The sequence below is a fragment of the Microcebus murinus genome, chromosome 3, assembly GCF_040939455.1.
Source record: "Microcebus murinus isolate Inina chromosome 3, M.murinus_Inina_mat1.0, whole genome shotgun sequence".
Lineage (NCBI taxonomy): Eukaryota > Metazoa > Chordata > Mammalia > Primates > Cheirogaleidae > Microcebus > Microcebus murinus.
In genome coordinates this window covers 31,968,082-32,112,260 of record NC_134106.1, presented here as the reverse complement: position 1 = coordinate 32,112,260, position 144,179 = coordinate 31,968,082, and positions in this window count along the sequence as shown.

Genomic DNA, 144,179 nt, shown 5'->3' with positions numbered 1-144,179 from the left:
CTGACTAGAAGCCTGGAACCATAAAATACCACAAAACCCCCAAAATAGATGGTGCCTGATAAGTTTCTCATTTCACTGACACACCGCAGAATGTCATCATTCTTTTTCACATTCCTGGATTAAGCTGTTTCCTTTTTGGAGCCTTTAAGCACATATGGTAGAGGAAAAAAAAAAATTTCAAAGAAACCCATAACCATGTTAAGTCCCACTCAAAGTGTGATGTTTTAGCAGATGGTGGCTCATTAATTGCCATACCTAACTGTATTTCCCACCTTATCTGTATGTATGGATACTGGATTTTGAAGTTGGGGCCTAATTCAGGCCATGTTTGACAACCAGGGCAGAATTGGATATAACTAAGATAGCCAATGTCTCTGATTCACAGCTGCTTGTACTGCTGCCCAGATGAACGAAAAAGCCAGTCTTTCTAGGTGTCTCCCGCTTGTCTTACACTCAAAGCTTCTCTCTCTACTGTTCGATTCAAAGGCATAAGGATCTGGGAAATGCACAAGGGCCCTGGGGTCTCCACCACCTATAAATCCCAGATCCACTACTCTCTACCTTTGCACCCTTAGCCAGCTGCCTAACCTCCCAAACCACCCAAGTTCTGAAAAACGGGGATATCAACATTGACTTCACAGGATTCATGATTCATGACTATCACATGCTAAATACATTCCTACCACTCCCTTCTCCTCCCTATTGCATCCATGTAAACACATACCCATGCTTCAGAAAATCTATAGGTCTGTCATATTAAGAGCATATAATTTAAATGTCTAAATAACTTATTATTGATATAAGTTTTTCCATGTTACAAATAGTGTGCAAATAAGAGATGGAATCTATTATTGTCATTTTTTTCACTTAACATTATTGAGCACCCATGGGCCAGGGAGGGAGTATTCCAGGCAGAGGGAGCAGCCAGTGCAAAGGTCCTGAAGCATGGAAGAATTTTTTATGGCCAAGGAACTGAAAGATCATGCATAGCCTTGAAGGCCATACTGTGGAGTTTGGACTTCAGTCAAAAGAAAACCTTTGGATAATTTTAAGCAGGGGAGGGGCATGAATTGATTCATGTTTTTAAATGTCACTCAGACAGCTATGTGAAAAATGAATTGGGGTTGGGGGTGGCGAGTAGGAAGGCAGGGAAACCAGTCAGGAAGCTATTGCAGACAAGGGCTGTTACTAACTTGAACCAAGGAGGCAGCAGTAGAAACAGAGAGAAGTGGGTGGAGTTCAAACTCACAGAATTACTGTCAGTGCAAATGAGGGAAAGGAGAAATCAAGAGCCATGCTGCCTTTCTGGCTGGAGTGTTTAAGTGGTGGTGCCATGTACTGAGAGAAGAAGACTAGGAAAGAATCACACTTGGCGGAGAGAAGTAAAAAAATTGTTTTGGACATGTTAAGTTTGAGATGTCATTTAGGAATCTCAGTTGGAAAGGCAGATGGATGTGTGAACCTGAGAGTAAGGGAAGCATCTGCACTAGAGATTTAGATTTTAGATATATCAGCATATAGGTGCTATATGCATAATGATATTTAAATTCATAGGACTAGATGAGATTGCTTAGGGGAAGGCTGTAGATAAAAAAATAAATAAAAAAATAAGAGGTCTAGGTCCAGGCTCTGAGGCTTGCAAACATTTAGAGCTTCATTAGAGAGGGAGGTGCCACAAAGACCGGGAAGCAAAAAAAAGAAGGGAAACCAAGAAAATGTGTATCCCAAAGCCAAGACAGGGAAATCTAACAATATACTATGATGACACAGAGACAGGACAAGATAGAGTCTGGGTTGTGGACTCAGAGAGACTTGGATTGAAATTCTAGTGTGATTTGGGGGACTGGGGTGGGTACTCAGCCTCTCCGAGCCTCTGTTTCCTCATCTGTGAAATGGGGATAAGAATATCTTTCTTAGGTGCTCTAGGAGCCTTATAATGAATATAAAGCATTTATCAACATAATTAATGCAAAGGCTGACATTTAAGAAGGACTCAATATACAAATGACAGCTATTATTGTTGTTGTCATTTATCATCTCCAACAATAATATTTAGTGACTGCTCACATTTGCAGGCCATAATCCAAGGTGTAGCACAGCACATTACTCTCCCAAGGATTGCGCCCTAATGAAAGGCATAAAGACCTACCATCAGGCCCCTAAAACCATAAATCGCCTATAATATTGGTGAAATGATGAGCATTCAAAAGTACTAGGACTGTTATGCTCTTTCAATAGGCTCTTTTGTTAGGAGCCCATAAAAGAGGTTTAATGCTGTTTTGTGAATAGCAGAAATAAGCTGCCAGAGTATGATAAGGTATCTCCATTTCTCAAGGTCTTTAAAATGGACTAGATAGAAAGGCACTGTAGAAAATGACCCCTCACAGCTACTGCATCTTGTGGGTACAAATCATGTGAGTGGAATGAAGGGAGTGCCTGGACCTTCCCCTCCCCAAACAAGGAACAGGGAAAGCCCTGAGAGGACAAGGGGACATTAAGCCAGCTGTGGACAACAACTAGATGAGAGGAGAAAAAGAGACAGGCTCCCTGTAAGAAGGGTAAGAGAGAAAAGAGCAAAAACTCAAGAAGGATGCAAGACTCAGCAAAGGCACAACTTCTAGAAGCAAGATGACAGGTCTCCACAGATGATTAAAAATCCAAACTTTGCCCACATGAGCCAGGTCAACATTCCAGGTTCTCATTGTCAAGACTAGGAGACAAAGATTGAGTCAAATGTCCCTGAAAATGGTGAATTTAACACAAGTCCATAGGCATTCACCCCCACCTCAGAAAGCAAGGTCACTACTCTGGACAACTCTGTTTTTGTCTTCAAGTCTTGATTTGGATAAACCCCTTGAAAAAGTATTTGAGTCCAGGTAATCATTAGCTAGTATGTGAATAGCTATTATGCAACACATACTCAGAAGAATACCTAGCAAGGTGTCGTGTTCTTTACGCTTCTCGGCACACCAGGATTTCATTAGGCACTGTGGAGTGTAATCATCTGATGTGCACAGTGCTTGGAGAACCATCCTGTCATTTGGAAAGAGTAACCAGTTCGGTAGGACTTGGCACACATCTCCCATGGCCACACCTGAGTCCCTGCAATGAATGGGTGCCATGTGACATTGATGGTCACTCAAGTGGAGAAGCTAGTGAAAGCTTGGTGGCAAATTACCATCTCACCTGTAAGATGGGATGGAGAGGCAGGAACTTGTCAGGGTCAGATTTATGAGGATGATTTAAAAAGAAAGAGAGGAAATGAACCAATGGCCAAAAAGGAATCCAAGTAGGTGGCTTTGATGTATGAGTTCCATCTGCCTAATTTATTTGGTGTCTACAAACTGCATGTGATCAAGAGCCTCAGATTATGTAAATGGCAAGTCAGGGAGGGAGTTGGCAGTGGGGGAGATTTCTCTTAGTGTTTTCCAGCCAAGTCATCACATGCCCTTATGAACCCCACTGAAACCAAAACACAACAGAGAGGGATTCTCTCCTAAGAATCCTCATATTTAGCCAAAAGAAATTCCTAGAGTTTCAAGCACTGAAGTTTAATCCCAAATATAAAACGTTACTTTCTGGGTATTTAAGGGAATTCTTTAATTTCTCAATTTCCTTTCCTGAAAGATGGCTGGCTGTTTTGGTCCTGAATTTCTTGGGTGTAGTTTTAATTACTTTCATTTTCCATTCTCACTCAACAGCTTACGTTTTTCCATATCAACCACTTTGCCAAGATGCCCAGGTTCCTTCTTTCTTTTTTTATTTTTAATGAAACCCAGGTTCTTTGTGTCAATAAAATGAAAATTGTAAATGGCTCTCACAGCACTACTATTACCTGGGTTTATAGGGCCCGTTTTTAAATGTTATAATAAGTAGGAGGGACAGCAAACTATATATAGAATCCTAAAAGGGGAGGTCAACCCAGAATATAGCAAGGATCAGGACTAAGGATCTGAAAGGAGATTTTGAAAAGAGGAGCTATAGAAATTATTTTCAAGACAAAGGAAAAAGAAGTGACAATAGTAAATACTACATAATCAAGAAATGTTAGCTATGGACTATTATTCTACAAATCTATAGGCAAAATCTGCACAAAATAAGCAATATACCAAGCAGTAGGCATAGGTCAGAATGGGTTGGTACAATAGTTTCCCAGCCTGGCTCAGCATGGGTTTGGTTATTTAAATATTTGGACTGTTTGTGTTTAGGAGAATGGCCATTCCATAATTCCTCTGTTCCTATTGCTTACTACTTTCTACTTATTGTCATGGAGTGTTTATAGATTTATACAATAATAGTAGGTAGCAAATATATGTTAATCACATCTATTTGCAAGGCACTGTTAAGCATTTTATATGTTTTTCTCATTTAAACCTTGTAGAAATTATTAGTAGAAATAATATTGTTATTATTATCTTCATTTTACAAATGAGGAAACTGAAGCACAGAGAAGGCAAATAACTTGTTTAAGGTCATACTTTTATGACCTTATGACCTTTTATGAGTGGCAGAGCCAGGATTCAAACATGCATGGTGTAACACCCCAGCTTGCATTGTTAATTGCTATTTGTATATTTAATAGAGAGATGACAGTGTTTTAGACCAGCTGATAAAAGTAGACTGGAGAGAAGTGATTGGTTTCTGGATAGGTATTAAAAGTAAAACCAATAGGATTTGCTGATGTGTACAATGTATGGTGAAAGAGAAAGAAAGGGACTGGGTACAGTTGTCATCAACAGACATGGGGAAGGCTATGGAAAGTACAGTTTGGGGTGGGGACAATATCAGGAGCTCAGTGTGGGATGCACTACATTTGAGATGCCTATTAGCTATCCAAGTGATGTTGAGCGAGCAATTGAATATATATTAATACAAGTCTAGAGTTGAGAGGAGAGGTTCAGACTACAGATATAAATTCAAGAGCCAAGAGGACATAGGTATGGATGGAACTTAAGCCATGAGACTGGATGATGTCACCCAGGCAATGGGAATTGATAGAATAGAGAAGAGCGACATGGAAAACTGCTATATCTTGAGGTCTAGATCCGTGGAAACCAGCAAAAGAGACTGAACAAGAGTAGACAGAAAGACAAGAGAGTGTGAAGTCCTAGGAGCCAAGTGAAGAAAGTATTTCAAACAAGAGAGAATCATCAAAAAGTCAAAATTGCTTACTAGTCAAGCAAGATGAGAATTGATAATTGAGCATTGGATTTAGCAACCTAGAGGTCTTTGATGACCTTAATAAAAAGCAGTTTCAGCAGAGTGTCAGGGATATATCTTTGAATGAAATGGATTCAAAAGAAAATGGAAATAGACAAGTGGTAGCAGTGGGTATAGATAATTGTTTCAAGGAGTTTTGTCATAAAGCGAAGGAGAAAAAAAGTAATAGCTAGAGGTGGAAGTGGAATTAAGAGAAGGTTTCTTTGTTTTATTGAGGATGGGAGGATAGCAATATGTTTGTATGCTAATTAAACGATGGGAGGTGGAAAAATTGATACAGAAATGAGAAAGAGACTCCTGCAGCAAAGTCCATGAGTGGGCAAGAGAGGTGGGGATTTGGAAGATAAGTGCAGAGGTTGTCTTAGGCAGGCACAGGTATAGTTCATCCATAGTCACAGTGCAAAGAATTGAGGACATAGTTACAGTTGCAGGAAGATGGGTGCGTGTGGTGATTGGACATTATGGAAGTTGTCTACTGACCTATAACATGCTTAGTAAATGTTAATGCGCTCAGAGGAGGGAGATGTTTTATAAATAGAGGTGGCCGAAGTATTAATGAGATTTAAACTTTTGAAGATCTAAAAGAGTAAATTGGTAGATAGGAAGAGTATTTTGAGAATGGAAAACTATGTGAACTCAGAGACAGTAATGAACGAACTACGTTCACAAAACAGTGAGCATCCTGGTCCTGCCAGAATGAAGGGTTTGTGCTGAAAAGTTTAGGATAAGTTTGGAAATGTTGATGAGATTCAAACTGTAGAGGACTTAAACAACACAAGATCTTAGGCAACGGAGAAAAGGGTAATGAATGACATGATGGAAGAAGAGAGATTAAGAATCAATTAAGCAATGGTGGCAAAATAAAGGAGAAATGAGAAGGACCCTCAGCTCTTATAGGATATGCACAGATTTTTTTTAATTCTCTACTTTGATATGAAATCAGTCATGACAAATGAAATTTTATTATAGATAAGCAATAATAGTATTAATGGTATAGTTTTTCTTTATTCAAATTATAACCTTAATTTCAGTTGTAGAGGTAACTTTCGTCTCTTCTTCATGCCTCTCCTTCAAACATACATGAGTTTTCTCTACCTTCAAAAAACTTTAGGCTGGGAGCCATGGCTCACACCTGTAATCCTAGCACTCTGGGAGGCCAGGGCTGGAAGATCGCTTGAGCTCAGGAGTTTGAGACCCATCTCTACTAAAAATACAAAAATTAGCCAGGCATTCTGGCGTGCACCTGTAGTCCCAGCCACTCAGGAAGCTGAAGCAGAAAAAAACCTTTAATCTTCTTGTCCTCTCCGGGTACAGAATGATTGATTCCTCTCCCTCCTTTGACTGCCAAAGTTCTCCAAAAATTAATCCACATGTATTATTCCTCACCTTCTATTTACCCCTCAGATCCGAGAAGCTTGGTTCCTGCGTTAAGCTCTCTATTGACACTAATCTGCCACAGGGCCCAGGGTCATGTCACTGGAGCCCTTTCTCTTCTGCAGGTTCCTGGACATTCCAGTAATTCTCCATGCCATTAACCAGGTGCTCCTGGAAACTCAGCATCCTTGGCTGGTGTGGCCCTTCTGATCCACCCACAATACCACGGTCCCAGGTAGAAGCTTCCTTTTCCTATCTCAGTGAAGATAGCAACTTTATGGGTATGGTGGGATAAAATAATTGTCCCCCCACCCCCGTCATGACTTATGAATATGTCTCCTTACGTGGCAAAGGGGACTTTGCTGCTGTGATCAACTTAAGAATCTTGAAATGGGAAGATTAGCCTGGAGTATCCAGGTGGGTCCAATCTAATCACATTCTTAAAGCCAGAGAAACTTTCCCAGCTATACAGACTGGGAAAGAGAAAAGTGTGGCAATAGCAAAAGAGTCAGAGAGATGCGAACCTGCGGGCTTTGAAGATGGAGGAAGAGGCCAAGGATGAGGGCGTCCTCTAGAGGGTGGGAAAGGCAGGGGAAGGGAATCCCCCCTGGAGCCACACACACCCCACCCCACCCTCGAGCCCCCCCCCACCCCCCGCCCCCAAAGAACACGACCCTACTGACACATCAGCACCTACCCAGGGAGACCAGTTTTGGACTTGTGACTACAGAATTGTAAGATAATAAATTGTCTTGTTTTAAGTCATTAACTTGGTAGTAATTTCATATAGCAACAATTGGAAACTAACACAGTGGCTAAGCTACTTCCCTTTTCAGACAACCTGAAGCTCACCACTGCCTCCTCCCTGGCTCTGCTTCCTCTTTGATCATGCTCCAAGGGTCCACTGAATTCCAAAAGATAGGACTCTCCAGCTGTTAAGAATTTTAATTTTCCTATCTTTTGGAGGACTCCTGAGCTCCTGACTTCCTTTTTCTTCAGGCATTTATCTAACTGGAGTCCTCACTCCCTCGCCCAAGGGGCTGCTCTATCTGCCATCCAGGAAAGGTTTGAAAATTACTCTCATGAATGCTCCAGAAAGCAACAGAGAAGCCCAAGTACAAATCATTGTGTCACAGGGAAGATATGATCAGTGAGTTCTTTGGGTTTGTGCAGAACCATGAGCTGTTCCCATATCAAACAAGATTCTTTTTTTCTTTCAACTTCACTTTGAATTCAATTAGAATGCTTTTTCACGTGGCATTTAAGAGAATAAAGCATATGTAGCTATTGCCCTCATTACCTGAACCCAAGCTATCAGACCCCTGAGGTTGCCTTTGGACTCTGAAAAAGGACTCAAGTCTTTTGAGAGTTACTTATAAAGCAGGTATATACTGAGAGAGCGGTATTGATCCAGAGGAAGACTGTCTTGTATAGGAGGAAGGAAAAACATCAAGACTTACTAGAAAAAATAAAAGGAACTAAATTATCAAATACAAGAAAATGTGGACCAATAATGAAGACTTTGGAGGAAATTTGAAAAAAGGGAGAACTGAAGAATGATTATATGTTTGGTGACATGAAAGCGGAAGGTGTTAAGAACACAGTTGGGGTGTAGATGTATAGAGCAGAGGGTTCGAGAGATGCTGAATTATGCCTGTTTGAGTCTCTGTTGCTCTAGCGTTGGGACTTCTTCCCTTTGTTAATGAGGTTGTGATAAGAAAAAAGTACATTCATGAGTTATTAGAAGTTGGGCTATATGTGACTAATTAGCATCATTTGGGGAGGAGATCTAAGTATAGGTTTTGATAAAGGGTGTTTGCAGCAGTGAATGAGGTCATGAAAGAAATGGTTGTGTCTGAAGGATTACCTTGGGCCCTTCCAGCAGAGAGAACTTCTGTCCCTGAGACCTGTTGCTTCTCTGGCTGAACTGGCAAATGAGTGCAGGTGTTAAAAACATGTTTATGTGTGAGCATGGTCTTGCCAGTCCTACATGAAAGGAAATTCTCAGCTCATGGGCCAAGAAACAGTGTGACCCTCTGTTGCCCCATGTCAGCTGACCCGAGAAGAAAGCATGGGTGGCACCTGTCACTTGCCCTGCCTCACTGGGCTCAAGAAGGTTGTGCCATTCTGTAAATGATAAGTCCATGAAAACAAGACCAATGCTAAGTCATGTATGTGAGCCCATTTTGCCCAGAGCTTCACTTAAGGTACCATAAGTTACAGCAAATAAATCTATTGATCCTGATGATGTCTTGCTGTAAGTCATTCCTGAAAAAAGTGAAAGATATGTGCTTATTTGTATGTTTTTCAGGACCCAGTTCTGTATAACTAGACGGGGATGGGGCACAGGCTGGGGGGGCTGGTTGGAGGGGCAATAATGTGATAAATCTTTTTCAACTTTAAAATATATTTTGTTGAAATTCCGTGATATTTATATTAGGTTTATGTTTATGTTGTTATATTAGGTTTAAGTCTTCCAGTACCTTGATAAAAGGTAGGAATGGAAAGGTGTGTGTATCTATCAATTTGCATACACTTGCAAATGTTTGTAAACATATGCTGCCACTCAACAAGTGAGACTACATATGTGTGTGTGTGTGTGTATATATATATATATATATATGGGGGTAGGGTAGGAGGGGCTAGAAAAACTCATGATTATGAACCCACTGCCACCTGGGATTGTATTGCTCAATTGCAGGAAAACTATCTAAAGAAATAAACTATCTCAAATGACAAAGTAACCTAGTGGTTTTGGAAGAATGCTCACTAGTGCCAACCAGTAACCCACGATGAAAGTATACCATGTTGGTACACATGCTATTAATATTATACAGAGTGATGGGTTTTATATCCAATTTTTGTTAGCACTCCTGCTTGCCCATCCTTTGCTTCCTTTTAAGGCTAACCTAATTTATATCAGCCAGTGTTAAGGATGTCTTTTTATCCTGATGGTTGGACAGCTGGTGCCTTGCTGGCCCTAGAGAGACTGCCTCTCCCGGGGCTAGCCAACGCGCAGAGGTAGTAAAAGGCTTGTCTGTGAGCATACCTTTCATATGCAACCCAACCAACCCAGATCCCATGCTCCAATCACTCCTTTATTGGGCTGTCACAAGTCAAGCCAATATCCCCCTGTCCTAACCACAGAGGGCCAGGTATCAGACACCTAGAGATATCCCCTGTACCCCAGAGCCCACTAGAAGTGTTCAAATGAGACTATTTACTTGGCCTCACCCATTCCTCCCCCTGGAAACCACAGTAAAGGTTCTGGCCCATGGTTCCCATTGCTCCCTCTGCCTCCTGACCAAGCCAGTTCCTCTCTGCATGGTCCTGCATGATGTGCTCCCTCCTCTTGGAAACTGGGCTAAACAAACTATCTTTTCCATGGCAGCCATCTCCTGATTTATTGGCCTCACCATACCTGAATAACAGTAAAACCTACACCTTAAAGCATAGCCCTTTGGGTGTAGGCTCATGAAAATGTAGTTGATTAGTGAAAGATTAGGATTCATTTGTTTGGGACATAGTAAGACTAAGGTGACAATTCAGTCATAAGAGAGGTCAGTTTGTTTCATTATGATCCATTGCCAAACAGTCACCCGGAAAATTGAATTGTTTAATAAATATTTATTTAGAGCTACCATGTACCAAGTGGATCTGTACAAATCCATCTCTCTATTCTAAATTCCAGTGAAATCCTTATTCAAGCAGTTGAAATTACCCACGCCAGGAGAAGGGGCACAATTCACCCCTGGTGGGCCATGACCCCCTGGGTTAGTGCAGATGCACACTGTCCGGGAGCTTCCTGATTCCCGTCTGTGCCACCGGGGAAGGGAACACAAGCCCACGTCACCTTGGGCTCTTTCCAACCTCTACAAGAATAGAATCTTTCCTTTAAATCACTTCACAATATACAACTGTTTACCTTGTACCTAAATATGTTACTAGAAGGGATGTCTGCCATGTCTATACAACATAAACATCTTCAAACACATCCAAGGAATTGTCCCCAAGTTAACTAGGAGGAGAGGAGGTGTGTAGGAAGGGACTACTTTGTTTGATTTACACAATCACATGCTTTTATACATAGAACACTTCCCCATCCCTGTTTTATAGCTGAGGAACCTGAGCCCTAGAGAAAGGGTGATTTACCTAGAATCAGTGGCCCAGTGGGGGGGCTGAATGCCTGTTTGACTCCTTCTGCAGTGCGGTCCTGACTACTTATGTCATTTGGAGCATGTAAACTAACTTCCCTAAACCTCGATTACTTTTTCTGAAAGTGGAGATAATGATACTCCCTCACACCTTTGTTGTATTATTTAAGATGTGAAAAGTGTTTTGTAAGCTGTAAAATGGGAAATGAATAACAGTACATTATTAGTAGTATCATTAAGCTGATGCAAGAAAAGGGCCAGACCAGTGAACAGTTTGGACTTACAGTCCCTCAGAAGATAGAACACAAATCATAGAAATACAGTAATGCGCCACATAACAATGGTTCAGTCAACGATGGACCACATAAAGGTCATAATGGAGGTGAAAAATTCCTATCACCTAGTGACATCATAGCCATCGTAACATTTACTCATACGTTTGTAGTGATGCAGGTGTAAATTCATCTACTTCAGCCAGTCACATTAAAATATAACACATACAATTATGTATAGAACATAATATTTGATAATACACTACTGTTACTGGTTTATGCATTTACTATACTATACTTTTTATTGTTATTTTAGAGTACTATTTCTCCTTACCTTTTTTTAAAAAAGGTTAACTGTAAAACAGCCTCAGGCAGGTCCTTCAGGAGGTATCCAGAAGAAGGCATTGCTATCATTGGAGATGACAGCTCCATGCTTGTTCCTGCCCCTGAAGACCTTCCAGTGGGACAAGATGAGGAGGTAGAAGACAGTGATGATCCTGACCCTGTATAGGCCTAGCTTAATATGTGTGTTTGTGTCTCAGTTTTTAACAAAAAGGTTTAAAATATTTAAAAAAAGAAATTAATAGAAAGATATTTATGGAATAAGATATAAAGAAAGAAAATATTCTGTAAATTTGTACAATGTGTGTCTTAAGATAAATGTTATTACAAAAGAGTCAAAAAGTTTTAAAAAATTAACGAATTAATAAAGTAAAAAAGTTACAATAAGCTACGGTTAATTTATTATTGAAGAAAGAAAAAATATTTTAATAAATTTAGTGTAGCCAAAGCGTAGTGTTTATAAAGTCTACAGTGGTGGACAGTAATCTCTTCAGCCTTCACATTCACTAACCACACACTCACTGACTCACCCAGAGCAACTTCCAGTCCTGCAAGCTCCATTTATGGTAAGTGCCCTATATAGGTACCACTTTTTTAATCTTTTATGCCATATTTTTACTGTACCTTTTCTATGTTTAGATAGTCTTAGATATACAAATACTTATCGTCGTGTTACAATGGGCTACAGTATTCAGTACAGTAACATGCTGTACAGGTTGGTAGCCTAGGAACAATAGGCTACCATATAGCCTAGGTTTGTAGTAGGCTATACCGTTTAGTTTTATGTAAGTACACTCTATGACGTTTGCACAATGAAAGCACCTAACGATACATTTCTCAGAACATGTCCCCATTATTAAGCAATGAATGACTGACTGTACACTCTTTGGTGAAATGGTTTCACCCAATAGCCTAGAGCTACCATAGATCCTCTGTTTGTAATGATGGATTTGTTCTTTTTGACTACTGTGTAATCCCAGGATTACTCTGGGAATCTCAATTAAAACTTTTTAATTATTTAATCTGTTTTTTCAAATGTGTATTTAGTTACAGAAGTACTACATGTGAATTGCAACCTTTCTAGTAATACAGAAATGTAGAAAGCCAAAGCAATGGTCCTTCCCTCACCTCCCCCAACTCCGCTCCCCAAGTGTAACATTGGTCCACACACATGGGTTTTTAAAACACAGAAATGGGAATATATATATATACACACACACATTTATATATATGCCATCTTATGTTTTTCCTTAGCAATCTACGCAGACATTTTTATCTGCATAAAGCTGCCTAGCTGTTTTTCACAGCTACATAATTCTCCATTGTATAAATGTATCATAGTTTATGGCCCCCCTCCCATTTATGTTGTTTCCAATTTGTCACTCTTGTACATGATGCTGTCATTAACTTCATTGTGCATGTATTTGAGGACACTTGTCTGAGTATTTCTGTGGAATCGATTCCTAGACATCAAATAGGAGACACCTTTGGGAGGGCTCAGAGAACCCAGCCTTTCTTGTTTTCACTTGATGTAACTCTTTTGACTTTCATCATTTCTTTACCACCAACTACGCCTTCATGCAGACAACTACACACAAGCACAAGGCACATACAGTCTAGATTGTGCAGAGTTGGGAATGGTGCTAGGAGAGACCCCGTTGCATAAGTTGGGAGGTGTTATCTGGTGTGCTCTGCAGGGTGACTCAGCCCTCCCGTCCTTCTCCTCTCACCCTGCCAAACTCTGCATTCCTGCTGACAAGCCTCATCTGTGTGTACAATGAAACTTTTGACAACACTAGCCTAGGGTTGCTTTAAATATACCAATGAGGTCATGTCACAGTTAGTGAGCATTCATAAATAACTTCATAATGAATAAAATCAAGGGGAAGCCCAAACTCCCACTCTGCAAAAAAGTCAAACAGTCTCCATTTGGAGCCAGTGAACATCGATCCCTCACCAGACCGGCCAAGGTCTACCCAGAGGGCCGCTCACAACACCAGCCTCTCTCAGCTCCCACAGGCCCAGCCTATGCATCTGAACTCCAACTCCTGGGAAAATGCTGGAGCAAATCCTAACTTGCAGAGTTGCCTTTCTTTAGCTTTGAGAAAATATTTTCAAGTTGTATTTACTGAACATTCGTGGACCAATTCCTGATGCATCTACTTTTCTAGACCAACTGTAATTCACCTGTTCCGTTTGGACTTTTGGCTGTGCTATGGTTTCCCAAATTGAAACATTTCTTATGCTCAAAGATTTCCCTGGTGTTCAAAAGCAAAATTTGTTTCCTATAAAAACTTGGCATCACTATCATTAATTAATAGAGCAAAATGCCTCTGTATGTTTACCTTCTCAAAGTGTATCCATGCAGTGCATCTCTTTCCCAGAGGCATAATTTATTGCTATAGACCAAAAATTAAGAATGTGTTAAAAAAACAAATGCATGCCTTTCACCAGCAGGAAAGTTTTGAGAAGCAGACTACTGTAATTCATGAAAGGACACCAGACCCAGGGGTGTGAAAATTAAATAGAGCATCTCACTGTGAGAAAGTAAATTACATTAAACGGTTCACTTTCTCTGAGGCTACTTTTCTGTGTTTTGATGCAATTTGCCAAACAATATATGCGCTGATCATTCAGCCATTCATTAGCTATTCATTGGCCAGCTCTATAGCTGATCTGACTTGATAGTAATGCAAGGGAGAAGTGTGTGCACGTGTGTGTGTGTGTGTGTGTGATTTTATTACTACTTACAACTCTTAGGATTCATAGAAAGGTAGAGCTTAAAGTTAGAATTCTTTTAAAATGTTCTCTCTCTTTCTCTCTCTCTCTCTCTACACACACACACACACACACACACACACACACACACACACTATGGTATTAGTCTTTAAAAAGAAGAAAGTCCTGCTATTTGAGACAACATGGATGAACCTGGGGGACATTATACTAAGTGAAATAAGTCAGACACAGAAAGACAAATAAGGCACGATCTCATGTGTATGGGAATGTAAAATAAAACTCCGAAGCAGAGGGTAGAATGGTGGTGGCCAAGGGCACAGGGGTAGGAGGAAGAAATGGGAAGATGTTGGCCAAAGGATACAAAGTTTCAATTAGGCAAGATGAGTGAGTTCCAGAGATCTAATGTACAGCATGGTGACTGCAGTTACTACTTTACTATATCCTTAAAATTTGCTAAACATGTAGATCTTAAATATTCTCACCACACAAAAAAAGAGAAAATAGTAACTATGTGAGGGGATGGATATGCTAACAATCTGTTTGTGGTGATCATTTCACAATGTATACATATATCAAACGTCAAGTTGTACACCTTAAATATGTACTATTCCAAATTGTCAATTATACCTCAATAAAGTTCAAAGAAAGGTTAGAATTTTTTAAAAGACTGGTGCTGTAAAGTGGGACTAAAACAAATGTTCTCTGTGTGGTTTACTTTGAGCTGGCATGATTTGAGTCAAGGTATATCTAAACCCATAAACCATATTGTAATATTAGTTACATTTCTATTATATATGCATTAGATGATTTTAAGTCATAATGAATTCTGGGTATCCCCTTAAAGTCTAGAACTGCATTTATACAATTTTTGTCTCTGTGACTTTTATATTAATAACAAAGTTAGGGATGAAAGTAATACTGATAAATACTGGACATTTGATAAGCACTTGCTGATTTTAATAAAAGATGATCTCTTCTCCCCACTATTTATGTTCTATAACAGAAAACATAAAGTGTTTTCATTTAAAAATCCTACCGTGAATCTTTCGGGCTCGTCGCTCATAAGAGCAGGAGGCGCAGTGGGACTGCCGTTGAAGGAAATGGCCTTATTGGCAGTCCTCTTTTCTTCCCCCTTCTGTTGAAAGCAGGGCCGGAGCCAAACAGAGCAATGCCATGTGTCCTGGGAGCACTGAGGAACATCAATTCTATTAAACTGAAAATGGGACTGAGCCCAGACTCCAGCAGGCAGGCGGCTTGCTGGGGCCTTGGCAGCCGAGGGCAGGCAGGAATGGGCACGGGGAACCAGAGTGTACGCCAGGCCAGCTGCAAACTTTAAGGTCCTGCATCTAGTCTTGCAGGTGCTACTCACTGTCCTGGAAAAGGGTCACAAGACCTGCAAGATTCACTCGCCCGCCCCCACCTTCCCCCTCCTCCATCCCTGCCTGCCCTCTGTGCTCACCAGACATTCATTTCAGCCCCAGTGTCAACCTGACACTTCTGTCTACCTGTTCTTTTGGACAGCAACCTACCACTTCACCTCTAGGCTCATGGTGTTTCTTCTCCTTCATTCAGTAATGCTTAAACTACTTATCTAGAATCCTGAGCATCACGGCCCCTCTAGGCAGTCTTCAGGACTCACTCCTGTAACTGCCCCCATAGGCAGCCTGAGCATTCAGCCCAACATTCCCAGCTTACAGTTTGCCCATGGCTCTGGGCAGAGACAGTCAGATTCGGTCTGGAGTCACAATCCTCAAAGAGTGTAGTGAAATCAGGCACAGGTCAGAGTTTGTGGATACCTGGAGCTCCAGCCCAAAGGGAGGAAACAGTAGCAAGAGAGTCTCAGGGCAGGCTGGGTTATGGTGTCGGGTAAGAGGATGCTGGTTGGCAGTGGATAACGAAGACCTGAGAGTGCGCAGGTGCTCAAGGTCAGCACCAGAGCTCTGCATTTGTGGCCTTGTTGCTGGACACCCAGCCTGGAAATGTGAACTAATTCCAAAAGTGAGGCTAAGATACTTTCTGCCATGACTGATTTTGTAAACTGAGGTGACGATGTGATTGGAGTCATTTAAATTTAACTTGAAGGAGTTAGGGAAGACATAGTCCAGAAAAGAAAGACAGTACAAGAAGTTATTGGAAACAACCCAAGTGCCCATCAATTCATGAGTGGATTAATAAAACGTGGTATATGTATACCATGGACTACTACTCAGCTTTAAGAAACAATGGTGATATAGCACCTCTTGTATATTCCTGGATACAGCTGGAACCCATTCTACTAAGTGAAGTATCTCAAGAATGGAAAAACAAGCACCACATGTACTCACCAGCAAATTAGTATTAACGGATCGACACCTAAGTGGACATATAGGAGTAACATTTATCGGGTGTCGGGAGGGTGGGAGGGGGGAGGTGGGGATGGGTATATACAACCACAACGAGTAAGATGTGCAACGTTTGGGGGATGGACATGCTTGAAGCGCTTACTCGAGGGGGGAGGGGGGCATGGGCAATATAAGTAACCTTAACACTTGTACCCCCATAATACGCTAAAATAAAAAAACTTAAATTCAATTTTAAAAAAGTAATGTGTACACTGCTTGGAGGAAATGCAGACTTTATTTATTTATTATTATTATTATTTTGAGACACAGTTTCACTCTGTTGCCTGGGCTAGAGTGCTGTGGCATCAGCCTAGCTCACAGCAACCTCAAACTCCTGGACTCACGTGATCTTCCTGCCTCAGCCTCCCAAGTAGCTGGGACTACAGGTGTGTGTCACCATTCCTAGCTAATTTTTTCTAGTTTTAGTTGCCCAGCTAATGTTTTCTACTTTTTAGTAGAGTTGGGGCAGGGGGATCCTCACTCTTGCTCAGGCTGGTCTCAAACTCCTGCTCTCAACCGATCCTCCCAGAGTCCTAGGATTACAGGCATGAGCCACTGCAGCTGGCCAAAATGTAGACTTTAAAAGTGACCATTTCTAGTACAGTAGAGTAAGACAGACAGAAAACGATCTTTTATTTCCACTGCAAGAATTATCTCTGGGAGAACTTTTAGCAAGAAAACAAGTTAGAGTAGTTAGCAATTTTAGCTTTTCCAAACTAAACAAAATAGTTACTATAGCAGCTATAAATTTACTTACAAACCAAGAGCATTTATTTACAGTAGGTGTACACCTTGCTAAAGGGTAAAGAATAAATTTCCCCTTTGAAACTCACAGGTTCCAAGTTAGATGACAACTTTTTCAGTAGAGTAGGTAGTTCAAAGGAAATACGCAGACTAGGAAGAAGTCCTGCTGTCTACGAGGTAACATCTAAAGTCACACACCAGGATCAAAGGTGTCCTCCCAAAAGTGTGTGTCAGTAATTTAATTCTCCTCACTGTGTAATCTGATTTGCCACTGTAAGTGAATGCAATAATCACAGCATCAAATACTTAAATATGTGCTTCAAACCTGGATAATTGCCCAGAAGTAAAATGCATCCAAGGATCCGATATTCTGACATTTAATAAAAGTTTGAATTATATTTGCAGCCTGCTGTGATTTAATTTTCTTGAATTCAATATTTAATAAAACAATAGAAAACTATTACAAGTATTTTGTGCCATTCAGAAGCTACTGGTTATAAGCCTGGTTCTGGGGTCACACACTGCAAGACTTCAAAACCCAATTTAGCATTTACTCGTTGTCTGACTGACAAATTATTCAGTCTATCTGTCCCTCAGTTCTCACATCAGTTAAACAGGGATTATAATAGAATCTACCTGACACAGCTTGTGTGAGGGTTAGTGAATTATTACACACAAAGACCTTAGATCACTGCCTGGCACATAGTAAACACTCAGCACAAGTCAGCTATGTTTACTAGTTTTTAAAGTGCAACTGGCTGCCCCTTCTTCTTGTTTTGTTTGTTTGCTTGTTTCAAATAACTGTACAAAAATCTACATATTTTCCCAGTTTCTTTCAAATAAGCTCTTTCAAAGAAGGGACTAATTCTACCAATTGCAGACTTCAAGAAGGAAAATCTGAAATTGTGTGGACTTAGAATATTAGCAGTGATGTACCTGAACGAAACACCATCACAGAGAGAGCTGACTTTAGGGCAAACTTCAAAACTGGCACAGGTTGTTGAGTTCCAAATCTGATAGGATTTCCACAAAGCACAAGGTAAGAGAGATCTGATAACACGATGCAACAATATTGCTTATGTCTACTTCTGCCCTCTCTACTGTAAGTCCCGTAATAACAAGAGAGATGTCACATTTGCCCTTTTATCCTCAGAGGCTAGTAGAATGTCAAGAACCTAGAAGGCATTCAGTGATGCTGGCTGGTTGTTTAAATGAATGAAATTGGAAATGAACCATAGACTCAGCACAGAGCTAATAATGCATCCTTTCTTCATGTATGCTAGCGCTATAACAGAGCAATGCACTTGTGAAAATAATGCTAGCCGAAGACAGATGGCTTGCTTAATTTTTCTGCAAAAGTTTGTTGAGGGCTTTGCTTTTCTTCCTGGATCTCTGATTACTTAGGTAGAATATGGTATAAAGGGGATGAGGACACCTAATGATAATAGTTTCCATTTATTGAGTGTTTAAGTGTGCCAGGCACTGTGCTAAGCATAGTATCAATACATTTACTCTTTATAACAAATCCAGGCTGAAGCTACTACTATTGTACCAGTTTTATAGATGATGAAAATGGCAAACTTAAAGGTTAAGTGAATTTTTCCAAGACCACACAGCTAACAAGCAACAGACTTAGGCCTGAAACCCAGTTTTATCTGACTCCAAAAGGCCACTGCACTGCTTTTAAACACTACATTGCCTTATAATCACAAAATAACAGAAACTAAGAGGATCTTTCATATTTTACAGGCAAGGAAAATGAGGCTCTGAGATATGAAGTGCCTTGCCAAGTGCCACCTGGCTCATCAAAGGCAGAGCCTGGAACTTGAACTTATGATTTCTGCCCAACAATCCAAAATGCTTTCTCCTGTATCTAATCACATACTTTTTTAACAAAAGCAGCGCTATTCTAACTTCGGTAAACCTCAGTCAGTCTCTTTACTGAATGCTAACAAGGATTTTCCTTCCAGAAATGACTTAGTCTTGTTTCACAAGCTCAATCAATTCTTTTGTAATTCCTCCCCCCACCCTCCCAAAAAAGCACCATGAATTAAATTCCATGGGTTAGTAGTCTAAGCGCTGGGGTTTTTTCCCTGCCTTTGAAATTGCCACTCAGGGCATGCTGCCTGACACAGACTCCTTTCCAAGGTCTGGGGCTGATGGAGAAAAAGAAGAAAAAAAGACAAGTTCAAATGTGTTTTCACAGTCAGATCTACCATTCACCAGATGATCGCTAAGTAATACATGTGGGCAACAACAGTTACTGATAAGGTTCAGCATCCTGAGATGCCCATTGTGTCCGATCCATTTGTTAAAGATGCCCATACTACACTGGCCACGTGATAATTAAAGCATTGTTCACACTGGCCTGAAAAAAAAGCCATATTGCAGAATGCAAATCTGATTACAGCAACTGCAATGCTGTCTCAAATTGAACAGGAGGCTGCTACTCCAGCAAGTGCGTGAGGCTGTCTTACCCCAGCAGTGTTGGAGGCTGCAACTCAGGCCCCACAGCCCTCCCTTGTTAGAACCAAGGGTGCCCTCACAAAAGACAGGACCAGTTTATGGACAAGGGGAAATGGACATGTGGTCTATCCAGTCCCTTTGGAACCACCAATAGAGCCTGCTGTAGAATCACCCCATTAAAAGTGTCCTTTTCACATAGCTTGTGTGACAAAATGTTGATTGTGGCCATATCTAGGGGGTGAGTATATGGGCTCTATTATTCTATTCGTTCTATTTGCCTTGTTTTAGTGTTAATGTCCATCCAGGAAGTGGAGGGCATGGACTTGAACTTAGAAGCCCATGGCTTCCAGCACTCCAGTAACCTCTCTGGCCACACAGCCTTGTGAATTCGTCCTTTCCTGATTCCCAGTCTGTTTTATACTCCCCTAGCTGGTTGCTCCCATCATACTCTGGCTGGCCCTTGTTAGACTGTATTTCCTTTGTCTTCTTTCCCATCCCCCTTAGAATATGAGAATTTCTTGAGAGAAGGGATCACAACCTATCTGACATTGAATCATCAGCACCTAATGCAATGTCCACACGTAACCAGCACTCAGTAAATACTTATTCAAACAATAAAGCAAGTGACATTGATTAAGTATACATTCATTAGTAGTACCCATCTACTAGGGCTCTTGTAAAAATTAGATGAGATCACTTAGTACAGTGATTGGTGAGATCACTTAGCACAGTAAGCACTCATTTCATGGCAGCTACTCTAATAATTATCATTATTACCACTATGATTATTATTACCCACCTATAATATGCTGCTCAGTCATCACCTGAAAGATAATACTCAGGGAGTTCCCAATCACATTACAAAGTGGTAGAATTCGAACCTAAGACCATTTGTCTCTAAAGTGCATGCTCTTACCTCTACATCACTCTGCTTCACTTCTAACATCCCTGCCAACTCTAACATAAATCAGCCTGTAGAAGGATCTAAAAAGAGCCAAAAGCTTTCTCAGGACTACCGGTGGTGTATCGTTATCCTCACTGATAGGATGTCAGATTCTAGACGAAGCACACCTGGCACCTTCCATGGCTGAAAGGAAGAGTCATCAAGCTGTTCCGGGCTGCTTGAACTCAATTTAATTCCTGAGTGGACAGAAAGAAACAAATAGCAGTCATTGTAGCTCAGGGGCTTGAAATAAATGTAGAATTCTCTGGAGTCTGCAGTTTTCTCCCCAAATATGCATTCAGGTTAGTATACTGTGCATATACCATTTTTTTAGATTTAGTTTAATCATGATTACATTAAATCATGTGGGTCCTGCTAGTCCAAGGGCACAGGTTTGGATTAAATGTTAAGAGAATACTAAACTGAAATAATTTCCCTTTTCTTCATTTGAACTTGAATTTCCCCTTTTCCCCAAAAGGACTGCAGCTGCCTCGGAATACAGGGTGCAAGGTAGGCTGGCTGGCAGCAGGTACAGTGAGGGATAATCAGTCTGTTAGCTCTGCCTGTTTCACTCACTCGGTAATCTCAGGCAAGTCATTGCATCTCTTTATCTTCTTGTTTGCCCAGCCATAAATAAGAGAAATAATACATAGATCTAGTGAGAGTTTGCAGTTCATTTTCACAAAGTATGTGAAAACCTATTTAAGAGATAATAAAAAGGAATTTGCTATATATGCAAATACTACATTATGTTATATCTCACATCAAGAAAGCACAGATTTTCTAAGCTTCATTCTCATCTGCCTTCCCAGCCCACAGTTATAACTGGCATCAGAAGGCCACAACCTCGGGTCCATTTGGCTCAAGAGATCAGATATGTCCTCCATGCAATGTGTTTTCTTCTATGAACTCAGCCAGGGGTCTAGAATTAGACTTCCAGGACTAGCCTTCAGATACTTCTTTTCTAAATGTATCACCAAGATAAAAATTTTAATTACATCAAACAACCTACACTAATCCTATACTTTTAGATTTCTGAGGACCTTTGAATAAAATTTGAAGTAACTTTGCTGGCAAAGGAATGGAATCCAACAAAATGAGTCATTGGTGTGGCAATAAAAGGTTAAAGGTAAGAGTGCATCAGATCCTAAAAGGTTTGCCAGCATCTTCAATATTCAGTGGTTTCACCCCCTTCTCAGTGGTCGGGGCTTCCTTTAAAGAACAGCAACATGAAGAACCTTAAAGAGACCACGGGATGTCAGATATTTCCTGTTCAATATCAAGCCTTCCTGGGAGAGAATAGTCACCCTTTCCACGTATTATACGTGAAATAAGAAACAGGTAGAAAAACAGGAGAAAAACAGGAGACAGTGGAATCAAAGAGGACTGGGAATGTGATGTTTTTTACTAAGTGTTCAGAAAGCAAAAGAAATTTTGGGAACCAGAAGGGGAGCTTTTAAGAACTTACTAACTCCATGGAAGAGTCTAGAAATTGTGTCTAGAAGTATTATAACAGAGCACTGAAATAACTTCCAAAGGAGTCCACAAGCCCTTGAAACATGAACAAAAGGAAACAATAGATCAAGATACCCAGAATAGACATGCACTCAGCCCTAAGAGTTAGACAACCATTGCCAATTCTATTGTAGAAGAATTTGTCACACCCGTGTATGATGAGCAAAGGCTAAACATAATTAGTCTTGCACAAATTGACTGGTTGAATGAACACTGAACCAACTCTACTGAGCACACTGAGTTATCTTCAAATAACCCAATCATGTGGTTAAGCTTTGATTCAAGACCCTAACCAGGTATGGTTTACACCAACCAAAACTGAATCTGACATCCTAAATGCCATCTGACATCTGTGCTATGTCATAGATGGTGAACAGATCAACTGTTGAAAATATCTACACATTTCCTAGCACAAGGAAAAAATGCATAATGACCACGTCCAGTCTTCTTGCTGCCTTGTTGGCCTCTAAACCCCTACTATGTGACTCTTTACCTAGCTGGCCCTTCCCCACGTCACCGTCATTGCCCACTCCCCACCCTTTCCCCTACAAGTAACACTCTTTTCCCTCAGTATGCAGTAATCTAGTTAAAGTAATCCATTATAATCATTCGATAGTCTTAATCTAATTTGCAGAGAGAGAATCTGACTGGACAGCCTGGCTCCCTTCGTGGCCAGAGATGTGGGGATAACACAGCTCAGATATGAATGCCAGGGACCTACCTATCAGTAAAGAGTTTTGTTAGTGGGTATCTCATAGGCTGGATGGACATCCTAAAAGCTATCTCTTCCAAGGGATCCTCCCTCAGACCCTTTAAATTTGCATTTTCTAAACTTTCTGATGGCAAATTCAACAGACTCTCACCTGAAGAGTCTGAATCAGTGAATCTGGGATGGGGCCTGAGAATGTCTATTTTTCGTAAATGCATATGGTGGCTTTTACCATGAAGGAAGCTAGGGAAGCCGTGTTGACTCAAACCAGAGAGACTACTGGCCACACAAAAGGACATTTCTGACTAAAGTAGCCAAGCTCCACTATCCTGCACTTCTTAAAATGTCTTGACTGTGATTCTCCATGGGCCTCCTCTCTCTTCCACCCGATGTAATGGGAGTTTTCTATCCTGAATCACTTGAAGGTCTTGGAAAGTAATTGAGGGAAGACTCAAAATTATCCATGCTTCAATGTTAATGGGAGATGGGAGTCCACCTTTTCAAAGGTGGGGTTGTAACCTTTTCAAAGGTTGGGTGTAAAGCAGAGATTAAAAAGAAACAGTCAACTTCCCATAAAAGTTTCTCTCCCCTTCCTTAGAAATCAGGATGGCAAGAAAAACTCTCTTCCTTAAGAACTGCCGTGCAAGTCCTCGAGTTGGATATCACCCACAATCTTCCCAACCCCACCTTTCCAACCCACCTGGGTATTCTAGTCTCAGACATTTTGCCACACAACTTGGAAGATCAATTCACCTCTCCTAGAACATCTCCACGCAGGGTTGATAGGATGGTGACACGTAATAAACTAAAGGCTTAGTTTTACATATTGTTTTATGACTCAACATCATCCTAAGGAAGACAGTGTGATACTGCTTTATTTTTAGGTGGGGATAATCAAATAAAGGAAGCCACGAGATGCAATTAGGGCAAGGATCAAGCAGACAACTAATGACAGCCACTGAAATCATTTTTTCCCCTTGTATAAAGTACAGTTCAGTTTTAAAAATAAATGTTTCACAAAGTAAGAAATGCAAAAGGCCAATGAACATATGAAAAATTGTTCCACCTCAGTAAGAACACAAATGAGGAGAACAATGAGCTCAGTTTTTGCCTATCAAATTGGCAAAGATAAGAGAGAGTAATCCCCAGTGCTGGGGAGGGTGTGAGGAAGGCAGGCACTTTTCCACGTTGCTGGTGGGAGTATGAATTGTGCAGCTTTCCAGAAGGGAATTTGGGTGTGTATTTCTAAAGCCTTAAAAACATCCATGCTTATTAACCTAGCAAATTTGCTTTTAAGAATTTATCCTAAAGCAATATGGAGATACCTTAAAGCGATACAAGTAGATCTACCATTTGATCCAGCAATCCCACTACTGGGCATCTACCTAAAAGAACAAAGGACAATCTACAACAAAGACAGCTGCGCTCGAATGTTTATAGCAACACAATTCACAATTGCAAAACTGTAGAAACAACCCAAGAGCCCATCAATACATGAGTGGATTAATAAAATGTGGTATATGTATACCATGGAGTACTATTCAGCCATAACAAACAATGGTGATATAGCACCTCTTGTATTTTCCTGGATAGAGCTGGAACCCATACTACTAAGTGAGTATCCCAAGAATGGAAAAACAAGCACCATATATACTCACCAGCAAATCGGTATTAACTGATCAGCACCTAAGTGGACACATAGGAATTACATTTATAGGGTATTGAACAGGTGAGTGGGGGGAGGGGGGCGGGTATATACATACATAATGAGTGAGATGTGCACTGTCTGGGGCATGGTCATGCTTGAAACTCTGACTTGAGGGGGAAGGGGGACAAGGGCATTACAAATAACCTTAAAATTTGTACCCTCATAATATGCTGAAATAAAAAAAAGAAAAAAAAGAATTTATCCTAAAAACATAATTAAGTCTGGGCACAAAGATTTATGGTGACTGTTCATAACAACATTGAACATAGTGGTTAATACCTGGAGGAAAGAGTATTCAGCAATACCAACTCATTGAGCAAACTGAGGCAGGTATATAAATAATGGATACCACACTGTCACTAAAAATGATGAGGTACAATTATATTTATAGACAGGGAAGTACATGGGTCAAATATTAGGCTAAAAAGTTACAAAAGGTATAATCTTATTTTCATATTTAAAAAAAATTCTAGTAGACATATTTGGGCATGCTTGCCTAACCCACAATCTATTATTTGGAATTACTCCTGACACACAGTCCCTACCAGAAGGGTTAGCTTCCTGGCTCTGTTTTAATAACAACTTGACTTTGGCGGATTGGTGTGAGGAGCCAATTAATGGCCTGGGACTCTCTTTCTAGAGAATTGGAAATAAAAGGTACACATTGCAGACTCACGTGCTTGTTGAGATGTGAACCAAAAGATATTGTCAAATCAGGCATGGAGTGGCCATTTTCATCCACCTGCAAGCCAAGGAGTAAGTAGACGGAAACTTGTTTGCAAGAGAGAGAGGAAGAGGGCAAAGAAACAGAATGGGTGCTACCTGAGAGTTTGATGGGTAGAAGGTGGGGAGTTCCTGTCTCTCTCCACTCCCAATAATAAAGAAAAAAAAAAAAAAAAACCTTTTACAGAGATGGAGTCTCACTACGTTACCCAGGCTGGTCTTGAACTCCTGGCCTCAAGCAATCCTCCTGCTTCAGCCTTCCAAAATGCTGAGATTACAGACATGAGCCACTTCACCCAGCCTTCTCCCCACTATTAAATACGTCCCCCTAAGTTGAGCTACCTTGAGTCACGTAAGAGTAAACCTCCATGAAAAAGTTCTGGAGATCTAATTACCGCATGGTAACTTATAGATAATAATACTGTACTGTGTACTTGAAATTTGCTAAGAGGGTAGATTTTAAGTGGTTTCACCACACACACAAAAAAAGATAACTAAGTGAGGTGATAGATGTGTTAATTAGCTTGATAGTGGCAATCATTTCACAATGTATATGTCTATTAAAACATCATGTTGTACATCTTAAACGTATATAATTTTTATTTGTCAATTATTCTTCAGTAAAGCTGGAGGAAAATAAAGAGTAAACCTCTAAGTTTAACAGATACTATTTCTGAAAGAAAAGATTTCAGATCAATTTTATGGTCTTAGTTCTGCTTTTCTTGTATTTTCTGATTGCAATACATGAGGCCAAATGTCAGAATGCACTCCACTCAGGCCCCCGCCATGAATTGAGCGACTTTGGGAAGTGATTCTGCCAACTAGATTGTGTGGGAATCTCAAGCAGGAAAGTCCAGGCTTTCTGGAGATAAAAGAAACTCATGGGGGTGAGACCTATAGGACTCCATGTCTGCACCATCACCCCCCTACCCTCAACCTGCCCCCACTCCGAGCCCCCCCTTACCTCCCCACCCCTCTAGATGGCTTGACAGCTGAGGAAGAGAGACCCAATAAATAGGTCCTGCCAACAGGTGGCAGCTGAGATGGGAATCCTGGTTCTAGTGCTAGTGTGTATGAGTTTGAGTAAATTGCTTGACTGGTTTGTATCTCAATTTCCTTATCTGTAAAATGGGATTAACTTTAATACTGACACCATAGAACTGTTATAAGGGTTAAAATGAGATGAGTCATGTAAAGTTCTTAGCGTAGTGCCTAGAACATAAAATAAGCGTTGAAGAAATAGTTGTATCCCCAAAAGCCCTGTTCAAGGAAAAGGGGTTTCTTCCTAAGAGGCTGATTACTCCCCTACTCCTACTCCAGTGCTTCTCAAACTTCAGTGCACGTATCTATCAATCCCCTGGAGATGTTGCTAAAACACAGTTCTATTCAGTAGGTGTTTTGGGGTGCAGCGGGGGAGGCTGAGAATTTGTATTTCTAAGTAGTCCCAGGTGACACAGGGGCAGCTGGTCTGCCAGGCTGGTGGTGATAACAATTTTGCCTCAAAGAATACCTGACATGTAAGGCCTTTTTATATCCATTATCAATATGAAAAAGAATCAACTGGAGAGTTTTAATTTGCCGGCTTTTGGGTTACTTAGATGTTCTAGTTAAGTCGGGATTAAAACCATGTTCTTAGTTTCAGCTCCTGAAACAATAGCTTCTAGAATATGTTATTAGCTCACTTTTTGGCTTTGGTAAGTACGGGACATAATTTAATCTTTCTTGGATGATTTGTGGGGCACTTCAGACCCTTGCATGTCTCAGGTCATTATTTAGAACATTCATTTTCATTGCCCTGTCCCAAAGATATAGGAGTTATATAGGGTAAGAAATTGAACTGAATTTGCTCAAATCCAGAGCATAGACTGAACTCCGTTGATGGGCTTTATGCGTTTCTACTAACTCTTTGGAATGAGTGTCTTCTTTTGCCTTAATGGGAAACAAAGGACACTGTTTTGGTTCATTGAAGGGCCCAGTTGTGCTCTGGACAGTTGAGTTACACACGATGCTGCATAATCACACCACGTAGGGATGCAGCCGGGGCCACCCTCCAATAAGCCACAGCAACCTTCGGCGGAGAGTGCCAAGGACACGTCGAGGAACAGCGGTACAGACCTTAGGGACACCTGGAGCCATTTTACCTCATTGTTTATGTAAATGCTCCTTTCTCCCCAGCCCTGTTTGGACAAAGAATTAAGGCCACTCAGAGCCATTTCTTGAATAAATAAACTCAAGACTGCTGCTACTAAGCATTTAGGAAATCTGTGTTTTGCTTTAGCTTGCAGTGGCTTTACAGAGGATCTCTGCTCCCTGCAGTGGTCTTTCCCTTAAGTTGTTTCAAGCTCACGAGATCTATTAGAATCCACATGAACCATGTCTTGTCTTGCTCCACTTTTCTTCATTCAATGGTGTCTGGTTCCTCCCCTCTCTTCCAGTCCCTTTCCCCTTTCTCTTCCTCTTTCTCCTCCCTCTCAGGCATTCTCACGGAGAGAAGACCCAGGATAGTTGCACTCAAAGAAAGGAGCATGACTTCTCTCCACTCCTTACTCAGACACCCCCTTTGTTTCCAATCTTTGCCCCCACAAGTTTCTCTGTTAATACAAGTTCTATTCTTATAGGGGAACTTGGTCTCTTTTTGATGTATTTAAGGGCGGGTACCATTTCTCCCAGATTCCAAATCTTTCTGAACATCTGCAAGTCTCTGTACATACACGTAATTACCAAAGGCAGCAAACAAGGGCTTCTCCAGGGGCCTGAGATTTATTAAATCTGACACTCCCTGGCTTCCATTTTGGCCATCAATAGACGTGGGTGTAGGTGTTTGCTTGTACAAACCAACATCAATCCAAAATAAACACAAATCTGACTCCAGAAGCTTTGAAGAAGGACATAGAGCAATGCTGTCCAACAGAAATACAGGGTGAGCAACCTATGTAATTTAATATTTTCTAGTAGCCACATTTTTTTAAAAAAGTAAAAAGAAACAGGTAAAATTAACTTTAACAATGTACTTTATTTATCCTAACATACTAAAAATATCATTTCAACATGTATTCAATGTAAAAAAATTATTGATGAGATAGATATTTTACATGCTTTTTTTTCTCACTAAGTTTTCAAAATCCAGCCTGTATATTACGCTTACTGCATGTCTCAGTTGGGACCAGCCGCAATGCCAGGGCTCAGCAGCCACATATGGTTACTGGCTCCCACCACTGGGCAGACCAGAATTCAGAATCTTCAGTGAGATTTTCTTAAAGGACCATGGTGAGAGGTTTTACACAGCATATCTATAAAGCCTACATCCTTAAAATCCTTCTTGGACAACTGTCTCCAAAATTTCTAACCCAAGACAACTGCTAAGAATCTCACACTCCTCTTAGCTCAAGTTGCCTCACCGCTTTGTCCCTCTCTCCCTTTTCCCTCCTCCTGCTCCTCAACTTGCCATTCCTGCTGCAGCCCCCACCCCCAAATCTCTTCTCCAACCACTTTTCCTCCTGGCATCAGTCCTCCTAGAAGCGTAATGAGTGAAATGGTTTTATTTGCTTATTCTTAAAGGTTCACAGTTCAGCTGGCACCAGCTCGCCAGTCTTCCAGGTTTCTTGTGGGGGCCAAGCCTGGGCGAGCACAAGTGATCCCCAGCCGGGAACAGATGAGCCACTCCTCAGATGCGCAGGGACTTCACCAAGGCAACCGAGTCTGCCTGAAGTGAAAATGCTCCGGTTAACCAGCCCACTCTTCAGAGCCTTCTTAGGATGGCTGCCAGCTCCACCGCATTCTGGCATTCTCCGGAGAGGTAATGGGAAGAAAAAGGATTTCTGTTCTGCAGTAAACACCCTTCCCTCCCTGCGACTTATGAGAGTCTTGGGAATGAGAGAGTAGGGAAACCCAGATGCAAAGCAGCACTGTCTGCACCCCAGTTTTATTATTATATTTAGCTGTAGGGGCTACAGAAGTCATTGGGGTCTGTTGGCATAGCTCTTCTGTGAGCACCGATTATGTCTCTACTCTTTGCTGCTCTAAGACTCAGGTTTGCTGATCCCCAAAGACCACACAGGTTGAGTTACATCTTCTGGTGGTGGGAATGGATTTGTGTGTGTTTGACCCTACCCTCCCTAAAAATCCTTATGAAATTCATAGTTTCTAATTTGGTTGGGATGAAAATTGCAAACTGTGTTTATAAAATAGATCCTCTATTCATGGAAAATAGACAACCAATGTCTAGATAAGTAGCCTTGACCTTCTTAAGACACTGTTGGATCGAACTGAATGAACCCCCAAGATTAAAATATCCACGACAGATCTGATCAGATTACCCAGGGTCTACCCCCAAATGACCCAAATTTTTATGAGACTCAGAATCAACCCAGAATCTCCAGGGTCATCCAGATTAAGAGAAGCCTAAAGCTGATCTATTGAACCCCTTAAGTTGTCTGAACCTATGTAGTACTGGAGGGAATGGATCATCCAGGGAGACCATGAATTTGATCAGCATTCAGTTTAGCTCTTTAACCTCAGATCAATCACTCAGAGAAAGCCTGGCTGGAGACCAGGCTACTGTTAAGACACTCACTTGTATCTAAACATTAAAAAATATCCAAGAAATATCAATTGTTCTTTTCATCTTTCCCCAGCTGAATCGAGTCATTCTAATACTGAATGGCTTTTTAATATCTTTGACACACTCCTCCTCCTCCTATGTCTGCCAATATTATAATATATTATTTGGCTGGTGATTTTTCTCATTTCTTTTCTCAACTTGGCAGCCAGAACTGCTTCTCCTGACTTGGCAGAAGTTGAAGATGTCCATTCTGACTTTTGTGCCTGTTCATTGCCAAAAGTCCATAATCTTTAAGGTTTTTAAAAATTTCTGTAATTTTTTTTGTGTGTGTGGGAGGAAGTTATTATCTGTGGCCAGAAATTTAATACAGTATTTTGAAATTTACTCTGTGGTTTAAAAAAGTACCTAACACAGGTCTCTGCCTCCTTGGAATACTCAAGAAATATTTAATTGTCAAGTGGGACAAGTTATGCAAGAAGTCTATTCACAATCTAATTAACTGAAAAGTTTTTGTTATGCTGTTGTTAAATATAGGAGCATGTCCTCTCAGATGTGGTATGTATATCACAGTTTCCTCCAAGCTGGTTCTTTATGATACTTCTCTCTGTTGATCTGGATGAACAATAACTTCACAAAAGTTTAAGACAGCCATGGTACAGTGGAAAAGATGTCAATGACTTGGATTCTGCCACCAGCAAGTTGTGTCCTTGGAAAATCACTTAATATCCATGAGCCACATTTAATTCATCTGTTAAAACATAAGATTAGACTAGATCAGTGATTCCCAAAGTACAGGTCCCTGGGGGCCTCTAGAGCCATGGAATTTCCAAATCCATAAGTAGGCTAATCTCCAAATCCATAAGTAGGCAGGCTAATTGAAATAAGTGGCATGTCTCACTCATGTAGGTGTAGCTATTTGTTTCAAATATACATAATGGCTATTCTGATTAATAAAGTTTAAATTCATCTCAAATGATTATTGAATTCATAGTAACATATGATCATTATACACCTTCTCCATCCCTGGATGCTGTAAGTTTTAGTGTGACTATGTGGGAATCCAAGAGATATTGGTGTTGAAAAGGGATTCTTATACTTGAAAAGGCTTGGGAACCTCTGTAGTATAATGATCTGTGAAATCCCTTTCAGCAATAAAATTCTGTTATTAAACATTTATATTTTGACAATAGAAATGCCCGACACAAAGGCCAGGAAGGGAAAAAACTGAGCATGGGGCAGATTTAGAGTAACCATCAACTGGCCTCATGCAGACCAGAGTTCCTTCTGGTCCTGCTGCACTCTAATTAACCGCAGTAGCTCCTCCTGCAAAAGAGAGGAAAATTACAGATGGGGGCTATCACTATCTTAGAAGATTTCTTGAGATTCTTTGTTTTCCCTTCTCTGTTCCATTTAACTGTCAACTCACTTGTGGCTGTACGTTTCTTGAATAAACAATCTATAGAAATTATGATAGCCAAACATGAAGTACGTAGTCCACTCTCATTTATAGCCATAGTGTTTTAATTCAGAAGAAGACATCTTTTTAAAACAGGCTCATGCAAATGTTATACCCAAACCACAAACCACTCCTTTTGGGAATCATCTATTTTTTTTCCACCTTAATATAGGCCTTTGGGGTGTGGAACCTGTGGCCTTGGGACCACCTGTGGCCTTCTGGATCTTTGAGTGTGGCCTTTTGACTGAATCCAAACTTTACAGAACAAATACTTTTTTATTAAAAGGGGTACAGCAGAGAAAGGTGAAGCTTTTCTTGCCTCCTTTGGTGCTTAATAAAAAACACAGGTTCCCAAGTTTCATGATTATAGAAATGAAAAGATATGAATATCTTATAAAGAAGTAAGGAAGGGATAGCTAACTTATTGTAAGTTCCTTGAAGAATGGACAATCTCTTACTTATCTTTGGGTCCCTGAATCCTAGAATTTGTCTATGGCTGTTGTTTTCAATAAATATTTGCTAAGTGGTGAATTTCCTGAATATAAAAAGAAATGTTAGAACTGGAAGAGGACCTTGACTATCCCTCAATTAAAGTAGGTAAGACTGGAAGTGACAAATCACAGCTTTTGAGTCAATAGGAATAATACAAAATTGAAAAATATTATTTTCTAAAAGTTTAGAAAAATGGAAAATGAGCCAATCGAACTACCAGAACATATCACTGTAAAGTGGTAGATACCAATTTTTCCACAGTCTTAACAAAAATGCATTCCTTGGGAGTTGGTTTATCAGAGTACGTGTGTCGTTACCAAATTACTGGGAGAATAGGAAGTGACTTAAAATGTCAGAGGAATGACCCAGAGGGGCCATTTGCTCCAATTTACAGATGCCAGAGGTTAGCAGGCCCTAAAAACTCCTAAGGAGAAGAATGAGCAAAAATATTTTTTAAAAGATAAGCGAATCAAGGTGCTCAAGAAATACAGAGTTTAGGCAAAAACAAACAAAACAGCTGGCTTAAAATGTTTCAAACCAGAGAGGGCATTGGTGAGTTTATGACATCCAACTGGATAATTAGCATGGCAACAAAGAGAAACTTCAGCCAAACAGTTATTTACAGGAATAATAAATATGGAAATTAACAGTTTTTTCTAGTACCTATTATATGTTTGGCACTATTCTAGGCAATTTACTCTCTCATCTAATTCCATCTTCTTAATTCAGCCAGGTAGGTATGTACAATGTGGCTCAGAGAAGTTTGTCCAAGATGATCCAACCAGGAAGTGTCAGGGTCCAGATTTGAAAACAGGACTCGGACTTTAAATCCTGTGATTGATATTTCACACTACCCTACTCCCATTGGGGACCCTAACGGGAACCAAAGGTGCAATGGATTTAGGAGCAACAGGATGAAGTTGCTGAAGAGGGGAAATGCCTTTGACTATAAAAAGTTCAGGGTCTGCTTCAACTAACTCCATAGGAAGACCCTGGCTACACATGGGAGAAAAGTGAAATGGTCCACTCCATAAAACAAGAGGTCAAAGCATTATTTTAAAAGAATGAGAAGAAAGGCATTAGTAGCAGAAACCACGGACAGTGAAACACACTGTTTACAAGATTTTTTGCAAAAAATCTGCTGCAATGGCTAACAAGAACAGCCAAAGGCACGATAAATGAAATCTGGCAGTATGCCAGAGAAAGGCAGGAAAGAGCTGACAGTTTGGTGAACTCAAGAGAAGTCACAAACAGGGTGAAAAAGAAATTTACTAGATTTTGAGCACGAAAAAAACTTTTTGCTCAGACAACACAAACCATATATACACAAACTAGACAATAACACAGAGTGGCGTCTTATGGGAAGTATTACTTGTGAAACAGACTATAAGAAATACAGAAAATCAAGTATTGGTACTAAATACCATTTGAGTATTTTCTCATAAACTAAAAAAAATAAAGGTAATCCTTATTTGGAAAGTAATTTTAACTAGAATGTAATTAAACAAACAAAAAAACATTGAAGTTTCATTGAATTATAGGGAATGTACTGGCCTGAAAGTCCAGAGATATAATATAATGTTTTTAAACAAATACCTTGGCATTCCTAAAATTCAATTTCCTCACTAGTGAACAGCATAATACTAACATCAGCCTCAGAGTATTTTTGTGAACATTAAATGCCATGATGCTTGTGAGTCTTATAAACTGCCAGTACTACTCAACTTTCATCATCATTTTTATTATTCCTGCTCCATTTCTACTTAGTGGTGTGACCTTACCAACTATAAAATGGTAGTAGAGATGAGGAGGTTAAACTAGGTTATTCTTTTAAACTCTCACATTCTCTTCTTATATTAATATAAATCATTCCTTTCTCTTCCAAATCACCTAACTCTATATCACAATAGATAAACAATTAAAATGTGAAGAACACAATGTCCCTGTTCCCGGTGAGTAAAGAGAAAGAGAAAAGCTAACTACGAGAAAGGCAAAGCTGCCCAGGTAATCCCATACATTGTGCATGCCATGAAAATCTGTCAGTCATAAGAAAATACTATGAAATTTAAAAGCAATGGAATATAATTTTGAAAAGAAATATCAATATGCAGACTGAACCCTCATTACACCCCATTGAAAGGACACAGGCCAATGAAGACAGAGTAACACAACAATGCTACTTCTCCATGTATTTGTCAAGCTCCTGCTGATTCGACAAAGCCCAATACAAATATCTGTTCCCTCCCCTGTGGAGCCTTCCCCAAATTGCTCTCAGAGCACTGTGTGGCTCATATGCTCACCAGCCATTGGTGGTTTTACACATCTACCTACCCACCAGACTGCTAGACCCTTAAGAATTAGAATAACATCTTAATCAACTTTAGAGCCTAGCAAGCATGGGTCTGGCACATAAAAGATGCTCAATAACGCTGATTTGTGAATTAATTAGGTGAATGTTGAAAACACAAATTACATGATACTTTGGCTAGTTCTGAAGTCAACAGACAACTTCCAACTTTAAATGGCATCTGAAAGTCTCTCTAAAATTTCTCTTAAAACATCTATGAATATAAGAAGGGAAAAATAAAAACACACCTCCCTGAAAACCGAGTCATGTTCATCAAACACCATGAGAAAGAGCTGACAGGGTGCAATTGGTAAACCGCTGTGTTATTCTGCCTGAAGAGAAAGACAGCCCATGTGAGCAAACGTACAAAGACCATTCATTTCTTTCAAACAGTCTGGCTCCCTAGAAAAAAAACACAAGACCTGTCTCAACCCAAAAACTAGATAGTTGACCTTTATTGGCTAGCCGCTGCTTTTTGAGACTCACTGAATATTGTATTTCCCACTTCCCCCAACTTATGAGGATCCAACTTATGAATTATAGGTAAAAGAACCAAAGCAAATGGAATGGAAATCATAATCCAAGACATAATTGAAAAAACATTGTTTACATGAACTGGAAAAAGCCTCAAGTGTGCAGATTTAAAGAATTCACAATGTTTTAGATAAAATATATATTTTTATATATTCAGATAAAAACATATATTTTCATATGTATGAAAAATATACCTAAGGGCAACTGATTGAATTCTTGGAAAAGACTCTGAGTATAAAGAAAAAACTCTTCAAGCAGACAAGAATAATAAATTGAATATAAAGAGAGAAAAATCAGGCCAATCCCAGACTTTTCCTTTGTATTATGTCAGAAGGAACTTAAACATAGTATACAGAATTATGAGGGGCAAAAGTTGTCACTCAAGATTTTACACCTGGCTCTTATGATTTTTTTAGTTGTAAGTGAAAGGAAAAGCAGTTCAAGCTAGTTTCATCCTAGCACCCTGGGAGGCCATGGTGGGAGGATCACTCGAGGTCAGGTACCAGCCTGAGTGACATAGTAAGCAACATAGTGTCTCTACTAAAAAATAGAAAAAAATTAGCTGGGCATGGTGGCATGCACCTATAGTCCCAGCTACTCGGGAAGCTGAGGCAGGAGGATCGCTTGAGCCCAGGAGTTTGAGGTTGCAATGAGCTAGGATGGTGCCTAGGGCGATGCCACCCATGCTAGCCTGGGTGACAGAGAGGGACTCTGTCTCAAAAAAAAAAAAAAAAAAAAAAAAAGAGGAAACGAACATACTGGCTTTCAAAACTTCCAAGCTAAATTTAGGTGTACTATGGAATACTACTCAGCTTTAAGAAACAATGGTGACCTAGCACCTCTTGTATATTCCTGGATACAGCTGGAACCCATTCTACTAAGTGAAGTATCTCAAGAATGGAAAAACAAGCACCACATGTACTCACCAGCAAATTGGCATTAACGGATCAACACCTAAGTGGACATATAGGAGTAATATTTATCGGGTGTCGGGAAGGTAGGGGGAGGAGGAAAGGATGGGTGTATACAACTACAATGAGTAAGATGTGCAACGTTTGGGGGATGGACACACTTGAAGCTCTTACTCGAGGGGGGAGGGGGGCTTGGGCAATATAAGTAACCTTAACACTTGTACCCCCATAATATGCTGAAATAAAAATAAATAAATAAATTTAGGTATAGCTGGACCAAGGGACTAAAAATTGTCATTCTCCCTCTCTCTCTTCCTCCCCACCATCAACTCCACCACTCCACCATGTCTCACTTCATCCTGTCTCTGCTTTTCTCTCTATACTGACCTCATTCTCTTCCACTTAAGGTACACCTGACCCTTGAACAATGCAGAGGTTAGGAGCACTGACCTCTTTGCAGTCAAAAGCCTTATCGATAACATAAACAGTAGATTAACACATATTTTTATGTTACATGTATTATATGCTGTATTCTTAAAGTAAGCTAGAGGAAAGAAAATGTTATTAAGAAAATTACAGGGAAGAGAAAATATGTTTATTATTCATTAAGTGGAAGTAGATCATCATAAAGGTATTCATCCTCATCATCTTCACACTCAGTGGGCTAAGGAGGAGGAAGAAGAGGAGGGGTTGGTCTTGCTGTCTCAAGAGTGGCCGAGGCAGAAGAAAATTTGTGTGTAAGTGGACCCACACAGTTCAAACCTGTGTTGTTCAAGGGTCAACTATACGGTGTTGCCAGATGATTTTGCCCAACTTTAGGCTAATCAATGTCAGTGTTTAAAGCAGTCTGGGCTAAGCTGTGATGTTCAATAGGTTTTGGACAAGTGGGCAGCCAGGAAATAATTCCAAGCTCACATTGTTTTATCTCATGATTTAAATGGAAGACAGACTCCCTGTATCCATGAGATTTAAAATCTCATGAAAGTCTTCTGGTTGCCTATACTTGGATCATGTGCAGTTACATGGACAAGGGGTTAGACCATTATTGGTCAGGCCCTGGTCACTCAACGCTCCTATAGCCAAGGGATACACTGTGATGAGCAGTTCCACAAGAACCTAATGAGATGGGAGGGAAACAGTTCCTTCCCAGAAAAAAAGGGTGGACAGATGCTAAGAGCAAATGTCAAGTATATTTCCCCCCATACCTGCTGAACACATGCGCATATACATCTCTGTACATATAATTTCAAAAGTGCCCCCGCCTAATGTTTGTCCAACTAATGTATGACCCAAACCATACTTGTTCAAATGAGACAACCACCCAGAACTACATCCAGTCACCAACCAATCTCCACGTCCAGGATCTCTGCATAACACACAGCTCTCACGGCCAGATATGGTTCCTCTTGGTCCAACAACCCACAGTTTAAATGATCAATGTCTGAATCTCCTACATTTCCAATACTCAGTAGAGAAGAGGCAACAGGACATCTTCAATTAAAACTCCATTTAGAAAGGGTGACATGACATATGCCACAACATGTAGCATACGCTGCAGATTAGCATAGCAAGGATTTACATCTCGACAGTGGAATCAATCTGACTGCCCCATGCTTTACCCTGTGGACAGATCATCCAAATTCATTATTCTCCCAGGCTGTGACTGAAATAAGTACAAGGAAGGAGTCCCTTCTGGAGGTCCTGCCCCTCAGCCTCCCTCTTACTTTTGATTTTGTTGCCTTAGATTCGTAGCATCTCCAAGCCCCTTTGGATTGGCATTTCTCTGGCAATTCTACACCTAGCCACTGTTTGAGCCTACTTCTGTGAGTGAACAACACCAGAAATCTTGTCTTATGTCCTTGATTATAGACCAGACTTTTTTGCATATCTGTCCCTTAGCAACAGATCTTCGCCCTCAGCTAAATGACTCTTAATGACTTGGGCTGAGGTATTGAGGCAGGCCCTGTTCCCAGGCTGAATCCCATTGGTTAGCTGTTTACTATGGAATAAATTGCTATTTTCACCATCAGCAAGTTCTCAGCAGGATATTTTGGGAAAGGGCTTAAAGGATCAGGCTTCTAGATTTCTCAAATTCCTCTTATGTCCTAGTCATATCCCCCACTGTGTCTCCCACCTCCCAGCCTCTAACTTCAGCTTGGGGCAAGGGTAATATCTTTTGCAGCTCCATGAGGTGCATGATTATCTGACCCACCGCAGTCTGAGAGTACTGCTCACATCCAAATGGGGGAAAGGCATCGCTTAATAGTGATATACTATTTCCTTCCTGCTTTCAGAGGGACCAATTTATATTAAACCTTTTCTTTCCTTGAAAGACATGCAATAAGCTGATATCCTGAAATTTTAACAATTCCCCCAAAAGCTCTAGCCTCAGCAGGCACATGACCTCTGCCCGAAGAAACAACAGGTGATCATTTCACCATATGTTTCAGAACAGCAAGACAGGAATTGTCGACTTTCCTGCCCTTGGTAGAGGAGTCCTCCCCATCCTGTGCCATGCACTTACGCTCAACCTATTCTTCATTGTAGGATCTGTCTCTAGCAATGGCCCATTCCTAGTACCAATTCTATACTTTTTTTCAGTTGTAAAGGACAAAAAACTAAACTCAAACCATCTTAAGGGGGGATAAAAGGAAATTTATTGGTTTATATAACTAAGAAATCCAAAAGTAAGACTTCAGGCACAGGATCAAGGATCTCAAACAATTCATCAGGGCTCACTCTCCCTTCCCATTCCCTGTGCCTCCAGTTATCTATCATCTATCTGTTTATTTATACTTCTGTTTCTCTACATCTCTCAGATCTGGGTTTTTTTCCTGTCTTTTGTTTAATTTTCTTCATGTTGGCCTCATTCCTTCCCACTGGAGATAGACTTTGTTCATATGACATGTCATATGACATATGACATGAAAGATGGCCACTGGCAGCCCAAGCCTACGTCCATATGGCTCACAATCCATACATTTAATTCAAGGATAGATTGTATGCCCACACTTTTAATAAATCATTGTGAACAGATCATCACAATGAACCAGGTCTAGGTATGTGCACATTCTGACATGATAATTACACAAAAAATACATGAGTTGGGAGAGAAAATGTTCCTCAACCAAAAAAGCAGAATACTGGGCAGAGAAGGTCAAGAGATGTTCTATCACTCTGACAAACTTGTCTTCTGTACTTGAGGGTATTCCCAAATATTCATGGGATCAGAAAATATACTATCCCTTTATCTTTTTCAAAAAATATATTTGAAGAATTTCAGCAAACCAACAAATGAACCAAAATTACTGTTAAGAAAGGAGATGTCCAGACATTTAAAGATATTGGTGTATTTCTTTTTCTCAGGTTTGACCTTAAATTTGAGAGTCAAGTTTTATTTGTGTTTTCAGGTAGATCTTGCCATCCTGGGGTGAAACTTGGCCCCTCTCCTTTTTCTTCCCCAACATTGCTTCTGTTTTGTCTAAGGAGACAAAATTCCCAATTTCAGGAAATCTGTCAATGCACATCCTTCATGACACATTCAGATAGCATCTCTTATTGCATTTCCCCAGCTAAACAACAGAGCTGCTACATCGCACCTAGGATGACTAAAATCCAAAATACTGACAACACCAAATGTTGACAAGGATGTGAAGCAACAGGAATTCTCTTTCATTGCTAGTGGGAATGGTATAACCACCCTGCAAGACAGTTTAGCAGTTTCTTACCAAACTAAACCTAGTCTTACCATATCACCCAGCAAGCACACCCCTAGGTATTTACCCAAATGAATTGAAAAGTTATGTCCACACAAAAACCTGCACGCAAATGTTTATAGCAACTTTATTCATAATTGCCAAAGCATGGACACAACTAAAAAGTCCTTGAATAGGTGAATGAGTATATCCCAGGGGTAGGGAACCTGTGGCCTTTAGGCCACATGTGGCCTTCTAGGTCCTTAAGTATGGTCTTTTGACTGAACACAAATTTTACAGAAAAAATCCTTTTATTTTATTAATACATTTGTGTTCATCTTTTGCATTTTTATTTTATTTTTTAAATGAATGTATTTAAAGTACCAAAGAATAAAATAGGTTTCAACAAAATAATCCTCCCAGATTGACCAGCATAGTGAGAACATTAGTAAGCCATAAGGGCTAAATTGGCAGCTGCTACACTCATGATTCAATTCTAACTCCCCCCACCTGATTGGTGCCACTACCGCAAGAGACGAGTTGGCGAGAGTTTATGGGGATTGAGAAACGCCAGTCTGTTATCAGCTTTTGACAACAGTGCACTGTGTTTCTGTTTGAAGTGGATTTTGTGAATAGTTGCACAGCTCAACAGTATTTTTTAATTCTGTTTGCTTAAAGGCCCATCATGTCAAAAAAGACCAAGAGAACACTGAAGAAAGAAAACAGACTTTTTTCATGAGGATTGGGAACTGCAACATTGTCTTGTTTGGGCTAAAGATAAGATGATTTGCTTGCTTTGTGATACTGCAATATCAACATTAAAGAAATTCAGTGCTCATCAGCATTATAACACTCATAAGGACCACAGAGATTTTAAATTAGAGGGAGAGATACAAAAGGTGGTATTGCAGAAATTAAAAGATGAAAAGCAAAAGAAAAGACAATTCTTTCAAGCAGCAATAAGACCTGGAAATAATTCCACTGAAGCAATTTATAAAGTAACTTACATACTTCGGGAAAAAGAATCTGTTCAGTGATGTAGAAATCGTAAAAGAATGCATTGTTGAAGTTTTAGGATGCATAGACCCTGATAACGTTTCAAAGTACAAACAACTGCTTCTTTCAAGGAGAACCATAAGTGATCGGCAGAATGAATTAGCCTCCAACTTAACAGAACAACTTCACGCAATACTTCAAAAGGGAAATATACATTATTCAATTGCTTTGGATGAACCAACTGGTACAACTCACTTGGCACAGGCTTTATACTTTATTCTGATCATAACAGAAGATTTTCTTTGCTACAAAGAGTTACTCACTTTGGGCACTCTTGTGAACAGAAAACAGGGAATAGATGTCTTTCATGACAAATGTCATGAAGTTGAACTGAATTTGGTAAACTTAGTGAGTGTATGTACAGATGGTGCACCTTCCATGACAGGAAAACAAGGAGGGTTTATTACACAGATAACAAAATGTATTAACAGATCCAGATGCTCTCATTTCTTTTCATTGCATCTTGCATCAGCAAAATCTCTGTGCTAAAGCTACTGTTTTAAGTGACACTTGGGAACAAGTTATGAGTATTGTTAACTATATTCCTGCAAATGCAACACAGGCATCATCAGTTTCATAACATGCTCCTTGAACGATGTATTCAGTGTGGGTTTGCCGTATCACTCTAACATGCATTGGCTATCGCAGGGACAGGTGTTAGCCAAAATTTTATCTCTGTGAGAAGAGGTAGTTAAATTTCATGAAGAACACAGTCAGCAATGTGAATTATTGAACAAAGATTTCTACAGGAATGAAGCATTTCTGTGTGATATCATGTCAAATCAAAACAACCTGAATATTTCTTTGCAAGGTAAAATTAATTCTATACATGATAAGTGACAACAAAAATCCAAGCATTTCGAAAAAAAATCTCTTTTTTCAAAACATTTTTTTTCAAAAGGAAATTTCAGATGAACATTTTTCCCAGTTAGCCAAAGGTCATTAATGAGCAGGATGATGTATGCGAATCATTTGAAGAATACGCAGCTGTTATAGACCCATTAATTGGAGAATACAATGACAGGTTCACTGACTTTGAGAATCTTGACATCACACTCAAAAGGAAAAACTAGAAAGTATATACAAAGAAATATTGGTTGGAGTTCAAAAAAAGAAATTGGTGGTGGTTTCATCACTGAAGACATTTTTAAGTTCTTTTAAAGTTTGTAAGAATGTGGAATGTATCACAGAAGTTATTAATTAAAATAAGCATAGACCTGGGGTTTCAAGGAGTTTGTGTATGCATTACCACTACCCGCTCTGATTCTTCATCCCAATCCCCCATACCCTGAATTGAAACCTTCTTCCTTAACTCTCCTTTATTTACACCCAGGGGTCTGTTCTGGCTGCTGTAGTCAAAATGCAGGGGCAGAATTTCTAAGTGATGGGGATATGTTATGGAGAAGATTAAACGAGAGGCTAGTTTACAAAAAATAAGCGAAGAGTTGCTGACAATTTAGCCCCTACATATACCAGGGAAGTGGTAGATGTTCTTTTATTCCCTTAGGGCATAAACAAGAAAGCAGAGGCATCAAATCTCTGCTTTCTTCATCAGTTGCATTTTCTCCCTTTCTTATGGAGGTCACCCCAAGAGCTAGGGTGACCAACCATTCCAGAACTGAGGGCTTTCCCAAGATAGAAGGTTTTCAGTACTAAACCCAGGATAGTCCCAGGCACTGAGACAGTTGGTCACCCTACCTATGGTTTTGGTTTTGGTTTTGTTTGTTTGTTTGTTTGTTTTTTAAAGAGTATCTGAGATCCAAGTTCACCTCTGGGCTCCTACCTTTTTCCTCCATTTAAATAACAAGTATTCCTGGCAGAATGGACAGATCAATCCTTATAAAACTGAAGAATGGAAAAGAAATATACTCAAGGGAACTTTTTTGAGAAAAGACAAATCCACATCTAAACTCTAAATAAACCATGGCAAAAATGTTTTTGAAAGTTATAAATTAATATTTGGAAGGATAAAAATAAGGGCAAAACAAATATTATGGGTAAAAGACAGTGGGATTATTATTTTTTTAAAGACAAAAATAAAGCACTGAAAGTAAAGGTCCTGGATATTAAGACTCTGGTGCAGCTGAACTACAGTTGCCAACACACGTGCAAAAACGCTAGAGAAGCTGAATTAAAAAAAAAAAACCCAAACCCACACATATTATAGAAAAAGAAAAGGGAGAAATAAGGGAGGGGAAAATAATATTAGCATATTCTGTTGAATAAAATTAATATGCAATTGTAAGCATTCATACTACGTAAATGCCTTTTGCAAATGAGATTATAGATTTGCTTGCAAATAATAAGCGTGCTCAACAAATGTAAGGTGGCTATTATTCAAAAAAAAAAAACCCACACAACTAGTGGGTGAGACTGGCAGCAGTCCCCACAGAAATCCCAAGCTTCCAGTAAGATACTACGTGTAAAGAAATGTGCAGTGCCCACAGCACCCCCACAGCTAGAGGGGGTTAGCAAAAGCGAAATAAACATTTCTCTCTGAGCTCTCCCGAGAATTGAAAGAGATGGGCTTGCTGCACAGTAACATGGTGAGCTGCAGGGTAAACGTTCAGGGGACAGAGTCTGGGGGCTTATGGTTGCTCTACAAAGTTTCTCTGGGGGACCAGGGCCAATTTAAACACAGCTTTAGCCCGAGTCAATGGCCCTCCAGCTCTGGTACCTGTCACTGTGGCGCATACGTTGGTGCCACTGTCCACCCGGCTCCAACCCCTCCACCCCTCCTCCAAAGAGCTGACAAAGCACAAGGACCGCAGGGGAAGCCGAAGTCGCTGTGTGTTTAGATCAGTTCTGCAGGACACAGCAGAATTCAAAATGGATTGTGACCTGCGGATAATCTTTCACAGCTAACCAAGTGATCATTGATTAAAAATAGCTTTGAACATGTATCGCACATCTATTTCAGGCCTCGTTTTATTTGGAATGCAAATACTGCTGGAAGCCAGAGCTCCATGAGCAGCAGCTGGAAACCTACTCAGACATTCCAGCCAATTCACATCAAGCCCAGTTGGCAAAATTAATGCCATTCTGTGGTCTCAGCGAAGGAGAGATCGTTAATTATGCCCCACTGCCCAGCGGTTTCTATTATGGACACATCTGGATGGAGAGGCTCATTTGAAATCCCCCATTTCACTGTTTCCCAGAGCCTAAACCAAGTTGAAAAATGGATTTGTGAGGAGGAGAGGGTCGTGCATGCAAAGCGCCTTCCCCTGCAGAGTCCAGGTAGGATCTAACGAAAGGCTGTCTTAGTTTCAAAGGCTCTTTTATGCCTCCAGTGCTCATGTTTTCATCAGTGTTTCTTACCAGTTCCTAAAATGCAGTGTTTGGACAGATTTCTCAGTAAATAATAAATAAAACACACATGCCATCCCCGCGTATCAGAGCTAAGGAGTTTGGTTTCCACGGCGCCCTCAACCACGGCAGGCTGTGATGTTTTCAACTCTCTTAAAGGAAGGCGAACCGGGACCTTGTCTGTTTTGAACAGAAAACCTTTCAAGGAATGTCTACGCCCGGCATCAAGAAACGTGGCTGTTTGTTCTGAGGAAAACTTCCCTCCAATGACAGCTGACTCCTGTTTTGGCAGCGGGGACAGTCCAGTGGAGACTGCGCTGTTGGAAATGCCATCTTTGAGGAGAAAATTAAAACAAATTATCAGTCAAACCCAGGGTGGCCATTCAAATCCTACAGGGCTTTAATTTCAGCAATTCAGCCACTTTCTATTGCACTCAGACTTCAAATAACTCAGGTACCTAACTTTCTTCTGCTCCACTCCAACAACTTCCCATGAGACCACCAGTGCTCAGAGCAGAAGCAGCATGGGACCAGGCAGCAGCCACCAGATGGGAATGTGAGCCCAGACCCACCTGTGGGTGTCATGCATCCCTACAGGAGGTGATTGAGAAGCCCTGGGAAGCTCTATTGCCTTACGCCCACCCTCCCTCAGACTGCCTGATAACCATGATCGATTTCAAATTTGTTCCTTTATGCCAAACTTTTCAAGGCTTCATCCTTAATAAAGGGGCAAGGCTCTTGGGCCAGGGAAGTCATGCTTTATCGGTCACCCGTAGCTGATAGTGGCTGAGTTTCCAAACTTTTTTTGACAGCAGGAATTCTGGTAGAGGAAGAAAAGTTAGAGTGGAGGAGGTGAGAAGCAGCTGGCCCTAAACAAAGGCAGTATGATTAAGGATCCTAAAGATAAACTCCACTGGAGACCTTATTAATAATTTTGCCCAGAACTGACCTTGCTTAGTCCACCTTAATTTGCATAAACTACTTGGTTCATGGATCAGCTTCATAGAAATCAGTCTTTGATAAGATTAAGGAAAATTAATCAGCTGAGAAACTTGAACATTATAAGGAGCAATGTATAAGCTTAATTTTAAAAGAGCTTGTGAGTTGCTAGGGCCACCCAGCAATGTGTCAATTAATGCAGGAGATCATGCATTTCCATCCTTGGGAAGCATTTAAAAAGAGTCTGAATTCCTTTCTGAAAATGGTGCTAGGAGAGTATTTTTGCCCTAGGTAGGCGTTGGAATTAGATTAAGTTGGAGGTCCATTCCAACTCTAAAGTTCTGATAGTTTGCTCAATTAGCTCATGGACACTCAAGATTCTGATCAAAGGAGCTAAAGTCAGTGTAGTTTCACAACAGCCAAAGCAGGAGCACAGGTGCCCAAAACTCACAGGATCAGGAAGCCAGGCCAACAGCTCCTTTGTACCTCTTCGAACTGCCTGGGGACTAAAGAAGGGACCCCAGATTTATGTGGTCTAGACACAACATCCTTCACAGGCATATTCAGGACACATGTGTCTGGAAACAGCCTCACCCTGAGCTGCCCAAATTCCACAAGATAAATGGTAGTAACTTTAGGAAGCGCCTCTTGCATGTCTCTCCCGTGAAACCAAATGCTAAGACTATGAATGATGCTTCCAGGCCAAGCTAGAAAAACAAGTCAAGGAAGTAAAGGACACATGAGAGTCAGATTTGGAAACCAGGTGGAATCCAGAATGGCTCACTAAGGTTAAGGATGGAGCCCAAGCTCCTTAATGGAAGAAGCACGGAGTCATGGAACGAGCAAATGCTTTGGAACCAAACAGATTTGCATTCAAATCCCAGTTCTACTGCATGATCTTCGGCAATGTATTTATGTTTTCTGAGCGTCAGTTTTCCCTCACAGGTAAATGCATCCTTTAAGAAATTGTGTGAAAATTAAATTAGGTAGGATATAGGAAAAAGAGAAAAAAAATGAAAAAGCTGGGCTCAGGGTAGGCATTCTGTCAATGTGAAGCTTGGTGCAGTGGTTCTCTGCCTCGGCTGCAGATTAGAATCGTCTGGGGATTTTTAAAACCATTCTTATGCCTGAGCTTCCCTTTCCTGGAGATTCTGATATAATCATCTGGGATGAGATATAGTCATCAGTATTTTAAATTTTTTTTTAATTTTCCCAAGATTGAGAACTACTGCCCAAGTGTATCAGAATGAATATCATCCTCGGATTTGAAATTTTCTATTATGGTTTAGGCAAATATTTTACTTCTCTTAGCCTTAATTTCTTTATTATTAAAAAGAGGAGTAATATTCTGATTTTATAAGTTTGTTTTGAATATTCAATGAGATATATCTTATAAAGCTCCTAAAAGAATAACTGACAATAAATATTCACTTCTCTCCCTTTTTTTTCTTATCATTAGTCAGGGAGCACACATATGCCAAAATATTAATAATATAAATAAGGACAACAGACAAGAGATACCACCAATCAGACAGCCTTGAAAATTAGGATAATTACTGAAGATCTCAGGCAAATTGTCCTTCCTGTCTTCTACTAGAACATGAGGCTAAATCCTAGGATAGGGATGTTGACATTTACTGCAATCTTCCCATCCATGCTCATGGCAGACATCACTAATCAATTACAGCACTGCATCCTATTGTGCCCAGATGAGGCTTCAAGGGCTTGTATCATGCAGCTCTCTCAGGCTTCCACTAATAGTCACTCAGAGCTAACAAATATATTGAAGCAAATTTGCCATCCCTATGATAGGTCATGGGCTGCCTGAAGCCTGCACGTGAGGCTTATTTCAGGGATGATTTCTTGGGTTCCCTGGTGAATGGGGAGGATGTGGCCAGAGACAGAGTTCCAGGGTACTTTCCCTGTGTGCAATCTGATCTATACTAAGCCAAGAATCTGTGCTTTCTGATGAGTGTAAGGAATAAGGTGAGCGGAGTGAGTAAACGTCAAGTTAGAAATGAAAGAGCTGGTGCCTGCATGATGCTTGTTGCGGTCAAAGTGTGCCTACCACCCACAATTTCCAGAAAGTGTTATCACATTGCTCCCAAAAGCCAGGTTATTTCTCTGATTTAAGAAACGTGCAACTATTGCAAAGTTTCTCCCCTAAGGCAATAGGCAGAAGCTCTAATAAGAAAGCCCCCCGGAAGCTCAAGTCAGTGGGTGAGAAGCTGACATTGGTGCCAAGTGGCTTGTCACAGCTGAGACCTCGTGAACACCAAGGTCAGAGGACTGGTACGGGTGACTAGGATCTTCGCCGGCTGTGCCTGCCAAAGGACAGTCAACACTTCTCCAAATGGAGGCTTCTGCTAGAGCTCCTTATTACTGATTAACCCCTTTGCAAGCCATAGCGTGTTCACTTGTTACAGAGTAGCATTAGCCCCTGCTGGGCAAAATCCTGATGGGTTTGAGCTGATTGCACAGCAGGAACGGGTTATAATTCTCATAACCTTTTTCAAAAAGCCTTTTTATTGGAGACCTTAAATAAAATTGTAACTCACTACACTCAATCTCCCCCCATCTCCCCCACCTTTTTTTTTTTTTTAAGACTCAAAGACTGCTTTTTCTTTGCAGAGAGTCAAGAACAGGAGCTGGGAAATAGGACTGCAAATAGAACAGAGGACTGGTTTTGTTCAGTTTGTTTTTTTGCCACTAAGACCTGCTACATGGTCCCTTTACTTCCCTTCCCAGCATGGAGAAGTCAGCACAGCAGCTACACTCACAGGGAGGGGAGGAGTTCCGGAGCCATGCAGAGGCTTGGACAGGAAATAAATATATATATTCTGAAGACAATAGGAGCCAAAAGTCTCATTGCCAAAAGTCTCAAAGCAGATATGAACATGGGGGAAGGGGGAAGATGTGGAAGGATAGGATAAGCAAAGAACAAGTAGCAGAACATTATGTGTAATATATTATGATGGGGGAAGTCTAGAAAAAACCCTGAGGGGCTGGATTGAAATAGAGGTAACTACAGAAATATATGACTTTATTACATGGTACTGTATATACATACAGACAGATAGATATAGAAATCATTATAGATGTTTATGTGTGTATATATACACATGCATATATAGACAGACATGAAAAATGTGTATATTTCCTTGCTCTGACCGCTGAATGAGCCTAAAATAATGACACCGTAGTAGCAATTAACACACTGATTACCCAGATCTTGGTTTCTAAATTCTATCCTTCATTAGAATAAACCAGGGACATTTTGTATCATTCCATTTATGTGAAGCTATAGAACAAGTATCTATGGTGGAAAAAAAAATCAGAACAGTAGTTGCCTGGGGGGATTGGTATATAGAGATAGAGAACTGCCCCAGGGAAGGGGCATGAGTGTCCTCTCAGGCCTGGTAATGTTCTCTCTTGGTAGAGGTTTGAGTTGCACAGAGGCATTAGTCAAAACTCATCAAATGGTACAGTTAAGATTTGCACATTTCTTTGTGTGTAAATTTTACCTCAAAAGGAAAGAAAAATAACCATAAACAAATATCGAACTGTAGTTATTGGTATACATACTGAGATGTATAGGGGAAAGTGTACTGATGTCAGCAACTTGCTCTGAAATGTATCCCAAAAGTGAGAGGGATCAATGGATGCATAGAGAGATAAATAGATATACGATAAAGCAAGTATAGTAAAATGTGAACTATAGAATCTAGCTGATACAGACACGAGTGATCTCTGTAAATTTCTTTTATCTTTTCTGTATGTTTGAAAATTCCATAATAAACTGTTAGGGAAAATATATTTTAAAAATAAAACAAAAGAAAACCTTGCTGTGGACTAGAAGTGAGGGAGATACAGAGCTAGTAAGGTGAAAGCATCATAATGCAAAGCAGTTGGATCAAGTGAAAAGCCTGGACAAACTGCACTGGAGCAGTACCTTGTGCCGGTTATATATCTTTTGTCTCTCCCCAGGGCATGTCCTAGGAGAAATGAGACATGGGAACACCTATGGGTCAGTTCTTTCCATCAATGCTAATGTTAGAGATCTCTCAGGATGACCACCCTTTCTACCATTGATCAACAGAATACTCTAAACCATCAAACTGACCTAACCAACCATTTTTACTTTGTCTTCTTCTGAAAGTGTTACCAGTTATCTAAATTGCATGAAAACAGTTTGTTTAGTGTAACTGAATGTTCTTTTATTTCTATACTAAACCAGTAGTTATCTACTGAGGATTGTGTGTCGGAATCAAATGTATTACTTTTTGTTGTTAGTGTTTTATAATGGTAAGGCATAATATATTACACATAATGTTCTGCTACTTGTTCTTTGCTTATTCTATCCTTCCACATCTTCCCATGTTGATACCTATAAATTAATCATCGGTGAAATGGAAATATGATAGTTGTGAAGGCAAATTAAGTTAATACTTATAAATAAACAATGATACAAAATAATTGCTTAATTAAGATTAGCTATTGTTATTCCTTTGTAAAAGTGTAACATAATTTGTGTAATCTATTGATGGGCATGTAAATTGTCCTACCATAAATAATATGAAATTGAACGTATTTAAATGTAATCTTGATACGTATAATATTGCGAGGATAAATATTTAGAAGTGGAACTACTGGATCACAGAGAATGTACCTTGTGCCAGTTATATATCTTTTGTCTCTCAGCCAAAGCCCATCCTCTTATACCCTGTGTTGTGATCCTTGGGTGGGAATCTGTAATCTGCCTTTCCCACACTGCCCTGCCAGCTGGCTTGATTTTTATTTATTCTATGAAAATATTGCCAAATCAAGTTCAAAAATGGCTGCACAAATTTGTACTCCCATCCATAATATATGAAAGGGCCTCTTTCTCAACCTGTGGAATTTTTTAAAAAACAAATAAAACAACTATAGGACGCTATTCCAAACCTACCGAGTACCGAGTAGGGCCTGGGCATAATGTGTTTTCTAAAAGCACTATAAGTGATGCCAATGCATGGCCAGGTAAGAACCAGCAGATCTTTGATTCTCAAATGTGGTCCTGAGACCAACAGTGTTAGCATCACCCTAGAGTTTGTCAGAAAGGCAGACTCTCAGAAGCTACATTTTAACAAGATCCCCAGAGGATTTAAATGCATGTTAAAGTTCAAGAAACACTACTCCATAAAGGGTACAGCAACAGATGAGCACCAACAGATCCAGATTTTGTGGGGCCTAAAGCTTATTTAACTTAGGGAGTCCTTTTTACCAAAAAGAGAATACGAAATTACAAACAAAACTTGAGTACAAATTGAATATTTATTTACAATGAAGTAATAAGTCCTAATAAGACAAATTTTTAATACCCAAAAAGTACCATAAGCATCACAAAATCCAGGGGGAAAAAATGACAAAACATGTTCACTAATGAGCCACCTAACACACTTTTATATTTTTCTAAATTCTTTCTATACAGAGATGAGAAAGGCAATTCAGTTGGCTATAAATTTATTTTTTATTATTTGTAATTTAGACAGTTTTTTTTTCAGCTTTCAACTCATTATAATGTCATGTAAAATTTTTAGAGTTTTATCAAATTTGGGATAAACTGTATCCAGTTTCTTTCATTAGAGCTATAAGAGTCATGGCATCTCAAGGTTTTTGTCCAGTGGATAATTTAAGTGCCTTTGGAACCAAGAACCCTCATTAACCATCTGTATGTAGTTCATGACCTTGGGCAACCATTACTTTCATCTTTCTTTTGCTCTTATGTTCCTTATCCCTGAGTGTCCCAATTCTCATAAATTTCTTCACCTCTTCTGTTATTATTTTATCTACATTTTCTTTGTTGTCATGATTCTGTGTCTTGTCTTTATGATTTTGACCACCAGTTTTTAGCTTCTGTTGTGAGAAAAGATAGTTTTCAACATTTTGAGCTTTATGCTCATTTTCTTCCTTTTAGTTGAGGTCTTCAGTTTCCAGTAGGATATTTCCTTCCCTTCACTCTTGAATTTTAGTACGATCATTCAGAAAAGAGATACAAAATTAATCTGACATGAAGGTATACACAAGAGCAATTCAAATACGTTTTTAAATTGTGACTACCATATACTGAGCTACATAATAGTATAATCAGATTACTCTTATCCTACATCTATTGCTGTTTTACTGAGAAATATAGGAGTTCTGTCACTAGAACCCTTGTTTCTTCAGGGCTTTCTAATGCATGTGTCAATATTGCATGCCATTTCATCTGCAACCATCAGAATTCATCAAGACAAGATGCATCAAATGTACTAAGACATTTTGAGATGCATAAAACCTGAAACATCACACACAGACTTACTCTTCATTGTACAATTAAAGGTTTTTGTCCTCACAAACATAGGAATGCTGGTGAATTCTATGTTGAGCAATTACCATCAAAAAAATTTTTAAAGTGTGTTTATAGTTGTATATGCTGCATTATTGAGTATATTCCTGACAGGAGAACATTGCCATTTTGTTTAGTCATCATCATTAACTAAATCATTCATTTACAACTTTACATGCCTGATGATTGGAAGAATTTTCCACAGAGTAGCTTCTGGCTCTGTACATTTCAAATCTTGCTTCTCTTCCACTCCCCACATGCTTCTAGTGCCAAGTGTTGTAGGACAAGTTTGTTCCATGATACTAAGTGTGGCCCTGTACCTTCATGTCACAATGCTGGGCGAGCCAGCACAGTGGGTAGTAGAAATATTCCTGGTAGTCTTGGCAGTACTAGGAGGAATAGCAACAGTGTAACTACATACAGAGTAACTATAAACTTCAGAAAGATATACCATTAAGCCTCAAATCAACATAGCCCCAATTCAATTTCCATTCCAAAATCAGCCTATCCCCAACTCAATCCCCAAAATACCTGTACTCACTTTAAAGCCACCCTGTACCTGAGGATTTGTGTTAGGGAAGGGGTGGGGAGTAGAAAGAGTCAGCTATGTTAACCAATTTCAGTTAAAATATCTTACTTTTGAAACTTTACAAAAATATATGACCATGTAAAAGACATTGACGGGTCCCCTCTTGGGGCTTTTGGAAGGAGCTGTGCAAGCAAAGAGCCCTGAAGCTTAAGCTTCATTAAATTCACAGTAAATCTGTCTCTGCAGAGAGCACAGAGAATCAAAGCAATAGAACAGAGAAACATCTTCAGAGATCACATAGTACACCCCTCTGCTATAAAGGTGGGAAATCTGAGGCCTTTGGAGGTTGTATAACTGCCTCAGGATCACACAGCTGGTTAGTAAGAGTTGGGACTAAAATCTTGACTGCAAGTTCAGTGTTCTCTCACTAGAGTTCTTCTAGCTTTGTGATTTTCTCCTTTAGATCCTTAGACTTTGAGAGCTAAATTCATGCCCCCATGTGTATTGAAGAAAATAAAATGTTAGACGACATGTCACTCCAGACTTCAGTTAGGCAAAGTACCAAATAAGTATCCTTTATCCCTGTAATCAGTCTCACGGCTTCTCACAAAGTACTTGCCAGCAGAGATATTTTGCTGATCCATTGAATCTTACATGACAAGGGAGAAAAACATCCCTTCCATAAATCATAACGTGTATGTTGATGAGATGATGTTTGATATCAAAATAGGCATTCTGCACCCCAAAGAAGGAAGGATTACTGAATGCGAGTGCTAATGCTAATGTTAGTCTATTACAAGTGTTTCATGCTGTGGCTCTATTCTGATTTGTTCCTTGAGATAAAGATTTAATATCCCTCTCTTAAATTACAGGATCTATTTGGTTTTCATGGGCTGCAGTATGTTCCTACACTAATATTTCAATTTAATCATTTCCACCCTGAAGATTTATTTTATCTGACAGTTCACACGCTCCACATAATTAAAACAACTTAAATATCAGATATCTGGGCCATATTCTGTCGTCTTTATTCATGCAGCAATCACTTATTGAATGCTCCTGCTGTGCCAGGCCCTGGGACAGAGGAATAGGAGAGGCATGTGACATTATAGAGGGGATACAAAGATGAAATGAGACAAGCTGTTTGCTCTCAGGGAGCTCTTAGATCAACAGGAGAAATATGAAGAGATACCTGGCCCAATCACCACAATGCAATATGGTGGAGCCTGAAAGCCCCGAGGAGGGGAACAGTAATTCTCCCAGGGAGAGGGAAATCCAACAAGGCTTTGGAGAGCTGACACTTGAATTAATTCTCAAAAGAAAACATTCACCAGAGAGAGAAGAGGAAGGACATTAGAAGTATCAGAATATACAAAGCTTTGGAGACATGAAGGAGAACTCTGGGGTGATAGCTAAAAGTTTATTAGGGTGGAACCTAGTGTGCCCGGGAGCTGGGAGGGTGGTAGCAAAATAAAAGCATAAGCACAAGGAATGTCATCTCAGCCTGGGAAGGCTTCGTGTGCCATGCTGGGGAGTTTGGACTTGCTTCTGTAGGAAAGGGTAACCTTTCGGGCAGGTAGTGACACAGTCAGAACTGTGTTTAGGACAGCCAAGTATAAGAGATGTAGAATTACAATGCTGTGCATGGCAAAGGTACCAGGCAAGCAGTAAGGGGCTGAGCTATGAAAATCCCAGTGACTATGATGACAGAATCCACTGGCAAAAGACCTCAAGCAGTAGCTTCTGATAACTATCTCGATGCCAAAGTCTGTAACTGCAAATGCCAGGGCTGGATGGCAAGCCTAGAACTCTCCCCATCTCCTTTCATACAGCAAGCAGTTATGTTCAACACAAAGTCCCCAGATCATTTCTATAAGTAAATAAGACATGTCCCAGGATGACCTATATTTGATCTTTTCCTACTACTCCAGTCTAATGAGAGTAGATGCCATTCACTTTTTTTTTTTCTTTTTTGCAATGAATGAAGCTGGATGTAGATGGGCAAATAAGTCCAAATTGTAGAGACAACAATGATGTACGAGGCTTAGGACCTAAGTCTCAAAGCTCCTCCCTTTTAGGTCAAAGAGGAAAATGTGGTTCCACTGGCCCAGTTGGAACCAAAATTAAGCTTATTATTAGGCCAGCAAGCAACCTATAATCCCCCAAATTCAGAGTTCACTAGTAAAAGCCAGATTGGAGATAAAAGATTTAACTCTAGGACACATGGGCCTGTTTCCCATCCCAAATCTATACGTTGAGACCTAAATACTCAGGTAAGCCTATGATGAATGGCCCTGTAGAGCGAGCTGCAAGTCCATCCACTCAATGGGTGGAGTCTGCGGGGCAGCAGGACAAAAGGAGAGTTTTCTACCTTGGCCCCATGAGCAGCCCTGCTCTTGGGGGCTCTCCTATGTAGAGGGAGAGGAAAGAGCCCATAGCTCCTGTGTCTAGGCTTCAAAAGCCAAAGTAGAAGCCAAGGGCCTTGCCTTAGACACAGGTAGCCCTTACAGACAAATGTGGTCAAGGAATGTTGCAGTTTCTAACCAACCAGATTGATTAGCTCTCTTGCATCAGGGTGTGCCGGTTAGAACTGCAGTACTGATCCCCTGGTACTGATCTGCAGCCTGTTAGGGACAGGCCAAGGAGCTTCATCTGTATTTACAGCTGCTCCCCTCCCCGTGGCTTGTAACACTGCCTGAGCTCCGCCTCCCCCCACTGACCCCTGTCCATAGAAAAATTGTCTTCCATGAAACCAGTCCCTGGTGCCCAAAAGGCTGGAGATAGCTGAGTTAGAAGACAGAGAGGGGCAGAAATGCCCTCCCCAGCACCTCCATGTGGGGCAGACAGGTTTGGTGGAAGGCAGGCATTGCCAAATAAAATACAGAAGGCTAGTTAAATTTAGATTTCAGGAAAACAATAAATCATCTTGTACTATAAGTATATCCCTAATATTGCATGGGACATACTTACCCTAAAAAAATGACTCATTGTTTATCTCAAATCCAAATTAAACAGAGCACCCTGTACTTTTATCTGATAAATCTGGTAACCCTAGTGAAAGAATCTTCCTCTGAGGCATGATGTGGCATCCCCACGTTTGAATTAGAATCTCAGAGTTCTAGAAATGGAAGAGAACTTCAAAATCAGTCCAGCAGTTTAAATTTATCCATGATGAGAGTGAGGAGACCCAGAGAACTGCAGGACCCCAAAGTCACACTGTGAATTACTGGCAGACCAGAGAACAAGATGCATCTCTAGTTTCCTGTTGTGGTGTCTTCCCCTTCTGCCACCTTAAGACCCTTTTGTCCCTTGGCTCACTAGCTCTGAAATGACTCTAAAATTCCCTAAAGGCAAAATGAATGATCATTTAGTACCTTCTCCCGAAGCTTTGTGAGCCCTGGCAGACAATCTCGCTGTGGAGTGGCCGGCCATGTGGCTAAACTGCCTGGATGACAGCCACCTCCCTCCCCTTCACTCACACCTTCTGCGTTTTGTGCCTGTGGACCTGGGTTTTTAGGTTGCTGGGAGGCTGGCACAGCCTTTAGCCAGGTGCGAAAACCGTCCTCACCACAGTGAAGTGTGACTTTCTGAATAACACGCAGCCTTTGGAAGGATCCTCTCGCCTGAGGTAATGGATTCAAGGAAAACACAGCTGAGACCTGGGAGCTTGTGTGAAAGACAGTCTTTTTTTAAAATTAGGACTGTCAGCTTCCTCCACAGCAAACCCTTGACCAGAGCTGCCAGCAAAGAACCAGCTGGTCTTTTCCCGCTCCTTCCTCTCCTTTCCCTTGCCTCCCTCTGGTGGACAAGCAGGCGAGTGGCCAGGGCACTGGCCGTGAGGAGGTGAGGCGTTCCCAAGAGCCACACAGGCTGACTGGCTGATGTCTTCGCCACATGTGGCATTTGTCAGGCCAGCCCTCGATAAAGTCGTGAGGTGGAGCGCTCCTCACAGCTCTCCTTCACTTCTCAGGGCTCACACCACTTCATCTCCTCCCTGTTCCCCAGGACTTTGATCATCTTCCGTCTGCCCCAACCTCTCCCAACCTCCGTCTCCGCCATCCCAACTCACTTCCACTATAACCCAACCAAGACTTGGGCTTCTTAGAGTCCCAGGGCCCCAGGCAAGTAATTCCTTAATCTTCCAGGAAGTAAGTCACATCAGAGACTGCACAGTCTTAAGCAGACGCTAGGATGTTTAATGCTGATGATAACTTTTATTTAATGCTTAATAAGTGTAAGGTTCTCTTGCTAAGTGCTTGATACACATTATCTCATTTACATCCATAATTTTTACAGCAAACCACTGAGACAGATACCATTTTACAGACAAAAAAACTGGAGTTTGGGAACATTAAATAACTCACTCAGTCTACCACTCTAAGTGGTAGACTGGGATTCAGACTCAGAAAATCTGGCTCTAGACTCCAGCCATGCCTGTCCACTAAGGACTTTACAGTGATTGAAATGTCCAGTATGGTGGCCACAAGCCACAAGTAGCTACTGAGCATTTGAAATGTGACTACTACAATTGAGGAACTGATTTTTAAATTTTATTTTAGTTTTAATTGCCACAGGTGACTAGCTGCTATCTATTGAATAGCATGACCTAGATTATAACCCTCATGTTATTCTAGTCACCTGCCCTCTCCTGCCTGTCTCCACACACTCACAGGCACCTGCTGAGTTAGGAAGACATTTGGCTCACATCGTTCCTTTGGCCCTCACTCCAGATAGACCCTGACTGGAAAATTGATAGTTGACTTATATCTTCTTTGATGCAATAAGGCACAGGAAAGGGAATCGATGATAAAAAAGATATGGGCTCTTATCCTTGCTCTGCTAGTGGCAAGTCGCATAATTTCTCTGGACTTCAGTTTCTCTGAACAAGGACAGCGCTGCACTCATGATCTCAGAGATCACTTCCAGCTTTAACATTCTGCAGTTGGAAAGGACCCCACAGAAGCCTCTCCCCGAGCCCCAGGTGATAAGTCTGGCACCAACAGTGATTACCTGGATGAGCAGTCAGCAAGCATGCTTGATTGTACACATCCAACACCCCATGATATATAGGGTTCTTTTTTTAGAACCCCAATCAGCAATTCCATTTGCATAATTAACATCTTTAGGAATAATTGCAAATGACACATCTGTTCACCATCACCCCCTCCTTAGCAAACTATGTGTTATAAACACAGTTTCTTTAGCTCCGTAAACACTTGGTGCCTGTCCTTTGCTTGTTGCTTCAGTCGCTTTTCACCTTGGGGTGATGATGACCCTGTGTGACCTATCCCTGTGTGATCCCGTCCCTTCTGCCAATGGTGCTCACACTGGATCGGGACCTGCTTACAACGACTCTCCCTTTTCACTGGCCACAGAGCATGAGTTCTTAATCTTAGCTCCCTGGACCAAGAGTTCAGAGGATTCATGAAATTTTATGTAATTCTGGGTGAATACACTTGTGCATGTGTGTTTTGGGGAGCAGGTTCATGGCTTCCATTAATTTCAATGGGTGTCCATAATCCAAAAGTCGGTTAAGAACCACGTACTATGTTATTCCATTCATATGAAAGTCCTGAATAGGGAAATCTATAGAGACAGAAAGTAGATTAGAGGTTACTTAACACTGGGGAGGTCAGGGAAGGGAGCATGTGGGGTGTGATATAATGGATATGGGGTTTTGTCTTAATGTAATGAAAAGGTTCTAAAATTGACTGTGGTGGTAGTTACACATACCTGTGAATATACTAAAAACCATTGAATTGTACACTGTAAATGGTGAAATGTACAGGATGTGAATTATATCTCAATAAACTGTTTTTAAAAATCTAAGAACTCCTGCTTAGGAAAAAAGGCCATGGACAGCAGGTACCTGCAGACAGCAAAGCTGAGCCCTCTCTGTGCAAACATACTTCTTTTTTGGAAGTAAGGCCAGTGTTATGTGACATCTCCCACTAGGGTATGATTTAACGGTATCAAGAAGGCTCTCTAGGCAGTGTTTATCGAATTTTAGTGAGCATATGAATTGCTTAGCAATCTTATCAAAATGCAGTGGGTCCAAGATTCTCCTGGTGGCCCAGTGAACACACTATGAGTAACAAGGCACTAGACCAAAAATGTATTAGCACCATCTTGCATTCCAGATCTGCATGCCATCTAGCTACTTATGGCAATATGGAATTTCCTGATATATATAGCCCTCATCACACTTTATTCCTGATTAGGGCTTCCTCCCCAACTAACTTATCTGCTCTCCTGCTTTAGAGAACTAAGTTGAATAGCATAGATAGAAACTTCAAGGCACCCATTATTCTTCTCCTGTAAAGTCTAGACGGAGACAGGTGCAATCAGCTCGTCTGTTTGGTTTCCCCTCAGCCCCACACTTCCCGACTCAGCCCTTCAGAATGACATTGCCTTCCACAACAGGCACACCCTGCACAAATATGAATTAGACAAAATTAGTTATTCCAATCTATGTGTTCTAAATTTCCTTATTCATCCCACTACAAGTTTCATTTCCCCAGTAGTGGATGAGGATGTGTGAGACTTGGATGCTTATTTTGAACCAAAAGGATAATTATCTAAGGGAGAAAGCTGCAGGTGGTTTGTATGAAACAGATTGTCTCAAAAAAGAAAAAGGACTCCTTCTCTAGCTGTATTCAACTAGAGAAACTACCAGAGAGGCTATAGCAAGGATTGGGTGACCACAGTCTTTTGCAACAACTCCCATCAAGAGGTGGAGTCTATTTCCCCACCTTGATTCTGGGCCAGCCTTGTGACTTGTTTTGGCCAATTGAATGTGACAGAAGGATTGGTGTGTGAGTTTCAGAGCCCACCTCTCAAGAGACCTTGCAGCTTCCTTTCTCTTTAAATGCTGCCCCAAGACCACCATGTAAGGAAACCAGTCCAGCTTACTAGAGGATGAGAGGACACATGGCCGGGAACCAAGGCACCCCAGCTGCCGGTCAGTAGTACCATCTGCCAGCCCCATGAACAACACCAACCCAAACCCTCCAGTTCAACACAGCCACATACGCCAGTCTATGTGAAAACAGCAGAGGAACCACTCAGCCAACCTACAGAATTGTGAGAAATAATAAATCATTGTTTTAAAGTCACTAAATTTCAGGGTGGTTTGTTATGCAACAGTAAATACCCAAAAGAGATGGGAGGATGGGCTAGATAACATCTAAGATCTCTTCAAATGTGATCCTGTGTTTTTAAGAAATCTTCAGAGGTTTGGTTGAGCCCTAGTCGCCCCTTTTCTTGTGTCCACACACAGCTCTGTTTTCCATTTGGAACAAGGCTGGTTTCTGCAGGTGCTTTTGTTGCTGATCTGCCATGTGAGGAAAACAGTATATGCCCTGAAAGGGGCTCCTCGTGTCTTCAGTAACTGTATTTAGCAAAGCAGACTTGCCTGACCGCAGCAGGGATGTAGATGTGTCTTAAGGCGCTAGGGTCAGGTCGCCTCTCCCAGCTGCCATGGAACACTGTGCCTGGGAACACAGTCAGGACAGTGCTGACAAGGTGCGTGGAAGAAGATCTGACAATGCAGGGTGACAATGGTGAGGATGAAGAAATGTTTTCCCCGCCCTGATTCCAAACCCATGGCAAAGGACTCATTTTGGATCTCAAAGAGAAGAGGTAGCAGAAGGAAGGTCTTGAGCAAATCTGGTCTCAGGCATGCTGCTTTCCAGTCCAGGAGGCAGAGCTGGAGACGGGGTCTCTCCCCTGCCTCACCCTGCCCCAACTCTGCCACGCGTACAAATAGCTCCGGCTTCCTAAGAAGGAAAGAATAAGGCGTGCTTAGTGCGGTCCCCTTCTCACTAAGGGCCTGACTCAGGGTAAGGTGACCTGACAAAGAAGCCAAAGCACCACACAAGCAGACTTGTTTCTGACCATGTGTTATACCCCAACACCTTGGGGACCCCATTGAAATAACTGGGGTGCTTCTGAGGGGAAGGCGTTGGAAGGTCAGCATGAGCGTATAGAGCTTAGAACTATTGTAAACCGGAGCATCCACGTGGGTGTGTCCGACCTGTACTCACGGGCTCGTTACACGATGAAGTCAAGACCTTTTTCAGTTTCTATTCCTGATGGTCAGAAGTCTCCATGACCTGAACCTGATATTCTGATATCATCGGGGAATTTGAACATTCTCCCTTTTTCAAGAGCTGGTTTTCATTGGATTTTATAGATTTCTGTGAGGCTAATTTCCCAACCTGAGCATATATTGCAACTAAGCTTGAAGGTAAAGTTATGGAATGAAAGTTTAGAGCTCAGAGGGATAATTTAGCACCTCTTATCCAGCTACTTGCCTTTTGTCTATTTATGGTAAAAATAGTATAGAGATGCCAGTTCAGACATCATTTTACTTCAAGTGGGATACAGATTGCATTAGAGTCTTATTTCAAGATGGGAACCACAGCCATAAATGTCATGGACCAGGTTACAGAAAATAAACACAATTTGCATTATTCAACTAGTTTTTTGTTACAAATTATTGCTGTTAGTTTTCCACAAGTTGTTCCTTTTCAGTCTAAGCTTTAGGGTGATGTTGTGTAAACTATTTTAAGAGCACAGTTTAACAATTTGGTAATAGCTAGTAAAGATATACAATATATCACATAGGTTAATATTTAAAACTCACCCCAAAGAGTACCACATATTATTTCTATTATGTGTATACATAGTAATTTTAATGGCTAAAAGAAACAACTTCTAATGTTATAATAGCTCTTTTTGTAAAGAAAAAGGAACAAAACAGTGGAATAGAAGGATAGAGATTTAACTATACAGCTTTACTGTAACATTTTATTTCAAAGGAAGGGAGAGATGGAAAGAGAGAGGGAGAGAGGGATTGGCACATGAGTGTCAATTATATTCTTTGTTTGAAGTTTTCTTATATGTTTAAACTATTCTAATTTTTTTAAGTTACAAATATTGAACAGCTCATCAGCAAAGGGACTTCACTGCTTGTGCTGTATTGCCTATTCTATAGGAAATTCCTGGGTTTATTAACGACTGAGGTACATGTAAGCATATCCTAGACTCAAACGCTAATATTCACCTCTCCCCACACGAGTTTTTTTCCTTGCTGTTATATACATTCATCACCTTGGTCTCCACCAGATAACACTGACCCCAGGAGACAGAATAAGAGGGAAAGGGGGGAAAGCATGAAACCAAACCCTTGTAAGACATGGAGAAACACTTACTTTGTTCGAGCCCACTTTGGAATGCCCTGTGTTCCTGTCACCTCGAGCATTCTGATTCATTCTGAACATCTCCTCCAGACACAAGTTGTTTAGCCAGTCGACAGGAGGAACAATTACTGCTGGCTTAAAAGATTGGTTGATTTCTCTGGCATCTATTTGCCTGCAGTTCTGGCTTTCTGACAAATCAAGTCAGATCAGTTTGTACCCTAAAGAGTAAATGGGAGGATGTGATTATTTTCTGGTTCAATAGAAAAGCATTTCGTTTTCAAAGGGCTGCGGCACAGCATTTGAGAGTCACTAGGAATGGGTCAGGTCCATAGAGAACAAACGATGGGTTCTCAGGAGGACAGCAGGCTTTGCTTCTCACCTATGCTTTGGGAACAGAAGCAGGAAGTGGGGATAAACAGAAAGCCCTCTCCACTGAGAGGAAGGCTCTATGTATCCTGTGTTTAAGGAATATTTTCTTTGCCTTCTCAGAAGTAGTGAGTCTTCCAAGACTTAGAATATACACTAAACATTCAGGAAGATGGAAACCTAATTCTACTGTCAACCACATAAAGATCTAGAAAATCACACCTGAAAAGGAACCAAAAAGCAGAAATGAACTTCTGTACAACAAGAGGGGAACAAAAATAGGAAAACATTAGACCCAGTTTGGTCCTTGTCACTCTGAGTCCCTTTACTTGCCTACCAACAGATTTGTCCGTTGAGGCACAGTGTTGTGGGAAAGACCATGTGAGAAAAGCCTTGGTAGGTTCTAGATTCCTTTAACTGAGGGCATCTTCTCTAGGATCTGCCTTCTCAGATCTGGTCTAACACTTGGACTCAATATTCAGGGTCAGGTCCAACCCCTACCCCTGCGCATTTTCCATTCCCTCACCTCACAGACATTGCAGTTGATATGCAGGAGTTGGGGTGAAGCAGTGGAAACATGTGGGCTTTGGGGGCAGGCTGCTCGGGTTCACTTCTCAGCTCCGTGGTTTATTAGTTGTAAGATCTTGACAAACTACTTAAGCTTCAATTTCCTCATCTGTAAAACAAGAACAAAAACATTACCTTCCTCATAGAATTGTTGTTAAAAGACATGATGGATATAAAGCACCTGACATAGTACCTGGGACAGATCAAGCACCCTACAGATGTTTGTTATGATTATTATTGTCTTCTGCCTTGGAAAAGTGATGCTATTTGGTTTCCTATGAAAAACCTGGAGATTTTTCAATCCAAATTTTAATGGGATTATGTCTGTTACATGAGCATTGGATATATCCATTTTAGTGGGCCTCTATCCTTAAAGGTGAGCTAAAGGCTTTCTCTGAGTTATTCCTCTCTATCTTGGAATTGGCATCCTTTCTTCTACTGATCTCTATGGCAATTGTATCACTGTCATTCCCATCTCTACAACACTCTACATGAGGTAAATTTATTCATGAGTAGCATAGTGTAGCAATGGGCAAGAGGTCAGAAGGCAAGAGTTCTGGTTTGTTCTATGGTAACAACCAGTTTTGTGAGTGTGAGAAATTTATTTATTATTCTGGCCTTTGATTTCTTCATCTATAAAGTGAGGATCATTTTTCATGCTCTATTTACTTTGCCAGGTTACAAAAAACTGAAAAAATGAATGCAAGGGCATAGACCACAGGGATAGAATAGAGACCCAGAAATAAATCCAAACATTTACAACCAACTCATTTTCAACAAAGGCAGCAAGAATATACACTGGGTACAGTCTCTTTAATAAATGGTGCTGGGAAAACTGGAAATCCATATGCCAAAGAGTGAAACTAAGTTCCCATCTTTCACCATATACAAAAATTAACTCAAAATGGATTAAAGACTTAAATGTAAGACATAAAACTACTAGAAGAAAACATTGGAAAATTGCTCCAGGACATTGGCCTGGGCAAAGGTTTTTTGGGTAAGACCTCAAAAGCACAGGCAACAAAAGCAAAAATAGATAAATGGGATTACATCAGGCTAAAAAGCTTCTGCACCACAAAAGAAACAATCAACAAAATGAAGAAACAACCTACAGAATGGGAGAAAATATTTGCAAACTCCCCATCCAACAAGATATATATAACCAGAATATATAAGTAACTCAAACAACTCAACAGCAAAATACCCAAATAATCTGATCTTAAAATGGGCAAAAGACTTGAATAGACATTTCTCAAAACAAGACATACAAATGGCCAAGAGTATATGAAAAATGCTCAACATCATTCATCATCAGGGAATGCAAATCAAAACCACAATATCATTTCACCCCAGTTAGGATGGCTATTATCAAAAAATCAAAAAAGTAACAAATGCTGGTGAAGTTGTGAAGAAAGGAGGATACTCATACAATGTAGGTGGGAATATAAAGTAGTACAGACATTATGGAAAACAGTATGGAGATTCCTAAAAACCCTAAATACAGAACTATCATATGATCCAGAAATCCTACTGTTAGGTATATAGTCAAAAGAAAGGAAATCAGTATACTGAAGAAATATCTCTGCACTACTATATTTGTTGCAGCACTATTCACAATAGTAGAGATATGGAATCAACCTACATGCCTATCAATGGATGAATGGATAAAGAAAATGTGGTATACATACACAATAGAATAGTATTCATCCATCAAAAAAAAAAATGAATTCTTGTCATTTGCAGCAACATGTATGGAACCAGAGGTTATTATGTTATGTGAAATAAGCCAGGCACAGAAAGACAAATATTCACAGGTTCTCACTCATATGTGGGAGCTAAAAAAGTGGATCTCATGGAGGTGGAGAGTGGTATGGTGGTTACCAGAGGCAACAAAGGGAAGGGAGGAGGGGAGATGAAGAGAAATTGGTTAAGTGGCACAAAAATACAGTTAGATAGAAGGAATAATTTATAATGTTTGATAGCACAGTAGGGAGATCATAGTTAAGAATAATTTATCGTATATCTCAAAATAGCTAGAAGAATTGTAATGTTCCCAACACAAAGAAAAATGTTTGAGGTGATGGGTATCCCATTACCCCGATTTGATCATTATTATTGCATACATGTATCAAAATATCACATGTACCTCCAAAAATGTATAGCTATTACATATCAATTTAAAAAATCAGGAAATCAATATTGAAATGATAAAAAAAAAAGAATGTGAGGGTATGTTTACTTGAAGAGAATAAGGAGGAAATGCAAGAGGCCATTGTTGGTTGGTTATCTTCATTCTGACATCTGCAAGTCCTCAAAGTCATGAACACAGAAGAGTCTGAAGTGATCACAGCCAGAATGCAGCAACGATGCCTAAATAATACTGCTGTGATAGGCTTCATATTGCATTCATATGCACCACTGCATACTTCATGAATGTTGTTGACAGTAGTGGATCTATGAGTTAAAGTTTAAAAGTATTCAATATAAACTATTGAAATTACAATATACAATTAATGAAATGATTAATAGAAACTGACCAAGTACAGCTTCAGGTTTGTTCATTTATACCATTTGTATTTGGCTTTTTAACTTTTTTATTTTCGTAAAAGAATATTAAGGGACAAATAAATTTTGATTTGTTTCATTTAATTGTAAAAATACAATAGCAGTATAAATTATCGAACCAACTTAGTGCTTCCTGACTATATGTTAAAGGTCTAATACCATAGCCCAGCCCTCTAAAACTTTGTTGCAATAGGAAATAGTTTCCACTTACGAACATTTTCTTTGTGTTTCTGTTAAGACTGAGCTAACACCTACTGTTATTGTATCTACTGCACAGGGCAAACAGAAATGATGTTCACAAAGTAAATTGCAAATAGTTTATTTGCAACAAGCATTTCCTGCTGCTAAAGACTTATGAGCACCCCATTTCATATATCCTTGAGCAATCTGGAGATGATTAATCACCACTCCTGCTTAGAGGATGCAAATATAGGCAACTAGAGAAAATGTACTTATTGATATTAATGGGATTTTTTTCAGATTTTTAAAAATATGCAATCTCTCTCTATGCAATCTCTTTTTATAGTGAGACCAGAACTCTCAGGCCCCTTTGTTCCAGGAAAATTACTATGCCCTTATCTTCATGCCTTTGTTCATACTGTTTCGTCAGCCTAGATGCTCTCTCCGCTCCACTATTTCTATATCTGTCAAAATCCTTTCATATGCCACCTATTCTGTGATGTTGCCTTCCCAACCCAACCCCAATCCAAATGATTCTGCCCCTCCCCGCAGCTCTCATGGTATCCATGGGGATTGGTTCCAGGGCCCCCTACAGATACCCAAGTTTGCAAATCCTTAAGTCTCTTATATAAAATACTATGGTATTTACATATAACCTATGCATATCCTCCTATATACTTATAATAGATAATACAATGTAAATGCTATGTAAATAGGTTCTACTGCATTGTTTAGGCAGGGAATGACAAGGAAAAAAGTCTGTGTGTGTTCAGTACAGAAGCAACTATCTATTTTTTTTTCCAAATCTTTTGGATCTGCAGTTGGTAGAATCCAAAATTATGGAACCCACAGATATCAAGGGCTAACTGTACCTGTATCTATGCACAATGTTTAGCTTCTTCTGCTTTGCTTTTCAATTTTTTGTCTAATACATAATTTTATGTTTCTTGAGGACTGTGACCCATAGCACATCTCTCTCTCTCTTTCCTTCCCCCGTCTCAATACCCATGCATACACAGCACCTACATGATGCTTTGCACATAGTAAACACACAATGAATATTAATTGACATATCATAACAGCTATAATACAGTCATCAATAAGTATCTATTAAGTGCTTTCTATGTGACAGGGTTGTGGCAGTCCCTGAAATTGGAATAGGACATAACAAGGATGAATAAGACACAGTCTAATGAAGGAGACAGCCATGCCAATAAAATTACAAAGTATTGTGATAAATGTTCGGATAAAAATATGTAAAATAGTATGGGAGCACAAGAGAGGGAGAAACTAACCCTACCATGGGGAGTTGAGACAGGCTTCACAGCAAAGGCAAGCTCCAATCTTCAACTTAAAGGATGAGCAGAATTCACTGGTGGCAGGAATTTGCTGAGTATGGAAGGCATTAAAGGAGAATCATTTATGAAAAAGTCAGAGAGGTATAAAAAGAATGCGGTGGGGGGCCATGACTGGAGCGTTGGCATGCAGTGGTGAGTATAGGGAGGCAAGCCGAAGAAAGGTGGAGCCAGATTGTGAAATGTTTTAAATGTCAGGCCCGGGAGCTTTACCTTGACTCAGCAGGCAGGAGATTCATTTCAGGTTTTGCCACAGGAGAGAGAGTGTGTCAGTCCTGAGTTTGAGAATGATCATGCTGGTAGCTGGCATCTCAGTTGGCCACAGCTTTTGGCCCTTGTTTCTATATCCTGCCCCTGGCACTGGTGCTTCACTACCCTCTGGAGAATTTAGAGCAAAGGATGGTGAGTTCTCAGGAACTGTTCCTTCCCATTACCACTCAGACCAAAGCAATCACATTCTCAGAATGTGAATTTATTTTTACATACATTCACATAGGCAATCAGTGAAATAAATGCTATTGGTCTTAAAGACTAACAGCATTTAATTTCTTCCCCTATAAAATAGTATTGTTTTTATAAGGAGTCAGAGAGGAAGGGAATAGGGATGAGCAAAATGTATGAATAAAGCAATCAACAGTAGTTGATTAAGTGAATTAAGTGAAACTCTGCCAGCTGCTGTGCATGAGACCCCACAGCCTTATTTTGTTTGTATTTCAAATCATCCTTTCTAAAGAAAGAAAGTTTCTTCTTCTAAGAGAAGAAACATGCCTAGTAGAAATCTTCCTACACACACACACACACACACACACACACACACACACACAGTCACACTCTTTTAGAACAGCCAGATGTAAAAGGAATTATTTTTCAGGCCAACAGTAAGAGGCAGTGGGAACGATGAGCAGTGACCCTCTGAACCTTGCTATCAGCACCTAAAGTACTTTATGGACCCTGCAGGGAGTGGGAATAATATCCTCAAGTTAGCCAAAAGAGGAAGGGAGAAGTGGGGGATGGGGGATGCTTTACTTCTCAAAGTGGTCCCACTGCATTTTAGCTAGTCTTCAAGAACACTAATTTCTCAAATACCATGCACTGTTTTTAGGACCATGACCTTTCATAGCCCAGGATACAAACATCTCATTCCAAATAGCTGCTGTTTCCTTTTTCCAGTGCTTTGAGGGGAAACAATTAGTCTGTTCACTTCAACTGTTGACTTATCTCTAGGCAGTGAGAGTAGCACTTAAAGTTTGAACTTGGAAGTCAGACCTCCTAGGTTCTGATCTTTGATTCACAATTTTCTGTGTGATTCGGTGCAAATTGTGTAATCTTTCTAGGCCCAAGTTCCTCACCTGTAAATCAAAGTGAAGAAAACATCTACATCAAAAGTTGTGAGGATGAGGTTAGACAATGGAGGTGTCTGGTACAGCATCATCAATAAGTGTCAACAAAACCCAAGTACCCACTACCTTTTACCTAGGAATACAAATTAATGTGAATTGGGTGACCATATTGCTTTGTAAATTAAAGTTTTGACTCTGGGTCATAAAAGAGTCAAATAACACCAAACCCAACATCTGTACTCTTCAGAGGTGGGACCTGAAGCTCAGTGATCCGCCGTGAAGCCCCTGCCTCTTAGTGGCCACACTGGGACAAAAGCCCAGTGTCCTGAATTCCAGTGTAGGGCTCTTTCCATCAATGTCATGCTTTTCTCTGTGAGAAAAGAATGTGGAACCACAGTAGGCACCTGAGAAGCTGGTGGTCAGTTATATACTCAGTTCCTAGACAGTGCTTGGTATAGGGTTAGAGTGACCAACTGTCTACCCCCAAACTGAGGGGTTTTCTGGGATGCAGAGCTTTCAGTCCAAAAACAAAGACAGCCCAAGGTAAAGTGGGCACTTGGGCACTGTCTTTCTCCATTTGTGCTACTATACCAGAATACTACAGACAGGGCAATTTATAAAGAACAGACATTTATTTCTCACAGCTCTAAAAGCTAGGAAGTCTAGGATAAAGGCACCAGCAGGTTCAGTTGTCTAGTGAGGTCTGTTCTTTGCTGCCAGGATGACAACTTGCTGCTGCATCCTCCAGAGGGGAGGAACACTGTTTCCTCACAAGGTGGAAGAAGCAAAAGAGGGCAAAGGGTTGGACTCCCTCCATGAGCCCTTTTATAAGGGAACTTAATCCTGAATACCAATCAGTTTCTCTGGATGAAGGCAGCTGGTTTATGCTGGGAAAATGAGACACTTGAGAAGGGAGAAAAAAGGAAGGTTCTGGCCCTTTCTGTGATGAGAAGTCTGATTTGCAAGAGAACTGTACTTTCTTGGTGAAAAGGGAAATCTCTCAAAATAGATACTTATTGAGAAAGAAAAATGGAAAATTAAAGGTGAAGCATCATAGACTTTATCAAAAAGAAAAAACCAAAAGGTTAGCCCATAAAACAGCCACAGCCAGGTCTCAGGCTTGGCCTGGTTCATTTTCCCTGGAGGCCTCATCTGAGCTGAGGAATGGGAATGAGGGCTGTCCCTCTAACATGAAGAGGAACAACTGCACTGATACCAGACAGACATGTGCCCTGTGGCTGTACCTCCAAAAGACTGCATGAAACAGAAGACCCTAATAGAAAAGACAGTTTTAAGCCTAGAGAAGTGACGCTGATGAGTGGTAGAAATGGAAGGGTAGAAGAAAAAATAACAGTTAGCCAGCCATTTTCAGAATAATTAAAGGACTCTTATTCTGTGAGTCATGGTTAGCCTAGAAAGACAGTCAGGAAGTACAGAGCTATATTTCAGGGCTGAAGGATTGATTGTGCATAAATAGCTAACACCATCCCTCCAAAACAAAATGCTATTTTCCTGAAATCTAGTGCTGCATTAAACTGGCAAAATAAGTGCCTTCCTGCCACTGTTAATGTAAAATTGTATATTAGCAACATGGTCATTGCTCAGCGGGTTAAACCCTGAAGCATCTGGAGGAGATTTGTTTCCTTTTTAATGGCACTAGGTGCTGCACAAACACAGCCTGGTGAGGAGAGGTAATAACCATGCCCATAGGTAACGTTTCATTCTTTTTGGAAAAGTTTCCACTCCTACAAAAAACTTTTTTCAGGTAATCTTGGGCAAATCTCTGGACCTGAGCCGCCTCCTGGATTTGGGGAACAAAAGTACTCATTCCTGTTTCTCCATGGTATGCTTTGATGATGTATTAGTGGAAACATTTTTCCTGTGCTATCAACATGGTATTGAGGTTCTGAACAGTCTTGGACTGTTGTTAAAACTCATGGTCAGTAGCAGACGCGGGGCAAGGTGAATGGGACAGATGCCTTGAGCTCCCAAAAGCTAGGTTTAGGAGCCCGGCAGACAGACTTGCCAAAATTAACCAGATCAACCCTCCAAAGCCAGACACGTGTAAAAGGACAGAGAGGTTGCCATCTACTTGGTCCTCATCCAATAGCTTTACTATTGTTTCTGTTGCCAATTCATGTACAAGTCATTCTTGCAGCTAAGCCAAGACCACTGAACCTCAACGAATAAGGTCCAAACACTCCATGATAAAACTTGGCAGCAAGTCTGGGATCTCTTTCCTCAACAGGGCTGTGAGTATGGATACCTTCAGCATGAAATCAACTAGCTAGGAATATGCTTGTTGTGCTTTCCCATCACCATCCACAGAATACTTTTTCTGATCTTCCAATACTGCTAACCCTGCTGCTTAGCTAAGTAGGCTAAGCAGGGCCAAGTGTAGGCAAAGTTTAACAGTAAATGAAGTCTGCCTGAGAGGCTCCTTCCATTTCTCTTTGAGCACCCTGCCATGATTTTAGCTACACCACTTACTTCCAGTTGCCCCAGGGTCAACAGGAGACCACAACCTGGGCATTCCACTAGAATTGCCACTTCCATGATATTATGTTCTACATCCTGCAAGACCACGTTCCCTCTTTAGAATTACCTCTCTGTGTTCTATTCTTTCTGGGCCTTTATGGCTAATGAATCTTAGTTAATGTAGATGCTAGAAAGGGATTCCAGTATATGTGCACTTTAACTATGCCCTTTATTTTTGTAAAACAAGACGTTATGTAATAATGGTACCAATGTCTCACCCAAAATGCTCTTTTAAAAGTAGCAGAGCTGGGATTCAAAGTGGCCTGACTCTAGGTTGAGTTCTCTCACTATTATAAATGAATGGGGCCACACTCAAAGTTATATTTCTTAAACATACGCTAGCTCTTTTGATTTGATGTCATTCAGCTTTCTCCAATAATACCTTATTTTGAGATACACAATTAAGCAAGAAAAGTGTGGTGACTCTCTACCACACTATCTGGTGGAAATCTCTGGCTCTTTCTAGCATATCAATGATGTAAAATAACACATTGCTTCAATTGCCTTTATCCTGAGAGTCAGTCACGACACTGTAATAACTCTATACATGAATCATCTTTCGTATCTGCTTCTGGATACTTCTCTGGATCTCTTGTTCCAAGATACGGACAGGACTAAGAACTTCTGAAGACATTTCAAGTCATCTGAGCAGAACATTGCCAAGATTGTCGAATGTAGGACAATTTGAATAAATAATCATGGACAGATCATTCTTGGCTCCCTGAGCCATGATGGTAGGACAGGATCATGCTTTCTCCCCAGCTCCTCACAGCATTGTCTCAGCCTACAGGGTCCCAACAGCTAGAAACCAGGCTGATAACATTGAGAATGCTGCCCTTTGTTTTAGTTGAGAAGAAGTTTTGGCAACTTAGCAAGTTCAGTTTGCATGAAAGAAAAAAGAGAAGCTGTCTTAAAAGGGTTTGGGGAAAAATTATCAGTAAGAAAGATGCTAGCTTATTTCTTGGAGCAAGATTTGGTTTTGCTTTTGGTTTTGTTTTAGGTTTGGGGCATTTTTCCCCTTTTGTATACAAAGTCAATGAATTATTTCTTAGGAATTGGAATAGAAGATGGGGGTAGTGATAGGAAAGCCATTCTTTCACTGTTGCTTTTGTCTTTTTTGATCTCTCCTTCAGACTTTCTTCACTTTACTTTCATTAGAAATAGAAAAGTTATTTTTTAAATCTCAAAGAATAAAAAACTAGACATAACCAAATATTTCTTACAAGTTCTTCTCCAATAATTATACAAAATATGAGAATACTGTGTAAGCTGTCCAGAAGTCAGAGCTAGAAGAGAATCGAATTGGCATCAGGATTCATTATAAAGGAAAAGTTTAAGAGCCAATAAATCAAGAAATGAAGACAAAATGCAGGAGGGTTGTCAGTGTGTTCCTGTGGTCATGGGCAAGACAAAGGTCTAGGAATGTAAAGGTCAGACATTACAGGAAGAAGTGACTGGTTTCATGGGTCAGAATGGACAAGGGTCAGAATCCAAGAGGTCAAATCCATCCAGAAAATGGCAGTAGGAAGCAGAGACTCTTCTAAGTGTCCTCATCCTGAGTCAAAGGCTCTATTCCACTCTATTTACAAATCCTACCTACGGAAAAATCAGGCTGGGGGGTTAAACCAACAAGCAAATGGATTTTTCTGATAAAGGAAAAAGAAAACAGAAAATTATTGAACTCATAAGCATGCCAAACATGTGATATACTCAGTCTTTACAATTCTTTGAGAGATAATGCATGTCATGTTTCCTGGCTGCCTCATACCTTTTATGCACTTTGCTATGTTTGGAGAATTTCTCACCTCATGAGTTCTGTCTGTCCAAAGTCAAGTCAGAAAAATTTGCTTCCTCAGAGACCTTGGTGGCTAGAACACAGGCATGAAGCTGAGGATCTGTCACGAAGATGGACCCAAGCAAGAGTTTAATCTTGAAATGAAGCAGAGGAAGGAAGTAATGCTTGGGACCCATTTCCTGAAAAGGTGGAGCAGACTCATCCAGTTTTCTGGGGTAGCAGTTATTGCAAGATCAGTTCCTGGCCCAGAAGTGCCAGTGCTGGCAGAGCTGCAGTAGGGTTTGAGTTCCTGGCAGCCATTTGGTGCTCTGGGGGAAAGCAGGGTCAGCAGCTTCCTTGCTGGGTCACTTCTGCTGCGTAGTTTCAGGCCTCGACCCCAGAAGCTTAGCCTCAAACCTGCCTCTCCTAACTACTATGTGCAAGCAATAATCTTTTTAATTAACTCCTTATCTGCTTAATCAGCCACAGTCAGCTGCTATTGCTTATAAGAATCTTGAATGTCAGAGATAAGTATTGCTACTGTGCCTTTTTTGCTGAAAGAAGACCAAACTTGAAAAATGACAAGTTACTGGACCCACCCTGACCATCACCACCAGCACCCACACACACCATGGGGGACCCTGAGGACAGGCCTGTCCCCACTCAGTGCCACACTTGCCGGCCCCAAACATGTTGTCCAGGATCCTGGGGATCAACCTGTCACAGCTGCTGCCACCAGCATCCACATGTAGCATTGGGAGGCCTGAGGACAGATCCACTCCGCCCACCCACCACTGCCCAAGCACAGTTCCCAAGGGACCAGGGACGGGACCACCCCAGCCTGCTGCCACCACTACTACCAGCACCGCCCCTCGTGTGCCACCTATAGGCTTAGGGACTGACTACCCAGCCCACCACTGACACCATGCATGATGCTTAGAGGCTTTGAGTGTTGGCCTCTCACCGCTTCTGCTACTGTTGACACTACATACACTGGCCAGGGGCCCGAGAACCTGCCCACTCAGCCAGCCCACTGCTACCACTGCTGGCACACAAGCAAGCTGCCCGGAGGCCCAGCAATCAGCCTTTTTTCCCCACTACTACTAGTGCCATATATACTGCCTGGTGGCCCAAGGACCAGTACACCCAGCCCACTTCCATCACCACTGGTGCCTGGGACTGGCATCCCTGGCATCCCTGGCATCCTCATCCCCTGCAAAGCCTCACCACTGCCTCCACTAACAACTGCAGCCTGAGCCACAGAGGAACTCACAGACACTACTGACACTGATTACAGCCAATGAAATCATATGAAGACTAGCCTATAAAACTGCACCCACTCAGAATTGAAGCCAAAGTGCCCTACCCAATCAATACTATAGATACACCTATAGAAAAAAGTCTTACCCTATGAAAGCCAATCCATAAAATTAGAAGAAGTGACTGTTACACTAAATGGGCAGATATCAATGTAAGGACACAGAAACATGAAAAAGCAAAGAAACATGACACTTCCAAAGGAACACAATAATTCTCTAGGAACAGATCACAGTAAAAAGGAAATCTATCAATTATCTGAAAAAAATCAAAATAATGATATTAAAGAAACTCTGAGATAAAAGAGAACACAGACAAATAATACAAGGATAAATCAGGAAAAAATTCATGATCTGAATGAGAAATTCAACAAAGAGATATTATAAAAAAGAATCAAACAGAAATCCTGGAACTGATGAATTCAATGAATAAAATTAAAAATACAACTTAAAGCTTCAAGAATAGATTGGATAAAGAAGAAAGAATCTCTGAACTTGAAGAAAAATCTATTGAAACAATCCAGTCATGGCCGGGCACGGTGGTTCACGCCTGTAATCCTAGCACTCTGGGAGGCCGAGGCGGGCGGATTGCTTGAGGTCAGGAATTCGAAACCAGCCTGAGCGAGACCCCCGTCTCTACTATAAATAGAAAGAAATTAATTGGCCAACTAATATATATAGAAAAAAATTAGTGGTGCATGCCTGTAGTCCCAGCTTCTGGGGAGGCTGAGGTAGTAGAATTGCTTGAGCCCAGGAGTTTGAGGTTGCTGTGAGCTAGGCTGACGCCATGGCACTCACTCTAGCCTGGGCGACAAAGTGAGACTCTGTATCAAAAAAAAAAAAAATCCAGTCAGAGAAAGAAGAAAGGAAGAAAGAAAAGAAAGGAAGGAAGGAAGGAAGGAAGGAAGGAAGGAAGGAAGGAAGGAAGGAAGGAAGGAAGGAAGGAAGGAAGGAAGGAAGGAAGGAGGGAAGGTGGGAAGGAGGGAAGGAGGGAAGAAGGGAAGGAGGGAGGGAGGGAGGGAGGGAGGGAAGGAAGGAAGGAAGGAAGGAAGGAAGGAAGGAAGGAAGGAAGGAAGGAAGGAAGGAAGGAAGGAAGAAGGGGAGGGAAGGAAGGGAAGGGAAGGGAAGGGAAGGGAAGGGAAGGGAAGGGAAGGGAAGGGAAGGGAAGGGAAGGGAAGGGAAGGGGAGAGAAAGCCTCCATGATATATGGATACCACAAAGTAACCAAACATTTGAATTTTGGGAGTTCCAGAAGGAGAAGAGATGGGCAAAAACATAGAAAACCTACTTAACCAATAGCTAGAAATGTCCCAATATAAATAAATATCTTTCAAGAGATATATTAATACAAATATATGAACCCCAAAGATTTCCAACACCTTCTTAACATTTTGATAGTTCCCCACTCTGTTGAGTCAACCTTATCAACAACAAATACAAAAATTAAAAACTATACTTCCCAGATCTTCTTGTGCTGAGATGCCAGTATGTGATGGAGATTCCACCAAACAGATGCACCCATATAAACTGATTCAGAACTAAGTTATATGGGGAAGAGGCAAGCCATGAGGTACCCATATTTCTAGCATGGACTGGGACCAGCAGTCATGTTGGCTTCCTGATCGTAGCAGATGCTGTAGCTTCCTTGGAAGGCTATTTTGGAATGTGGAAATGTACTCTGGGGTTATTCCTAGAAGCTCACCTAGAGTCTATTTCTTCAGCCTTCATAATGATTCTTTAATCCCCCATCCCTTAATAAATTCCTTTCTGCTTAAAGTAACCAGAGTATATTCATTAACCATAACTGAGGAACTCTAAACAATAATTTCTTTAAATGGACCAGAAGTGATTGCAAGCAACAGATTTCAAAAACATGATACCCTTAGATTGGCTATCTGACCTGGTTGGATTTACAGGAGTGTTTGGGTATCATTAAGTGATGGGATACTAGTAACCAAACAAGGTAATAAAACAGCTTCTTAAATAAGTACCTGTGTCATCTGAAATCAAGTGTCTACTGAAGCCAAGGTTTTGGCTTCCATCTTGATTGCTGCGATCAATTAACCCCATTATGTGGTGTTAAGGAATATAAGAAGTATGGGTTAGAAGTGGTTCACTTTATCAGCACCAGGGAGCTTTACAAAAGAAAAACACAGGCCTAAGAATTTAGACTCTCAGATCAAGAGATTGTTAGAGAAGGGATTGTTAGAGTTTCTAGGACTCCCCTCAAAGAACTTTTTATCTTTTATAGCCACAAGATGCCATGGCCAAAAAACAAATGCAGAGTCAAATTTGATCAGTTACTGAATCTAGATCTAAGGCATTGAGAAAGACATTGATGAAATGGAAACCAAAATTCCTGAATAATGCTTTTGTGAATTTCTTCTCTAGCCTTGGGAGAGGTGGAAGATACTGCTATTGAAATTAGTTCCCTGTTTTCAGTGGTGTCGATGTTGCACTCAGAGATGCAGACACTAAATAGTAGGATTTAACTAACAGAAATGGAGTGGCTATGGTTATTATAATAGCAGAATAATTTGACTTGCAGAGATATTTTGGTGGTGGCTAATTGATCATGGTGTTCCTAAAAATGAACTAGATGTGTGGCCTACAAACAATTTACTTGACCTTTATAATTGAAAAAAATCTAAGCCTAATGAACCTAGACTTAAATCATCATACTTGATTTAAATTATCACTAGATAATTAGGGCCTATCTCCCAATACCTAAACTCTCAATTCAGTGAATAGAAGCGAAGACCCATGATGAAAGACTTTATAAGAACCTATGAATATAATCCTCTACACCCTCCCCAATAGGACTGGCATACATTTACCAAGGTAACTATGTCCTGGAGAAGGTAGAATATCTATACCTTTCACAAATTATTGATATGGCTTTGTATTTGTGCTAACCCCTGGGAACCTAGAATATCACTATTTCTCCTACTGAGAACAGGGCCTTATGAATGGGTAACCAGTGATAAATGGAGTCTGAGTCCAAGTCCATCTCAGAGTGGGCACACAGTTTCTGTTAAGCCAACCTTTAGTTATTTCTCCCATTTCCTGATTTATAGTTTGAATGGATAAATCCAAGGAATAGCAGAATCCCCAAATTGCCTCCTGACCCCAGAAGACTGCCCTTTCCTGACAAAATATTATAGTAAAACAGAAGCAATACTCTATTTTTAAGAGAATTCTGAAAATCAGTAACATAATCAAAGAAAATTACAGCCCTAAAGACTCCACAAAAAAAAACCTGTTAGAACTAATAAATGAATTCAGTAAAGTTGCAAGATACAAAATCAACATACAAAAATCAGTAGCATTTCTATACACTAACAACAAAGTATCCAAAAAAGAAATAAAAAGAAATTTCATTTATAATAACTACAAAAATATAAAATACTTAGAAATAAATTTAACCAAGTAGGTGAAAGACCTATACACTGAAAACTATAAAACATCAATGAAAATAGCTAAAGAAGGCATAAATAAATGAAAAGATGTCCCATGCTCATGGATTGGAAGAATTAATATGGTTAAAATGTCCATACTACCCAAAGTGATCTACGGATTCAATACAATCCCTATCAAAATTACAAGGACATTTTTAACAGAAATAGAAAGAAAAGTCCTAAAATTTGTATGGAACCATAAAAGACCTCAATGGCTGAAGAAATCTTGAGCAAAATGAAAAAAGCTGGAGGCATCACATTATTTGACTTTGAAATCTACTAAAAAACCATACTACTCAAAACATCATAGTACTGGCATAAAAATAGACACATAGGCAAATGGAACAGAATAGAAAGGTCAGAAATAAATACACACATTTATAGTCAATTGATTTCTGACAAAGATGCCAGGAACACATAATGGGGAAAGGCCAGTCTTTTCAATAAATGGTGCTGGGAAAACTGGATATTCACATGAAGAATAATGAAATTAGATTCATCTCACACCATATACAAAAATCAACTCAAAATGAATTAAACACTTAATATAAGACTTGAAACTGTAAAACTACTAGAAGAAAACATTTTAAAAAAGCTTCATGACATTGACCTGGGCATGATTTTTGGGTATGACCCCAAAAGCATAGATAACAAAACAAAATAAAGAAAAATGCGATTACACCAAACTAAAAGACTTCTGCACAGCAAAGGAAATGATAAGGAGAGTGAAGAAGACAATCTGTGGAATAGAAGAAAATATTTGCAAACGATACATCTATCTCATAAGGGGTTAATATTTAAAATATAAAAGGAACTCAAACAACTCAATAGTAAGAATACAAATAACCTGATTTAAAAATGGGCAAAAGACCTCAATTTACATTTCTCAAAAGAACATATACCAACGGACAGTAGGTATATGAAAAAAAATGCTCCACATCACTAATTATCAGAGAAATGTGAATTCAAACTACAAGTTATCACCTCATCCTTGTTAGAATGGATTTTATCAAAAAGATGACAGATAAGTGCTGGTAAGGGACATAGAGAAAAGGGAATCCTTGCACACTCTTGCTGGAAATATAACTTAGTGCAGCCATTATGGAAAACAGTATGGAGGTCCCTCAAAAATTAAAAATGGAACCATCATATGATCTAGCACTCCCACTACTGAGTATATATCCAAAGGAAATGAAATAAGTATGTTGAAGAGATATCTGCAATCTCATTTGTGTTGCAGCCTTACTCACAATAGCCAAGATATGGAATCAACTTAAGTGTCCATCTACAGATGAATGGATAAAGAAAGTATGATATATATACACAATGCAATACTACTCAGCCTTTAAAAAGCAGGACATCCTGCACTTGCAACAACATGGATAAAACTAGAGGAGATTATGTTAAATGAAATAAGCCAGGCACGAAAAGACAAATACTAAATTATCTCACTTATGGTGATCTAAAAATGTTAGCATATGGAATATAAAAATGTTGAACTCATAGAATCAGAGAGTAGAATGGTGATTACCAGGGGCTGAGGAGTGGGCGGATGGGAGAGATATTAGTCAAAGAATATAAAATTTCAGTTAGATGAGAATAATATGTTCAAGTGACCTATTGTATATTATGATGACTGTAGTTAATAATAATATATTGTATACTCAAAAATTGCTAAGAAAGTAAAATTTAAGTATTCTCACCACAAAAAAGACAACATATGATGTAATATATAGGCTCATTAGCTTTATTTAGCCATTCCACAATGTATACATATATGATGTTGTGCATCATAAATATATATAATTTTTGTCAATTAAAAAATAACATTTAATTAAAAAAAGAAAACTGCAGGAGTGGTGATTTCTATTACATCCCCATTTAACTCACCTGCCCAACATGTTCAGACAACAGATGGATTTTATGGCTTATCAAAATCTTAATTAGTCATTCCAATCATTGCTACTATTCCTAAAATTGTCTCTACTGGAGCAAATTGACACAAGTGTGGCCATCTAGTATGCAGTCATTAAGCTTACAAATGCTTTTTTCTCTACCTTAACCTACAGCCTAAAACACCAAAAGCAATTTACTTTCACCTAGCAGGGTCAATACCTTCATGTTCTGCCAGAGAAAAATGAACTTCTATCAGGGATAAGTATTATTATTTCAAGTCTTTAGTACTAATAGCTAAATCAAATTCCTAACAGAAATATGAACCATGTCAAAATTCATACCATAATCAGTGAATGTGGAAAGAAGGATTTGGGAATATTTGGGCTTAAGAATAGGAATTTGGCATCATTATTTTTCTCATAAGCCATTAGAAAGACTTAATTGAAACAATCCACATGCTGCTGGTCCACATGCAGTCAATTTAGTAGATCAAGCATTCTTCTAAGTTAAAAAAAAAAAAAAAAAAAAATATATATATATATATATATATATATATATATATATATATATAATCTCAAAATGGTTAGGCTGAATGACCAGTTGTTCTACGGAACTGACAAGTTGATTCTAACCAACAGCCCTGAATAAATTTAGTCTGTGAGTCTCAATTACTTTCGATTAACAAAATGTGCTCATTCTCACCATACAATAGCAGTTTTTAAACTTTTGTTCTTGTTATTAATGTAGGCATAGCCACAGACTTACTCATTTTCCCTTGGTTCTGGGACCGATATGGATTTCTAGTTTGATTGAAAGCTTAAGCTCGCTACACCTCAGTAGTAAAAAAATAATAACACTCCCCTCGCTATAAATTCCATCCGTAGAGGAGTTATGAAGATGAATGAGGCCATAGTGGGCCAATTTCCTGTCTTATGTAAATCTAAGACAAAGTCAGACTCATACAGGACTGGAACCATAGGCTCTGTTTCTCAGATTCCCAGAAGAAAGTCACTTTATCAACATAAACTTGGCACGATTTTGAAATGTAACAGCATTCATCTTATCGGCCCATTGACTTGCTGTAGTAAGTTGTGATATTTTCCTTATTATTTTATGCCCAGAGCCACAGAAGATTAATGTTACAAGTTAAGAAAACAGTGTGATATTTACAGCTTCCTCTGTTGGTGAATATTAAAGTTCTTGCCTAGGTCCAGCATCCCAAGAACCACAGGAGAAGGTCACACGTGTGCTCTTTCCATAACGTTTAGCCCACAGATTAATGTCCTTGTCCGAAAGCAAGAAAGACAAGAAAAAGCTGCCATCTGTCCTTAGGAGCAGAGGTATATAGTGATGAATCAATTCACAGAATATACTGTTTATGAATAAGAAATAAGATCTGTACCCAGCTCTGGACCAGAAACAAGCATTGATTTTATGGATGAGAAGGCAGCAGTGAAATATCACTTCCAAAGGGACCTGCTAGTTTCTGGGTTTTCAAAATATCACCTCCGTCAAAGAGTGTTGGCGAGAATGACAGCTGTGAGCTAGAGACTGCAAGGGCAACTGAGACCCTTGAGAAGTTTGTTTCTGTGACATCAGGGGAAAAGGAGAATAAATCCAGGTGAAGCTGGAACCTGAGTCTGGCGGGTCACCAAGAAGTCATGTTCATGCCTATCTGAACACTCACTGTGTATCAAAAACTGGACTCTGGAGGAAGATACACATGGGGTGGGACAAGGAGTCCTCAAAGAACTTATAGTCCAGTAGAGAAGATGAACATTCAAGGTAGCCATTAACAGATAAGGGTTTCCAGTCCCACTTTCCCCCCCTGGCATAGGAAATGCTATCTTTCCCTGTCTTCCTGGTCATCGGGGAGTATGCAGCTTTCCTAGACAGTTCCGGGACTTTTGGGTTGCAGTCCTGGAGAATGAAAAGATGAAGGCCTAAGGAAGGGATCTGCTATGCAGAGAGACTGGGCAGATGTACCAAGAACTAGAGGAAGGGAGAGGAGCAGGGGTCAAGGGGGAGGGGGAGATGGAGGAGTAGGAGTAGCAGTGGCTCCAGGGTGCTGTGAAATTGGAGAGATTTGGAAAGGAGAGAGAAGAAAAGAGTTTCAAGAAATGTCTCTGGGCATTTTCGTCTTTTTCCTTTTAAAATTGTTTGGCAGTTGTAGTGACTAGGCTTCCTTTTCATTACTTTAGACTACTTTTATTCTGTCTGCATGTACAGATTGAACCAAGTTGGACCTCAGGAGCAAATTCAGCTGCCCGCTGGATTAAAGTCCACCCTCTGGATCTGGGCCCAGAGAGCACTTTTCACCAAGGCTGCCAGGGAACAACAGAGCATAGAGGAGAAGTTGAACAGGCCTGAGTCATAATGGTTATTTAAAATGAAGAGCCACACAAACATTGAGGTGACAACACCATAATCAATGCTGCAAAATCTGGAGTCAATAGACACATCCAAGTCGGTTACAGTAAAGGGGTTTTAATACTTGGCCCAAGTAAGGAGCACACTGGGACAGTTCCCAAAGCAGTGTGGCCCCAAACAAGGGGGTTGGGCTGATCTTATAGTCAGTAGGTAATGAGGTGTGATCCGATTGGCTCTTGCTAGGGGGGATGCCAGGAAACATACTCTGACTAAAACCAGACTCAGTCTTATTGGATCCTGGCTTCTGCCACACAATGTCCATTTCTTAATTCAGTCCCTGCTCCTCAGTCCAAGCATTTAGGTTCCACCCATGGTTGCACGCTTGGTTCATCTGGGCATGCTCAGGTTGCATGACCTTCAACCTGGGGGTCCATGGCAACTGAAAAGTTAAGCCAAATTGGCCTGATACAGCTGAACCAACTAACAACCACTAGCAGAAATGTTTACATGTTAGCTGAGGCCTTCCGCTCAGCCCACCGCTCTGCTCTCGGTCACTGTCCCACCTCCTCAGGCCCTGTGCTTCCCCCTTGCGTGTGTTGGCCACCCACACTCTGAAGTCAGTTTGATTATACAAGTATTAGAGGGTACCTGAGGATTAAGGGAGCACAGTGCCATCTAATCAAGTGTATCTAGTTGGTACTAAATGCTGTCAGAAATCATGGATTTGATTAACTTCATGCACAGAAAATTCTAATACGTAGTCACAAACCATGTAGTTTACTTAAGCAGCCTCACGTGTCATTCATTGCAAAAGAAGCCAGGAAAAGGGTCATTGGTGCATATAACCTATCCTACTATGAGAGTGGGGTATGCAAGGAATTTACACCCTAGTTGCGTTTCATTCATTCATACATTTAAAAATATATGTTGGTTGGGGGCCAACTGTGTGTCAGGCACAATTTAAGGTGCTTTGAATAAAATCAGCATGTACTACTTTCTCGGCTGTGGAAGTTGCCCTTTCCCAGATTAGCATTAAAATTTAAAGATTTCACAAAAAAAATAGTTAAGAGGATAAATTTTATGTTGTGTTTTTTACCACAATTAAAACTAAAATATTAAAAAACCACAAAAGACATATACCTTAGCTGCAAAACAAAAGTAAAGAATTCATTATTATCTGGGTATCCTGGGCATTATTATCTGAGCTGGTCAAAAAAAATTATTTTAGGCATATTTACAAAGTCACTTTATTAAACATGGGAAAATACGCAAGGCCTTGTGTGATGTCTGGGTTTAATAATAATAGCAGAGTGCAGAGCTTCCGCATTCAGGCAGCATATTAAGTCATATCTAATGTCAGACCTAGAGGTTTATGCAACCTCTGGGGCACAGTGTCAGGTGGGGCTAAGGAGAAAACATACTTTATAAACATTGATTGCTTCTTGTTACTCCTTGCTAATGTAATCTGCGTTGCAGATTAGAATTAGCATAATATTATGGGTAATGTCAGGCGAAAACGGTCTGAGCCGCAGTGCTGTTTGTGGATTTGGTTTTGTTCCCCAGGAAGTTGCTTTAGAAAGGGCGTTGAAAGACTTTGTATTTTCTTGCCAGAGTTGTAAGGGAGAACAATTTTTCTGCCCTTTCCTCGTGCAAATACTAAATCGTGAGTAATAGGCTACACCACTGCATCATGTATGAATGCTTCTGGTCAAAGAACAATTTTTCTTAAGTTCCATTTGACCTTTCAGATCAAAACTGTGACAAACAGCCATGTTTGGGCCAATTACATTTATAGAGTGCTATTTGTAAAGAACCTAAACTGTGGTCTTTCTAGAAATATGTGCTTGTAAACACCTACACATAAGTACAATTCTTCTGAGCACTAATTTTCTGCTGATTGCATGTTGGTCTCTCTCGCCTGCCATATTTTACTGTAAATCTCTGGCAGGCAGAAGCCCTGCCTGTTTAGTAGGATATATTTCCTGTCTATTGAGCTGTTGGACTTCTCATAGCTCTTTCATTATTGTTTACGCATCTCCTTTAACATTGCTTACTGAGAAGGACATGCGACAGAAGAGACACCGGCCACGGATCCTCCAATCAACCTTGAACCAGAGGGGTCTCTTGTCTTTTTCTGAGTCCTGGAAGGAATTCCTGATGCGTGGAGAGGGCAGATGCTTGGGTTGCTCTCAGACTCACCATCACCCCCCTGCCTCGGCCAAGCACACACACAAAGACACCCACCCTCTGGCGTCAGCGTCACCACTCTGGGCTGAGTCTCCACCTCGCTCCTCTGGAACCTCCTTATACCCAGGCCTCTGTCTTTTCCTCCTACCCCCAATCTAGAATGGAAAAGTATGTTTCCTGACTAGGATATTGGCTCTCATGTTCACTCAAAAGTAAAATGGGACACTTGGCCAAAAGACTGAGTTAAGCTCATAATTTTTCTAATAGTAGAACTAAGAGATGAAGCTGTGATTTTGATTGTTCCCCATGTGAAGAAATAAGAATATGGATATTTTTTGTGCTACTGACTGATTCTGACTCTTTGGAAAACCATTTTTGCTTATGAGGTAGATTGGTGTTGACTACAAATACCCTTTGTGAACCCTGCTTTCACTTCTTCCTGATTTCAGATATTTTCATCATTGCTATAGCACTTTTCCAGGCTAATTCCAAAGAAAAGCAATAATTTTTTAAGTGTTTAATTCAAGGATGGTTCAAAATTATAACTTGCAAGTACTTAAGATTAGAATGCATGAATTGCATCTTAATGAAAGTTCAAAGGAACTTTGTGCAGGTAATATTTTTTTGTATTTTCCCTAATTAGAATATCTTCATTCTTTCTCTCTGAATATAAAAGTAATACTTGCTCATCATAAAAAATTCAGGCAGTATAAGAACATATACATGAAGAAGTGAAAATTATCTACAATCCCACCATACAATAACTTCTGAGAATTTTTTAAATGAGATATAGTTCACATGCCATAAAATTCACTTTTTCAAAGTGTGTGCATTTCAGGGGTTTTTAGTATATCCAAAAAGTTGTACAACTATCACCATTATCTAGTTCCAAACTTTTTCATCACCCCAAAGCAATTCCCATACCTATTAGTAGTTACTCCCATCCACCATGCCCCAGTCCCTAGCAACCACTAAATTACTTTCTATCTCTATGGATTTGCCAATTCTGGACATTTCACATAAACTGAGTCATACCTTTTTGTGGTCTTTTGTGACTGGACTCTTTCACTTGACAAAATGTTTTCAAGGTTCATCCAGGTTGTAGCATGTAACAGTACTTCATTCCTTTTTATGCCTGAATAGCATTCCATTGTATGGACATAATCACATCATCATTCGTTGGACACTGGGTTGTTTACACTTTAGGGCTATTATGAGCAATGCCACTATGAACATTCACATATAAGATTTTGTGTGAACATATGTTTTCAAATGTCTTGGCCTAAGAATAGCTCAATGAATGACATTTCAGACTTTTTTCTATGCATATCTATATTTACAGGTAAAATATTATAACAATATATTATTGTTCTCAACTATTATTCTTGCCCTTTCCTGTAGGAGAATTAATAAAACCTTCAGTTGCCAAATGACCTGCAGTGCCTTCTGTGGGAAGAATGTATGTATCTCCACACCATCATCATGGCCACTGTGCTGCTTGCCTTGGCCAATGGCCTATGGTAGATACAACACACATCACAACTAAGCAGAAGTTTTAAGAGCCATTGTGTGCTTCTGTGAGCTCTTTTGCTCTTTCCCTCTGCAGTGAGCAGGTTACTGCTTCTTCGGCTTGAGTCCCAGAATAAGTAGACACAAGGAGCTGAAATGCAACTGACTGTGACCATTATCATATGTGTGAAAGAGTAATAAATTATGATTATAAGCCACTGAAATTTAGGAGTCATTAATACTGTAGCAAAGCTGACTATGCATAAATAAATCTTTTATCATCTGCTTTTCCCACCTAAGAATATAACGTGGACATCTTTACATATGTGAACTTAAAACAGTGGTGTTACAGAATTTGAAGTCCAAATAGTCTAAATTACTTTTTCCAGGTGACAGATTTAGTAAGAGAGACAAAGTCAATTTTATGTCCCTGTTCTGGTTTGCAATCCAATTTTCTAATTAAAACAAAGGAGGGGGAATCTTGGACACTTTTGGTGAGATTAAAGGAGGCCTGCGAAGACCTTCATGCAACTACATGATTGCAAGGCTGAAAATTCCAAACTCACTCATGCTGTACTAATGAGTTAATGCTAATTGGAAAATTGTAATAAACTGAAATGCGTGTGTTGTACTTTCCACAGAAAAGTATTTTCAAAGTGGGAGGGAACCTATTATAAGAGTTAATCCTTATTCTTTATCTCCACAGCCACTGGGTCTGGGATCTCTACTGACAAATAAGTAGTTCACTGCTTTTGATCCATTTTGTGTGCCTCACGTTTTGTGTGATTTAACATAATCGCCAGCCTTCACCCCAGAGGCTGGTTGCTGAGCCTTCGAGGAGCCACTGGTAGAAGAAAACCTTGGCCAGCATCTGCCCACGCTCTGTCTGGTTTAAGGCAATGTTTCCACCTCTTTTTCTATCTTAAACTCATAAATAAATAACACCTTTGTGCATCTAACTTTCAGAAAGAACGGGTTTGCTAAATTGTCACTACTGTTAAATAATAGCCAGCAGCTTGAAAATCCCTACTCACAGGCTTTCAGTGTTAATATGACTTATAGGTGATAAAATGGCCACTGGTGGTCTTCAGCAACCTACACCCAGCAGGCCAATACAGGAAGAATTTTCCCTCCTTATATTACACTGAGTAGGCAAAACTCCATTAAAAATAACTGATTTCTGGCCAGGCGTAGCAGCTCAAGCCTGTAATCCCAGTACTTTAGGAGGCTGAGGAAGGAGAATCGCTTGAGGCCAGGAGTTGGGGGCTGCAGTGAGCTATGATCACAGCACTGCACTCCAGCCTGGGTGACAGAGCAAGACCTTGTCTCTAAAAAAATAAAATTAACTGATTTCTGTCATAGAGGTGAAAATAGGTGAGAAGTTTCTTTTACCAATTTCTTTTTTTTTTTCTAAGACCTGTTTCCTATTTGCATGTACACACGTAAACATTCAGCATACTTCCAGAATGCTACAAGTTGTTAACCTTTTTCACCAAATCAATTTAATCGTTACTATGGCACAGGCATATAGAGATCACCTTAGTATTAGACTAATCCCTTCAATTTACAAGCAAGAAAAATAGCATCCTCAGAACTGAAAGGGCCATAAAGCAGGTGGTAGAGCTGAAACTAGAACCCTGTCTCCTGACTCCCCATTCAGTGCTCTTTCCATTCCAAGCCACTTCCCTAGCAAGTGTGTAACCAAGGGATTTTACAAGACCTGTTCAAGACAGGAGTCAGGATGTCACCACTGAATCTTCTAGAAAGTTGAACCACCCATGGAAAGCGCCCTGGCAGTGGGCATCAGCCCTGGCAAGGATGTAGGAACAAAGATCTCTACTAAGGTGAGGGATGGGAGTAGACACAGGCCTTCATCTGGTGGCAGAATTATGACTAAATAAACTTCTCCAGTCCTCACGCTGTTCTCCCAGTAGGACAAGTCAGGATTAGTCAGAGCTAGCATCCTCAAGAAGAATAGGACAAGAAACACTGAGGGGACCAGTTGTTAAGACTCTCCAAATGCATAAACCCCTTAACCCAGCAAGTTCTGAGTTGTCTAAGAGAAGGAGGAGGAGCTTCAGCCCTGCTGGTTCCGGCAAGGTTAATCATTCTCCTCATCCACCAGGAACCTGCAGTACCCAGGGCTGACGGGACTGGCCTGACTCGGGGCTTCACCCAGGTGTCTGCATTTTTACCATTATCCAGGTGTCATCTGGAACTGTGAAAAAGGTCAGGGGAAAGCAAGAGCCTGACGCTAGGAGGCTGGGGGGAAGTAAGCTTGGCAGGTGACCCCGAAATAATGCCAATGACTCTGCTCCAGGCTCCAGCTTCCAAGAGGGAATTAGAAATGCCCTTCATGGGAGGCTCACACAGGACTTAGTTTATTTGTTTTTAAACCACAAGGTTATTCTTAGGCACAGTGTTTCATAAGGTCCCCAAGATAAGCCAGCTAGAAAGGTGTGACACCCAGGCTCTGCAATAGGACTTGTGGAAAAAATTAGGTCATTCATTGTTCTAAGGCCTCAGAGGGCCAACGATCTAAATGGTTCTGCTTCTTGAGCTCTAGACCATTGCTGGGGGAATGGGGTGGGTGAACGGAGCGCACACTGTGAAACAGTGCAGAAAGTAGACGTGATGTAAATAATGCTAATACAAATATCTTTTCCTTTAAGTAGGAGGAGTTGTAAGTCAGTAGAATTTTTGGTAGAGACTTCTACATAGATTATTCTTGACACTTTAAATTTCTTTCCCATTTCTCCTTTCTCTTAACTCCCTCAGCCTGTGCTGACTGGGGAAAAAAAAAACAAATTCAAAATGCCAGATAAATCTTCACTCTGCCTACAAAACGCCACTATGCAGGCATTCTGTCACTGCTTGTTATTAAGTAATTTCTGTTTTCCAAATGTAATATTTTCCCCCTTTTCTCTTCCTTTCAAATTCCCCCCACCTTCTACACTCCCAATCAGCTGCTTCTCAAAACTTACCCATCAGGCAGGTCAAGGAAAGTTTTACCTGTACTTTCTTCTGGAACTCTGGAAGTGAGGTTAAGTGGCGAGATCAAAGATACAGAGCCAGCCAGGGGCAGAGCAAGAGCCTGGAGGCCCTGCCACCCAGGGCTCTGTTTGCCTCATTATTGCACTGGCTCCTGAAAACCCTTGCTGAGATTCGAGTTCTTCCAGCATTTATTGTCACCATTAAAAATATTAATGGCCCAAGAATACAGAGGCCCAACTAGAGTTTCCATGAAATGCCTTACCTCGGTTGAGGTACACTGTGTGTGAAACATCATTAAACGCCACTACCCATGGTCAAAGCGGGGGAAGGAGTAATAAATAGATCCTCCTCGTGAAACTAAAGGTATGTTCAAAGTCACCCTCGTGAGCCTGGGCTTTTCACCCATAGTACAGTCACACCTCCCCTAACAAGAGGACCCCATTACAGTAGCATTCTGGTGTCAGCATTGTCATTACCAGAGGTAGAAATTGTATCTGAGATGGCAAAATGTGCTTAGGTGCTGGCTTCCTCTCCCAGGACAGCCCTGGTGAATTGCTCTCCTCTCTTTCTCTCTCTCCATCCCTTACCTTCTGTGTTCTGCAATTATTTCCTCCACATTTCTGATGGGAGCCCAAGGAGAGCTACCAAGGACTGGATTCAGAAGTACCACCCTTCCCCCAGAAAGCTGGGCTACGTGGGCTCTGAGAGTGACCCTGATCTGGGGAGGCTGGTAGCCGAGGAGCACCTCTGGGGACCAATTGTAATGCTGCAGTGTGAGTTGTTGGTCCTCCTGACATTGCCAATCACTAGTCCTCCTCCCCGTGCTGGGAGGATCGGAGCTGCTGCCTGCACCCCAGTAGTTACAATAGGAAGGGCTATGTTGTCTGGCCCACTCAGGCTTGCCACTGAAGATATCTATCGGCATAGCAGCAATAAACCAGATTTAGAGCCCAAGTCTTCCAAATCAACATTTGAACTGTTCACTATGAGAAGCTTGGGGCTATAATATTAAATTCTAATCTTAATCATTCATCCTGAGGTGTTTGATACCAAAGCAAAAAGTCCTCAGAGGTTGATCCTGGATGACATCAGCCCGAATCTTACCTGACAACAGCACGCAAAGGAAGGACATCTGTGTTCTAATCCCATTTCCAACCATAACTGGCCATATGACCAAATCGTAGGACTTCTCTCAGACGTCACAGTTTCCTCATCTGGGAAAAGGTGATATTTCCCACCATACTTGCGAGTGTTTCAGCAGTGACATGACATTAAATGACACAGGCAAAGACGCATGGTGAAGTGTAAAGCACCGCGGTCAGGAGGGAGCCCTTTGCTATTTCTTTGCTCACCTGCAGCAGCTTCCTGCCATGTGGAAAGTTGAGCACTCCAGTCAGCAAGAGCCAATGTCAGGAGATCTTAATCACCCCCAGTGTCCATTTATAAGGACTCCCTGGGGTTATAGTGTATGTTATGGTTTGAATGTGGCATGTCCTTGCCAAAACTCATGTTGACATTTGATGCCCGATGTGGCAGATTGGGAGGTGGAGCCTAGTGGGAGGTTTGTGTCATGGGGACAGATCTCTTCATGAATGGATCCCATGAATGTGAGAAGTTACTCGTGAAGGATCTGCCCCCAGGAATAGATTAATGCCCACCCACAGGAGTGAGTGAGTTCTCATTCTTATGTGAATGGATTCGTTTCCTCAAGAGTAGGTTGTTCAAAAAGAGTCTGGCTTCCTCCGTTTCTCTCTGTTGCTTCCTCTCTTGCCATGTGATCTCTTTGCACACATCACTCCCCTTCCACTTTCTGCCATGAGTAAAAGCAGCAGGAGGCCATCACCAGATGCACCTGCCCCATTTGGAACTTTTCAGCCACCAGAACCATGAGCCAAGCAAACCTCTTATTTTTACAAATTACCCAGTCTTGAGTATTCTGTTATAGCAACACAAACTAAGACAGTGTACTTCCTTCTCTTTCTAATACCAATAATAATATTTGTATACTTCTTCATGTGTGCTCTTATGTAAACCTTTCAGTGACACAGGGACCAGCTTTCAGGGAATTTTTAAAAGTATTTCCTGTGAAGAATGTCTTTCTCATACCTTCTCTCCAGTGTCAACCTTAAATCAAAAGTTGCCTGCCACGCAGCCTGCAGAGTAACCTGCACTTTTCCTTACCCCTGTCTTGTGATGTTGTGAGAAGCAAATGAACAGGAATTGCTGAGGTGGCAACCGTTTGCAAAGCAGCCTTCACTTAAAGCAGAGGCCTCCTTTGCTCAGCCTAAACAGTGATCATGGCCTCTATTTGTTAAAAACAATTCAAAACAAAATCCCTAGAGATTCAACAAGTAATTTGCAGTAGGAACAAAGGGACAGAGAAAGAAAAAAAAAAGAGGTGGATTAAAGAGATTTAAAAGAGACTTTCAGTCATGCTGAGATATACGGTGTACCCTCTGATATAATGCCATGAGAAGGAAACTTTATCTCTATGATACTCTTCCCCCAAACCCACGGTGCTTGTCTAATCACAAGAGAACATCAAACAAATCCAAATCGAGGGACTTTCTACAAAATATCGAACCGGTATTCTTCGAAACTGTCAAAGTCATGAAAAATAAGGCTGAATAAATGTCACACACAGGAACATCTACGGAATCATGGTGACTAAATGCATTGTGGTCTCCTGAATTGGATCCTTGGATAGACGAAAATGGCATTAGGGGAAAAACTGATGAAATCTGAATAAAGCCTGCACAGTAGTTAATAGTAACGTACTAGTGTGTATAACTTGGTTTTAACTAACATGCCACCATTACATAAGATGTTAATATAGGGGAGATTGGAAGAAGGGTACATAGTAACTCTCTGTATTATGTCTACAATTTTTCTGGAAAGCTACAATTATTCCAAAATAGTTTGTTTTAAAAAGAGGGAAAGAGAGGCGATAAACATATCAACCAATCATTCTGTAGAACTTTACTTGAATCAAGATCAAATAAATTATTTAAAAAATTCATTTATGAGACAACTAGAAATCTGAACACTATATTTGATTATACTAAGGAATTAATTATTAATTGCTTTTAGGTGTGTTCATAGTATTGTGGTTATATTTTCAAAAACGGTCTTTACTTTGTAGAAATACAAATTAAAATATTTATAGATGAAATGATATAATGTCTTGAATTTGCTTCAAGACTAACCCAAGAGGCAGAAGTTCGTGGGGTTATAGGTTAACAAGGCATGAGTAAATAATTATTGAAAATGAGTGATGGGGACATGGGAGCTCACTATTTTATTTTGACTTCTCTCGTGTATGCATATGTTTGAAATTTTCCAGAATTAAAAAAATTAACTGAAAAAAATCCAAAGAAGAAAACCCATAATCTCCCAACATTTTGGTCACATAGCATTATCTTTGCTGCTATATATGCCACTCAAGCAAGCCCCCAATTATTTTCATTTAGTCTCCTGTTAGTACCAAACCCACAGACTGGCTCTGGAGTCAAAGTACCTTCTAGATCCACCCACTCGCACACGAGCCTCTGGAACTTGTCACAGGGATTAGAACATCATCATCCAGCTCCAAAATCAACCCTAAGAGCCTGAACAATTTTCCACCAACTCTGCTGGCTGCAGAGATCACTAGGCCGGCAGTGAGGGTGTTTGTCAGGAATCTAATGACAGCCTCATCCTTCAGCCCAATCTAGGAACAGAAAGGTCCCTCCTCTCTCTCTCAGCAATGGTTTAGACGCCTTAGTTCCTTTCACCCTCAAAGAAAATTGAATCTGAATGCAGGAAAAGAAGTGAGACAAGTCAAGGCTTAATTTTAATGCAGACCTTTTTTTTCCCCCCCAATGCAGAAGTCTTATTAAAGAAACAGCAGGATGCTGACAGGAAACTGTTTGTAAGTAGAAATAACACTTATTATAACAAGTCAGAACAGCAGGCAGATAGGTTTGTTTGTTTGTTAATTATATCTGGTTTTATTTTCTAATGAGTGTCTTAAGAAAGGGGGGAATCATTCTGACAGCTGTTTGAAACCAACTTTTAAATCCTCTTGGATGACAGGGAGCAGTTGCCTTCCAGGAAGCCACAGGGGGTCTCCCCCAGCCCCTGTTATTTTGTAAATCAGATCTGTGAGCTTAACGATTTATAACCCTGTGAATGACAGTTTAAATTCCTGCTTTAACTGATGTCTGTGTCAATAGATACAGAAAGTTTTTTCCAAACCAGTAGGGAAGACACCGAGGGAGACATACAATTTATAAAATGTAATCTACAGCTCTTTTCTAAATATGATATTCCCAGAACAACATAAACTTGTCTTTACAGGAAAGTGTTAACTTTATCCAAATTAACTAATTGCCTAGTCAGCCATGAATCAGAAAAGATATACAACTTTTAAAATGAGGACTCAAATGATAAAGGAAAAACAAACCTGTTTGGGGAGCAAGGTTCAGAGTGAATTAACTAGAAACAGTATTTTTAAATTGCCCTAGGGGTAAATTAAGCCTCCTACTTTTTTTCCAGAAATGAGTAATTACTAAAGGAGGTAGCATAGTTCAAATCTTGGCATTTTTGTCCAGAATTAAGTTTTCACATTATACGTACACACTCTATGATAAAAAAAAAAAAAGAAAGAAAGAAAATTGAGGCACTTCAGAGTGTACCTATAAATACCTGTAAAAACACTGAGGATTCCTCAGAGATTAGATCTATGCAGACAGAATGGTCTGAATTATTTAGACCAGAGCAAAAATATATGTGAGGAATGCAATAAAATCATTAAGAGAAAAAGCAGTTTGTTGGCTGGCTAACCCAAGAGGGACTGCCCTCCCCTCCTTTTTGCTTGGCAGGTCACTTCCCCCAGATGTCTTCAAAACTCTGCTTTGAACCCTGCCTCCTGCAGGAAGCCCTCCCGGCTTAACTGACATGATCCTTTCATTCTGCTCCTCAATGCCATAGCAATGAAGTGTCTGGGTTTTGCATTTGGTCCTTAGTAGCTTGTTTTATATCGTTATTTAAATGTTCCTCTGCCTATGTTTCTGTCTTTTTTGTGTGTATGTCTTTTTTTTTTTTTTTTTGATTCAGAGTCTCACTCTGTTGCCCAGGCTAGAGTGCCATGGCATCAGCCTAGCTCACAGCAACCTCAAACTCTTGGGCTCAAGCGATCCTCCTGCCTCAGCCTCCCGAGTAGCTGGGACTACAGGCATGCGCCACCATGCCCGGCTAATTTTTTCTATATATTTTTAATTGGCCAATTCATTTCTTTCTGTTTATAGTAGAGACGGGGTCTCACTCCTGCTCAGGCTGGTTTCGAACTCCTGACCTTGAGGGATCCGCCCGCCTCGGCCTCCCAGAGTGCTAGGATTACAGGTGTGAGCCACCGCGCCCAGCCTGTTTGTGTGTTTATTTCATCTACCCTCTATAGTGAAATTCCATAAGGGTTCTACTGTGCCTCCCATTGCTGGCCATGTCCCCAAAGTGCTTACTGTCAGCAGAGAGAACTCTCCGGAGCGTGGCCTGTTGACCGGGTAGAGCCCACATTGCACCAACGGCTTGGGCTTGGGTTCAAGTCCATTCTAAAAGTTTGGGAGAGGCCAGGAAGGGTTATATTGTGTAAATGACTTTAACAAAGTTTCTATTCAAACCTCTCCTGGGTCTGTTTATTCATCTATCATCTTTCCATTTTTCCCTTTTTGATTGAAAACTAGCTATTCATGTTTTCATTGAATCAAGGGTTTCTTTAGGCCTGTTTGAATTTTACTAATAAGCTCTAAAACCAGCCTACTAGCTAGATGCAAAGCTGGATCGGCACAGACGTCAAGCTCAGGGCAGCAGTATTTCCTTCTCAAAGGGACAGTCTCTGCCACATGCTGAAGTTAATGCAGTGTCTGCAGCTTTGGGGAGTTTGGCCCAATAAAAGGGTCTGAATTCCTCCAGCCTCTGGGGAGAAAGAAGGAAATAGAAATCTTTATCAAATTCTCAAGTCCATGGAATTCTGGCACATAACAGACATGGTTAATTCAAGATGGGGGTGAATTAAGGTAGGGCAGGAGATTGGGGACTGATTTCCCAAGGATTCAAGTAATGGAATTTTTCACTTAAGAAATTCTCAAAATGGAATTTCTTGCCCTCTCTTTATTAATATATGTTCTGGAGCCTCTCCTGAGGCTGTTTTAGCAGAGACATTTAGGCTTGCCCTCAGGAATTAATGTATGTTGGGATTTAGGAAGAGAGGAGAAACTCAGTGTGAAAAAATATATCCTTTTTGCTACTGAGAACCAAGGTAAGGAATCCAATCTGCAAAATGTCCCTAATTAGCTTTCTTTCCACCAGCAGCATCTCACAGATCCTCTCCCCAGAGTCTTCAAGAAAACCAGTGGGAGAGGTCATGTGACAATGAGAAGAAGCTGTATGCAAACAAGCTGAGGTGTAGGGTTAGGGGAGGAATCGGGCTGAGAGTTGGAACAGCTAAAGAAATGTACTAAGGAAAGAATGTCCAGTTCACACTCCCAGTGATGTACCCCAGCTGCCTCCCCGTGGTGAGGCCACGTGGTAGGAAAGGTCTGAGAACCAGAAGGCAAGAGGAAAGAGAAGTAGGCCAGATGACCAGTGACCAGATTTCCAACCACTTCTCCAGAACTTATCAGCTATGGGATGGAGGAAACTTCTTATTCTTTCCTGGATCTGGGTTTCCTCATCTGTAAAGTAAGCAGGGCCAAATTCATGGATGTGCAAACAGGCTCAGAAGGGCCATGGTCAGAAGGGTCCATACTTGGTTTACTATCTGCTATCACCATCTTGAAATTCTTAACAAAAAGGGCACATCAGGCCGGGCGTGGTGGCTCACGCCTGTAATCCTAGCACTCTGGGAGGCCGAGGCGGGCGGATTGCTCAAGGTCAGGAGTTCAAAACCAGCCTGAGCAAGAGCGAGACCCCCTCTCTACTATAAATAGAAAGAAATTAATTGGCCAAATAACATATATATAGAAAAAATTAGCCAGGCATGGTGGCACATGCCTGTAGTCCCAGCTACTCGGGAGGCTGAGGCAGGAGGATTGCTTGAGCCCAGGAGTTTGAGGTTGCTGTGAGCTAGGATGACGCCATGGCACTCACTCTAGCCTGGGCAACATAGTGAGACTCTGTCTCAAAAAAAAGGGCACATCATATTTTCATTTTGCACTGAGCCCCTCAAATTATGTGGCTGGGGTATTACATAGAGTGGAGTATTAAGTGCTTTTGGTTATATTAATGGATTCATTTATATTATTTTTTTAAGCTGTCTATATAATTATCCTATGAAATCAGAGTGATGAGAGTATGAAAACTTTAGAACAAGAGCAAGCATTAAAGTAAACATCCTTTATTGACAAATGGTGTGGTGCTGTGTTAGTGTGATCAATTGGATACTCCAACTAATTGATAAGGTTAGCTTAACTCTTCATTATAGATTAATTGTCATAGCAATAAGATAGGGAGTTGCATACTAAACAATAGCATGTATACTGAGGGTATTTTAATCTTCTGGCTCTTTCATTGCCAGGGGATATTCATTCTAAATACAGTATAATTCTCATTGAACAATACAACATAAATAAAATATATGACTTCTTTAATTTCTGGTTATCTTAATTATATCAAGATCATAATAGTACACACAATGAAAAGCAAACATTTATTAAAGACTAAATATAAGTAGAGATCTTTGCTAGACTCTGAGATTTCAGAGTTAGGGTTAGGATTAGGGTTAGGGGTTGGAGTTAGGGTTAAGGTCCAACATCTATTCCTGGAAACATGTTAAACACAGAAATTTAAGTAGACTATATATGTATATAAGTAAAATATACATGGGTACACACACAAATAGCAAAAGAAGGCTATCTTGGTTAAGGGTTGATGACCCTCAGAGTTAAAGAATGTTGCAGGAGTTTGTGGGAGAGAATGGACTCTCAGGAACCACAAAACCAGTCTGCTTTGGTTTGAATGTTTGTGTCCTCCCCAAATTCATACATTGAAACCCTATCGCCAATGTGATTGTATTAGAAGGTGGGTCTTTTGAGGGCAGATTATATCATGAGGGCAGAGCCCTTATGAATGGTATTCATGCTCTTATGAAAGAGGCTCCAGAGAGCTGCCTTGTCCCTTCCACTATGTGAGGATACAGCAAAAAGGCACCATTTGTGAACTAAAAGGTGAGCCCTCACCAGACACCAAATCTGCTGGTGGCTTGATCTTGGACTTCCCAGCCCCCAGAACGACAAAAAACAAATTTCTGTTGTTTTTGAGCCACCCAGTCTATAGTATTTTGTTATAGCAGCCCAAAAAGTCTAAGACACAATCCAAGCTGTCACAGTCCCCCTTGGTGGAGATGGGGTGAGCCCATCATGTCACCTGCAGTTGCTTCCTGCTCAAGTGTGGGAGTCACCATTGAGTCAGTGAACATGCCATGAGCATCTGTTTCACGGGACACTGTGGCTAGTCCATTGGGAGACAGAGGGGAACAAGGTGAGGTCCTGCCCTTCACACAGCTCCAATCCAAGGAAGTGGAGAACAAATAATGTATAACTGAAGCCTCACCAGTGAGCCAGTAGCCCTGCCCCCAACAGCTGAGTGACAGGAAGTCTCTCAGAGAAGATGAGCAAACAGAACTCTCTTTGAGTTATTGATTGAGACCATTGAAAAAATGCGAAAAATATCAATCAGGGAAATCAAAAGAAACAGCCCTTCATCGGCAGGAATGCATCAGAGAATTGCAAGGTGAGAATGTGGCTTAGGCTGGTGGCTCTAGTTTTTACTCATTAGCTGGCTACCCAGCCTTCCCAAGATCTTCCCAGTGCTATTTGCTCAGGGTGACATTCACAAAAGATAATGTTATGCTGCTTTTTTGAAAAGTAAAGAAATATATAGCATAATGTTGCCTTGCTTTAAACAACCCTGATCTTTAAAATCCAAGCAAACAGATAAATCACTGAAAAATTCTGGACTTCATAAAATATCTCACCACAAGATGGCCTTAAAAGTAAACTCCCATCGTAGTACATTTTAGGTGGAATTTGACTAACACAAAAATGATTTATATGCAATATTGAAGCAGCACATCTACTACACATAGTCAGGTATCCTTGTGGTTGATCCAAAGTCATAAATAAAATAAGCAGTCATCCTTCACCAACATTATTCAATTGAGAAATCTGGAAGAGCAATCTAAACAACAATCTTCCTGTCAGTGGCTATATTATTCAACTGCAGCTTTCCAGTTTCCTGCATGTTGACGGGAAGCTGATCTCCTGAAGGAGAAAGAATAAGACAATATATACCCACAGGATCACTTTTTCAGCCCCATTAAATGTTAGTCAGGGCCAGTATGTCTGCACATAGCTATTTCAACTGCAGTGAAAAGTCTGAAGTAACAGATTGGCAGAATTTCCAGGAAAGTTCTAGAGGAAGTATTTAGATGATGATTTGTGAACACTTGGAAATTAAGAGGTGATCGTTCAGAGTCAGCCTAGGTTCTCTAAGAAAAAGATCACAGCAAATGACATCTTTTTTTTTTTATTAGAGTTACTATACCAGTAAAGTTGAGGAACTCTGTAGGAAAAAACATACCCAAATTTTAGCAATGTATTTTTTAAGTCATGAAATCATCATAGATAAGGTGGAAAAAAATGTAGGTTCAATGAAAATGCAGTTATACAAATTTGCATATTCCTGAACAGCCACACTAAATGGTTGATGAATAGGAATGTACGAACCAGGCAACAGTGTTATCACAGGGCTCTGTCCTGCTCTGCATTTTATCAATGCCTGGGATAAAGATTTAGAAAGCCCTGTAATCAAGATTACATAGTATACACAGCTGGAAGACTAACATATTAGATAGAAGAATCTGGATTCAAAAAGTTTTCAGTAAGACCAATGAAAGAATCAAAACAAACAAAACATCGTTTATTAGGGATAAGTGTAAAATTTCACATTTAGAATTTTATGTAAAGACAAAATCTGGCTTGTTGGAAGGTCATGTGACAGAGAATTAGGTGTTTTGCTTGGCCACAGGTTTTACATGGGCCCTTAACGAAATATCTATGTTAAAAACAACAGCAAAAAGCTAATAGATTCTTGGCAGTTAATATTTATTTTCTCCTTGTTTATGACGGATTCTTATTTTATTTATACTTTTCTGAATTTCCAAATATTTTACAGTGAACATATGTTATTTCTATAAACAGAAAAAAACTATTTTTTAGTATTTGAAAATATTTGAATGAGTATCTTACAGAAGTTGGAGCGGGCAATTCTGTATAGTTTCAGAGGCCAGTCTGACAGTGACCTGAGGCATAAGTGGGAAGTGAACAAGTATAGATATTCTTTCTAGAAGTCTCTGTAAAAGGGAGAAGAGAACGTGATAGTGGGAGTCTGGTGTATGCTTTAAATCTGGCAAGAAGACTCCAGTTAAGAAGGAGAAATGAAACATGAAAGCGCAATGAAAGCGTGCACAGCATGGACAAGGTACTGAAAGGGATGGATGGCCAGGGAGACTTGCTTTTTGGCCAGGAATATGAGGCACGTAGAACCGCCTGTCACAAAGTGGTCACAAATGGTGAGAACTCTGATAACATTATAAAAATACTGGTGGACGGTGAAGCAACTGGGGTCAAAGTCTTCATGTTGCTCCCTGGGTTTAGGGTTCCAAGCCAAATATTTGTGAGAAGTTGGTAAGAAATCCTTGCTCAGGTATCTCAGAGATAAGGTTCTTGCCCAAAATAGAAATGGCTGCTGCCTCTGTGGGTGTGAGTTCTCATGAATCTCTCCTGAGTTGAAATCCAGACCAATCATTTTCTAAAGAAATGATATGAGCTGTGTTTCCTCATTCAGCCCCCAAATTATTTTCCCAGCACCATACCATTTTGCAAATGAGGAAACTGAGCTGCATCCCTAGCTATGGTTCATTTCAACCAGAATGGAAAAATTTGGAGTTCATATGGGTTCCAATTTTCCAGTGTCCTCAAAGTGTAGAATACCTGCATGGCATGAAGCCATCGACTGAGACACAATGTCTTCAGATGCCATCCCATGCCCTTATGAAGTCACAGCAGGGAAGGAAATCTACTTTGTTTTGAGCATGTGCTGGAGGCCAGACTCCGTGTAGGTCACTTTTGCAGACATTATCTCATTTAATCCTCATAACACTATACAGTGGCTGGTACTGAGCCTCTAGCCAGGATGAGAAAAGTCTGCTTTGCTGCTTTGCTGAGAGCTCCAAGCAAATTATTAACCTCCCCTGTGGCTTTCGTGTATGGCCCCAGACTAACCTGGCCTGCTAGGCCCATGATGAGGTAGATGTTTGAGCATACGGCAAGAAATTTCCCTGAGCATTTCCATACTTCCCCAGCCAACCCAACAGCTGGGAAGGGCTTGTATTTTTATCTTCTCAACTTTCCCTTTTTTCATGTTATGTTCCAAATATTTGTGGTCATTGCCCCAAAAATGCCAAAATATACAAATATCACCTGTTAATTTAAAAATGGGGATTGGGAAGATTTATTGAGTATTTATCAGGGACCTTATACGTTATTCTTTTTTAAGCCAACAACACCAACTCCCAATCCCCAGCCTCCAAAAACTTCCCGTCTCTCAATGGACAGGGCCAGAGCAAGCCACTGGGCAGGGATTCAAGAGGAAGTGAATTTTCCAAGAAAGAGGAGGCAAATTATCACCCTCTCCATTTCTCAACTGTATATTACATCTGTCCTTGCCACCAGAGACCCTTAGGATCAACAGTTTCCTGGTCACCCTACCCTAATTGCAACACCTCCTATGAGAACATCTCATTATTCCGCTTTTATGTTCTGAATTCCTATACAATTTTTTTGGTATGGTATTTTTTCCCAGCTTTAGAATCAGGTGATATAAAAAGCATAAGTAAGATGCTGAAAATAGACTACCAAACTCACGAAAGTAGCCCCTAAACAATTTGCTCTTAAGAAACAGCAGCTCCAATGCCAAAGGATCTACTCCTTCACAGGGCAAATAAACATGATGTGTTGTAACCCCAGAGTGCCCTGAGGATTGCTGAAGTGGGTCAGAGATTCAGAAGGCTGCTCCTCTCCCATCACAGAGGAATGCCTATTTCCTTCCCTCTCCAACCTCCATGATCTTCCCCACCTTCGCCCCTCCCCACCACACCTCTTCCATGTAAAAGTGAGGGAAGTTTTCCTCCCACAAGTTTGCCCTAGCCATCCCCGATTGACTTCCGTGATGAATCAGTCATCAAAAATCTATTGAGTTCCAGCTAGGCGTGAGCCTGGATAAAACCCCACTTCGTTACCGTCATCTGCCTAGCTCATTAAGAATGAGGAACACAGCACTCTGAAAACACATACCGTGGAAATGCTGAATAATAATGATAACTAATAATCAGCCTGAGTAGGAAGCAGATTTTACCGAGGTGGATAAAATTACCTGAGGAGCACAATGCGTCTACTGAATAAAGTGAGTCAGCACCCACACATGCGTGCTGTTTGCAAAAGTGATATTCTTTATTCAGCTTTTAAGTCACACCTGGTATTCAAAGCTTATCTGTTTTTCAAACACAAGGCCCTTGAAAGCTTTTTCCTCCTTAATATACACACAGCATTGTCTTAGTCACTAGAATAATTTTAAGTGATGGGCTCTTTTCTCAACGGGATCAAGTGGGGGGGGGGAGTTGACATGAACGTATTGTGTGTTCAGTTCATTCGTGTTCAGCTCATCCCTTCAGAGAGCGTGTGCCCTGCACGCTCTACCTGAGGCGTTACGTAGCACTGAGACACCAGGGCAGGTAAGACAGAGCTGTGAGCTGCTCCCAGTTTAGTAGGCACCACACCAATTATAGTCATAAGGTGTCACAGGTACCATGATAGAAATCTGAATCATCACTCTAGTAAGGGCCCAAAAAGCCAGAAGTGGGTTCTAGCCATGGAAACTTATACTTCACAGAAGAGATAGGAAAGGGTGACTTGGCCCAAAATGTATGACATTTCAGATTTATGTCCAAGCATCGCTTTTTTCTATACGTTCTGTCATTAAGTGACCTAGATGTCTCTAGGTACAAAAGAATGGGTTGTTTCCAGCAGTAATGACAGACAAGCTTAGGAGCTACGGTATTGGCTCAGTCAATATGTGTGAGATGTTTTTAATGGAGGTTCGTAGTTTGTATTTTCTACTACAGAACAGTCCACTATTACCGTCAAACATACCTAGTTCTCAGCTAGCTAATCTACAAACAAAATAAAGCCATGGTTCAACCCATTTTGCAAAAATTTGCTAGCCCAGTGCCTACTAAATTTGTACCTCCTAGAGCTGTGACTTCGCTATTTAAAACATATCTGGTGAAATTTGAATAGAGTCTGTAATTCGGTTAATAGTATTTTTTTAAGACCAATGTTGTTTCTTAGTTTGAAAATTGTACTACAGTTATATAGATATTAAAATTGGGAAACTTAAGTAAGGCAATACTTGGAAACTCTGTACTAATCTTATGACTTTTCTATACATTTAGAATTAGTTTAAAGTAAAAAGTAAATAAATACATGTCTATGGACTTAGATAAAGATAGACACATCTATAAAATATATATTTACATTTTTATGAGATTAATGCTACTCAAAGTATGTTCCACAAACTCTTTATTACCAATCATCAGCAAGCTAAATTTGGAAACTGAAAGCAAGCATTTAGAAACTTTTATAACAATTTGACATTTCCACAATATTTAAACATGTGATTCTTTTCCTAGAAATTCATTTTTATCACATTTTTTAAAAGCATCAGTCTGTATTAGTCAGGATTCTCCAGAGAAACAGAGCCAACAGGATATGTGTGTGTGTATATATATAGACAGAGACTTATTTTAAGGAACTGGCTCATGTAATTGTGGAGCCAAAATCCAAAATCCAATGGGGTAGGCCAAGAGGATGGAGATTCAGGAAAGAGACGCAGAGTCCAAAGGCGATCTGCTGAAACAATTCCTTCTCACTCAAGGTAGGTCAGTCTTTGTTCTGTTAAGGCCTTCAGTTGATTAAATAAGGCCATCCACATTATAGAAGTAATCTGCTTTACTTCAACTCTACCGGTTTATTAATAAATATGAATCTCATCCAAAAACCACCTTCGCAGAAACATCTAGAATATATCTGACCAATTTTCTGGGCACCACGGTCCAGATAAGTTGACACATAAACTAACCGTCACACAGTCCATGACAGACTGGAAATTTAAAAAAAAAGCCCTTCACTGGAGATAGTTTGAGAAGCATTGTATAAGATAAATTTTAATAGTGTACCAAAGAGTCACATTAATAAAAAACATTAAGACTAAGAATGCTCATTTTATGTGGGAATAGGAAAAAATACTAGGAGCGGTGCCCTGGCAGATATAGGGAAAGGAAGATCTAACCATTTTTATTCCTTTTATTCTGACCAGTTAGCTTGAGCCATTAAGACCCACCTTTGTCCATCACATACAATTTATATTGCTCTAATCCAGAGTTTCCAAATGGTCTCAATTCACAGCATCTCAGCGTCTCTGTGATTCTTTCACAGAGCCTCTAGGCCGAAAGAAATACCTAACAGAAATTTCATTTATCCAATATTTAAGTCCCAACAACTTAGTTGTTTGAAAACAATAATACACATACATTAAAACAAAAAAATTCTTTCTTAAATAATCAGTTACTTTGGAAAGGACGCGTATGCCAATTGGGCACCTTCTCAAATTTTGGAACCCATATGGACAAAGCCCCTTCACCTCTTATTTATTCCACACTGAGTTTTACTTGGTACTTACATTTCATAAACAACAACTGCTGAAAACCCAGCTTCTCATAAAACATCTTTGAAAGGAATGTAGCACAATCTAACGTTGAAACTGTGCACTACCTTGAGCTAGTAGTTCATTTATTATCTAACAGATATCAAGTACCACTGTGTTTCCCTGATACGTCAAATATGCCACAGCACCCCTGTTACTCTGCCGTGGTGTCCTGGGTGCCTAGAGCACAGTTTGGGAATTATGACGCTATTCTTTTTCCATTTTTGATTCTGTTTTCTCATTTGCAAAATATAGGCATCTACTGTAAGTGCCTACCAACCACCTATGTCAAACCTAAGGTTAAGCAGAATATAACATTTACTGTCACATTATAACTCCGACCCTTCGCTCAAGACGTTGTGTATTCTCTTCTCATTCTTTATCCGCGGTGAATGCAATAGACTAGATGGCCCCCAGTGGCCAGGCATCCCAAACGTGTGCCTAAGAGAGTATGATGAAATCTTTTGCTCTCTCACTTAGATCAAGACTAAAAGCAGTACAAAAATAGGCATAATTGGGTACCTTTTTTTACTAATTGTTAACCATGCTCAATCACATCTTAATCTAATTCTGGTTTTTCTGACCAATTACATGTATTTCCCTCACTCAAATTCTTGTCATTGTAGTCAAAAGTCCCTCGGATCATAAAAGTGGCTCTGACAGCAGTTCTTTGGGGCTTGAAATCAAAAGCCTTTGTTTTTTCATCTGTGTCAATACTTTCCCTTCAGCATTACTGTTGTCATCATCATCATAATACGAAATGTTTATCTTATTTGGCTGGTGTCAGTAGTTGGAGAGGTGACTTCCCTCTATCCTCTGTTTCTAGCTTTTTCCTGACTCATTTCCACAGGCAGAGGAAAGGGGAGAGGGTGGGAAAGAGAGAGAGAGCGATCTCTTATAGTACCTGCAAGATGTTCTCTTCCTAACAACAACAAAAAAGACTGTGTGTGTGTGTGTGTGTGTGTGTGTGTGTGTGTCTCAAGCATCTTTTATCTACTATTTACCAGCAGCTACATACAGCTGATACAACCTGTCTCTGATATGACGCTACTGTCTTATAATGGAGATCATATTCCCTTTCCAGAGATACATCGAAGTTATCAGAACCTATTTATAAAAACGTCTTTCATAACAAGCAAACACAACTTCAGACAGTCGCAGGAAGTGGCTTCACACTCTGCCCACCAGGGTGCAGGAGAGCAGGGCTCTCCCCTCCCTCCCATTTTCACCAGCCTGATGTTGAACTTCCCTCTTCTTTCTTGCTGGGGCTTTCCTATACATCAGATGTGAACAAAGATATTGGATGCTCTGCACTGCAATCTGTTTAACATTTTGAAAGAGTTAGAAACATTATTTATTCAACTATAGCTCCTTTCCAATTACCTGAGGGAGGCGGATTAGCTGGATACCTGTGTGGGCCAGGTGTCCCAGAAGCCACCTCCCCGTGTAGACTCCAGCTGGCACACAGCCTTCTGTGGGGAGGCTGAGGGAGGGTGCTCAGTGGAAACTCAAAGCCTAGGAAAAGTACAGGCCCCCAGGCCAGAACAAAGCGGTTGAGCGGTGCCTTCTGGAGGTGGGGCAGGAATTCTTCCTTGTCCTGCTCCTGGGGATAAAAGTCAAGTCTAAACTTCTTTGCAACAGTGACTAATTCCCCATCAGAGTGCCTCCTACTATTGCAGGGCTAATTTCATGAGTGATAAATTCAGGGTCTGTCAAAGTGAGAGCTGACAGAGGAAGAAACAGAGAAAAAGCGAAATCAAGTTTCTAAATGTTACCCACGTCGCAAAACAGGAGGGAATTTTCATAAGCAAGGAGGGAGCTCAGCCTGCCCTCAGATCTCCCTCAGACGTGTTTTCTTCCTTTTCCTTCCTGACTCATCGGGTTTCTTTAGGAAAGCCTGGTGAGAAGGGATTATGAGGCAGGCAAGGGAGCCAGCCTTTTCTGGCAACACGCAGCATTTTGATTTCAGATTCTGCAGATCTTCAAGCGCAGCCCCGTGTGCTGGTGTTCTAGGCTGGAGTCCAGCAGCAGTTCAGCTGCAGATGAAGCAGATCAGATGGTTGGTGCTGTCAGCCAGAGGCCCAAGGACTTTCCTGGGGCTATACCTTTCTGGAAGTTTGAAGACGTTGGGACAGGTTTGCCTCCTGAAATGTGCAAATGTCACCAGCCAGGAGTGGCAGATGCCAAGAGGCCTCTGAAAACAGATCTCCATCTGGCAATGGGTTAGGCTTCCTGGGACACAGATTAGAGTGGTTTGAAACAAAGTGGCGGAAGCAGCAGCTCAGCTTTTCACATATTGTTATGGTCTCTGGGTCATTTCCTGCCTTTGGAATTTATTTCCTTTCCAGGTTCAGCAAAACCGATGAATGACAAGAAAGAGGTTGGGGCCTGTCTTCGCATCAGGCCCCGGGAAGGGGGCCTCTGGCGCTGAGCACTGCGGCCTTGCAGGTGGCTTTCTCCCTGCGTTCTCCCTCCTGCTCCTGTGTGCTCACACTGAGCCCAGCGGGGTGGTGGGGAAGCCTTAGGAACAGAACAGTAAATTAGGGAAGGGAGCCATCTCCAGTTGAGTCAGATGAATTCTCTTGTTCCTAGAAAACTGAAAGGGAAAGAATAGGTTGGAAGGGTGGAAATGATGTTTTAGAGAGAGAAGCTCTTTCCCACCAGCACCCCATTCAGGGATGCAGCCCCCCTTGAAGGTAAGAGGCCCAAAGCAGCCCACGGGGTCTCACCCCCACCTTCTGGAGTCTGTTAGTCTGCTAGCAGGCCAGCTAGGTACACAGAGCAGTGGTATCCGCTACGCAACAATGATGTGCTTTGTTTTATTTTACTAGCATTTATTTCACATTTTGTTCCAACAAGGATTTAAGGTAACAATAACTGCTTTTCTGGCAGCATTTTAATGCTCGTCTTAGGCACTTTGAAGCTAACATGAGTCCTTATTACAAAATCTTTCTGCAGCTCCCGGCATGCTCTAAACACCCACTGCGGGTTCTGCAGTGCAGAGACCTCCAGAAGCCAAGGCGGCTCCTCTTGCCCCAACGGCCCCAGGAGCCAGTCGAAACTCAATGCTGTTCCTGCTGCCCTTGCCATTTCTATGAAAAGGTTTTCTCTCTAGATAGTGATCTACCATCAAAAATAAGTTCCTTCTGAAAAGCCAACTCCTACAGCCCTTGTCAGGAGGAATCTTGTGGAGCATGTCCACATGTCCAGAGTCCTCTCTCTCTCTAGACTGCGAGGTCAGAGTTCACAGCTTTAGAGGAAGGGGTAATCTTTGCTCCAATCTTTAGTCTAAGCACAGCTAACCTAGCAGCAAATGCCATAGTCAACACAAAAGAAGTTGCAACTAGTAATCAACTTTTATCCTAATCCCACGTGGTCCCCAGAAACAAGAACTAAAGCAGTCATTTGCTCAGGGCTGCAGATGCCACCACTGCTGAGGGCTGGCAGTGACCGGGCTGTTGCCTTGGTTATCACTGTGGCTAAGGCGTCAATCAAACTGACCTTTCCAAATCGCACCAACTCATCGCGTGTTCACAGAAATGGTCTCCTGTGACCTTCACAGCAATTGCTCCCGACAACATTAGGAAATTCTAGAGGAAGTAAGTAAGTAGCTAGGGCAGAGTTGGCTCTACAAATAGCAGGGTCAGAAACACCTGTAGAGTATGAAAGCAACAAGAAGTCTACTCTGATTTTCCCCCACAAAAGAGCACCCTGGCATATTAAGCCATTATATTTGCATGTGAAAGTATAAGCCAGGTCTAAGAAATTTGTAAATCATTATTTTAAAGTTTAAGAGAGTCTGACTGCACAGATCTGGCAGGGGGCCAGGAATCTGCATTTTTACCAAGCCCACCTGTTGCTGCTGGTACAGGTGGTCTCTGGCTCATACTGTGGGAAACTGTGCTGTAAAGAATTGTGAGTCATTGTCACATTCGCAGGAACAGGTAATACAGCTGAGCAATGCACCTGGATTTGGCACTCTGTGTGACTTTGGCAAGACAATTTAATTCCTTGAGACTGAAGGCCTCAGGGCTAGATGAAGACCTCCAAAAATCTAGCTGAGAACTGGGCTTCTAAATTATGGCCCCAAAGCCTACAAAGTAGGAGGGCTGGTCCCAAGTGTCAGAGGGACCAGGATCCCAGGCGTGCCCTGCACACTCACTGCAGTTCTTCAGTCCAGAAAACCTCATGGGCCAAGGTGCACCCGATTGCCCTAGGCCCGCAGTCCTGGAACTTCAAGGTCTCAGAATGCAAGAACGTTAAGAACAACAGCAATAGAAAGACCTTTCTTTGCCCTCAGCCATTTCCAAGGAGGAAAAAGGAAAAGGAAGAAGACTAGATTAATTTATTGCCTGCTATGCATTATTTTTAAAATCATGATTAACCCTGGGATCACTAGTCCCATTTTGAAGATAAGGGAATTGAGGATTAAAGGGGTTGAATAACTTCCCCAGGTTCTTAAGGTCACATGGCTATTAAATGCCCAAGCTGAAATTTGAATTCATGTCTGCCAAGATCCAAGTTCCATGTTCTTTCCATAAAACAATTTGTAACTGAAAGTTTTGCCATGGCCAATCTGAAGGCCTGGATGTTTTGAGACCCTCCAAATGCCCTCACCTCTCCCCGACATCCACCTCACACCTGTTGCCCTCTCTGCTTCAGACTCTCCCTTCCTCCTTGGTCTTTACTCCACCTCGACCTCCCACTAATCCCTTGTCTGCACTCATTTCTTATCCCCACAACTCCTCAACTCCCAGGGGTAAACATCATGCTGCCTCTTCTTCTGGGCCCAGGTGGACTTTTCTGGCCCACAGCTACTCCAGCCACTGATTTCAAGATCAAGGCAGTGGAGTTCTGGAGAATTCTGGGTATACCCTGGGTTTCTGTGAATTAAGAATCCAGATGCTTAAGAGGCACTTGCAGATTTGAACACGTACACACAGGTCTCCTCTCAACTCAGGGCAGAGATTTAAGAAACTTGGATTAGCTAATGGTCGTACGTTAGGAGATGCCCCATCAAACCTTGACCTCCTAATAACAGTGATTATCCTGGGGTGCTGGGCACCCTCTAGTGGGAGAAATGGAGAGAGAAGCCAGACTGGATGCTGTTCTCAATGTTCTCAATAACCCATCCACCCCCAACTTCCTGCCCCTCAGCTGCCTTCGCCTTCCAGCCCATCTCACTGTTCTTGGAATGATTCATTCTTCCCACGATGGTTGGGCCTTTTGGCCCATAAAGCCTTCCCTGTCTTTACAGACATAATGAACTAAAATTAAGCAGAAGGCAACTTAGGCAGAACAGCAGGAAAAACTTCCTATGGCGAGAGCTCCTGAAAGGCTGAAATAGCCTTATAAGGCAAACTAAGTAAGACCTCACTACACTAGGCAAAACAATAGAGCCTATCTTGGAAAGCTATTTTTGGAAGTGAGGAGGATGAGGGAACAGCTACTTCCTTGAGTTCATATGTTAAGGTCCATGCTCTCAGCTTGATTTCAAGGACTGGCTCTATATTAAATTAATGCCCAGTGCTATATAGTAGCCTTTCTAAGGCCAAGGGAACACCCCGCATTTATCCATTTTGTAATAAACAGATGAAGCCCTTGCCAGCAGAGGGAAAGCCCATCCATGAACTAGGCACTATCTACCAATGTGGGACATTCTGGACATTGCTATACTGTCACCTACACTTCTAAAGGCCAGTGCCACAGCCCCACATAGGCTGAGTCCTACCATGTTGTAACAAAGCATTTTCTGAGTACCTACAATAATATAGGCTCAGGAACCTTAAGCATTTTTAAGATTTGCCCACATCTAGTTTAGTCCCTCGTCCAAACAGGGGACTTAATTAAAAAAAAAAAAGAAAGAAAGAAAGAAAGAAGAGCTAACATATTTCACTGCATGCACTAGGAATCCTTCTGGGCAAACCCACAGTCCTTGTTTTAGGTAAATATCTTAGAATTTATCAGCCAATCTCATCCTGTGGCCCAATGCCTGTCCCTAGAGGACATGACAACAGTATAGCACCCCACCTCCAGGTACAACTTTGGTTGCTATGATCTTACTCATTCCTAGATGACTCATTAGCTCATTAGTGTCCATTCAAACTGGCCTTGCTCTGATAAATCCCCTGAAACCTTGCACATAATGCCACCAAGTCCTGTGCAAGATTTTCTCTGCTGTGGCTCCTGCTTCATCTTGAGCCTCATGGCTTGGGCAGTCTAATCTCACGTTGGCTCATAATGCTGATCCCTTTCATCTTTTCTTTCAGAGCCATTTGATGATGTCCATCTTTCTGACAACCAAGAACTTTGGAAGAATCTCTCGCCCCAGGCTCTGTCATTTTTGTGTCCAGATTGGCAGCCTTCCAGACTCACCAGAGGCCTCATAGAATGAAACTCTCTATGGAGGGTGAGAGGACAAATTGAACACAAGTTCACTGGACATCTGAGAGAAAAAAGAAAGGTCAAGGATGCTCCAGTTTGGTCAGCCCTTCAGGCCTGGCGGCAGAAGCTGGAATTTCTTCTTGTTTGACTTGGGCTTTAATGAAAGGCATTTCTTAGTCCAGGGACCTTTGGCCTTCACTCTGAATGAGACACTCAATGGGTGGAGCAAGGTTCTCAGCTGGCAGGAAGGACACTGCTGACCTCTGGCCCCACTGCCTTCCCCAACCTGGGAAGACACAAAAGCTATGGTGAGTTAGGTGAACCTCCTACGGTGCTTTTGTGATGTAGAATGTTCTAAATCATATAATCTGGCCCTGCCTTTATAAGGGAGTGTAGAGATGTCTGTATGTGCTCAGAGGAGAAAACACATAGACAGAAAATGAGAATTAAAAGGAATAAACCTAACTAGTATCTGCGTTGGGTGGCTGGAAGAGAGGTAATCCTCAGAGAAGAGGTCCCAATTCTGAGAGTTAGAGATAAGGGAACCTCCACTAATTCTGCCTCTATTTCAGAAGAAATAAAAACCAAATCATAAATCTAGAGATGAAGGTACGTTCATCTGGGGAGAGGACTAAACAAGCTGTTATATTTCATACAGATACTAAGACTGCAAAAACAAATACTTTTAACTTGCTAGTAGAAGCATTCCTGTCTTGCAGGTCACCATGGATCAGATTAGATACCAAAGAGAGGATACAAAAATTCTTTTTTGTGCAGGCTAAGAAGCATTAATTTGGGCTGTCTGTAGTGAGCTGGATTCCTAGCATTGGATGCTTTCCAAGGAAAAGCAAAAGATGAGCAACCAGAGCAGTTTGGGGAAATTCAGGTGCGTGCTCTGTTGGTAAGAGTGAGAATAGGGTGGTTCAGCTGGCTCAGAGCTGCTCCAAATGAAATCAATGGTGTGCAGCTTGGGAGGTGACCGGAGGCCATGGGGCCACAGAATCAAGCCCTTAGAGAGCCAGCATGACCGGCCAAGGCAGTACTTGTGAGCAGGGGGACAGGTATAAGCTGCCTGCCAATGCCTATGGCAAGGTAAATACGTATTAGCTGCTAGTATCCCCAAGGGATGGGAGTTACGTGCCAGCTGGAGATCTCTCAGGAAAGACAGGTATGTAGCTCTTGGATGGTGTCCAAGGAAACCAGGCAAGGGCCCGAACTGTGGCCAGGAAAGCAGGGTGTGTAGCACCTGAGGACGCTGGGTGGGGGTCATTAGCTCTACACTCGGGCAGGGGAGAAGGGGTGTGGTGTGTCCATGAAGGGTGGGTGTGAGCATTCCGGAACCTGGACTATGATGTTTATGGAAGAAGCTTCAGTCAATACAGAATGCAAGTCACTCTTGCTGTCCTAAAACCCTTTCTGCAGCTCAGTGTCTGATTCTTTTTTTTTTTTTATTTATATTTTATTTTGGCATATTATGGGGGTACAGATTTTAAGGTTTCAATAAATGCCCATTTCCCCCCCTCCCCCCAAAAGTCTGAGTCTCCATCATGACCATCCCCCAGATGGTGCACATCTCACTCATTATGTATGTATATACCCGCCCCCCTCCCCCCTCCCACCTCCCCAATACCCTATTACTGTAGCACCTATGTGTCCACTTAGGTGCTACTCAGTTAATACCAGTTTGCTGGAGAATATATCTGGTGCTTGTTTTTCCATTCTTGGGATACTTCACTTAGTAGTATGGGTTCCAGCTCTAAAGCCACAATACAAGGAAGCTCTCAGTAACACTGAAGCTAAGAGAGAGAGAGCCATAGCCAGGGAAGCAAGGCAAGCACCCGAGGAGTCCTGTCTGACCTGAAGAGGCGGCTAGCTGTGTGTCTGAATCATAGCAATGAAGCTAAAGGAAGCAATCCAGGCCTCACGAACAAGATCTCCCGTCCCTCACTGCTGGGAAGGCCTTAGACCACTCTGCAGTTTGCTTTCCACCCCTTTAGCTTCCTTCCTGCCCTTTCTTCCACTTACCCCCAGTGGTGTGCTGACGCCAGCTCGTATCACCTCCCAACTCCGTGCTCAGTACCGTCACGGGGGCAGCCATGGTGGGAGTGTTTACACCGTGGAAACCGGCAACGCTAATATAAATCAGAGCTTTATATATTTTTTCTGAAGAGCTAATTGTTCAACCTACCGGTGCACCATGCCTGTAACTGAGAGTTTTGTGTGGGAGAGTGCGGCAGTGAGCTGAGAGGAACGATGCAAGAAGTGTGGGGAGAGGCATGGAGAGGCCCAGAGTTTTGGGAGGGACGTGGCGGATTGCCAAGGTTGGTTCTGCCACGCACGTCCACCCCCAGTTCGAGCCTTGAATTCGGTATTTAACAGTCATTCAGTGAGAACCTGCACTGTGTCTACAAGGATGTGGAGGCAGTTTCCTATTGATTTGGAGAGTTGGTTGCCATCCTACTCAAACATTTTTTGAGGTTTTATGGTACAGAGTATAATAACCTAGGTACACTCTGTGCATATTCCATGTACTGGGTTATTATGCCCTGTTCCATATGATACATATTATTCATCTTTCTTATTATGGATTTAAAGTGTTTTCTTATGTATTCAATCTTGCTTTTCCTCATCCAATCCCTCATCTAACAGTATGTGTTCCTTTTTCCCCAAATGTGCTTCCCATTGACTTTTGGATTCAACATCTTTTTTGAAAATATTTCCAAGCCAGATAATTATTACACCCTCTAGAGTAGATTTTTTTACCTAAAATCACCTGGGGAATCTTGTTCGGATGCAGGTTTGCATTCGATTTTACCTCCCACAATCATCTCTCCTTTATACCTCTTCAAGTTTAAAAAGTCCCAGTGACATCTCTGGAAGGGACTGCGCCTTAAAGCATATTGGACCAAGAGTAGAAGTCTACTTCCAAGCAACCAAATCCAGAGGCCAGGTGAAGTTAGATTCCCTTTCAAGAATTTGAACTAGAATGCTATCTTAACCAGAGTTCCCTGCTCCCCACCAAAGCAGAGCCCAAGATAGGGATTTGCATGCAGTAATTTATTTGAGGATCCCAGAGATCAAGAGTGCAGAATATGGGGAGTGTAAGATGAAGGGAAGAAAAACCAATGCAAGGATGTGTTATTGAACTGGGCTCAGCAAAGGGCAACAGATGCTCAGTCCTGAGGGACCTGCTAATGAACCTTCTGATGTGCATCTCAGCACTGCAAGTATTTATCCAGCCTCTCCTTTATGAACGGTGCTAGTTAAATGCTCTATAACCTTTATTTTCCGGTTTTCAAATAGTGACTTGGTTACCTAACATCCTCCAAACGTCACCAATACATTTTATTTTAGTATGATTATGAACTCATTTGTTTATACTTAATTCATTTCAATCCATTGCAGTTATTATTCTAATTAGTGCTCAAATTATCCCATCTTTGACCAATGGAAGTTTATTCATGTTGGCCCCTGAATGTTTTTGGTACAACCCCAGTAGTCTTTGATAGCATCCTTCCTTTCTAGAGCGGATCTATCCAGCAGAACTTTTGGTGATGATGGGAATGTTCTGCAACTGTGCTACATGATCCCGTAGCCACTAACCACATGTGGCTATGCAATACTTGAAATGTGACTGATGCAACTGAGGAACTGAATTTTAAATTTAATTTTAATAAATTTTATTTTAAATAGCCATATGTGGCTAGTCGCCACCATATTAAACAGCACAGTTCTAGAGTAACTGCTTTTATAACAAATGAAGACATTTAGGTACAGAGAAGGTTAGTTTGTTTGCAATAGAATCCAATCCTTATCATTAGAATAGTGCAGGGACTGACTGATTCTAAATAACATGGGAAATTTTTGTAAAAGATTGATTTCTGAGCCTCTCCCCCTGATATTCTGATTCATGACATCTGAGGTGGTGCTCAAGAATCTGTTGTTTTATTGTTGTTATTTTAATGTTACCATGTGATTCTGGTGAGCGGCTGTGGGAACCGCTATATTAGATTGCTGGAATGTCATATTTATGTTACAGCTATGGTTCATTAAAAATCATTCCAGTGAACCAACTGTACGTCTTTAACTTCATGTGGCCAGTTTTCAGTCCTTCTCAGAGGACCACAGCACCCTGCTAGTTCCATAATTAAGAGCTACAGGTGTTCATAGGGGTGTGCCTCCCTCTGGCTTCATACAGGCCTTCTGGCATTTGTTCATCCATGATTAAAAATGGCACAAAGCCAGGCCAAGAGTGAACAGCCTTCATCCTCAGACCAGCCATCACAACCCGTTGTTCTTCCCATGTATGTAAGAGCTGTGAAAGACCTGAGATTTAACCCTGCTTGCACGATAGCCGGTTAGCCTGCCACAGATTCATGGAGTCTGGCAGAAGACACGAGATTCCTGGGCCAAAGACAAAGGACTTTATTACACTCAGCACAGCAAGCAACATAAGATTCAGATTCACATCAGTTCCTTTTGCCCCCCAAGTCCAAAGGAGGTAACATAGACTATCCCATGTTGATACTGTACACACAGTGGGTTCCATTGCAGCTGAAGAACCCCAATCTTTTATGACGGGCTGCAAGCAAATTTGTCCAACTTCACCCCAAAAGGAGGCATTGTCTTTCCTATACTCTACAGCAAACAAACCATCTTTCTGTTCTATCTTCCAAGGCTGTTTGATATGCAAACATCCTTGAAAAAATAGTCCTGAACAAAAAGCTATCAAACCCTCTGCTTAAAGATATGCAGAAATGTGCAAGATCCATGGAGAATTGTCTCCCTACAATGTACACCCCAGTCTACTATTCCTGGTCCTAGAACCTGAGCAGAGACTACAGTATCTGTATAGAGATCCTTCTATTGCCTCCCAGCTATGATGACTTTGGACTTGGCTCTGTCCTCTGGGGCAGGTAGTAATGCATCATTGTTAGAAGTGCTGTCTCCAAAGTCAGACTGTGTGGGCTCACATCTCAGCTATGACACTTATTAGCTACTTGTCTTTGGGAAATTTACGTAATCTCCCATGACTCAATTTCCTCATCTACAAAATGAGAATAAAATATTAGTAATACCTACCCCAAGGTTAGTACGAAGATTTCGTGAGATAAAAACATATAAAGTATTTAACCCAAGCTATGTAATAATTCCTCAGTAAACATTAGCCATTGCTATTACCACTCATTATTATTAATGTTTTCTCATGACTTTTCCTATTATAGTGGACCTATTTGCTCTCAAAGAGTCCTAGCACCCATTGGCTTCTTTAGGTTTAATTAAATTACCAATCCTAGTTTACACCCTTCCATTGCAACCTGAGAGTCAGCTTACACCCAGTTGGGTTTGCTCTATTCCAGCAGTGGGCAAACTATGGCCCACAAGCCAAATCCAGTCTGTCACCTGTTTTTATAAATCAAGTTTTCAGAATACAGTCGCATCTATGCATTTACATATTGCCTTTGGCTGTTTTAATGCTGCAACATTAGATTTGAATAGTAAAGCTGAAAATATTTATTATTTGGCCATTTAAAGAAAAAGTTTGCCAATCCGTGCTCTCTTCTTTTCACAGCCAGCACAACAACCCCATCCAACAACCTTTAGGATGGGTTACTGATCACCAGGGAGACTAGATAAGAGTGAGAATGAATCACTGCCACCTCTTTTCACTTAAAAAACAACTCCAAATTACCATTAGGAAGGCATCGATTTAACCTTTTAAGAACACTACTTTGTATTACTCTTCTCTGAATTGGTCTATTTACATAGTCCATCAATTGGCTAATGTCCATTTAGCCAACATTAGTAGACTCTCATTGTGTAAGAGTATTCGCTTGAAAATGAAAGACTTTTTTTTTTAATGGAAACTTCCCTTTATTAAAGGATTTTATCAAGGAGTACTCTAAAAATGAATTAGCCTTTCAAATAAGAGTAAATATAGATAGAATTTATCACTTTCATTTTCTCCACAAATATCTTTGACACATTAATAACCCCCTAATGAAGACAGACATTAGATGAATATTTATGATGGCTATGGTTGATGAATATTATCTGTGACCTATGTGTTCAGCACTGACTGTCAAAAGTGAGTCACAAGACATGTCTAGTCATTATATCATAATTGAATATGCACTGCATGACCACTTTATATTAGTCCTCAACAATAAGAATGTTAATTCCCATGTAGAATTTTCAACTTCTTTTCATGAAATATCCTTTCAGAGCAGAGATACAGAAAGTTATTTGAGAAACCAAGCTCTGGCCAAATGGCACATACAGATAGATGCCTTTATCATATTCAGAGGTGAGGCTTCAATAGCCTTCTAAAAACACCACTAAAATGCATAAAATGCATAAAAAATGCAAATAAGGAGAGTGGGGAGTGTTTAATAGTTAGTGGGAAGGTTTTGTTATGAAAACAATTAACATTTTACAAATTCTAAAGAAATATTTCCTTTATTCCTATACCCTAATATGATTGTTTTCCGGTCCAAATGCACACAAATATTCACATTCGGTTGACTCTCAATAAGAGTTTGTCCTGCTAGCGACAATTTTTTAAATGTACACAAAGATTTATCCACAGGATGTTCATCTGCTCATCTCAGAGGTATCAATATCATCACATATTATAGCTAGAAATGGTTTCCACCCTGGGTGCACATTCTTGGGAAGGTTTAAAAAATACTCACACTCTGGGCCCACCTGCCAAAGATTTCCATTTCTTTTTTCTTTAGACAGGATCTCTCTCTCTCTCTCTCTGCCGCCCCCCCCCCCCCACCACCAGGCGAGAGCAGCTCAGGGGCATCATCATAGGCTCACCCCAACCTCAAACTCCTGGGCTCAAGGGATCCTCCCACCTCAGCCTCCCAAGTAGCTGGGACTACAGGCGAGCACCACGATGCCCAGCTAATTTTTGTATAATTTGGAGAGATGGATCTTACTCTGGCTCAGGCTGATCTCATATAATCTTCCCACCTAGCCCTCCCAAAGTGCTAGGATTACAGGCCTGAGCCACCCCACTCGGCCCAAACATTTTAATTTAATTAGCCTAAGGTGAGGTCTTGGCATGGGTATTATTTTAAAGTTCCCCAGGTGATCCTAAAGTACCACCAAGTCGAGAGTCATTGACCTAGCCCAACTCCTTAATTTTACAGGTCAACCACTGAGACCTAGGGGTGCACCTCAAGCTTGCTGCCCTATTCACAGCCAAAATTCTCCCAGAGCCCCCCCAAATCACAGCAAATAAACAGCTGGTGAAGGCCTCTTTGAAAAAGAGAATATTCAGCACTATCCTTGGATGGGAGTGTAGGGGTACGGGTGGGTGCGTGTCCGGGTTCTGAGAATAAGGCTTCAGCCTTTTCTGAGAACAGGATAAAACTGCCTTGAAATATTCACCTAACACTCCACAGTATGGGGCATGGTATGATCCCATAATTGGTGCTGTCCCTTTGTCTAATTGGTCTGTACTGTCCAAATGTTTGGGACTGTGTTCTCTTGGCCATCCTGTCTTCAGTTTAATATTCAACAGGATGACGGCCGTTATTTAGAATTCTCCTGAGAGAGTAGGCCCCAAAACTGAGGATTTGGCAGGCTCTCTCTTTTCTCTTTGCCATGTTGTTGCAATTTAAAACGCTTCTGTGTCGTCTCTCCCTTTGGGAATTTCCTCTGGAGCTGGAGATTAATCGTTATGCAAACATTAAATACTTTGAACATTCTAGAAAGGAAAAGAATGTGTTTAAGCAATCCTGTTACTGTCATTTAAAATGAGAGATAACAAACAGCTGTTGCAATTTGTCCTGCATTCAAATTCTACTGTGTGGTTTGTATGATATTAAATTATATTTAATTTTTCTGTGAGATGTATACATACCTTTGCCAAAACCTCTGGGTTCCCATGAATCTCCAGATACATCAACTATCACCCAGCCTGTTTGCACTCCCTCCGAGAGCTGAAAGCCATTCTGGGAAAAGATAGATTAAAACATTTCTCTCTTGGAATGTTAGCTTGACTGAGATGTTATTTGGATTTTTTAAATAGCCTAAATGCCTGGGGTGATCTGAAATGAAACGCTGCAGAGTCTAATGTTGCCTAATAAATAGGGCAAGTCATGCTCACTCAGGCACAGCCCTAAGGGAAAAACAAAGTTCTCACTCTTGTCCTGAAGGTCAAAACTCCTTGGCTTGGCTTGTCACATTCTCTCCCTCTGTGTCCTCCTGAGTTTCTAAACAATGGACTGCCGGTTAATAATTCTTTATAGTAAACTTTCCCTGTTCAAATCGCCAAGTGGTGTCTCTCTCCTTGTCTGACCCATACTGATACCAGATCAAAAAGTGAGAGCTGCAGAGCTGGGACCAGGGTGCGGCAGGTGAGGCACATGGGTTCATGGGTTGCAGGTGACTCAAGGGCAAGGTCACCTGAACGCAAGTGCCTCCTTGAATGTTATACATGTGGCCTTCTGATTTCAAGATTGTTCTATTTTAAGCACCAAAGAAGGCAAGAAAATCTTCATCTTTCTCTACTGTACCCCTTTTAATAAAAGGATTTGTTCTGTAAAATTTGGATTGAGTCAAAAGGCTGCCCCTAAGGACCTAGAAGGCCACAGGCTCCCCACCCCTATGAGGCTGTGCTGTTTTCTTTCTTTCTTTTTTTTTTTTTTTTTAATCTAGAGAGTGATCTGGCACCCCTACAGAATTCTACTAGGTGCTCAATTAGCACTTAATGAAAAACTGAATTATCTTTTCTTTCTCAAAATCATTTCCTTAATATAGTTTAAGAAAACATTTGAGTCTAGACACAGTGTAGAGTAGTGTTCAAAAGCCCGAGTTCAAAGTCTTGAAGAACCATGTTCAATCCTAGCCTTGTGATGACCCTGGCCAAGTCACTTTCTGAGCCTCAGTTTCTTTAGCTGTAAACTAGACATAATTAATAATAATAATACCTACTTCATAGGGTTGTAGAAAAGATTAAATAAGGTGATGCATATAAAGAATTTAATTGAATGCCCTCAAATGTTAGTTTCTAGTGTTTATGGTAGGCTAAAGTCACTCCCCATTCAATTAACTCAAAATTCCCTTTTATCTGAATCATACAATGACAAAATAAAAGCCAAAATTCATTATGTCAGTAATTAGTCTTTCAGAGGGGATCTAAAGTCACAAAAGTTGAACATTGCCTCTCTCTGTCCCAAGAGCCAACCAAGCCAAAGTAAACAAAGTGTAGGAAGGAATGCAAAAAAGATAACAGCAGCATTGATCTCCTTTCCCATGAGAGAAGCTTGGATTAGAATAAATATTCAATCTGTTCTTTTTGTGTTTCCATTTCAAAAGGTTAAAACTTTATTCAAATTCAATTCAGTGAGAACGTTTGGTGCCCCTTTCATGTTCCAGGAATTGTGATAGGGGGTAAAGATTCAGAAATAAGATCTCCTTGCTCTCAGTCAAAGGTCTTGAGGCATAGAAATAAGCACATGCACAGAGCAAAGGCTATTTTGAGAGAGAATTACTCTAACTAAGGTGGCGTTCACAGGTGTCGCAGGAGGGAAACAGTGGGAACCTGACAAGAGAATCCTTCCCAGAGGAGAAAAAGCACTGTTACTATTGCCATCACACTGCAGAAGTGGAGAGGGAATGGAAGGCATTACTTGCATTATTCAAGTGACTAGAGCAAGATGATGTCTTGTCTGAAACTCACTGTTAGTGTATTTATACATGTTGAACTTGTTTTAGTCCCTTTGGGCTACTATAACAAAATGCCATGAACTGGGTAGCTTATAAATAACAGAAATTTGTTTCTCACAATTCTGGAGGCTGGAAGTCCAAGATTGGGGTGTCAGCATGGTTGAGTGCTAGTGAGGGCCCTCTTTTGTTGCAGACTGCTAAATTTTCACTGTAACCTCACATAGAAGAAGGGGCAAGCTAGCTCTCTAAGGTCTCTTTTATAAGGGCACTTGTCCCAATCATGAGGGCTTCATCTGTGAAGTGACCTAATCACCTCCCAAAGTTCCCACCTCCCTAAGACCATCACCTTGAGTTTGAGGCTGAAGTGAGCTATCATTATACCTGTGAAGAGCCACTGCACTCCAGCCTGGTCCACACTGTGAGACCTCATCTCTTAAAATAAAAAATTAAAAATTAAAAAAAGGAAGGACAGAAAGAAACTGAGGCTCTGAGAGATTAGGTAACTTTCAGCTACAGTAAGGGACCCAAGATCATCTTCCCCAATTCTGCCCTTGACCTGGTACTGTTGACTTTGTCCAATTTCTAAGAATCCATTTTCTGCTTGTATGTAAAATCACACAGGGACTATAGAGCATTTGTAAAAGTAAGCAAACCTGACCTGAATTCCTTCCTAAAACACTAGCAACCATATAGGCTACATTCAACTAGCTTTTATTCACAACTGAAAATTATGTTTTAACAGAAATATAGATGCGCTACCCAAACCTAATCGACTTTCTATATTACGTCTCTAAAACAGTTCTACCAGATTATTAATTGCAGCTACAAAAAATAACCTAACGAAAAGTTCTTGGATTTTATAGCATCTTTAGCCCAATACGTAAAACCCCCACAGCACAGAGCCTGATACAGAGTGGGCAATCACCAAACTTTAGTTCCCTTCTCCTTCCCTCCCTCTGATGTAAGTTTTGGAAATGAGATAGTGAGCTGCACTGACAGAGCAAGAGACAGACTCCTGAATGCAAATTATCCAAAGACAACAGGATAGAGAATCACAGGCTTATCATCAAAAGGCACGGTTCATGGCCCTCTCCAGACCACCTCTTGAGAGATGGTATTGCCAGTTATAGTTTCATCCAGGAACTGACCTTGGCCCAGAGCCTTCCGTTCACTTGGCCAGGGGCTTTGCGTATCAAAGAGGTCATTCCCAGTCAATAGATATACTTTCCATGCTCCCCTTAACCAAGCCCTGTGTTGGTGTTAAGATAAGCTTGCCAAGAGTAATCAAGGGACAGGGTTGGAAAGTATGAAACTATAATAGGATACGAAAAGTAGGCTACATAAAATAGGAGCCCCTGGAACAACTTCATGAGCAGCCTCAGCGAATGGCTTTGAGGAGGAAGGTGAAGGCAAGTAGGGCCTGTATATCTGACATATCAGTTTAGATTCTGGTGCTCCAAAAAGAACACTATGACAGGGGTGGGGAACCTGCAGCTTTAAGGCCACATGTAGCCTTCTACTGTAGGTCCTTAAGTGCAACCTTTTGACTGAATGCAAATTTTACAGAACAAATTCTTTTATTTTTACAAATAGAGGTTTGCTCTATATTATTTTTTAAATGAAAGTATTTAAAATATCAAAGAATAAAATAAGTTTCAATGAAATAATCCTCCCAGTTTGACCGACACAATTAGAACATTAGGAAACCATAAGGGCTACATTGACGGCTGCTATGCTCATGATTTAGTTCTAACGTCCCCCCCGCGACTAGTGCCACTACCGCACGAGGCTGGTTGGCGAGAGTTTATGGGGGTTGACTATGCCAATCTGTTATCAGCTTTGGACAATAGTGCACTGTTTCTGTTTGAAGTGGAATTTGTGAATAGTTATGCAGTTCAACAGTATTTTTTAATTCTTTCTCCTTAATAGCCCATCATGTCAAAGAAAACCAAGAGAACACTGAAGGAAGAAAACTTGTTTTTTTTAAAACAGAGTCCCACTCTGTTGCCCCAGCTACAGTGCCATGGCGTCAAGGAAAACATTTTTTAATGGGGATTAGGAATTGCAATATTATCTTGTTTCTGCTAAAGATAAGAAGACATGCTGCTTTCTGACACTGCAATATCAGCATTAAAGAAATTCAATGCTCATCAGCATTATAACATTCATAAAGACAGTAAAGATTTTAAACTAGAGGGAGAGGTACAAAAGGTTGTATTGCAGAAATTAAAAGATGAAAATCAAAAGCAAAGACAATTCTTTCGAGCAGAAATAAGACTTGGAAATAAGGCCACTGAAGCAACTTACAAAGTAGCTTATATACTCGGAAAAAAAGGGAAGCCATTCAGTGATGTAGAAATTGTGAAAGAAAGCATTGTCGAAAGTACAGAATGCTAAGACCCTGATAACATTTCAAAGTACAAACAACTGCCAATAACAGATCAGCAGCATGAATTAGCCTTCAACTTAACAAAACAATTTCATGCAATACTTCAAAAGGAAAATATACATTATTCAATCACTTTGGATGAATCAACTGACTTTATACTTTATTCGGGTCACTACAGAAGATTTTCTTTGTTACAAAGAGTTACTCACTTTGGGCACTCTTGTGAACAGAAAAATAGGAAATGGATATCTTTCATGATAAATGTCATGAAGTTGGACTGATTGGTAAATTTAGTGAGTGTATGTACAGTCGATGTACCTTCCATGACAGGAAAACATGAAGGGTTTATTGCACAGATAAAAAAAAGTATTAACAGATCCAGATGCTCTCATTTCTTTTCATTGTATCTTGCATTGGCAAAATCTCTGTGCTAAAGCTACTATTTTAAGTGACACTTGGCAACAAGTTATGAGTATTGTTAACTATATTCCTGCAAATGCAACACAGCATTGTCAGTTTCATGACATGCTAAAGTTGAAGGATGAGGTGTTATTCAGTGTGGATTTGTCATATCATTCTAAAATGTGTTGGCTATCACAGGGACAGGTGTTAGCCAAAATTTTATTTCTATAAGAAAAGAGAGTTAAATTTTTTATGAAGAATAGAATCAGCAATGTGGATTATTGAAAGAGGATTTCTATAGGAATCCAGCATTTCTATGTGATATCATGTCAAATCAAAATGATTTGAATATTTGTTTGCAAGGTAAAACTAAGTCTGTATATGATACGTGGCAAAAAAAATCTGAGCATTTTTTTAAAAAAGCTATCTTTTTTCAAAACACTTCTTCAAAAGAAAATTTCAGATGAACATTTTTCCCAGTTAGCAAAGGTCACTGATGAGCAGGATGATATATGCAAATCATTTGAAGAATACACAGCTATTATCGACCTATTAATTGGAGAATACAATGAAAGGTTCACTGACTTTGAGAAACATGACATGACACTCAAATAAGCATTTCAGCCTCACCTAGTTGATATTACCAAGGTACCTAAAGAACCACAGATGGAATTGATTGAGCTCTCAGTAGATGATATTTTAAAGTCATTGCTTGATGTTAAGAAAGATCCAATTGAAATATGGAAAAATGCAGTAGAATTCCCATGACTTTGCCAACAAGCCTGAAAATGCTTTCACTTATTACTGGGAAACTACATTCTCCTACCTAACCCAAATCAAGTTTCTATAAGGTCACAAATGATGGATACCCATCTAGAGGATCAACTGAAACTGCAGACCTCCATGTTGCAACCAAATATTCAAATGCTTTCCAACAAAAAGCAGACACAACAAAGTCATTAACAGATTAGTTAACTTTAAAATTAACAAATAGTTTTGATTTTTTGGAATTATTAAGTACATAGTAGTTAGATTTTGACAAAATAATGTACATTTTTTAAGTACATCTAATTGAAGTTTCTTGAATGCAGCCTTATTTGATTATAGTTAAATTAACGTAGCCTTCCAATAAGAAAATTCTCCACCCCTGACTTATGACATTTGAGCACATATTTCTAGATTTGGGAAGGAAAGATAATGCCATGAAGAAATTATTAGGTATGGGCCGGGCGCGGTGGCTCACGCCTGTAATCCTAGCTCTCTGGGAGGCCAAGGTGAGCGGATTGCTCGAGGTCAGGAGTTCGAAACCAGCCTGAGCAAGAGCGAGACCCCGTCTCTACTATAAATAGAAAGAAATTAATTGGCCAAATAATATATATAGAAAAAATTAGCCGGGCATGGTGGCGCGTGCCTGTAGTCCCAGCCACTTGGGAGGCTGAGGCGGAAGGATTGCTTGAGCCCGGGAGTTTGAGGTTGCTGTGAGCTAGGCTGATGCCACGGCACTCATACTAGCCTAGGCAACAAAGCGAGACTCTGTCTCAAAAAAAAAAAATTACTAGGTATGAAGCACTTTGCCTAGTACATAGGAAGTACTCAATAAAGAAGAGCCACAGCTATTATTATGATTAAGATTTTGTAGTTTGTTAAGGATGTTACACAAGTGCACTGGGACTGTATGATCAAGGGGCTACTCAGACAGATGTTGTGGTAGCCTGAAAAATGGCCCTCCCAAAGACACCAGTTCCTAATCCCTGGAACCTGTGAATGTCACCTTATCTGGAAAAAGGGTGGTCTTCGTTAGATGAAATTAAGTTAAGGATCTTGAAATGGGAGAGATTATTCTGGGTTATCTGGGTAGACCCTAAATGCAATCACAAGTGACATTATAAGAGAGAAGCAGAGGAAGATTTCACATACACACACACACAAAAGGGAAAGAAAAAGTCAATGGGAAAATAGTGAGATGGCAGAGAGACATTTGAAGGTGCTTGCCTTGGAGACTGGAGAGACACAGGCACAAGTGAAGGCAAACCAGCAGCCACCAGAAGCTGGAAAAGGAAGAAACAGCATCTCTCCTAGAGCCTCTGGAGGGAGCACTGTCCTGCCGACACCTGGATTTCAGCCCAGTGATTTAGACTTCTGGTCTCCAGAACAATGACAGCATGCATTTGGATTGCTTTGAATCTGTGGTCTCCAACCCTTGGGCTGCAAACCAGTATTATTCCATGGTCTGTCACCTGTTAGGAATTGGATTGCACAGCAGGAGATAGGTGGCAGTGAGCAAGCAAAGCTTCATCTGTATTAACAGCCACTCCCCATTCCTTGCATCACTGCCTGAGCTCCTCCTCCTATCAAATCAGCAGCAGGAGGCCGGGCGCGGTGGCTCACGCCTGTAATCCTAGCTCTCTGGGAGGCTGAGGCAGGCGGATTGCTCAAGGTCAGGAGTTCAAAACCAGCCTGAGCAAGAGCGAGACCCCGTCTCTACTATAAATAGAAAGAAATTAATTGGCCAACTGATATATATATAAAAAAAATTAGCCAGGCATGGTGGCACATGCCTGTAGTCCCAGCTACTCGGGAGGCTGAGGCAGAAAGATTGCTTGAGCCCAGGAGTTTGAGGTTGCTGTGAGCTAGGCTGACACCACGGCACTCACTCTAGCCTGGACAACAAAGCAAGACTCTGTCTCAAAAAAAAAAAATCAGCAGCAGGATTAGATTCTCATAGGAACATGAACCCTGCTAAAAGCTGCGCATGCGAGGGATCTAGGTTGCACACTCCTTATGAGAATCTAATGCCTGAAGATCTGAGGTGGAGCTGAGGCGGTGATGCTAGCACTAGGGAACAGCTGCAAATACAGATTACCATCAGCAGAGAGGTTTGACTGCACGATAAATGTTGTTCTTGAATCATCCCCAAACCATCCCCCACTCCCACTCCCACCCACACCTAGGTCCGAGGACAAATTGTCTTCCATGAAACCAATCGCTGGTGCCAAAAAATTTGGAGACCACTGGATCTAGAAGAACTTATCTCTGTCATAACATCATGCATGAAAAGTGATTTTAACATGAAGTCTTCTCCTTGAGAAATAACAGCTGCTGAATTTAGCATTCGGCCCTCACTTCCATTCAATGGAGTTGTCATTTTAGGCCCAAGCTTTCCCTAGAGATAGTGATTCCACCAGGGAAAGCAATATGTGAAGTTATTGCAAGAAAGTTTTTGTGTGAAATTGTGACTCCTGCCAGAGATGTCATATGTTTTAGTTAACTTTCTTCCCAGGAACTAGGAAAATTTCCCAAGCCCTAGATAAATACAGCCAGAATGGTATTCAGAAGTCAGTAGTACTGGGCTGAAGAGAGAGACTGCATTTTACACACTTCATTTGTTTCTGCTTGAGATGAAGCCTCTATTCTATTTTTGCTTAAGGTGAAAGTCCAATTCACTTTGAAAATTATAAAGCCTTATTCCACTGGAGGAAAATGATTAAGATTTCTGTCACTGCTATTACAATTTATATCATAATAAATTTACCTAGGGAAGGTGATGGCCTCTACTGGATTCCTTCCAGAGCTCCCTAAGGAAAAAAACATGCATCTGGCAATCGACAGGACATTCTGCTTCAGCCTCTTCCTTCTCACCCCTTCAACGTTGGAAACTATCTACTCCCATGCTGTTGATTAGCAACTCTGCACATTCGAGGTGCAACAGTAATTAATATTTCCCATGTTGACTCTCAGGAACTACAATACCATGAAGTGCCCTTCAGAATTATCAAGGAGAAATTGAATTATGCTCAATACAGTTTCAGAGCAATTTTGTTCATGATTTAAAGCACCTCTACAGGTATGGGCTGGAGCCGGCTCCTACTGGTTTGTGAAAGCTGATTGTTAAATGGTAAGGAATTTTGCAAGCCAGATATTAAACCTTTGAAATTGGACCATGGTGAGAGTATTTCTATCATAGAAATTGGCATCTGCTAAAAATTAGGGCTTCCCCCTTCAGATAAACTGGGTAATCAACATACTCTTATCTGTACCTTCAAAACTGCATAATTCAACTAACACCCATTAGCTAAGACAGCACATCTTATTCTTGCTGGGCAATCATTTACTGATGAGTTTTGCTAGGTTGAAAAGCCAGTTAATATCTGTATTAGTTTCCTGTGGCTGCTGTAACAAATTATGACAAACTTGGTGATTTAAACCAGCAATCCTCAACCTTTTTGGCACCAGGGACTGGTTTCATAGAAGACAATTTTTCCACAGACCAGGGGGATTTGGGGGGGATGGTTTCAGGATGATTCAAGCGCATTACATTTATTGTGCACTTTATTTCTATTATTATTACGTTGTCACTTGCCACACACTGGCAAGTGTGCAAACACTTGATATGAGTCTGCAAACAATTGATTTATTATGGTCTCTGTGCTGCTCATATCAAACCTCTCTGCTCATGATAATTTGTATTTGCAGCCTCTCCCCAGCGCTAGCTTCACCGTCTCAGCTCCACCTCAGATCATCAGGCATTAGACTCTCTTAAGGAACGCACAATCTAGACCCCCGCATGCCCACTTTACAGTAGGGTTCCTGATTCTGTGTGAGAATCTGATGTACTCACTAATCTGACAGGAGGCACAGACAGGCGGTGATGCAAGCGATGGGGAGCAGCTGTAAATACAGAAGCTCCCCTGGCTCACCTGCAGCTCACCCCTGCTGTGTGGCCTTGTTCCTTAATAGGCCACAGACTGATCAGATACTGGTCCTCTGCCCGGGTGGGTGGGGACCACAGTTCTAGATTTTTTTTTCTTTTTCTATTTTTGAAGCATAAAAGACATTTTAAAACTTCTCAAGTAGTCTGGCACAGAAGCACACCTGTGATCCCAACTACTTGGGAGGCTGCAGTGGGAGGATTGCTTGAGCCCAGGAGTTTGAATCCAGCCTGAGCAACACAGTGATACCTCATCTCTAAAAAAAAAAGAAATAAGACAAACAAAAAACCTCCTCAGGGCCAGGCGTGGTGGCTCACGCCTGTAATCCTAGCACTTTGGGAGGCCGAGGCTGGCGGATTGCTCAAGGTCAGGAGTTGGAAACCAGCCTGAGCGAGACCCCGTCTCTACCAAAAATAGAAATAAATTAATTGACCAACTAAAAATATATATACAAAAAAAAAAAAAAGAAATTAGCCGGGCATGGTGGCACATGCCTGTAGTCCCAGCTACTCAGGAGGCTGAGGCAGTAGGATCGCTGAGCCCCGGAGATTGAGGTTGCTGTGAGCCAGGGTGACGCCACGACACTCACTCTAGCCTGGGCAACAAAGTGAGACTCTGTCTCAAAAAACAAAACAAAAAAAAAAAAAACCTCCTCAGATAAGGAAACACAGTTACTACTTCAGTTACACAGCAACTCGACAGTGTTCCCCATAGATGAAATACTGCCTCTACAGTATTTGCTATTTACCTGAAATTGGAGGTGGAGTGGTCACTGGAGAGAGGGTTGGCACAGATTGGTGGTTATGTGATTTATTTCTGAAATACACTGGTTATGAGAATCAGTGTTTTCAAATGTCAAAATGTACCTTGGTGGGGGCCGGTGTATGGACTTACAGAAACAAAAGCAAGGCAGTTATTAGTCATCCTTGCTAGCAGAGAAAAGTAAAACCATTTCAACATTAAAGGGTGAAGCTCCCACCTGTGTTTTAATATGGATGTGATATATGCCCTTCATGCTGCCATACATACAAGGGTCAGGATTCAAACCACGACTGTCTAGTGCTGGATCTAACAGTGTACCCTACATATAGAATATTTTCAACATATATGTTGGTTATCACAGTGAAAAGATGATATTAAAAAGTTCGACAAACACTGCAAGCTACACATTCATTACTTATAGAAAGGGTAGGGTCAGGGCTAGAAGGGTGAAGGACTAGATTTATAAAGCTTCAATCTCTTCTTTAGAGGCATTGAAGAGATACAGGGGAAGCAGTTCAAGCCCTCTAATTGTCCCATAGACTTTGTCATATAAAAAAGCATAATTTCCTACAAGCTCAAAATAGCAAAACCAATGACCTGATCTTGCTACTGTACTAACTAATCGTTTTACTTGTGAAATTATCTGCACCTTGCAGAGAACTTAAAGAAAACCTTTGCAGTACACATTTTCATGAGCCCTTCCCCCTATTGCAAGGTTAAGAGATCCCCAAAATTGGCCTGTTAACAATTTTAACTAGCATTTTCCCACAACGAGTGTGTTCAAGAACCCCAAAAAGGACTGTAACAATCAGATGTCAAATACATATATTCGTAGGAGGAGGAAGAAAGAGACAGTATGGAAAAATAACAATCCGCGGTGATCCAGCAAGCTGCTACCCCGAACACTTAATTTCAACTGCTACCCCAAGAACTCCATAGAATGTTCTTGCTTTTGGATAAAATCAGTTAACAATAAATGAGATGGTGAAAAGATGGCAGCAACAAAAAATGATCAGGAGAAATAATGATTCTGTAATGTCCCCATGCCAAACGAATACGCCTGAATAGTGAAAGGAACATGGGTTTTGGATTAAGATATAGACCAATGTTTGAATCCTGGTTGCCCAGCTATAAGCTGTGTAATAATCTTGGACAATTCACCTAATTCCTCTCAGCCTTAATTTCTTCATTTCTTAAGTGAGATAATATCTCCTAATTCATAAGATTTTTGAAAAGATACACAGTAGAAGCTCAATAACTCCATCATCCAACAGCCAGGAAGGTCCGCTGTGTGGCTAAGAGTGAACATGGATTTCTGTTGCTGGTTTCTGCCAGAGGGTATGAGCATTCTGAGAGGCAGGAATGGTTGGAGGTGTGTGAACCCCCAACGTCTACACTTCATTTGTACCTTTTATCACCACGGGGGGAGTCTCCTGGCTGTGCTGAAGCCTTCACTAAGGTGATTTGCTTCACTCATTCCCACAATGTGGGACCCTCCCGCCTCGGCCTCCCTAAGTGCTGGGATTACAGGCGTGAGCCACCATGCCCGGCCTGGATATATTTCTATCATCATTTAGTTCATGTCCTGTGGCTTTTCTGAAAAACCAAACTATCAAAGGGATCATAAAATGATTCCACTCTGCATGAATTTTGTTTTGTAGCGGAAAGAATGAAGTTTCTTGGGCACTACCTCCAGATGGACTGGAATTTTAATATCAGCCTTGATATTAATATTTACCAGCTGGGCAAGCTTGGGCAAGTTACTTAACCAATCTAAGCAGAAATTTACACATATCTAAAATGTAAAGAACAGCCCTCATTTAACAAATTTGCTGCAAGGATTAAAGTATATTCAAGTTTTGTCACATAGCAAAAGATAAGTGAGGATTTGGAGAATAGGGAATACTTGTACGCTACTGGTGGGAATGTAACGTTGTACAGTCATTAATGGAAAACAGTATAGAGGTTCCTCAAAAAATTAAAAATAGAACTACTATATGATGCAGCAATCCCACCTCTGGGTATACACCCAAAGGAAATGAAATCAGGATCTCAAAAGATAGCTGCACTCTCATATTCATTGCAGCGTTATTCACAATAGCCAAGACATGGGAACAACCTAAATGTCCATTGAAAGATAAATTGATAAAGAAAATGTGCTATATACATACACACACACAATGGAATATTATTTGGCCTTTAAAAAGAAGGAAATCTCTCCATTTCCAACACTATGAATGAACCTGGAGAACATTATGAAATAAGCCAGATACAGAAAAGCAAATAGTGTGTGAACTCACTTATATGTGGAATCTAAAATAGTCAAACTCATGGAAACAAAGAATAGAGTAGTAAGGAGCTGGAAGGAGAGAGAAATGGGGAGATATTGGGAAAGGGGTACAAAGTTTTATTTATGCGAGATGAATAAGTTCTGGAAATTTTTTATACAACAATGTTACTGTAGTTAATGATACTGTATTGTACACTTGAATTTGCTAAGAGAGTGGATCTTAAGTATTCTCACCATCAAAAAAAGAAAAGAGAGAGAGGGGAAAAAAAAGAAAGGGAAAAAAAGAATGAAAAAAAGAAAATGGTAACTATGAGAGACAATGAACATCAGTTAACTGTGGCGATTATTTCACAATGTATATGTATATCAAATCATCAAGTTGTATACTTTAAATATAAATTATTTTAATTGTTAATTATACCTCAATATGGAAAAAATGTTTTTTCACATAGGTAATGCTTAACAATGGTAGTTAATGTGGTTATTATTTTTTATTGGTTTCTCTTTGAATAAATTTCTGCACCCTAAATGAGAAAGCTTATTCAAGGCATATATCCAGATATTTCTAAGAGCAGAAGGATTTTTAATCCAAATTATATGCATCAATATTGTTCACTTTAGTGGAATAAATTCTAGAATGGAGAATTGACTTCCTAATGACTAGACAAAATTAGTTGAGTAAATTACCCAATTAGTTCAGGGAAAGAAAAAGATTCAAAGGTTGTTTTTCCCTCTGTGGGTTCAGTTTATTGCTGCAACCCTCTAATTTGTTTTAGTTATGGAGACACAGCCATTCCATCTCCAGTTTTGCCCAGAAACTGAAACTATATTTTGAAATAGGGACAATTGGATTTAGAAAATCACTTTTGTACAAATAGAACTCATTTACAGCTAGTTATTCAAATATCCAATGACAGCATAATAAAATTTTAGGGCCTTCATTTAATTAAATGCTCCAGTTTACTATTCCCTGGAAGTAGTTACACATATTTGGAAACCACTCTCTTTCATGTCTTTAAAATAGCATCTAACATGAAGACAGTGATTTATTAAGAAATAACTTGCTGATCTGAAAAGTGCTGATGTGATTTCAAAATGTATTTGGAATGAATCCAAGTCAATGAGGTTTATAGGCATAGATTTGGGGAATAAGGAGCTTATCATAGGATTTTCACAGCCATCTCCAAATGGTTAATGAAGATAAATTGCAGAAATCAGGACTGCATGTTGCAATCAAAAAGGAACCTTCCCACAGACTGAGGCAAACTTGGAAAACAAATGAATGGAAGATTAAACAATGAAGTCTGAGTAATATTGCTTGTTCCCCTATGATTAAACCCTGACAGACACCATGAGTCAAAATGTAAATATATACTAGTTATGGTGGACCTCACTGGGTTTAGAGTTGGGCAAACTAAAGATGCCTCAAATTTACCATTGAAAAGGTGTTTTGGGGAAATGAAATTAGCCACTGCCTTCTTTCATGCATGTGATATATTATTCATAATAAGCAAGCTCTTATGACAGAAGAGAGCACTCTTAAAATATTCTAATGGCTTTTCTATGTTCTGAAAAATATATTTATAATACATAATCCCCCCATATATTTTGCACCTAACACAGAATACTCAAGAATTTTCCATCATGCACTTAACTTTAAGTTCTAGATTTTTAGATGGCTTCCTTTTTCTGAGCTGGCAGCTTTACTAATGCACTATTCCAAACATATAGATGGGAGCTTTCTCAAACATATACCAGGAAGCACATGGTATAAATTGGCACGTGGAATCAGCTAATAATAGTAAGCCAATGTTTATTTAGTACTTACTATTTGCCAAACATTGTGCTAAGCACTTTAGAAGAATTATTTCATTTAATTAGCAATCCCAACCAAACCAATCTCAGTATCCCAGATTATAAGAATAGAGGAATTTAAGAATCCTAACGGTTGACAAAGAATTAAATCACTAAAGGAGAATAGAAGGTGATTTCTTGTCAATTTGTAAAATTAAAGTTTTCCTAAACTTAACTGTATGCTGATATATGCTAATCATACATAGCAGATGTCTACAGTCAAATTTTAAATGACTTCTGCTTTATTAGCCATTTATGTCAGCTTTTCTATGAAACTTCCTTTTTGTAGGTCCAATTGAAGACAAGATAAAAACTCCTTTTTCATATTTTAAGCTAACTTTCACTAAATTATCCTATTTTCAGAAACGCACTGCCAGCTCTAAAAGATCTTCCATGATTTTGGACCATTCATTCATTCATCATACTTAACTACCTATTGTGCACCACGCCCTGGGAATACAAACAAGCATGAACTCCAACCTCAAAAAATATTCACCTATTGGGCTGGGCACAGTGGCTCACACCTGTAATCCTAGCACTCTGTGAGGCCAAGGTGGGAGGATTGCTCAAGGTCAGGAGTTCCAGACCAGCCTGAGCAAGAGCGAGAACCCATCTCTACTAAAAATAGAAAGAAATTAATTGGCCAACTAAAAATATATAGAAAAAATTAGCCGGGCATGGTGGCGCATGCCTGTAGTCCCAGCTACTCAGGAGGCTGAGGCAGAAGAATGGCTTGAGCCCAGGAGTTTGAGGTTGCTGTGAGCTAGGCTGACGCCCCGGCACTCTAGCTGAGGCAACAGAGTGAGACAGTGTCTTGAAAAAAAAAACATTCACCTATTAAGAGAGACATGTAAACACACCATAGCAAATGTAATGTGCAATCATCATGTAATAGAGGTAGATAGAATGGAGATCACAGAAAAACAAAAGGAAAATTCTGGAAGGCTTCATGGAAGCAACGACACAAAAGGTATGGTCTTAGATATAGATGAAAATTTGTGGCATTCAGTGATTGTTCAATTTCCTTATATGTTCACTCTACTTTTTTTTTCAAAAGATGAATTACTTTAAAAAGAAACATATGATTATATATCTTATTTACCTACTATTCCATACTATTTTATATCCTATTTCCGACATTCTTTTTCTTCTAGTATTGTGACTTATGTGTATTATTGTGACTTATTGTTTTTCTTTTAAGTAACTAGGCAGATTATTTTACTATCAACATAAAAATTCTTTTCAAAAGACTCATGATGCAACCCAGTGATGTCACACCTGGGTCTATAACTCTCAGACGGAGACATGTACAACAATGTTTATTCTTGCATCGTTTGTAAGAGAAAACTAATGGAAACGATTTAAAGGTCCATAAATAAGAGAATAGATAAATTGTGGTCTTCTTGTACAATGAAATATTATATAGCAGTTTAAATAAACTAGAAGATGTATGTTAATATATGTTGAGTGAGAAGTTGAGAAGAAAGCATAGAATATATTATTCAATAAATATGGAAAAACAGGGAATCCACACTATATGTTGTCTATGGGTACATACATAGTATAGGTATAAAAATGTGCACAGGAATTAAATTAAATTAAATTAAATCCTTTAAATTCAGGATAATTGTTACCTCTGCAGATAACAGAGTAGGTTGGTGATAGGGGCTTAATACAGCTATAAGATTTCAACTTGGAAGGGAAGAAGGAGAGATATGAAGCAAATAAGACAAAATTTTGTTATATGACTGAGCTGGGTGGCAATTTTTTTGTTATATTATTTTGTATATTTTTCTGTATGTTTTAAATATCTATAATAAAACAAAAGATCTACTAATGTTTATAATAGTAGTCCACAGTGTTATTAACCAAATCTAATAGCCTAACAAAAACTTAGAAGTAAAAACTTAGCAAACAGCACATATCATTTTCCAGTTCTATTAGTTAAGAAACATTTGTATCTGGGGAAGATAATATTTACAGTGTAACTTCCCCACTCCTCTTCAAGTGCATCCTTAAAGAAGAGGAATGGAATGTCTTGGTATTATAAAGAAAACTCCTTGTTCATATTAACTCCTGTACTTCTTGAACAAATTTGTGGTCAGATGAAAGAGCTCCTGAGAGACAGAGCGAGGAAGGATTGATGATCTGTTCAACATTTATCAATGCATTTCTGGGGGTTTTTCTTTTCAAGCCCCCTCAGAATTTTTAAGAAGGAGGTTCACAGTTTAGCAGGACTCCAGATAAAAATTTTTTCATGTTAATTTATTTGCTAATAACTAAGTTATTATCATAGTTTCAGAGGCAAAATTAAAGCCTCAGGTTGGCAAATAAAGCAACCAAGACCATGTCCATATTTAGTCTCTGACAACAAAATAAGATAAAGATCTGGAGTGGCCAAATTATAGGGAAGAGAACCTAGTGCCGGAAAGAAAGAGACCTAGCACCTGGGGGTAACTTTGCCACCAACTAGTAGTGTGCTTCTAGGGTATTCATTTAACCTCTCTCTGAATCCTCATGTCCTTGTCTATAAGGTGAAATATTGAATCTGATCATTTGAAAGTCCTTTGTGTATAGATCTGAAAGTTTATAATTCAGTGTCTTAAATCATACCAATATATGAGTACTTAAATTAAACCGTGGGGGAAAAAAATCTCATTAGAAATTTTCACAATTCTAATAAATGAGGTAAGAAATATGTTAATGCATAAGTTTAAGAAAATAATTTTCCACTATTCCCTTAAGAAAGGTAGAGGTGAAAAATATATATGATGAAGAAATTAACATGTGATAAATCATGGAGAACGAAAGTCAGAAAGTAGGAGGTATAAATATAGCCATTCCATAAACCTTTCTGAAGCTATTATGTACCAGGCACTGTTAAGCACTAAAGGATGCAGTCCCAGCCCCCAAAAGCTCAAGGATTTATAGGAAAGATAGAAAAAGAGTTAGAAGTTAACTATTGTAATAGAGGAGTATAGAATGTGTAAGTTACAGGGTCAAATAAGAGCACTTAATCCTGACTAGGGAAGTCCAGGAAGTCTTCCTGGAGGAAGTGAGGCTTAAATTGAACTCTAAAGGCTAAAAAGAACTTAGTTGAGGGAAGAAACCACTAGTAACCCCACATGAAATGGTAGAGAAGTGATACACAAAGATGGCTGTTTCAATAAAGAGCAAGTAATTTGGCATGGCTATGACTCAGAGTGGAGGAATGTGGCAGGAGATGAGAATGATAATCTAGGTGAAGGTCAGATCATGAAAGGTATTGAATGCCAACAAAAGGAGTTTAGATTTTATTAATGCTAATGAGGAACCACTTTGAGCAAAGGAGAGTGATAAAATGCAATGTGAATTTTAGTTAGATCTCTCTGGTAGCTCTGTGGGTGATGGACTGGAGGTGGGAAAAACTAGAGTCAGGAAGACCAGTTGTAGAACACCAATATCGTAATCCAGATGAGGACTGACAAAGGCCTTGATTAAGGCAATTGTTCTGATTCTCAAACCAGCAGAAAAGAATAGATTCTGGAAATCACAGATTGATGAACTACATTTCCTCTCTAGAAAACTGCAAAAATCATCTAAAGGGTCTGGTTTGGTCTTGAATGTGTCCCCCAGAATTCAAATGTTGACACTAAATCACCAAGGTGATAGTATTAAGAGGTGCGGCCTGTAGGAGGTGATTAAGGTGATTAAGGAAGGGATTAGGGCCCTTGTAAAAGGGCTTGAGGGAATAGGTCACTTCTCCTCTGCTTTTCTGCCATGTGAGGACACAGTGTTCATCCTTTTTTGCCTTTCCAGCTTCCGCTGTGTGAGGGCACAGCAAGAAGGCCCTCACCAGACACCAAATGCCAATGCCTTGACCTTGGACCACACTGCCTCTAGACCTGAAAAAATTAATTTCTGTGGTTGATAAGTTATCCAGTCTATGGTATTCTGTTACAGCCACACAAACAAACCAAGACAGGATCATTGGGGAGCATTAGAACATGCATTGATCAGTGGATCACAGGGAGCTACTATCAGTTTACCAAAACAAGGCATCCAGACCAACTTCCTCCCCTGCATGATGAGGCTGCTAGATTCAGAGATCAGAGAAGGATTTGCAGGACTGTGTGCTTTGACTTCCCCTTGCTGGTGGCTCTGTTTCGTCTTGGGACATGGGCACTAGTGCCACCTCTATGTGCTTTGCTTTTGGCCTTGCCCTTCAGCACAATAATCTAAATGAAGTTTTCTTTGTAAGTATTGTTAGAGCCTCACTGAGGCCCTCACAACTCACAGATGGGTTTTTCAATCCAAACAAGTTTAAACAAAAGACACTGGGCCTTGCCTTAAAATGTTTTCCCAATTTCAGATGCACAAGCACTGTAAGCCTTGACACTCTGGTATGTCACGAATTCAACACCATATTCCAGTGTCCCGACCCGCGGGACCTTCTGTTACTCGCGGGGGTCAAGGGGGACATTGCCTGAAACAGATGAGCGAGAGAAAGGAACGAGACCAAGCAAATGGTTGTCAAGGTCTGCTTTACTTAGATTCTTAGTAGGTTTTATAAGCATACAGAAACAAGGAAGTAGAAACAGAAAAATAGAGTGGGGCAACGATGAGGCTTGGGTTTGGGTTAATCAGCCCCAATCAGCGTCTTATCGGTATCCTGTTTTTGACTGGTTACTCATCTCCAACCTGGCAGGTGTTCAGGAACAATTGCAGCCAGCACTCCCTGGAGCATCCCGTGGTCAGCACGTCATAGAATGCATTCTTCTCGGAGCTATAGCTGGAATTTTCCAGGGCAAAGCCCGTGCATAGGACGAGTCATAGGGGAGTTGAGGGTCTTTGAGGGTCCTTGCCTCTAACATCTCCCCCTCTCTTTATTAATATGAGGGAGGTTTATATAAGTTGGTGGAGAGCCTGTCTTAGGCTACACGATGTGCTTCCGTGACCAGCACCCCAAATATAAGATCTGGCGATTAATGTGAAGGTGAGGCCTCTGTCTTAGGCTATGTAGGTGGCATCCTGCTCCGGCACTTCTGATTATGAAGTGTGCTCCCGGGCATGGACCTACAGTATTCCCGTCATGGAGTTACCTCACTGCTGGCGGGGTGTGCATCTGGTACACGGCATCGCGATAATCCCGTCATGGGCGTCTCCACAGCCTTTGGAACCAACTGCGTTCCATGTCTGAGGCAAGGTCTGAGAAATTTAGACCTTCAGTGGGTGTATTGGGAGACTCTCCACAGAGGTCTTTTCTAGAGCCTTTTTGTTCTAGCCGTTGGTAAAACACGGAGACCGATTTTTGTGTGGCTGCGTCTACCTGTGACTTGACAAAATTAGTTAGTTTTTTGAAAGCCCAAGGCCCAAAGGTGAGGAGCAACAGAAAGCCTACAAGCGGCCCTAAGACACTGGGAAGCAATGTGGATAGCCAGGGGGATGTGGAAAACCAATTTTGATACCATGCCTCGCTTTGTTCTCTCCGTTTTTTTTCTATCTTCTAGGCTCTGTCTAACCCTTTCAATGCTATCTTCTACCAGACCTGTTTTGTCTGCGTAAAAGCAACATTCTTCTTTAAGTGCTGCGCACAAACCTCCCTCTTGGAGGAACACTAAGTCTAGGCCTCTTCTATTTTGCAACACTACCTCAGAAAGCGAAGCGAGGGATTCTTTGAGATATTTTAGGCCCTGCTGTAGCTCTGGGAGATCGTTATCGATGGCAGCAGAGAGCTGCAGGTATTGCTGGTTGGAGGTGACTAGAGAGGCTATGCCTGTTCCAGCCCCTGTGGCACCAAGGCCTAGAACAACTGCGAGTGTTATGGCCGTGATGGGCTCCCTTTTTTCCCAGGGCATTGTGGTGCCACGCTCCCAAAATTTGAGCAATTCATCAGCAGGATGTACAGTGAGTCTGGGGAAGAGCATGACTAACACACAATATTCTCTATGCTCAAGAAACGTTGCAGTGACTACATATGGGGTAAGACCAGAAGAACAAGCAAAATAAGAGGTGTTAGATGCCTGAATATACTGAAAGGTGGAGTCGACAGTAATTGACTGATTGCATATTTTTTCTAAGGGTGCGGGGGGAAGCATTCTTGGGCTAAGAAGGCAAAGGCCTAGGCCTGTGACTTGGCTGAGTGTCAGGCCATCATGGGTCTCCAGGCCCCATCTGAGTTTGCTGGTGTCGTTAGTAAATAATAGTTTACCAAATGTAGTGACACCCTCATAGAAGGGAGGCCGGGGGGAGTAGCATACCCAACACTCCTGATATTCTGAATTGTTGGCCTCTCGGATGGTCCTGACGGAGGTGTTGACTAAGGTGAGAATTAGTTCTGCAGAGGAGGGGGGCCCCTCAGGCAGGGTAGGTTGGTATAGGGGGGTGCTAAACGGAAAAGGGGACACAGCTGGGGAGGAGGGTAGGCCCCTAGAAGGAGTGTGAGGTCGAGGTGGGTGTAGGTCGTGGTTAGGACCTATTGCGACCGTAGGACCTCTGGGGAGGCTTTTAATTAATTTGATTTTAAATGTGAGACCAATGTCTTTTCCAGATATGTAAAGTCTAAGCCCCCATTCAAATCCCCTGGACTGATCCCAAGAAGCCTTTTTTCCAGCTTTGGTGAATGAAATTAACAGGGGGTTGCACCATTGGTTGTTACACTGAGGATCAGTGGGTGGTTGTGGGGCGTAAGGGGACGAAGGGGCTCGACGGGGAAACTGCTTTTTGATGGTGATATAATCCCAGGAAGAGGAGGGATTCCAGTAGGCATCACCGGTGGTCTCACAGCCCCAGGAAGCACAAAAGAAGTCAGGGGTGTAACCACATTGGTAGTTGTTGGTACGAGGTCGATGGGCCCCCGGGCAAACATAAAAGTCTTTATATCTCGTTGTAGAGCGTCCAGCTCTCGAGGAGCAAAGGCCTGGGGAGGAATCAGTCGTTGGAGGGGCTGGCTGAGGGGCGAAAAGTGCGGGAAGGCCCCACGCAGGGTCTTTAGCCCCAAGAGCTAATACGCATAGGTCAATTTCTAATGGATCCCATGGTATAACGGCGGAGAGACGTGAGGAGGAATTAACAACGTCTCCTGCCTCATTAATTACCTGCCATGTATAGTTGTAGATCTGATGGATGTTGGTTGCGATGGTGCTCTTGATCACGACTAGAATCAGGCATAGGAGGGGCAGCGCCTTTTCTCGGGGAGTCATTGTATTTCTGGAAGAGAGCAGAATTAAGAATTCTTCTCAGGGGATTCCCTGGGTGGGTTATATAACTTAATCGCTCTCTCTGGTAGCCATCTGGCGTTTCCTGCCTGGGTATCATAGATGCAGGCATGTCCTTTTCCCCATATGAGGACAGGGTCAGGCCCCAGCCATTTGCCTGTAAGTGGCTCCTTCCATAAGGTCTGTGCATAAGTATCTGTGGTGGATGGGTGCCAAAGGCGGTCGGCGGCTGTTTTACCGGTGGTGTCAAAGGTGAGAAAATTTAAAATGAACAGGGCGTGATTAAGCAGGGTTTTGGAATTACCTGTCAAAGGGTACAAAATTCCTCCTCCCGATTGTAGTTTGGAGAGCATATTTTTTAACGTCTGATGAGCTCTCTCTACAATACCTTGGCCCTGAGGGTTATATGGAATGCCTGTAATATGTTTAATGCCTAGCTGAGCACAAAAGCTTTGAAGTTGGAGCTGACATATCCCGGGCCATTGTCAGTCTTAATGACTTTAGGCTGAGGGAGGGAGGTGAGACAGGCTATAATATGACTAATAACATGGCGGGTGGCTTCGCCTGTTTGTAGGGAAGCAAAGATAAATCCACTGCAAGTGTCCACAGAGACATGTACATATTTAAGCTTTCCAAAAGGGGGGTAGTGAGTGACATCCATTTGCCAGAGCTCCCCAGGGATCAGGCTGCAAGGGTTTACTCCTAGGTGTGGCTCAGGGAGAAGGGTAAAACAGGCTCTGCATTGGCGGACGATTTCTCTGGCTTGTTCTCTAGTAATAGAGAATTTAAGTCTGAGGGTATGGGCATTGAGATGGTGTAAATTATGAGCTTGGCGTGCAGCGAGGACAGGATCAACAGTGATAGTGTGAACAGCGCCTGCAACGCGAGTCGCCTGATCAACAAGATTATTTCCAGCTACTAGAGGCCCAGGAAGGCCAGTGTGGGCGCGAATATGGCCTATGAAAAAGGGCACAGAACGGGAGTGAATGAGTCTTTGTAGTTGCTGGAACATTTGAGTGGTATTGTTGGAGGGCCGAATATGAGGCACAGTTTCCAAAGTGGCGACAGCATGAACAACATAAGAACTATCAGTATACAAGTTAAATGGCGACTGATCTACGTTTTTGAAGACTGTGACTAAGGCTGCTAACTCAACGAGTTGAGCAGAGGAGAACCCGGTGGGAAAACTGTGGACCTGGCCATTAATGCTATAGGCCGCGGTGCCTGAGGAGGATCCGTCGGTAAAGACTAAGACGGCTCCTGGAATGGGGGAGACTCTTGTGTTTTGGGGAACTATTACAGGTGTCCGATAGAGGAATTGAATTAGTTTATCAGGGGGGTAATGATTATCTAGTTTGCCCTGGAAAGACGTACAGTTAACTGCCCAGTCATCATCATTCTGTATTAGCCACCGAATTTGAGAAGCATTGTAAGGGAGTATTATGATATCTGGATCCTTTCCAAAGAGTTTAAGGGAGTTTTCTCGCCCCAAGCGAATAATCTTAGCTACTAAGTAAGGGTAGGTGGGAAGGACTTTAGGGGGGGAAGCCGACAGGTGAACCCAAAAGAGAGGCTTGCCCTGCCAAAAGTGTCCCGTGGGCAAAAAGGGGGTAGGAAGGACAATGAAGTACAAGGGGGAGTCGGGGGAGAAGTAGCCAATGGCCTGGGCATTTATGGCCTGCTCGACCAAACTAAGCGCTTGCTGCCCTTCTTTAGTTAGGGAGCGTGGAGAGGTAGGATTGGCATCTCCCTGCAGGATGTCAAATAGGGGTTTTAACTGTCCTGTGGTGAGTTTTAAATATGGGCGAAGCCAATTAATGTCGCCTAGAAGGCGCTGAAAATCATTAAGGCATTGAAGAGAGTCTTTTCTGATTTGCACCTTTTGGGAGAGGACCTTATTGGGGAACAATTCAAAGCCTAGAAACAGGTGAGGGGGGCAGACCTGAATTTTTTCGGGGGACAAGCGGAGGCCTCGAGCTTGTAAGGCCGAGACAACCTGCATGGTAACTTGAAGTAAGGTTGCCTTGTCGGCTCCGGCAAAAAGAATGTCATCCATATAATGAATTATATATAGCTGAGGATGTTGAATTCTAAAGGAATCAATTATCTGAGCTACATATTTTTGGCAAAGGGTAGGGCTGTTGGCCATGCCTTGAGGCAGTACTCGCCATTGAAAGTGCGGAGAGGGTCCTATACAGTTTACTACCGGGAGACTGAACGCAAAGCGTTTGCAGTCATCTGGGTGCAATGGTATGGAGAAGAAGCGGTCTTTCAGGTCAATGACTATTTTATAGTAGCCTTTGGGGATGGCTATGGGCGAAGGCAAACCAGGCTGTAGTGCCCCCATGGGAACCATTGTTTGGTTAACAGCCCGTAAGTCTTGTAGCAGCCGCCACTTGCCAGTCCTTTTTTGGATGATGAAAATAGGGGTGTTCCATGGTGAAGTAGAGGGCTCTATGTGTCCGGCAGCTAATTGTTCCTGCACTAACGCTGTAGCTGCGGCTACCTTGTTAGATGGGAGGGGCCACTGATCTATCCAGACAGGTGAGTCACTCTTCCAAGTGATTTTATCTGCCTGAAGTGCAGGGGGATCAATGGCCCTTACGAAAAATGGTCTTTGAACCCTAGTCCTGATCTGTCTGACTTAGGGAGGGTGGTTAGGGGTGCTCTTAGTCCCTGACCCTCTTTGCCTAAACCCTGTCCTGGGAGGAATCCCTGTTTAAGCATTTGGCTGGCTACAACTTCATTGGGGCTACACATAATGACATTTATTTGTGCAAGGATATCACGCCCCCATAAGTTAACGGGTAGGTTTGGGACTACAAAGGGTTGAGTAGTACCTCTGTTTCCCTCAGAGTCTTCCCATGTCAAAATTTTTGAGCTCTGGAGAGTATCTCTAGACTGTCCTATACCTTGTAATTGCGTAAGGGAGGGCTGCAGTGGCCATGAATCGGGCCAGGCATCTTGGGCAATAACCGTGGAATCAGCACCTGAATCAAGAAGGCCTTCAAAAAGTTTACCATCTAATTTTAGCCACAGGGTGGGCCGTTCTTTGGTGATAGCTTGGACCCAATAGAGATCAGAAGAGCCAGGGCAGGAAGCACCTCGGTTAGAGGCGATGGCTGGGAAGGATGTATTAAGGGGCAAGGGTAATGCCTGAGCTAAGCGCTGTCCCTTAGAGACATACACAGGGCCTGTAAGCGCACTGGCTAAGATGTTAATTTCTCTGGTGAAGTCACTATCTACTATGGAGGGGTGGACTATGAGCCCTGCAAGAGTGGAGGGGGCTCGGCCCAGAATAAAAAAGAACATGTTAGCCGGGGGGGGGGGGGTGTCCAAAGGAGCCAGTGGGCAAAATTTCAACACCATCCTCAGGTCTTAATATTGTGTCGGAGGAGGCACACAAGTCCACTCCTGCGCTCCCTGTGGTTGCTCAGAGGAGTCTAGGGGCTGGGGATCCTCTTGTCGGCTGTTCCCCGAGGCTGACTGAAATTGAATAGGGTGAGGGGCCGGGGCTGGCCCCTCAGGCCGTTTCCCAAAAGGGGGGGCAAGGGATTTCCAAGGGCATCGGTCTTAGAGCGGCACTCACTAGCCCAATCGTATCCCCTCTTGCAGCGAGGACAGAGGGAGGGGGGCCGAGTTGGCCTGCCTGGTGATCCACTGAGGTTAGGGGCAGCAGAGGAGGTGGCTAAGGGACACTGTCTCACAAAGTGCCCTGGCTGACCGCACTTAAAACAGCCTCTCTGTGCCGCAGTGCCTTGGATAGCGGCCCCAACCGCAAGCTGCACGGCCTGCGATACCATATGGGTGAAGGGGTCAAATCATTACACATTCTAATCATGTCATTAAGGTCTTTATTTTTTGAGTTTGCCCCTGAGGATGGCCCTACAGGTGCTGTTGGCATTTTCATAGGCTAATTGTTTAATAAGCCTATTATTCTCATCTTCGTGTCCAAGGGTTCGTTCAGCAGACTCTAAAAGCCTGCCCACAAATTCACTAAAACCCTCTTGAGCTCCCTGGGTGATTTTTGTCAGGGGGGTAAGGACAGATCCCGTAGAGGGACGTGCACGCCAAGCGCCGAAGGTGGCTGCAGCGGTCTGAGACAAAAGCCCGATGGGGAGTCCCCTTTGGCGCTGTTCAGTGGCAAACTTTCCTTGTCCGCTAAGTTTTTCAAGGGTCCAAGATGCAGAATTGGGGCTTTTTAAATTATTAGCAGCCGTGGTCTGACAGCGGTCGAGAAAGTCGGCCTTCCAAGAGAGGAACTGCCCGCGAGAAAGGACCGCCTGTACTAGTTTGACCCATTCTCCGGGGAGCCGGTAGCCGCCCCCTGAGGCTGCCTCTAGGAGGGAGTAGGTAAAGGGTGCATTGGGCCCATACGTCCTAACAGCAGAATTTAATTCTTTTAAAGTCTTAAGTTTTAGTCTGCAGAACTCAGTGGGCTCTGCAGTGGGCCCCAGGACTGCCTCCTCCGGGGGGTTATCACCTTCACTTTCCCTTTCTCTCTCTTCTGTATCCTCATTATCTGAATCTTGGGGCGGGGACTGGCTAGAAGAAGGGGCGGCAAGGTCTCCTTGCCTATTAGACCTGGTAACTACCGGGAATGCTAGGGCTTTATGGGAGGACTTTAAGGATTTTTTATTTAAGGTGGCGTATGAGTGGGCGGTCTCATGATGTGGGTGGCTAATGAAGACCGAATCTTTAAGCGTATCTTGGAGGGAGGACAAGTCTTTGGAAAGCTGGGAAAACTCTTTTTGAAGTTGTAAGACATCCTTTAATTGCGTAACCCTTTGACTTAAGTCTTCTTTGGCACGCAAAAGTAAGGGCATTGTAAGGGGAGGCATTAACGAAGGTGCGCAAATTTGGGGGCGTAAGGAGGAGGCCATTCGGGATTGTGATATCGGGCCGCTTCCTCTCCGAGGGTTGCCTCTTCTGCGGGGTTGAGGGACTCTCGGAGGGGTTGTTTCTTGAACACCGGGTAATTGAATGCATGAGGGGCTGTACCCTTGGGTAAGGGAGGATAGAGGGTCTTGGTGTCTGGCCTACTAATCGGGGGCTCATCCCTAGATGTCTGGAGCTCAGCCGAGGGGTCCTGAGGGGGCATATTAATACAAACCGAGGGGCAAGGGGAAGGGCATGTTGGTCTCTCAGGATCATTAGGAGAAGCTGGCCCTTCGGCCGTCTTTAAAGATGTTCTCGAAGCGGACCGCGACACGGGTTGGAGGCAAAATTCCGCTACGGAGAGTAGCTGCTTCTTATTGGGGTCTGAATCTGCCCCTTCAACAATATCTCTGATTAGTCCCCAGTACGAGAAAACATATACAGGGATGGCATCTGGGCCTTGATTCAGAAGTAAATTGTTTAACTCTCTGCCTACCTTCTGCCATTTGCGTGGGTGAATCTCAGGTCCACTAACAATAAACTAAGGACAAGCACGATCAATGAACACAAAAAACTTTACTAGATCCTTTTTCTTAACTCTAATTCCTCTCTCTCTGAGTGAGGCCTTGAGATCCTTAATAAAAACGGCCTCTTTAGACAATGAATGGCCCATCTCGATGGGATGACAATGTAAAAATTTACTCACCAGACCGTCGACTCTGTGAGCAGCAGAACGGAGGTCTCTCTAAGGGTTTCTCGGCCGAGGAGCTTGCGCTGGCATCATCCGACAAAGGTCCGTCCGTACCTCGGGCCCCCCCCCCTCGGGCGCCACTTGTCCTGCTCCGCGGGACCTTCTGTTACTCGCGGGGGTCAAGGGGGACCTTGCCTGAAACAGATGAGCGAGAGAAAGGAACGAGACCAAGCAAATGGTTGTCAAGGTCTGCTTTACTTAGATTCTTAGTAGGTTTTATAAGCATACAGAAACAAGGAAGTAGAAACAAAAAAAATAGAGTGGGGCAACGATGAGGCTTGGGTCTGGGTTAATCAGCCCCAATCAGCGTCTTATCGGTATCCTGTTTTTGACTGGTTACTCATCTCCAACCTGGCAGGTGGTCGGGAACAATTGCAGTCAGCACTCCCTGGAGCATCCCGTGGTCAGCACGTCATGGAATGCATTCTTCTCGGAGCTATAGCTGGAATTTTCCAGGGCGAAGTCCGTGCATAGGACGAGTCATAGGGGAGTTGAGGGTCTTTGAGGGTCCTTGCCTCTAACATTCCAGATGAGATTTGACCACCCTGTCAAAGCCTGTTGATTTTGTTTCATAATCCATTATTCTCAGCTTTCAGGCTTATGTGAATTTGCACCAGTTTCCAGGGGATGACTGTGGATTCCCAAGATGCTGCCAAGCCCTCTCTTCCATGCCAAGCTCTTTTCCACCTTTGGCTTTTGCACAACTGGTTCTTGCCTGAAATGCCTTTTCCTGTATTTTTCACATGTCTAACCTCTATGATTTTAGGTCTTGGTTGAAGAACTTCCCTGACTACCCTACCTAAAGTAGGGCCCCCTTGGTTTCACTGTCTCTGACTTTTGTTTCCTTCAAGACATTCCTTTCAGCTTACAACTCATTTATTTGTCTGATTTCTTGTTTGGTTTGCTTTGGTTTTGTCTCACCA